The sequence below is a fragment of the Rhinopithecus roxellana genome, chromosome 6 (genome assembly GCF_007565055.1).
Source record: "Rhinopithecus roxellana isolate Shanxi Qingling chromosome 6, ASM756505v1, whole genome shotgun sequence".
Taxonomy (NCBI): Eukaryota; Metazoa; Chordata; class Mammalia; order Primates; family Cercopithecidae; genus Rhinopithecus; species Rhinopithecus roxellana.
The window spans coordinates 125,334,796-125,478,974 of NC_044554.1; the positions used below are offsets into that span (position 1 = coordinate 125,334,796).

Below are 144,179 nucleotides of genomic sequence, written 5' to 3' on the forward strand. Positions count from 1 at the left end.
GCAAAAAGGCTCAGGACAGGCTCTGAATTCCACAGCAGGGTTAACTACAAGGGAGCTTCTTTGCAGTATGATAAAACACGGTTAACCTCAGCTGGATTTGCAGCTAGCCCCAAGGAGCACTCCTCAGGAGCAACACAGGTCTACGTATAACATTTCACCTCTGGTCCACCTGGAAACGTGCACTTCTCATCCCACGGTGTTTGCATAATTTAGGCATGCTATACTTAAGATTTGCCAAAACTTGTAGAGAAAAATCAAACTGTCTCAGTACAAGGAAGCCAAACTGCTAAATCCTCTATTTCCTCTCTCGATGCTCCAGCAGTTTGGCAGTAACAAATGATTGCTCACCAGTGGCAAGTTTCCATGGAGTCGGTAGCTCCTAATGTCTTTTCTGAAGGGAAGGGCAGTGAGCTGATTTTCTCCACCAGGGAAGTAATGATCCCAATGAGCATAAACTAGGAGAGAAAAAAAAGTCAACTTCTTGAAGAAGACAAAAAGGGAATTTCTCACCTCTATCTGTCAGAGGAGTCAGAGCTTTCCCATTCAAGGAGACCCATCGGGTTGCACTGAATTAATCATGATAGCTAACATCTTCTAGCATTTACTATGCCCTAGATACCCTTGTAAGGGCTTTACACATGTCAACTTAGTTAATCCTCACAAGAACCCAATGAGGTATTATTATCATCTCCATTTTAGACGTGAAGGACCCAAGGCACAGACAGGGTAAGCAGTTAAGTCAGGAGAGCAGCTGCCTAGCTGTGAGAGCCACAGGTTTATCCAGGACAATAACAAGCAGTGATGAGTTCCCAGTGGAGGCTGGCTGGGTGTGCAGCTGCTAGGCTTCGTACTGTTTGTCCTTACAATAAACCCCCATTAATGAGGGAAGCACGATTGGTCTCCCCTGCTCTTGCAACCTGAAAGAGCCTATAGAATACAGATGCCATTGTGAATGCTTTTGTAATTTGGAGATTCTTTTTTTTTTTTTTTTTTTTTTTTTTTTAATCAACGGAATAATCAGCCTTTTCATGTATCCATAGGGAATTCAGGAGAGGATTGAAGAAGCAGTTCCTGTTTTTGAGGCATTTGCAATCATTGTTGGACAGACAGAACCAACAGATGGGGAACAATGGCCAGGGACTCCAGGCCTGGTTTAAGCAAATGCCGCACTGTGGTCTTTACCCATGAATGGTGTGGAAAATGAGAACAGGGAAGAGGATTTACTCACTGGCTGTGGAGTTAGGTCAGAAGGGGGATAGAAAGAAGGAACTGGATGGCTTTGGGGACATTTCTTAATCTTTAGGCTTCACCTTTCTTAACTGAAAATTAAGCCATAAGTTACCTCCAGAACTCTTTCAGTCTTAGCGTTCAGTGGATCTCGATCTTTTCTGTAAAGCTAGATTTTTATGTGTGGCATTTGCGAAAAGTTTGGGCGCACTCATGCTTGATCTGGCCCAGTCCGTAAATCACATGAAGATCACGTTCAATCAGGTAGAAAGACTTTTCTGACTTCACATTAGCGCACATGTGTGCTGAACTTTAGTCTTCTCCTTTTCTTGAAAATTCAGTTTAATAATTATCTCTGCCATTTTACACATTTATTTTTCTTGGCTATTTATATTTTCCTTTTGGGGGGTCAAATATAAAAATAAGATATACATGGACTGTAGCAGTTGATAATAACTTGTGTGCTTTGATTTTTTAAAGAAACAAAATTTACCAAAAGGGATCTTGCTCACTTACCAATTTGGTTTTTTTATATCTCTGTTTTTTACATATCTTTTAACATTTTAAGTTATTCTAGCCCCCAACAACTGGACACCTGGTTATGATTGCAGAATGTGCAATTTAAAATCCTGTTTTAAAACTCAGTTTTTGTTTTTCTTTTTGAGACAGGGTCTCATTCTGTCATCCAGACTGGAGTGCAATGATGCAGTCATGGCTCACTGCAGCCTTAACCTCCTGGGCTCAAGCAATCCTTCCACCTCAGCCTCCTGAGTAGCTGAAACTATGGGCACATGCCACTACACCAGGCTAGTTAAAAAAAAATTTTTTTAGAGATGAATGTCACCAGGTTGTCCAGGCTGGTCATGAACTCTTGGGGCTCAAGCAGTCCTGCCTCAGCCTTCCAAAGTGCTAGAATTACAGCATGAGCTACCACGCCTCATCTAAAAATTAGTTTTTATATCATTATGCATACCATGTTTTCAACGGTAAAATGGTTTTACCCCAAATAGGCATGTAGTTAAGGTGAAAATTATCTGATATTACTGAACATTGAGATTTAGAAACAGTAATTAAGGAGCAGGGATTCAGGAGATACTTTTACAGTATGATCCTTAGGATGAGGTGACTTTCTAAAACCTGGCAAATGTTCTGTAGAGCCTATAGACAAGCTGTTTTTTATGTATCGTGCCTAGACCAGCAACATTGACATTTAACAAGAACTCAGATCTCACTCAGACTCTGTGAGGTGTGACCCAGCAGTCTGTGTTGTAACAAGCCCTCCAGAGGACTCTGATATACTGAAAAATTTGAGAAGGGCTGTCACAATCCAGGCTGTCAACAGAATAGAGTAGGATCATATGCTTTACACTCACTACGCTATAGCCAATGACCACCTTTCCTTACATAGTCCCTCCCCATGTCCACCTGGATATAGAATTTAGAAGTAAAATCACAACCCAGAGTATTGGCAGTGGTCAGTGACTCCCCATTGCAGATTGCATTTAATTAATTAATTATTTTTTGAGATGGAGGCTGACTTTGTCACCCAGGCTGGAGTGCAGTGGCTCAATCTTGGCTCACTGCAACCTCCACCTCCTGGGTTCAAACAATTGTCCTGCCTCAGCCTCCCGAATAGCTGGGACTACAGGTGTGTGCCACCACACCCGGCTGAGTTTCGAATTTAGTAGAGATGGGGTTTCACCATGTTGGCCAGGCTGGTCTCAAACTCCTGACCTCAGGTGATCCACCCGCCTTGGCCTCCCAAAGTGCTGAGATTATAGGCATGAGCCACTGCGCCTGGTCTTGAATTTATTTAATAGCTGAATCGCTCTACTTGCATTCAAGATCTCCTGTCTTTATAAAACCAAATCATGTATTCCAGTGTCATCTTCTATTTTTCCTGCTCATATTCTTTATCTTTTAGTAAAATTGGATGGCCGTTCCTTCCTCTGTCTCTAATCCTTGTCATGAGCTGGCAAGGTTGTGAAGAATCTTTAATTAGTGAAGATTTATGGGAGTGCCTTCCTAAATGGCATCACGGTGTAAACAAAGAAATCAAGTCACCTGAACTTCTCGATCTCTATGTATCAGGATCCCAAGATTCTATTTCAAGTACCATTTCCTCTGTGAAATCTTTCTTGATTCCTCAAACAGAATGGTGTGATCTCTCCTTTTTATAGTGCCAGCCCCCTGTGTTTCATATTTCTTGCACAGTAGATTCTGGTCTGCCTTATTGTATAACTGGTGTGGTCTAATTTCATTCGTCTATAAGTTCTTGAGATTGGAGCTGAATCCTACTCATCTATCGGTCCCTACTACACCTGTCACAGTGTCAGACACCTAATAATAACTCAGTCAATAGTGTTCAAATTGTGGTATGGAGCAGCAGGGCGTTCAGCCCAGCCCAGCCCAGAGTCATTGGATAGCTTTCAGACAAGGCTGTTAGCTGTGTGAGGTAGGTGCATATTGCATGCTTGTCCCAAACTATTCTCTTGCAGGTGACTGGCATTATTTTTTATATTTAAAAAGAAGATTTATAGAAAGCTCACAGCCCACGTTTAAAGTACAAAATTCACCTGTGAGAAATCAAGAAATGGAAGGAAGATCTAGAGGATAAGCCTAGCTTTTTTACCCCCTGAAGCAATCAAGGGGCAGCTACAGACACTAGTAAAGACCAGGGCTGGGAAACGGGAACAAATCTTTGATTTCACAGTCTTGCCTGGGGCCTTGACTGACAGTAGCTGCTGCTTTAACCTCCATCTGTGGCTTCACGCCTTTTTAGAAAGGACTCAGGAAATCACACTCGGGTCTTATAGGGAATATTTTCAGCCTAGGAGAAAAATTGTGAGCATGAGAAGGAAGCTTGTCTTGCTTTCCCATACCCAAAGACAGAGACTCATAAGACAACGGTCTGTAAAGAATCTGGAGACACACGGTACGAAACATATTTAGCTTATTATTTTGAATGTTCTTTTTAATACCATTGTAGCAAAAACAAACAACAAATGGACAACCCGCTCCTCCTCCAAACAATGTTTAATTTATGTATTTGTTAGATACGTATTGAAATTCATTTTATGAAATCATAAACCCATGGCAAATTCTCAGTAGAGAAATTCATTGTAGGAAAATATGATCAGGAAAGATATGGTTTACGTATGGCAAATTCTCAGTAGAGAAATTCATTGTAGGAAAATATGATCAGGAAAGATATGGTTTACGTGGATTAAAACAAAGTTTTTAAAATCCATATTTGTGATTTAATCTGGATCACGTTTTATCCGCATTGCCTGGGAATTTTTTCCCCCCAGGATACTGCAGCTGTTCTTCCGGGTTCATTTATCGAGGAACACTGCCATCATGTGGCCTGACGTGTTAACACAGTCACTAAAAGACAACTAGCAGCACGGTTTTAATTTTGATTCTCGCTCTTGAAAAATGTTTGTGGCTTTAAAATGTGCTTCGTCGTTTGAAGCTGTGTTTGTTAATACCTTTCTGAAATGGCATCCTTAAAATATTTGCCAAAGGATCAACTGTATTTCACCTTTTGAATTTCTCAAGTATATAGTTATCACATCAAAAAATATATAAAATAATAATTGAACATTGCTCATTTTATAAATTTGTCAAGTTTTCACAAGTTTATCTACTGTAAAAAGAGCGGAATACTTTTCTTACATACACTAGTGTGGCTGATTATTTTTTCTTTACACTGTCAGTTTAGGGAGGGGAGATACAAAACGATAGAAAACTACAGAGAGGCAGCGTAGTGTAGTTCAAAAACTAAAGTATGAAGCTTGACATTAGGTTGGAGTCTTCGCTTTGTGACTAAATAATTATGCAATTTTGTGCAAGCATGTAAGCGAGATGGCCTCAGTGCTTTTTTTCTTAAATGAGAAGATTCGGTACTCTTAACAAGAACCTTTTTTGCTATAATTCTGTGATTCTACAAGCAAAATTAAATTATTTTAAAAAGCAAGAGTGTTGTTTCTCTTTAGGTATACTATTTTTCTATGGTTTTCTGAAAATATGTGCCCCCTTTCTCTCCACTCCTCTTTCCCATTCCTAACTACAGCTTTGTCTGCGTAATTTGTTGTGTAATTTTTTTTTTTTTCCTGCAAGGTCCCATAGTTTTGGCGTTGTGGTGAGGATTACTCCAGCTCAGTTTTCATGAATTAGATAGTTCCATAGTATAAAATAAAACTGATGAATCTTTGCAGTTGGTAAACAACTTATTGGCTTCTGACAACTGTGGGTGTAAAAAGAATGTTAGAAAAGACAATTCAGAGGACAGTCCAATTTCTTTACCCCCTGAAAGGGAAGGATGATTTTTTTCTCTTACTGCACCTCTGCATCATAAATTTGTCAAAAGTAAAAAGAGAATGCAAATGCTGCCTGGAGTACAATTGTGAGGTTAATGTTCTGATGAGACAAAATTATGGTAAATTATTCCCTCGAGTTAATGTTGTGAAGTGTGTAACTGGGTGAGAGATGGAAATACAAACTGGTGTTGATGTTTAAACTGTGCTGGATGGCATGTAAATGCAGGTTAGTTGCTAGGAGACCTGGAACACAGAGCTAATGCCCCCTCTGTGGGGCAGGGATGTTTGATCTCAAGAAACCTTGTCTTTCACAGTCAAAGATGACATTAAATGAATAGTCTGTCAAAATTCAGGTGAGCCAGTGCTTGGTAACTGCTTGTGTCAATCTAGCCATTCTGACATCCACCACCTGTAAAGAGAGCCGCTGAAAGGGAACAATCTAGCATCGTGCCAGTGACCAAGATTCTCCGGAAACACTCAGGGTAATTAGCTACGAATTCAGTTTAAATACTCTTACATGAAAGGCAGCTGGTTTGTTCGCTGATATGGGATCCAAGAGGTGGGCAGTAGCGGCTAAATAATCACTTCAGCATTCCAGAGAGAGGGATGCCAGGCCACAAATAGTTCCAAGCGAAGATGTGCTTGCGTAGGACTTTGGACCCTCCCGTTTACCAAGCAATCATTTCTGCCATTTGTGGGGATTGTTGAATAGATTTTATGCTAAACACACATGTTCCCAGTATGTAAGACTGAGAATAAATACGCCGAACTTTAGAGCTGAAGCATGTTAGCAGTTTTTCCAGCGCTCCCCACTGCTTGAAGACAGAACCTGAATCAGTCTGTGGACAAGGGCAGCCCATAACATGGCTTCCACAGGGAAGACTTTCAAAAAACTTCAGCAAGGTCTTCTGCCCTTGCAAAATAGTGTTAATCTTTGCCAGTGTCCAGGACACTGTGTTCCACAAGGGAGAAAAAAGACCTAAAGGCTGAGGAGTGGGTCTAGTAGGTCTCATTTTACTTACAGGAAAAGAAGTCACTGAGAGATATTTTGAATTATTGGAAACACACAGCTATGACCACCAGAGCTGGGAACACGATCCAGGTGTCTCAGTCTGATGGTCTTTCACCGTAACACCACTTAGTATTTCTCGGGAAAAATTGTGATGTTCTGTTAGTCCACTGATACGAACAACAGTAATAATTTGTAACTTTCCTATAATGCTTCTCAATAAGCAAAGCACGTTTATATACGTTGTTTCATGTGATTTTTACAACCCTGGTAATTATTCTTATGAAATAGCATGCTTAGTCCACAGAATTGATCTGTATTGTTATAAAAGTATAGTTTTAATTGTACTAGCTTGCTGGCTCTTTATTATAATATTGTGGCCATGCCCCCAAATCAAGATGTGGAAGTGGAGGAGACTTTTCTTACTTGTGGGTCCACAGGAGCACACCTTGTTCTGATCTATACAAGGGTGGCTTATGGTGTGGCTGCAATCCTAGACCTTACCCAGTTTACTTTTCTTGGTAGCACATATTACCATGTGACAAACTATATATCTTACTGTCTGTTTTTTTGTCTGCTCCCTTGCAGCCCCTCCACTAGTATAAAGGCTCCATAAAGGTAAAGATTTTAACATGTTTTCTTTGTGTATCTGCAGTACTTAGAAAAAGTACTGGTGGTAGCTAAGATGGACGCCATTGATTCTCACTTCCTGGTTTTCACAACTGTAACAAAATCCTCTCTCACACTGAATCAGGGCTAGTCAATGTGACCATAGGATATGATAGACATCGTGGTGTATGACTTACTAGGTTAGGTCATAAAAGATGTTACAGCTTCCAACTGGCTCTCCTGGATCTTTCTTTCTGGGAGAAACAAGCTGCCATGTTGTGAGGATACTCAAGCAGCCCATGGAGAGAACTACATGGACACAAACCACATAACCAGTATCAACTTGTTAGCTAAGTGACTGAGCCACTTTTAAAGGGGATTGTCTAACCCTGGACCTTTGTGTCTTTAGTTTGAGGCCTCAGACATCATAGAGCAGAGACAAGCCTTTCCCACTGTGTCCTGATCCACAGAAACCATGAGAGATAATAAATGATGACTGTTGCTTTAAGCCAATACATTTTGAGGTTATTTGCTATGCAGCAAAAGATGACTAATACAGTGTCTGGCTCATAGTAAGTTCCCAATAAATATTTATTGAATGAAGGGCTAAATGTGAGTCAATTTCTTACTAGATTACTCAGTGATCAAATAGAATATCAAACTAACCTGAATAAAACCATATAAAAATCCATTTGAGCAATAGAACATTGGTTGGGAGTCTCAAGATCTAGGCTTGAGTGTTATATCTGCTGCTTATTTGCTATTTGACCTTGTATAATTCATTTATAGTCTTTGATTCTTAGTTCCCCTGATCTGTAAACTAGAAATAATAATAACAATTAAAATTACACCACAAATAATACCTCCTGCCTTGAGGAGCCTTGTTGACATTGTGAACTTCTGGATCAGACCTCTGCTGAAACCCAAACACTACAACTGGAATTTTCCATTATAGAAACCAATAAATCTTTACTGTTTAAATCAGTTCCAGTTGCTGGTGTTACTTACAAACAAAGGCATCTTTATACTAAGTACTAACACTAACATATAAAAGAATAGCAAAAAAAAAAAAAAAAAAAAAAAAAGAAAAAGAAAAAACCCAACCAGATGACGTGTAATGAGTAAGATGCTACATATTAGAGAAGTATAACAGATGAGAAGAAAGGGATGTCAGACCACCTAATCATCCATTTCTGTAATAGCAAGGACATCCTAATTCAGCTGCTGGGAAAGTCAGGAGGCCCAAGGGGTTCTGTTGCCACAGAAATTCTAGTTTCCAATTCTAGCTGGCTTCAAATTTCTTCCCTATAGTTGCATTTGATAAGTGATTGTGGCTTAGTAGCATCAAATTCATGTTTAAATGCCATGTTAAACCAAGGAGCCATTTGTGTTCCAGAGAAGATACTCCAAGTAGACAGATTATGTTGTACACAGACAAGCAGCTGGGACTTTGTGCCTGCTGTCTCAGCCATGGGTCCCCAGAGAGTACACGAGGGTCTTAAGGGCCACTTGCCACAACATCATTGCCTTGTCAGAAAGATCTTCATACTATTTCAAGAGCAAAGGACACTGTTCTGGACATGTCATGAAACAGTAATAAAAAGCTTATCTTATAGGATGGAGAGTTTTCATTTTTAAGAGCTGAGGAGACAGGAATTTCTGACAGGCCTGACTAGGCAGTGTGAAACATGACCACTGTGTAATTTGACCTCCTGAGGTGACTTGAAGCAGTGGCTTGGATAGTGGAGGCAGGCCTCAAACCTGCTATTAGCATTGGTGGCATTGCTTCCTATGTTAGAAGGATTTTGATGGGCAATTTAATTAAGCTGCTATTTGCTTTGTAGGTGCAAATAATCTGTAAGTTGTATCCTTTGCTGCTCAGGTAAATCGACCAATTGATTTTTAGCAGAATTATATAGATAACATTTTCAACTTGATACATTTTTTAAATGAAAATTTGCTTTGTTTTCTTGGATTATTCCACCAAGTTTAGATCTAGGATTTATTTATATGGCTATGGGACGAGACTGAAATAGCTTCTGTGGGAAAAATTATAACCATCTCTTTAGGCTAAAATTGTAAAGCTGTATCCAGATATTAAAGCAATGCTTTAAAATTTCATTCTGAAGTCATGTTCCCTGTGGCCTTCGACCTTGAGGGCCAAGGAAGGACCATCTGTGCATTGATCAGGTTTAAGTCTCAATGCAGACACTTAGAAAGATAGCCGTTGTGAGACTCAAGCATTAGGAAAATGAGGGTATTTCTAAATCACCTTATCTCCTTATTTAGCATTTCAAGGACCATGCCTGAAGGACTCATGTCATAGGGTTTCTTTCACAAGGCAAAGATGATAACCATTCCACCTCTGGAGGGAGATCAATAGACTTGCTGACATAGGGAGAAAAGGAAAAGCTAGAGAGGCAGTAAATAGTTCAACTGGACCCTTGTAGCTAGGAAGGCTAGAAGCCTTGATGGATTATGAGAGGATATATAGGCTCATCCAGGGGTCAGATGGCATGTACTCAGCCCTCCTCACACACTTCTTCCAAGGTTGAACTTTAATGGGATGGGGGGTGGTTTAGAAACAACCAGATATGCCTAAGGAAGTTCGAGGCCACTGAGGTTGGCGGCTCAGCATTAGAGAGAATGTAGACCCCTTGGAAACTTCGTTCCTTAGCTTAGGACTATGTCTATTCTGGCCCTAAGAAGATGGCAAGAAGGTGGCACAATAGAAGATGACTTGTTCTTCATCGTTCTTGTCAGCCAACGGGCTGCAGTGTTTGAGGACATCAAAACTGTAGTCAAATGACCAGAATCACACACTCCAGTAGCCAGTAAGACCAAGTTAGTGAGGACTCATTCTACCATGGAGATATCAGGGAACGTCCAGAGGACAATGAGTCCATCTGAGGACCCCCTTGCCTTTCAGTCACCATGAAGTCTTATAAGGTGCATTCTTACTGCTGACTGCTATTCACTTGATACACGTGGTCTGACCATACTGGTAATTTATGACAAAAGTCTCTTCCAATTGATACCGGTTGTTAAATATTAGCATTGTGAATATTGTTCCTCCATGTATCCCACATTCCCTGAAACTCTCTTAGGTGGAAAGCCTGAACTCTCAAACACAGAGAATTTTATTCAAAGAGACTGATCATTTACCTAAGGAGACTGCTAAATATTTGGATCAGATTAACACATCAGGTTGGACCAAAATTAAATTGTCCTTCTTTTTGCCACTAAGTTAGGTGTGGAGACCCATAATGGGGGTCAGATCAAATGATTAGATATAAACAAACTATATTATTTTTGTATGAAATTCAGTATATTTGCAACTTTGTGACAAATTCTAGTGTATAGGAAATAGAGACGATCTAGGGATTCCCATTGCCACTTAAATCTGTTAGTGAGCTAAGTTACACATGGGCAGGGGTTTTTGTGTTTGTTCACCGCTGTATCTGCAGTGCCCAGAATAAGTGTCTGGCAAATGGTAGATACTCGATGGGTATATGTGGAAAGAATCATAACAATAGCATAAAACAGCCTTGCAAAGTGCTCTCTAAGAATGCCAATACAATTTCAACAAAAGCACTGTGTCACAGAGAGTCAGTTGGGAGCCAATCGCTTGGTTGAGGAAGTATTTCCATATACGACTCTTTTTGTTGTTGCTATTTTTCAAAAATTATATAATTTAAAATTTTCAAAAATTGTAAAATGTTTAACATTAAAAAGTAGAAAAAAAAATTGGCAGGGCACAGTGGCTCATGCCTGTAATCCTAGCACTTTGGATGGCCGAGGCAGGAGGTTCACTTAAACTTAGAAGTTGGAGATCAGCCTGGGCAACATGGCAAAACCCTGTCTCTTCAAAAAGTCATACAAAATTGAACCAGGTGTGTTGCATGCCTGTAGTCCTAACTACTCCAGAGGCTGAGGTGGGAGGATGGCTTGAGCCTGAGAGGCAAAGGTTGCAGTGAGCCAAGATTGCACCACTCCATTCCAGTCTGGGCGACAGAGTGAGACCCTGTCTCAAAATAAAATAACAAACAAACCTAATCTACAGTATTAAAAGTTAAGACTTATTGTTATCTCTGTGAGGCAGGTGTTTTGATTAGAAGAGGAAATAAAGGGGGCTTCAGGTAAACTTGAACTAGTCTATGAGTTAACCTCATTGTTGATTACATGAGTGTGTTCACTGAAAATTTGACAGCTGTATACGTATAACTTGTCAATTTCTTGCATTTATATTACACATCAATAAAACAAGTTTAAAATTATGTTGTGATTTGCATCATTTACATACTTAAGTAAATTCTAAGAATCAAATAGTATCATTGTAAGTTTTTTTAAAAGTCATGTTCTTAATTATTCTGCAGAAAGTTTACACTAGTTTTGACTTCCACAAACAACATAAAATGCAATTTATTTGCATTCTCTTTAGTACTTGCCATTATAGTTTTCCTAATTTTTAATGATTTTATGTAAGAAAAATTAAGTATATACTTTTCTCTCCAACTTTTTATTTGAAAAATTTCAAACTTACAGAAAAGCTGAAAGAATAGTGTAATGGACACCAATATATCCCTTATTAGATTCACCAACTCTTTAAGTTTTTGCCACACTTGCTATTCTCTGTTTCTATTTATACATACATGTATATAATGTATATGTATATATACACGTGTATATATATTATATATGTGTGTATATATGTATATGTATACATATACATATATACACGCATGTGTAAATAGAATACATATATACACACACATCTATCTATCTGCATTTCTGAGCTATTTTTAAAGAAGTTTTAGACGTCATGACAATTTATCCCTTAGTGTATCACTTAAGGGTAAGAATATTTTTCTACATAACCACAACACATTTGTCATTACACTTCTATATTGTCAAGTAATATCTAGTCCACGATTATAGTTCCACAGTTGTCCCAATACTGTCTTTTCTAGCTGATTAAAAAACAGGATTCAATAAAGTTCATTCACATATTGCATTTAGCTGTTTTATCTCTTTAGTTTCTTTTTTACCTAAAACCGTCTCTGCCCCCGACCATCCCCCCTCACCCGACTTTTCATGATATTAAAATTTTTCAAGTCTAGGTCGTTTGAAAACCTCTTGTTTGTCTTCAAATATGTATGACCGTGGTTGATTTTACAAACTCATACTGCAAAATTATTACAGGTTTTTAGAAGTACATGTGTCAACAACTGTAACAGATTTTCATTTTTGGATATTGGTTAGTCAGAGCAAGACACTGGATATCCAGCCAGGCACCAGATGTTTTTATCGAGGGGAAAAAAAAGAGCATTAAGAGCTTTTAAATCTTATGTTATTACTTTGATCATATAAGAAATAATTGTGACATTTTGTGCTTGGAAATGTATCACAGGGGCTTTCCTTCATATTGACACTGTATATTACTGAATGGATCAGTTAATATATAACCAGTTTAAAGGACCTGAAAATGTAGTGACAGCCAAGAAGGATATTTTGAAGTTTGAAATGATCCCTATATAAATAGAACGGATCAGCATAACTTTGGGATAAAATTAGCTGACAGTTTGTGGACTCTCCAGCATGTGCCTGTTTGCTTGGTGCTGTTCTCTTGATAAATCACAACAAAGCTTCCAGAAGGCGAGGAAGGATGGACGGCACCACTGCCCCTGTCACTAAATCTGGAGCTGCCAAGTTAGTTAAGAGAAATTTCCTTGAGGCTCTAAAGTCCAATGACTTCGGAAAATTGAAGGCTATTTTAATCCAAAGGCAAATAGATGTGGACACTGTTTTTGAAGTTGAAGATGAGAATATGGTTTTGGCATCTTATAAACAAGGTAAAAATATATAGGTGTTATTGTAAAACTGGTAGAAAATGATTTTTTTTTTTTTTAAATGCAGTGTCAGTTATCCACTCTCAACACTAGCTTGTATTGTTTCTTTAAGTATTCATTTTAAAAATATTTCTAAATTGATATTTTCTTTCTTTTTAAACTAAAACACATGGTGGGCTGATATATATGTATAAGTTGTGTCTCTCCTTTTCTTTTCCTACCCTTGGGCCTAGGACTTGAAATCCTAGACAATCATTTTTAGCAACGCACTCTCTGTTTTTAACTTTTCTTCTGACTATGATGATATAGAAGGAAGAAAACATTTCTAGATTATGGCTAAGCAGATTGTTGAAACCGTATCTTAGACAATGTACCTGGTTTAAAAACAGACTGCTAATTCTCCATTAACAGCCACTTAAAGATATATCCTCTCTATGTCCATGTGGATGAAAAAGAGGACTCTCCCCAGCATTTGGAGGGTTAATAAATGGATAAAGCAGTGTCACAGGCACCTTGATGGTCTTCATCATTTTAATGAGTTTTCAGTTCAGGCACAAAAGCTGAATTCAGCAAAACAAAAAAGTTAACTTTTTTCCTGGACTACAATAATTGTTCAAAATTGTAGATAAGTTTAATACAGAGTACCTGCCTTATAAAGATCTAAGGAAAACAAATTAGAACTTTTTTTTTACCAAGGAATTTTCTGGAACCCATGCTTAATAAATCAGAAATAAATTAGAGTTCCACTGATTCTGATTTCCCAAATCAACTGGCTAATGGAGGGGAACGTGAGCAGTTAGATCCTCTGGCGAGCATACTGCAAACATGCTGCTCAACATCACTAATGTTTAATACAATATAGATGCTAAGGTCTTGTGTATAGCATTTAGAGACAGTCATTATTTTCATGTTTAAAGATGATTTTGGGTCATATATAAATCATCATTATAATCCATTTCCAAATACAAATGCTAATGGTACATTATATATTTCTTCATTAATTTACTGTCCTCTGTCAGTTCTGAGGGAAGTATAGAAGAGTTGAAGCTAGTTACTGTGTTTATGATTTTTACTCAAAGGCTTTATAATATTTTCGCATTAGTGGCATTAATATATTGATGGGAAGACAAAGAAGGGGTTTATTTTTTAAAAAGTTTATGGGGTCTCTGTTAGAAAGAAAATTTGTATATACTACATAATTAGATTGCTTTCATCTTATAACTTTGTTCAGTGATAGAATGTCTGAATGCTAAACTAATTTTAAAGATGTTTTTAAAAAGCTTATAATTCTGCCTAGGGTGAAATAACTCAGGTTCAAGTCAGTGGGTAAGTTATTTGACCCTGAGTTGCAAACACTGTCTACTCTCATCTCCTGAGCAAGTCAAGTTGCACAGATTGTGCAAAGTTTCTGAGGATATAAGAAACGAAGTTTTAGGTGCAGGCTCTAGGGAAGTGGAGGGGAGTGGGGGAGTTGGTTCTCCTGCTTCCACTGGTGTCATCACCTTTGAAGGAAAAGAAAATACATTTTAAATTATTCTTGTCAATGTGAGCTGACTCCTACGGTCCTCATAGAGCTAAATTTTCATTCACACGAATTGAAGTGTTTTCATAGTAGTGTTAGGACTGTGGGATGTGGCTTTCAATTAAGGAGATAGCAAATTACACCCTCTGGAAAAGGAAAAGAACAGTTCCATTCTTACGTATGCCAGGTGGATGTTTGCACAGAACTAGTAAAATCTGTGGTCTTACTTTTAGGGTTTATGCAGGAAATTTGTGTCTGTGCATTCATGTGTAGAAAGAAACACGCTACTCTGTTTAATACGAGTATGGGCATAAGGAACCGTCTCTTTAGTCTTAAATCCAGGTTAAGACCTCATCTTTCTTAAAAGTTTCTTCAAATTTTTTTCACATGCTTCCAGCCTTATCATCGATCCTTTTAAACTTAGGAATGGAAAGTTAGGAATGGAAATGATAAATAGAATCCTAGCTGCTAGAGATCTAAGTGGTTATATCAATTTCTTAAGTCATAAAGTCATTGTCAGGCAACAGCGTGGAGCTGAGCAGTCTATAGTGGTTAGTTAGTTCTTTTCTAAATATTTCAAAGGAATAGGACCCATTTCTATGTGGTCGTAAAGGGTATGTGGCTGGATTAAAGTTTGTGAGACTTTATTAAATCAAAGGAGAAGTTTTGGACATTGGACGCTGTTGAACCGCTACATACTGCTCTTTGATTTTTTTTAAAGCACTTTTGAAAAGCTCTACACAGAAGTGCATGAATAAGTGTGCAACTTGATTACTTTTCACAGAATAACAAACCTATGTAGCCAACATCCAGATGAGGATACAGAATATTCCTGTTTACTTTTAAAGTGTGGGAATCTTCAGGTTTCAGTTATTTTTGGCTTAATAAGAAAGACAATGTGCAAAACCTATAACAAATCTCATGCTACTCTTAAATTTCCTTGTGTAATCAATACTAAAATTCTATATTCAACATTTGATAGTCCTATAGAAAATGAAAAGTACTACAATCAATTCTAAACCATTCTTATTTATTTAGAACATACAGCATTTTTATACGATTTAAAAATTAACTACATTTTGTCCTGAAATATAGTCCATCTAAGCCTATATGAAAGTCAGTGTATAATTTTTGAAAAGGGAACTCAGAACTCTGCTGGCAAATAAATCACGTAAAATCTAAATAGTGCTCCCCAAATTTACAATCTAGTTGGCACACCAGTAATCAAAAGTTGAGCTCATAAGCAAATATGAAATGTGGATTTTGTGAGGAAGACAGAATAAAGCTATTGGATTACAAATAAGTCTGGAAGCTCATTTCTGCTTTCCTCTGTAGCACTGGGGCCATCTCATTGAGTATCTTCTCTTTCCAGTTTGACAGAAAACAGAGTTCATGTTCAAACTGTGGATCCTATCTTTCTCCAGCACCTAATCACGATTCTTAAAGTTAGAGAGTTCTCACTTTACTTTTCTAAGTTATTTTAAGCTTCATAATAAAATCTTCAGATGAAATCATGTTTTATTAATTTAAAGAAATTTTCCTCACATTTTGTAAAGTAAACATTTAAAATGTGCTGGTTGGCATTTGAGAGACCTCCCTGGGAATGGCAGAGAGAATGGGTCTTAAAAGCAAAAACAAGTAAGCAAAAATTGCGTTTACCAGGTGATCACTTTAAAATAAAAATGATACAAAGAAAACATAAAGAACAACTTTCTAACTGCCAAATGCAATAAGTCATGGAAAGTCAAGGGATGTCAGTGATATAAAATTTATTATGAGCCGAGCATAAAATAAATCTTTAAAGAAAACACAAAGGTCCCTTCTATTGGTTTTCACTGGTGAACTCCATACTGGAAACATGAAGGACTGTCCATAAAACTGTTGTCAAAGGCTTTACCAACTACACAGCTTGATCTTCCTTCAGATGTATGAGCTTTGGCTCATAAATGATATGGGCAGATTTTCATACTTATCTCTTTGATAGGAAACCCCCTAGTCAGCAAGGTTCATCGGAGTCCTTTTATTAATCAGGGTAATGCACTTTAAGTACTTCGTTTATGGCCCATAGCCACTGATTCCTTGGTTGGTGGTCATATTTTTAATTAAAATAACCAATGAATGATTTCACTTGAAAACTTTCTGGCAGGTACTCTATCTACTTTACTAAGTAGTAACTTATATCCAAATATCATGAAAGCTCTTATTTCCACTCTCCGAATGAATAATTTCTTTATCACCTAATTTTCCTCTTTGCCAGAAATTCACTCTTCTGCTTTCCCATTTCCATCCTAGGGTTCTTTTCCTTTCTTGGATGTTCAAACTTTTTTCTTTTACATTTTACACCTCAAACTTGCTTTTTCCCCCTGCTTCCCAGGTGAACTTTGAGTTATCTGGAAAATATTAGCTATTAAAAAATAGCCAAGAATTGTGCTTCAGTCTGTAATCCTTCAGGACTGTGTAAATACATGGACACAGGCAGAGCAAATGTCTGCTAATCCAGCCACGAGCAGTGTGTATAACCTTTGGCTGTAATAACAGAGGCTTCTCGTGCGTGGGGTTCTTTTGACTCAGATAACATTATAGCTGATAACTGTTGCAGAGCCCAGGCTTAGCTGAAGGTTTACCAGAAATGTGTACATCCTCTCCAAATGCTGGAGCAGAACCAAGCCCTTCTTCCAAAAGAAGGTCCAAACACTTTGCTCCTTGTTATATTTCTAGGCAGCTTTCTACCCAGCTATTGGGGCCATATCTCTTTGGTTTCAGATTTAAATTAAGCACACACACATGCATGCGTGCACAAGGGGCCATATCTCTTTGGTTTCAGATTTAAATTAAGCACACACACACGCATGCGTGCACACACACACACATACACACACACAGGATTAGTCTGCGTATTTTTTTTTCCAGGGATGAAACTTCTAAAATTCCTTTAGAACTTTTAGCTACAAGTGATATCAATTTGGAGGTAAACTGCATGTAGCCTTCGGATCATAGATGGCTATTTAAAGATTTGGGGGCAATGGAGTTTGAGAGTTAGAGTTGGTTCTGTCAGTACTTGTTATATGAACATGGACACTTTATACTACTTAACCTCTTCCAGACTGATTATCTTCATTTGTAAAATGGAAGCTTTGACAAGACCCTCTCTAAGTTCAGATTCCTGCATGCAGATAATTAATCATATTATGCAGGTGAAACTGTAAACAGATTGTGTATCATGGTCAAAGCCACATGAGCATAGCCTGTATTTGGGAGTTCCTGTGGGTTTTGTACATAGGGGAAATAATATGTATTTTTCTTTTCTTTGTAGTGAGCTTCTTACTCAAACAGAACTCTTCTGCAAGGAGCTGTCACTGCACACAGACTGTAGACATGGGGTAGTGTGTGAGTGGTTTACATTAGAGGGAGGCAGCCGCTGCTTCACCTCCCACCCCCAGCTCCCATGGGCTTGGTTTCCTGGTTCTGCCTCACCTCTGTCCTTTGTGCAGTCTAAACGCATAGTAAAAGGGCAGCCTGAAATCTGCAGAGGTGAACAGAGGGGGACTTTGAAAGACAAATACTAGGAATAAATCACATTCTAGGTTTCGAAGTCCTGGCAAAATTTTGCTGTGGGAAGAAGGGAGTGTGTAAAAAGTGAATCTGCCTGATCAGTTAATTGTGTTTCTAGCATGCTGTGATCATTGGTGGTTATATTTTGGGGGACAAATTCTGATCTCTTGACATATCAGCATCAGCACAAGATTGTGAACAGGCACAGCCTCATCTGTGGTTTCTGAAGATAGTTTTACTTGTGGTTTGGTCCTCCATGACAGTAAGTGTGTTTACTTCCACACTTACTACACAATGACCTGTAGGCCCCACCTCATTTTAAAGTTATGATTGTACGTTCATGTCCCTTTTGCCAGGGGCTGCTCTTTTCTCTGCTCAAAGCAGCAGGCTTTCCTGATATGCTCGGGGCTGAATTATTCAACAATCCCTTCCCCCACATTACCACCAAAGTTTTGCAACACAGCCTCCAGATACACTTCAGTACACCCTAAACCACAGCCTGCAATCTGTCCTCTTCCCATTTCTCCACTTCAGCTCCCCAGGGGCAGCCACTAAGGTGTCTTGTTGCCACCTACCTACACACACTCCTATCTTAGGAGAGGTGAGTTGTAGCCACAACTCCATTCTGGGAGTTGGCTGATTTCCAGGACTTGGTAGTCTGTGAGCCTGATTGACCAGTTAATGTTTATGATTACAGGAGATGCAGAAAAAACTGACTGAGAGGCCAAGAATGACTGATTCACGTAATACATGGGCAGGATAGATTCTTTAGGTGCTACTGGCAAGTTAGGAGGAGGAAAAAAATTCAACTAGCAAATGCATTTCCACATCAGAGATGTGAAATATTATAGATGAATTGTGGATCTTCTTCCTTTCCTTGTGATTTGCGAAGCAGGCTTGGAGGTAATTCTATTCTGCTTCCACAAAGACAAAGACAAAGACAGATAGAAATTCTGCATTGCGGGTGTTCTGAGTCTATGAGTTTGGATTGAGGCAGGCAACTCATGGCTCTAGCAGGATGAAAAAGTGGCAGTTTTCTCATCTGGAAAATGAAAGGCTTGGACTGGATAATCTTCCCTCCAGTGCTGACATTCTGTGTTTCTTTGATTTTACATCAAAATGGTGTTTTCTTAATCAGCTCTCTGCTGCTTCCTTTCTGGGATCATTTTTCTTCCCATTGCAGAAGCAGGAGCAAGTTTCCAATCAGTTGTCACAGAGAGCTGCCTAATTTTTGCTGTTAATCAGCAGGCAAAACACACCCTGGTTTTCAGACCTGGAACCAACTTCTTAGGCAGTTAGAAAAGACTGTTTTTGCCAATTGCTTTTTGAGGAAATTTGAGTATTAAAATGACTGATTAAGTATTGATGTTAATATGATTCATTCATCATCAAAAGCAAGCTGCATAACATACAGCTTAAGAACTCTGCTTGGAACAGAGATTCAACGCACGTAACTCAATAGAAATGTGTAAATGAATCTATATGCACATACATTGTGTGTGCATATCAGTTTGCACACACATACACACGAGGCGTGGAACTGATACTCCCCAGCTCAGACCATCTATGATACTACTTAGTTCTGCCACGGAAAGTCCGTATAATCCAACACCATCTCTTCCCAGTGTCTGGAATCTCAAATTAACATCTTAGAATTTAATTCTATTAGCTGAATATAGATTTTTCCATAAATTCAGATAATCCTGAGAGTGATCACACTTTAAACAATCCTCAGTCCATTAGACTTTAATGTGAAATAACTGGATTTCTTTTTAAAGAGTAGATTTGGATAAAGGGAAAGGTGGGAGGGAGAGAAAGCAAGATGGCTCTAGAATTCTGAATGGAGTAAAAAAGGGATTAAAGTTGTGTGTGTGTGTGTGTGTGTGTGTGTGTGTGTGTGAAGCTATGTTGGAGGATACATTGCAGAAAGACAGACTTCCAGTTGAGTTCATTCATTCCTGTGGGATTAATCACTGTGCACCACCTTGTAAATAGCTTATTCAAATTAAATTATTCTTTCCCCTCAAGACAGAGAGACAATAGCTTATTTTAATTTTATTTTTGTTAAAGAGCAATACATGCACAGGATACTACATTTAAAAGTTACCAAGGGGGTATTCAAGAACAAGTGCATATCTGTCCTGATCCACCAACCCTCCAGTTCTTCTTGGAGGCCACCACTATAACCAGTTTCTTGTTCTCAGTGTTTACAAATATAATTGCATATGATAGCATAGTCTGTATACTGTTTGGCTCCCTGCTTATCTCACTCAGTAATATATCTTGAGATCTTTCTATTTCAGTCTATACAGAACTGCCCCATTTTTTTAAATGCTTGTGTAATATTTGATTGGATGAATGTATCATAATTTATTTAAGAAGTCTCCTATCAATTGACATGGAGGTTGTTTAACCATTCAAAGAATGCTGCAGTGTAGTGCATGTTCTTATATGTAGACCAGGTTGTCAAGATTCCTAAGTCTGGGAGCATGTTCCGCAGAGTACAATACAAATGGTGTTCTTTGTGGAGTTGTGCAATACAGTGGTCCTTTAGGACGTTTCACATGGGTGTTTATACTTATAGGACAAATACACAGGAGTGGCATGTTTCTAGTGTTTTTCACTTAAATGAGAGAAATTTAATACCTGATCACCAAGCCCACTTTTAATGTGGTCATCATCTTCAGAGCACCCTCTAGTAGTTCATCATTTCTTGTAAGGGGCAATGCCCAGAAGTAATCGTAATATTCTAGATTTCTTCTGGCCTTATCTAATCAGTGAAGAATACAATGTTTGCTTCTCTTGTTCTGGGCACTACACTTTTATTAATGTAGTTTCAGATTGTATTAGTTTTTTGGCAGCACCATCCCACTGTTGGCTTATTTTGAGATTACAGCTCAAATCCCTAGGTTGTTTCTCAAATAAATGACCATTAAATCATATTCTGCTTACCTTGTACTTGTAAGTGGAATTTTTATAACCTATAAGTAAACTTTTGATTTACTCATGTTAAAATTTATTTTGTTGTTTCAGACCTAAAGTAACTTCTATGCTGTGGCTGTTGAAGAACTATCTCTTCATCTTCTTCCCCTCAATATTTCTTCTTTCTGTACCTATTTTCCATTCTCCACTCATAAAAGCTTAAATGCTATGGCTATTGGCATTGACATAGAAAGAAAGTTTATAAAGTCATCATAGTTATAGCTTGTCAAATGTGGCAAAAGTTGGAGACTTATAGAAAAAAGACCAGCTCAGCATATAGAAGTCAGAGATCAGCGGGAGAAGAGAGAGAGAGGCAGAGAGAGAGAATGCACATTTCCAAAAACCAATGGGAAAAATTATCGAAGATCTCAGTTCTAGGTGCATCTACACTTCTCCTGCCTAATTCATTTATGTATGGCTGTAGACATCGTTAATTATGCAACATATCTTATTTTCCTGTTTATTTTAGCTGCTAGGAAATTCAAAGGCAAATTTGCAATGCCATTCTAGTGTACAGGATAGAGTTTATATTTTGTGTATGTATTTATCTTACTTTTGACATTTTAATTTTCCTACTTTTTTATTTTGCCCTTATTTTCTAAATCGTTTTAAAAATCTTAAGTTGTGTGAAAGTTGAGAGTTGCCTTAAATTTGTCTTTGGAAAGAGATATTGCATAAATCAACAGGCAGGCAAATAAAATTTTGGAGTGTTAATTTTTTAAAAAAAGGTTAAACACATTCATATGTTGGATTGGCAACAACTATAGGAAAAAAGATTTTGGATAGAATAAAAATTATAATCTTGTAACTAACAGCCTTGGAATCATTCAAGACAAACTCTCAATGATTGACAGCTTTAAAAAAAATATATCCTTAAAGCATCTCAAGTAACTCACCATGCAAAATAAAATACAATTACCTAAATGAAGATCCCAAAATTAAATGCTTGTAAGACCTAGAAAGGTAAAGTAAATAAAGGAACAAGACATAGTAATAAGAAATAGTAGAGACAGTGAGAGCTTGAGAAAGCCTGTTTCCCTGATGAACATCAGAATACCCTATTAAACAAAATGCCTGCAGACCCACTACTGTTAATTTAAAACCTCTGTCATCCCCTCTCCACTCCACTTTTGTAAATGTGACCAAAATAAAATACCTTGTAAAAATCCTCATAAAACAGGGAGAAAGCCTAGGTCAAGAAGTTAAACTTTCTTTCCTTTCCTTTTCTCTTTTTTTTTTTTTCTTTAGGTTATTGGTTGCCTAGCTATAAATTGAAGTCTTCCTGGGCCACAGGCCTGCATCTCTCTGTCTTGTTTGGTCATGTGGAATGCCTTCTGGTGCTACTGGACCACAATGCTACAATCAACTGTAGACCCAATGGGAAAACCCCTCTTCACGTGGCTTGTGAAATGGCCAATGCAGATTGTGTTAAGATCCTCTGTGATCGTGGGGCAAAGCTGAATTGCTACTCCTTAAGTGGACATACAGCTTTGCACTTTTGTACAACTCCAAGTTCCATTCTCTGTGCCAAGCAATTGGTTTGGAAAGGTAAGCCTTTCTGGGTGGCCAACATGGTTGTCTGCTTGTACACTCATGGTTTCAAGACTTTGTGACCATGTGATGTAGTAAGCCTAAAGATGCAATTACACCTAGTACAGAGGGCCCTAAAAATACATAGTTCTGTTGATCCAGGTAATTCAGTGATGATCACATTGGAATCTTATTATTATTATTTAATAGCAGGAAGTTCGTTCATTTACTTAACAAATATTTATTTAGCTCCCATTATGCATCAGGTAATGCACTAAGTAAATGAAAAAGAGAAAAGACACCTGCCCTCAAAGAAAGTATATTCTAACAGGGGAGATAAATATTAACAAAATAAATTCATAAATATATAATTATAAATTGGGAAAGTGTTGTGAAGGAGAAAACAGGAGCTACGAATGAGAATGTCAGAAGTGAATTACTCTAAAATGTGCAAAGGCTTCTCTAGGGATATTATGCTAGGTAGGCTGAAACTTTAAGAATGAAAAGGAGGGCCAGGTGCAGTGGCTCATGCTTGTGGTACCAGAATCTTTGGAGGCTAAGGTGGGAGGATCACTTGAGCCCAGGAGTTCGAGACCTGTCTGGGCAACATAGGGAGACCTCATCTCTACAAAAAGTAAAAAAAATTAGCCGGGCATGGTGGCATGCAACTATGGTCCCAGCTACTCAGGAGACTGAGGCAGGAGGGTCACTCGATCCCAAGAGGTCAAGGCTGCAGTGACTTGTGATGATGCCACTGCACTCCAGCCTGACTGACAGAGTGAAACCCTGTCTCAAAACAAAAAAACAAAAGGCAAAAACAAACAAACAAAAAACAAATGGGAAGGAGACAGCCATTAAAAAAGAAAGCCGAGAGGAAAAGGGGTCTAGCTGTAGGAAACAACTTGAGCAAAGTTGCTAAGAGAGCAATAAAACTTGGAATATTAAACAGATAGAAGAGGGCTACTATGACCAGAGTATCATGGGTGTGGGGTAGGGTGGGAAGGACGAGAGGGTAGAGGAGAGAGTCACAAGATGACATTGGATGTGTTAGATCCTGCAGGGCCTTCGAAGGTGAAAGTGTAGGCTCTGAAATAGAGCCATAAGAAAGTTTTCAGTAAGACAGTGACATGACTTAATTTTCCTTTAAAGTCGTTATTCTGGAGTTATGCAGAAAATAGATTGGAGGTGGACAAGAATGGAAGCAGGGAGACCAGTAGGGAAGCTATTTTAGTAGTCTAGGTGAGAGAAGATGGTGGCTTGCTCTAGGGGCAAGTTCAGATAGGGAGTTTAGGAGATGGGTTTGCAATACATTTCGGAAGTAGAATTGTTGGGATTTGGAGATGGATTGGATGTGGGTGGGGTGTGAGGGAAAAAGGAAGTCCCAAGTATCATTGCCAGGTTGCAGGTTTTAGAAAATAAGCAGAGAGTGATGCCATTTTTTGAGATAAAGAAACTTGAGGAAGAAGCACCTATGTAGGGATAATAATTAAATCCATTTTTTAAAAAGTCAGTTTATGGAGGTATAATTGTCATGCAGCAAAATTAACAGTACAATTTAACATTTTGAGAAATACTATTTTTGTGAAACCATCATGCCAATCATCTTAAAAAGTTTCCTGACACCCTTTGTAGTTAGTCCTCTCCCCTTCTACATCTACTGACAACCACTGATGTTTTCCATCCCTATAATTTTGCCTGTTTTCAGAATGTCATATACATTAAATTATAAAATATGTAGGCTTTTGAATCTGGTTTCTCCCACTTAGCATAATGCATTTGAGATCCATCCATGTGGTTGCATGGACCAATAAATTAGACCTTTTTATTGCTGAGTAGTATTCCATTGTATACACATAAAAAAATTGATCTACCCCCAGTAGAGGGACATTTGGAAGGTCCTTAGTTTTTGTCAATTTTGAAAGAAAAGCTGATATAAACATTTGCATACAGGTTTTTATGTGGATGTTTTTATTTCTCTTATGTAAATACCTAGGAGTGGGATGATGGCTATGTGGTTAATTTACAAGAAACTGCAACACTGTTTTCCAAAGTAGTTCTATCATTTTGTATTTCTGTCAGCAATGTATGAGAATTCCAGTTGCTTGGCAGACCTTGATAGTGTGAGATAAAAAACAAATTTGGCTGGGCATGGTGGCTCACACCTATAGTGTCAGTGTTTTGGGAGGCCAAGGTGGGAGATCTGCTTGAGTCTCTGAGTTTGAGGTCCGCGTGGGCAACATCAGTTTGCAATAATTACAAACGTATTAGAATGGCTAACATATTAGCTAACATTCTAAATGTCCCTCTACTGGGGGTAGATCATTAGAATGTTAGCTCTTCTAATATGTTTGTAATGGTATCTCATTGTTTTAATTTGAATTTCCCTGATGCCTAAGGATGTTGAACATGTTTTCATGTATTGATTTACCATCTGTATATGATTTACTTTGGTGAAATGTCTGTAAATTTTGCTCCTTTAAAAAAAATGGGTTGCCTGTATTCTTATTGATTTGAGAGAGTTCTGTATATATATTCTGAATACTAGTGCTTTATCAGATACATGGTTTGCACATACTTTTCTTCATTCTGTGGCTTTTCATTTTCCTAACAGTATCTTTCAAAGAGAAGTATTTAATTCTGATAAATTCAATTTATAAATTTTTTTCCTTCTAGCAACAAAATTTATTTCCTATGTTTATTTCTAGAGGTTTTGTCATTTCAGATTTTACTTTTAGGTCTAGGATTCATTTTGAGTTAATTTTTTTAATATAGTGTAAGTTATGGGTTAGGTTTGTCTTTTTGATATGGATGCCCAATTGTTTCAGCACTGTTTGTTGAAAAGAATATTCTTTCACCATTGAATTGCCTTAGTATTTCTGTCAAAAATCAATTGGCAATATATGTTTGGGCTTCTTTCTGGACTCCAGCCTATTCCATTGACTTATATATCTTTTCATTTTTCTAATGCTCCACTGACTTGGTTGCCATAGGTTTGTATCAAGTCTTGAAATCAGATAGAGTAAGTCCTCCTAAATCAGTTTTAAGTATGAGAGTTTTCATATCTCTTTGAGACTTCAGTGAAAATATCAAAGATGCACTTTATATAAAAGTATAGATTTCAGAACAGAGCCCTGGACTAAAGCTATAATTTCAGAATTGTCAGCCTATTGATTGAATTTGAAGCCAAGGAAATCAATGGAATCACCTGGATAAAGAGTATATACAGAGAAAAGTGAATCTATGAATAAGCCCCAATGAATTCTAACATTTCAGTGTTAGAAGGACAGGGAGAAGCCAATAAAGGAGAGTAAGATATACTGATAAGTAAAGTTGGAGAAAACCAAGAGTATTTTGGCAACACAAGGACTAAGAAAGAGGTAGTAGGTTCCAGAAGCAGAGAGTGGCCAGCTATAGTGATAGCTACACAGGGTTAATTAGATGTTCATTAGATTAGGTGACAGAGTTATCACTGACAAAAATAGTTTCGGTGAAACAGTGTTAAAAGTCAGATTTGAATGGTATAAAGTGCAAATGGGTGGTTAGAAACCAGAGATGTCACAGGTAAACAGTTGTTGTAAAGAAGTGAGGCTGCAGAAGTGAACATAAAAAGAGCATGATTGCTGGAGGGGCTGGAGGGAGGTCACAGGAAAGTATTACCTACAGTTGGAGATCAAAGAAAAAGCTTGTGTGCCAAAGGAAATGATTCATAGAAAGAAAACAGTTGAAGATGCACAAGACAAGATAACTGAAAGTCTTTCAGAAGCTGAGATGAGATTAAATCCAGAGACTATGGGATGCATCCTCCTTTTCTTTTCTTTTTTTTTTTTTTTTGAGACATGGTCTCGCTTTGTCACCCAGGCTGGAGTGCAGTGGCACAATCTCAGCTCACTGCAAGCTCTTCCTCCCGAGTTCACGCCATTCTCCTGCCTCAGCCTCCCGAGTAGCTGTGAACATCCTCATTTTTAAGAAGTGGGACAAAGTAAAAGATGGTTTTAAATGCCAGAATGTTTGTAGATTTGATAGTGCTAAGATGAGGGAGTTCTGATGGTTTTTCCCCTCAATGTGTCGGGCAGTCGTCAGCCAAAAAATGAGAGGAGAGCAGGAAGCGTGGACATTTTCACAAGAATGGAGAAGGAATGGGAAGTTCAGGAGAAAAAAAAAATGGGAGAAGAATCTTACTAAAGAAATGTAGTAGGATTACTGGACTTATAAAAGATGCCGTGTGGCTAGGAGCCGTGGCCTATGTTTGTAATCCCAGAACTTTGGGAAGGCTGAGGCAGGAGGACCTGTTGAGGCCAGGAGTTTGAGATCAGACTTGGCAACATAATGAGACCACATCTTTACTAAAGGAAAAATAAATTAACCAGGCATGGTGGTGCATCTGTAGTTCTAGCTACTCAGGAGACTGAGGCAGGAGAATTGCTTGAGATCAGGAGTTTGAGGGTGGCTGCTGTGAGCTATCATTGGACCACTGCATACCAGCCTGTGTGACAGAGCAAGATCTGTCTCAAAAAAAAAAAAAAAAGAAACAAAACCATGATCTTTTCAACCTGTGGAAATGAAGGGGAAGAAAAAATTCAGCCCAGCTTATTCTCCTACTTCTTTGGTTCACCTGTTAAAAATGAGGGTGTATCCCATATTCTCTGGATTTCATCTCATCTCAACTTCTGAAAGACTGGAACCTTTCAGTTATCCTGTCTCATGCATCTTCAACTGTTTTCTTCCTATGAGTCATTTCCTTTGGCACACAAGGTTTTTCTCTGATCTCCAACTGTAGATAATACTGGTCTGTGACCTCCCTCCAGCAATCATGCTCTTCTTATGTTTGCTTTTGCAACCTCCCCCTTAGGAAGGAAGCTACAGGGACAAGGTTAGGCATCATTTGAAGCTTACCCACATTTTCTATGTGTGGCCATCACTGCTCTTCACATTTACTCATTCATTTATGTTTATATTTAGTTTTTATCTTTATTGATTTTTAAACTTAATTAGTTTAAACCTGCAAGCTTTTTATTTTTAAGAGTTTTAGGAATTTTGGAAATTATGTATTAATTTATTAACTTTTTAATTAAAACATTTTTTGTCTTACTTTGCAATAATCACATTTAATGTCTACTTTCAATAGATTTCCAGTAAATGATGCAGTGTTATTAACTATAGTCATCCTGCTGTACATTAGATCTTTAGAACTTATTCATTCCACATAACTGAAACTTTGTTAGTGATGTTCCCCTTCCCGAGTCCAAGTGATCTCATTGTTCAGTTCCCACCTATGAGTGAGAACATGCGGTGTTTGGTTTTCTGTTCTTGTGATAGTTTGCTAAGAATGATGGTTTCCAGCTGCATCCATGTCCCTACAAAGGACGCAAACTCATCCTTTTTTATGGCTGCATAGTATTCCATGGTGTATATGTGCCACATTTTCTTAATCCAGTCTGTCACAGATGGACATTTGGGTTGATTCCAAGTCTTTGCTATTGTGAATAGTGCCGCAATAAACATACGTGTACATGTGTCTTTGTAGTAGACTAATTTATAATCCTTTGGGTATATACCCAGTAGTGGGATGGCTGGGTCATATGGTACATCTAGTTCTAGATCCTTGAGGAATTGCCATACTCTTTTCCATAATGGTTGAACTAGTTTACAATCCCACCAACAGTGTAAAAGTGTTCCTATTTCTCCACATCCTCTCCAACACCTGTTGTTTCCTGACTTCTTAATGATTGCCATTCTAACTGGTGTGAGATGGTATCTCATTGTGGTTTTGATTTGCATTTCTCTGATGGCCAGTGATGATGAGCATTTTTTCATGTGTTGTTAACTTTTTATATTGTCACCTTTTCATGTGACTTCATCAACCACAAACTGACAGAGTGGCCAAACCTTTCACTCCCTAGTGGCGTCACCTTTCCCAGCTGGTACAGTCATTCCCCATCTCTTTTGTTCCTGTCAACAGAGGGAGACTACCTAGAGATGAGAAGGAAGAAAGAGGTAGGGGGAAGCTTGGGCAATGCTTGTAGGCTGACACTAATGAATTAGGCTTACAACAGTCAAGGAGAGAGAATGGAAGTCCATTAAAGATCCACTTACTCTTTCAAGCCATGTCATCAAAGGCTGAATTCACAAAGAAAATAAAGATAAATTAGAGAAAGCAAAAATGTTCAACTTTAGTAGGGCAAACATCATAAAATTAAAAGGCAATCATAAAAGTGGGAAAAATATTTGAGACTATATGACAAAAGGCTTACTATATACAGAAGTTTTTCAATTAAAGTAATGAGGCTAACAACTAAAAAATAAAAGAAGAGAGAAAGAGGTAAAAAAAAGAAAAAGAACAAAAAGACCAAGAACAGGAATATTTAAGGGAAAAAAGGAATAATCATATAAATAGCAAATAAATATATGACATAATGAGAGCATTTATTGGTAATCAGTAACGTCAATTAAAATAACAACTAGATATTTTGTTGTTGTTTATTACATTAATAAGCATACGAAAGATAATATATATGTGACAAACACATAGGGAAGTGCTCTCACACACTCTTAATAGAAAGGAAATAGGTATAAGCCTGGGTGGCAAATTGATAACACATATCAAAAGCTGAAAACTTTCTTTTAACTTAGAAATTTCACCTCTAGGATTAGGGACCAATTCTACGCAGGGGACCTTTTTACCCAGGGCTATCATTTACTTAGGGCCTCAAATTCAGACTTTAGATGTTATCTCTGAACTAGGTTATACCTAAAGTCAAAGAGGTAACTGGGGAGAAAGAAAAAGACACAGTGATCATGTAACTTAGAATTGTGCGTGGTCACATGACCTACAGTACACTAGAAATTAGAGACTTTCTCCTACTTCTGTAAGTTTTCAGAATAATGCAGTTAGAGTATATTTTACTTATTTTACCTTATATTTTTGTCTTAGAAGTTTTGATTGGTTAAGAAAAACATTTAAAATGTACCACAATTGAAAATATTTAGATAGGCACTTTTAATTTTTAAATGTATTTAGAGTCTCAAAAAATTGCTTGAGTCCTATTTGCCCTCAGAGAGTCATTTATATTACTGAAAAACTGAAAAACACTTACATATCTAATAGAAAATTTCATGTTGTTGCTGCCATGCCGTGCAGATATTTAAAACGACGTTTAAAAGAATGTCCGTTCACATGGGAAGTTTGTAAAAAGCAGCTTATAGGACAGTATGGACTTTACAGATGTATTTTTTAAAACATTGTATGTGACTATGCATATCAAAATGATATTTAAAATGTCAGAGTCAAACTTGATATCATAGCTAATGCTTAGCTGTAGCTAAGCAATTTCAAAAAGGCTAATGTATTATTTCAGATCCTTGCTGCTAGAATACTTTTTTAAAGTGTGGCAGCTGGCAGATATATAAATAAGAAAGCAAACCTGTGAATCAGATCATTGGGGAAAATTTCAACCCATCTTATGGATGAGGAAATAGAAGGAGAAAGTGTTTTGCAGGTGGATCTTCTAACCTGGAAACTAAAAGACTGTGAGCATCTTGTCTTCTTTCCTTTGCATTTTTATGCCTCAGCTTCTTGGACAGTGCTTGGCACATAGAACGTGCTCAATAAATAGTTACTGAAGTTACTGACAGATCTGGGAATGGCTCCAGAAGCCCTGAGTGCATGGATGGGGACCCACTGCCACCTAATAAATGAAAACTGTGTGGTTCATGGTTAATGAAATGCTGCTCTTCATCAGTTTTACCCTCTCAGTCTCTAGAGATATAGCCAAAGGCTAAATTTTCTCTCTCTTAGATTGTATCATAGGTACTCTGGGGGAGAACTCAAATACATCATTTTGTAGCAGGACAGAGGGAACTGAGACAACATACAGACAAGGAAAATAAGTCAGGCTAACATTAAGCTCAGGACCAGAGAAGTCCATTAGAGGAAGAACCAATGCCATGGCAACTGAAAACCGATGTAATTTCATTTGCTGTTTAATGGGCTGTTTGTGGAAAAGTGCTCTTTGTGGAAAAGGCTAATTGAGGCCAAAAAATTGCATCCAATTTTCTCTTAAAGGATTTTTCCCTGTTTTTTCAGTGTTGCAGAGCCTGCTTTGTCCCCATGCTGGATTTTGTCTGCTGTTTTTCTGTTTGCCTTTCTACTTAATGCCCCCATCTCCTGGCCTTTGCTTCCTTTGGTATTAGTATAATAGTGTTCATCAGTTGAGAAGGCTTATTTACCTTGGTGAAAAACGTCCTCTCCTTGAATCCTGCATTTCCTTATGAATAAAGAGAGTCAAGGCAGGTTTAGGTGGCTGCCAAGCAGCATATTATTTCTACTTATTCCATTCGTAAGAGGAAAATGAAAGCTGCCCGCTTTACTCTGCGTGAAGCAAATCCTGACAGTAGGAGGAAAATTTGTTACTGCAGGAAAGCCATAAAAATTCAAATGTTCCTTAGCAGAATGTAGCATGGGGGCAATGTAAAGGGGACCATGCCTTTTAAAAGACTGTTCCCTGCTACTTTATGTGACAGTGACACAAGTCACCCACATGTTAGGAAATTCCCTGGTCAATGAAGTGTAACATGGTAAGGCAAGATGTCACTGGCCTTCATTTTAATCCGAAATAGATATGCCTGCTGGACAGACACTGCTCTTACCACCTCATCGCCTTCCATCTTTTCATCTTCTATGTTATACATTGTAATAGCATAAATCTGATCAGTCATTTGCAAACCACCCAGAGGATTTTTGCCACATCTGCTGTATTGTGAGTACCACCTGTACAATATGAATTTAATGTTCTCATCAAATTGATATTACTTATTAAATTCAATTTTAAAGGAAACCTGATATTACTATAAAAAATCGAAACCCCAAATCCCTTGACATACATTGAGGGTAACAGTAACAGTAAATAAAAGGCAATTAAATTCTTGACCTCTATCTGCTCAGAGACCCTCTGTTCTCAGATGGCAGAAAATGACTCTAAAAAGCTGCGTCTTCTGGTCACTGCTTTTTCCAGAAGGCTTGCCTCCAATCATTCTGCTCTGAGTGAGTTAACTTGAAACGAGTTTGCAGTCCCTATCTCACACCTGGTCAGTCAGCAGTTACTCCAGTCCCGTAAAGAATGTTCCACGAAAAATCATACCACACTTCGGGGAACACAACCTTAAGCAGTGCTTTCAAGTTGATAGTCTATTTAGTGCTGAGATTGTAGAAGCATCTCTTTAGAATCAGGAATGAAACAACTTTTCTGCTCTCATCACAGTCTCTTCAGCCCTGTCCTGGAGGTCCTAACTGGCACAAAGAGAAGAGAAAAATAAATAATGTATGACAATTGAAAAGAAGGAAGCAAAATGGCCATTATTTAAAACAGGATGTTTGTCTACATAGAAAATCCAAGAAAATCTACAATTAAATGGTTACAACTAGTAATTGAATTGCAGAGGTAGTACATTTAAGATCAATACACAAAAATCAATTACATTTCTGTATACCAGAAATAAGCAGCTAGAAATTGTAATGTAAGAAAGGATATATTTATAATATCACCAGAAATTTAAGGGGCCTAGAAAATGTATTTAGCAAAAGAGGTGGAAGAAATATGAACATTGTTTAAAAGACATTAAGAAGATACCGTATTCAAGGTTTATTATGAAATATGTAGTACTGGATTATTCTTTCTTCAGAGGCAACCACTTTTACTTCCTTGAGCTGATTAGTTTGATATTTAGCTCCAAATTACTAAATAAATACCACTTATTTATCCATAAAAGTGGAAAAGAATAAGTAGCAATAGAAGCAGCTTTATGAGAATATATTGATTGATTCTAATGGAAAATGAGGATCTGGCTCCTTTTCCGCTATCCGTGTCCCTCTCCCCAAGTACTTTTTCATTCCCTGTCCCTTATGATGGAGTTACATTATAACTATGAGGCTTGTGGCCAACTATGATAGCTTCTTTTTTTGTGCAATGTTTGTTATCTCTGTAGAAAATTGTCTTATTTCATTCTTTGGCTTAATTTTCTACATACTCATTGCTATTTAACCTCAAAGCTTTTGCCAATAGTTTTATTTTATTTTATTTATTTTTAGAGACAGGGTTTCACTCTGTCACCCAAGCTAGAATGCAATAGCATGACCATGGCTCACTGCAGGTTTGACTTCCCAGGCTCAAGCAATCCCCCCACCTCAGCCTCCCAAGTAGCTGAGACTACAGGCGCATGGGCCGTGCCTGGCTAATTTTTAAAAGATTATTTTTAGTAGAGACAAAGTCTTGCTATTTTGATGAGGCTAGTCTCCAACTCCTGGCCTCAAGTGATCCTCCTGCTTATGTCTACAAAGTGCTGGAATTATAGGGGTGAGGCATTGTGCCTGGTCAGACAATAGTTTTAATCTTTTCTGAAACATTTAAACTTAGTGGGTATTTTATCAATTTTATTTTCTTGAAGAAGTTCCTTCTGGAGTCTTCAGCCCTGCTCCAACTAGGTTCAGGTTGATGTGCATCTGGTGAACCACTGTCATCCTGGGATCCCCATTCCCTGTCATCCCAGGAACACCCTTTTCCTCTCCCCTGTTTCCTGGACCACAAGTCTTCCTAAATCTTGGTGTCTTGCCTGTTTGGGTTAGATACATCCTCTGGTAGCTTTCTGAGAAAGGGTGCATGAATTCTACCCCCAACTTAGTGTAGAGTTCTAGATTCATAAATATTTTCTTTTAGCATAGTGAAGGCATTGCCCCATTGCCTTCTAGTTTCCAGTACTGCAGCTGGAAAATTGAAAGCCATTTACTTCTTCGTTTTTTTAATGGGACTTATTATCTTCCTCTCTGGGGAATTTAGATTTTTTTTTTTTTTTTTTTTTTGGTCTTTGATGTTCTAAAATTTCACAGTGAACTGCCTTGGTAGGTTTATCTTCATCCTTTGTACTGAATCCATTCAATTCCACAATGCTTGTCTATCAGTTCTGAGAAATGTTCCTGAATTGTTTCCTGCATGAGTTCTTTTCTTCTGCTTTCTATATGCTATCTTTCTTGAATTACTATTATTTGGATATTGAACCTCCCTGGACTGTTTCTCTAAATTGTCTTGTATCGTCTCTCCTATTTTACATTCCTTTATTCTCTACTTTCTGGGAGATCTTTTCTAGGTTGCTTTTCTCTGTTTTTATTGCCTCTGTCAAGTATATTAGAGGTTTTCCTTAGATGTCTTATTATCCTTGGCTGTCTGCCTAAATTTAAGATGAAGTCACTAAAAGCTGATTCAGAATCTAAATATCTAGGAAGAGTGGTTTTTTTTATTGTTGTTGTTGTTATTGTTGTTTTGTTTGTTTTTTGTTTTTTGTTTTTTGTTTTTGCTGTATATCATCTGGCTGGACCTTTCATCTGAGGAATCTTTGACATAGTCTCTTAGGAATTAGATTCTCTGAAGAAAAATCTAACTGTTTTTTTTTTTTTTTTTTCTAGAGAATCAAGACCTAATTGCCATTATTCCAGGTGCTAAGTTAGGGGAAAAGGCTGGGGATGCAAATATAGCATATCTACTATCTAGGATGCTCTGTCCTTCTTCTTTGCTGAGCAAACTTCAACTCCTATGCAAGGTGTTAGTTCAGACTTCACTTCTGAGGATCAATCTTCCTTCATTCCTTTAAACTCAATTAGGACACTATGCTATGTTCTGTATTCTCATATCTCATTGTAGCTTTCCTTTGTGGTACTTATATTTTATTTGTTGAATTCTTTGATTAGTATCTGCCTCCTTCACTAAACCATAAATTTAATGAAAGCAGAAACTGTTTTTGCTTGGCAGAGCCCAGTGCATAGTACATACTGGGTGTTGATTGTTAAAAATTTATTGAATATTCAATCGATAACAAGTTCTAGCACTAGGGAAAAGAGTGCAATTGAACCAGAGCAATTTCATGATCCTTACTGGTAAAATCATGCTCAGTTGTACACATTGCTTCTTTCCCATATGAAGAGAGTACGTCAGGAAGGAGGGAGAAGTCAGAAATGTTATATACTACAGAGAGCTCCAGTAAGTTGAGAGTTAAACAGCTGCTATTGGATTTAGTGACATGGATGGAACTGAAGATTATACCAATCAGTTGAGCGATGGATGCAGAAATCAGAGCGGGGGCGATTGAGAACTAAAAAGGAGGGTGTCTGAAAGTGTGAACAAGCCTTTTAAGGAGTATTTGTGAAGAGGAGACGAGAAGTAGATGAAGAGGAAAATGGGTTTGAACTTTTATTTATTTATTTATTTTTTATTTTAGATGGTAGAAACCTGAGCATTTAAAAAACTGATGGAAAAATCCACCAGTAGGGCATAGATTGAAGAAAAAGAAGAGAGGAGGGATAATTTTTTGTGTGAGGACTCTGAGAAGTTTGGGAAATGAGATCCAGAGCAGGTAAAGGGATTGACTTTGGAGAGGAAAAGCTTTGTTCTATCATAGCCAGAAGCAGAAAAAGAGGGAATGAGAGTTGATATGTGTGGTGGGAAGGCTTTAAGGAAGCTTCCCTTTGAAGGGCATTTTTTATGTAAAGTAAGAAGTGAAGAGAGCTGAGAGTGAAAAAAGAGAAGAAGCATAAAAGATTCAAGGCAAAAAGAGGTTTGAAATAATTGTTACAGAGAATATATTATATTTTCTGTAATTATAGAGAATAATTATTATAGGGAATTACAAAGAATGGGAAACTAAGTAAAACAGAGACACATTGGGTTTCTGAGCAGTCTGGAGGGTCCAGCTGAGTTCTGATGTTTGACTTTATGATGGTACTGGTCTTGCACAGGTGGCACAGGTGTTTTTTGCCACACAGCATTCAGCTGCTTGGGTGCAGACACTAAGACAGCAGATAATTGGGCTCACGCAGGGTTAGGGTCACTCATAATGGCCCCAGGTAGATGCTATGAAGAGATGAAGGGAATTTAAAGTTCCACCAAAAGAGTTATTAAAATGATAAAATATGGAACTAAGCTGGATAGAGAAGGAGAGAAGAAAGGAACATCTAATGGACAAAGAGAACACAGAGAAGGATCTGATGGAGTCCAAGAATGGTTATAGTGGACACTGAACAAGTAAGATGCATAGATAGAAGATTGTGGGCAGAGAATTGGATATGTGAATCAGTGATTTCTGGAGACAGATAAATTTCAGGTAATGACTCAGTCCAGGTATGACTGTGGGTTGGAGTCATCAAGTCAGAGTAGGAGAAAGTCACTGAAGGGAATGAGATTCAGAAACAGGGAGACCAGGAGATTGGGTGGGTCATTCATGCGGTATTAAAGACCCCCAGAATAACGGCAGGAATTTTTGAGGAGAGGAGTAATGTGAGGTAGGTGCCAAAATCTTAAGAAACAGATGGAAAGATAATTATATTAAGGAAAGAGATTAGGTGGTATAGCTGAAAAAGCAAAGCCCTAAAGAAGTAGGGGTGTTCCTTTTATTTATCTTTCCACGAGAATTAGGGAGTAATTGGAAGGAGCAATGGGGAGTGAGATATATGAAAAAGAACACCCAGCTGTATACCGCAGGCCAGAGTTAAGCATCCCACATCCGTTGTTTGAGCTTGGAACACAGCAAAGCTAGTTTGGTTGCCATGGTGACCAACGCCATGTCTCCGGGCTCATTAATCCTATGTTCCAAACTAAGCACTTAGCAATAGCTTCTGAATAAATGCAACAAAGCTCTGCATACTGAAAAGGGCACATTCATGTTAAGCAGAGGAAAAGGGTTTTCAATTTCATTCATTAAACTTGAGTAAATAATTTAATATCTTTGTGCGTCAGTCCTCCTAGCTAATGAATAAGGATAAATGCTTAATGGAAAATCTAGCTTAATAAAGTTAACAGCATCGGGGCTACATATAAAGGAAATTGATGTTGCCGGCATATATGCATATGAAGGGGAAAACTGAAAGGAAAATAACGTGTATTAAGCATCTATGATGTGGCTATGTCAGGTACTTGAAAATAAAATGTTTCATTTAATCCTTGCAACAACCATGTGAGGTTGCATATTGTTCTCCTTATTTGAAAAATGAGGAATCACAGACTCAGATAAGTTGAATCAGGCCTCAGTTCACAAAGCTTGTCAGATTTGAGCAGATCAAATTTTATTTGTTTTGGGTCTGTGATGCTCCCACTGTGTCTTGCTGGAAATTGTATAATGCTTATCCTTCTGGGACATTTGGCTAATTAAAAAATTAGGAGAAAAGACTGTGCTAAGGTGACACTTACTATCTAAAAGAGAAACTTAAATGCTATATCAGAATTCTATTAGCTTAAAATAATTAACTATCCTAAGATTTTTAAAAGGCTTTTCTAAAAAAAAAAAAAAAAAAAAAAAGGCAGCTGGGTATATTCGAAGTGTGTTTAATTGAAGACATGAAAACCTGTCAATATTTCTTCTGAAATGAGTCCCACCAAGGCAATTGTTTATCCCCATTCTATCGTTTTCTCACATGAAGAATTGGAGTTGCAAAGCACACTCTCAACACAGAAACTGATCCTTTCCTTTTAAGTATCATGCCTTTATTTTTTGGTTTCTGGACTTGCTCCAACAAAGGTGTAGATAAGTGGTTGAAAAAGATATATTGAAAATCCATTAATTCATTTTCCTTAAAGTTAAACTTTTTAATTAAAAGCAACACTTCGATCAATTTCTAATTTCTACCTCCAACAATGTAATATAGCAAGGTTTAAAATAATAGAAATAACTAGGCATATGTTAAATATCCCTGTCACTAACCTTAGATGTTAGCATTTTTCTTTTTTTCTCCAAACAATAATTGTTTTGGTCTCACCTATACGACAATTTTAGGTCAATTTTTTCAAGTTTGGGTTGCTTACTGCAGCCAGGTGATTCCCAAGTGCATTTTCAGAGGAGAAGTAGTAATCACAGCCTTCTTTCCCACCTGTTAAAATTATAAGTTTCCTTCTCTGACCGAGTCTCTTTAAATTCTACAATCAAAAACCATCTGTGTCTTCTGTTCTGAGTTTTCAGTCTGGGTGTATTATCTTTGTTTTATAACTGGAAGCATCTGAAACCGGAAATTAAAGGATGAAGTTTCCTTGGGCCTGTACTTCTTTATTTATTTTCTATCAGCACTTTTTCTTTAATTTGTTTCTTACTTAGGGGAGCCTGGATCTTATTATCTTCTGAACATTTAAATACCCATTTAGCAAAAGATATCAGACTTACAAACAGAAATGCAAGTGTTTTCTTTGTCATCTCTGTAAGTAATAACTTATGGAAGATAATCTAAACAATTTTAGAAGGTTTTTCCATTAAGCTAACCAAGAAAACATACAAATAGGGGAAATGATGAAAGCTCAGAATTGGATGCTAATAATCAAGCACATGCCAGCTTCTTGAAGTTTTTACTAATTAGAAAGCTAATGGAGACAGAATAACGGTGGACCCCTCTCTTTTTCAAGACAAAACATTTTGCTGGCAGCCAGCCCCCACCAAGAGCTACAAAGAAGTGAACGCTGCAGGGAAGGCCCAGTTAGGGAGTCCGCTGAAAGCAAATCACTCCAGCCCGTTTTGCTTTGTTTTCTTGCGGCCTCAGAATTCTGGCAGCCCTCAGCAACACTCTTCAATTAAGAGGGCCACACCAACCAAAGACCTGGGTGGTAAGAGTAGGAAGTACACGCACTTCTTGCAAACATAGTTGAATTAACCTGGGTGGGGCCAGGAGGAAGAGCCATGAAGAAAGATCGTCTTGGACTTAATAATTAATAATTAATAATAACCCTGTAATCACAGCTACTAGGGAGGCTGAGGCAGGAGAATCGCTTGAACTTGGGAGGCCGAGGTTGCTGTGAACCGAGATTGCGCCATTGAGCTCCAGCCTGGGCAACAAGAGCAAAACTCCGTCTCAAAAAAATAAAATAAAATAAAATAAAATAAAATAAAATAAAATAAAATAAAATAATAACAGCACCTGGATATGGCATTTATTTTGCACGCGTGGCACTTTGTCTATGCTTTCATTAATCCTCACAACTATCCTATGATGTTAAGACTGTTATCCTAATTTGCAGATTAAAACACTGAGCTCGAGACAAATTGCTTAATAGTGAAATCAGGTTTTGACCGCAGTGACCTCACTGCAGAGCTCTCGTTTTGTCCACTAGGTGGTGCTGCCTTCCCTTTGCTACTTAGAGTCCTGCCGGTAATGTAACTTAGTCTTGGGACTGCCTTGGGGGACTTTGCTGTTGTTGCCTTATTCTGTGAATCTCATCTCCACTGCAGACTGTATATGTCAGTCAGCAAACCTGCCACTCCCTCAGCTTCTTCTATATCTGCCTTGCTCACAGCCCCTGATAAAGGGGAAGCACAGGTGCTATCTTCTGTAACACTTGATCCTTCCATGCTGTAGCCTATTAGACCAGGGGTGGTGTTCAACCAAGGGCTGGTCAGGAGGCTTGGACATGGCTTAATATGAAAAAAGGAACTCAAGTACAGTGCTTAAAAGTGAAGGTTCTGGAGTAAGACAGACTGGGTTCAGACCTTGACTCTTCCATTCATGAGGGCAAAATTTAACTTCTTTGAATCTTATCCCTCACCTACTAAATGGGGCTATGGATAATTCAAGTTGAGACTAGGGAACTCCAGCAAGGCTTTATGGATTATGTAAGGCTCTTTCCCCCCATCCCTGGACCAGTGAAAGTATCTTTGTGTTGTCTAGAAATGCATTTCCCAAAGTCCACTGTATTAAACAATGATTCTGGAGCTGTTAATAGGTGTTGCAAAAAGAGAATTCCCTGGAAAAATAAGTCCTGGAAAACCCATGTTAAACTGGACAGACTTCCTCATCATAAACTTCTCAGAAACCTTCATATGCTAATGTGAATTGTAAAGATACAAAGGTACATAGAATCTACACATTTATTTAACCACAGCGCTTTTATTTTTAATGCATCTTGCAATACTAATATGCCACAAAGCACACTTTGGGTAATGCTGGCTTAGAAGAATGAAATTAGGGCCTGTAGCTAGAAGGGGAACTCATATTTGGTGCAGCAAGAACTCCATTTAGCCCTGTGTGCATCAGTCTTCTTTCCAGCTTCTCTTCTGAGGGCAGATTCTATCACTGTGTTAGGCAGAAAAAATTACCCTCCAAAGATGTCTAAGTCTGTATCCCTGGGGCCTGTGATTATATGTTACTTTATATGGCAAAAAAGCACTTTGCAGATGTGATTAAATAAATAACTTTGAGATGGGGAGATTATCTTGGATTATCCATGTTTGTCCTGTCTCTTTAAAATCAGAGGACCTTTTTTGGCTATAGTTAGAGGAAATGTGACTGTAGAAGGAGGGTCAGAGAGATAGAATGTGTAAGGGATTCTACCCACCATTGTTAGCTTTGAAGAAAGAGGAAGGAGATCATGGTCACGAAATGTGGGAAGCCTCTAGAAGCTGGAAAAGGTGAGGAAATGGACTCCTCTATATATTCTGTTTGACCTCGATCTTAGCCCACTGTCAGGGTTTTTTTTTTTTTTTTTTTTTTTTTTTTTTTTTTTTTTTTTTTAGAAATCGAGCCAATAGAATGTGTGTGTGTGTGTGTGTATGTGTGTGTGTGTGTATGTTCAGAGAGGGAATGATTTATTTTAAGGAATTGGCTCATGCAGTGTGAAGGTACAAGTCTGAAATCTGGAGAGAAGGCCAGTAGGCTGGAGAACTAGGGAAGAGATACAGTCTGTTGCCAGAGCCCTTCCTTGCTTATGGGAGGTCAGTCTTTGTTCTACTAAGACTTTCAACTGAGTGGATGAGGCCCACCCACATTAAGGAGAACAATCTGTTTTTAACTTGAAGTTTGCTGATTTACATGTGAATCTCATCCAGAAAAGCAGCATCACAGAAACATCCAGAATATTGTTTGACCAAATAGCTAAGCAGCATGGCCCAGTCAAGTTGATACATAAAATTAACCATTACATCCACTGAGACTTGTGTCAGACTTCTGACCTGCATAACTATAAATAATCAATTTGTGTTGTTTTCAGCTGCCCAGTTTGTGGTAACTTGTGACAGAAGAAATAAGAAGCTAGGACTCTCACCTACCCATCCTAGGCATCCTAGGCATTACTATCTGCTATAATGTAAGTGATTTCTTTTTGAGGACTTGGTCATCTGTCTCTCAGTTGTGGTTCATTTCTTTAATTCTGCCATCATCCACAAAGGATTTTGATGCTGACATAAATTACCAATCCAAAATCACTCTCACAACTCCTGGACCTCCACAATTCTAACAACCTGCATTTCACTCTAGGTCAGCTGTCCACTCACATGATCTCATCCTTGGCCCTTTTATGTCGCTCCAGTATTTTCTCTTCTTATCTTTCCATCATTCTCTCTCAGTTACACTGCGCCAATTCTGTAATGTCTTCATGACTCCAGTTCCTTGCCCCTTTTTGTATACAGGTCTCTCACCCTCTCTTAATTTCATTTCTTTCTCCACTCAGTCTGGGCTTCCTTGTTGATTACTTGATTTACTGTCTCACCGATACTATCAGTTTGCCAGAGTACAATCCTTCTAGATTAGTACAGACCATATACACCTCGAATACACCGCTCCTTGCCTACTATTAAATCATCTACAAAAATACAGAAAAACCAAACAAAGCCCTTTAGCAATAGCTATGTAAACTAAATATATGAACAAACTATAAACCAAAGAATGGTGAAATTTCTATTAATTACATCATAAAAGGGAATTAATTTGGATGTCCCTTTTAAACAAAATAGACAGACAACGCCCCCAAGAGTTAGAGGAAGAGGTTGACTGACATGTTCAGTGTCTGGCTTCAGGGTACACAAATTCTCCCTCCCCTTAAATTCATCATTCTGACAGGCATGCAACCTGTCAGGTATTCGAAGAGACACTCTCAGATAATTAGTCACTGCCTGTCTTACCCATTTCTCAGTGATGAAGATGGTACAAAGAAGCACAACCTGGAGTCCTTGAAAATATTCTGGCCCAGCAAAGAGGGAGCCTTACCCTGACTACACAGGGAAAGATAATTCTGAAATGGCCTTTCTGCAAGAAACAGATAAAAATTGTGAAGGCTTTTGCTTAATTCCATCCAAAGTGTGAAGGGGACTTGGCCTCTATGAGACCTAAGGAGACGATGGACTGAGATAAAGGCAGAAATACAAAGGGAGCTGGAGAAAAAAACTTCCCTCTTCCATTCACCTAAGGGGCTGTTCTTAAACCTTTATATAGCCATAGCCCTAGTTTCACCAGCTGGTGAAGTAGACGGTATCACACGTAGGTACCCCTGTGTTTAACAGCTGTGGACCTCCACATACTGTGTTAGCAGGGAATCTTGTTTCTTCAAGGTATTCCTTCCTGATATGAATTCCCAGCAGAGACGACCACTGTCCAAGTAATTGTTCTTTCTTTCTTTTTCCCCTTCCTTCCTTCCTTCCTCCCTCCCTCCCTCCCTCCCTCCCTTCCTCCCTTCCTCCCTTCCTCCCTTCCTTCCTTCCTTCCTTCCTTCCTTTCTCTCTCTCTCTCTCTCTCTCTCTCTCTCTCTCTCTCTCTCTCTCTCTCTTTCTTTCTTTCTTTTGACAGAGTCTCATTCTGTCGCCAGGTTGGAGTGCAGTGGTGTGATCTCGGCTCACTGCAACCTCTGCATCCTGTGTTCAGGCAATTCTTCTACCTCAGCCTTCTGAGTAGCTGGGACTATAGACATGTGCCACCAAGCCCAGCTAATTTTTGTATTTTTCATAGAGATGGGGTTTCACCATGTTGGACAGGATGATATCAATCTCTTGACCTTGTGATCCACCCCACCTTGGCCTACCAAAGTGCTGGGACTAGAGGCATGAGCCACTGTGCCCGGCTGCAGTTGCTCTTTCTGTAAGGCACTGGTTGTAGAATAAACCCTGGTATTCCCCCTGGACTAAAGGACTCCTTTCTTGTTATCAAAGATGCTGTCTGCTCCAGAGATGGGCATCATCACCCTTGCTTTTGCTGCTGTTGCTGCCACTCAAAAAAGTAGGCTCACTGTTGCTTGACGAATTCCTTCTCATACAATTGGCTTCTGATAACCCAATGCCCCATTGGTACCACTCTCCTTCATGGCATGTCATCTCCCTGTTTCACTCCAGTCCACCTCCATGAGCCAGGGCCATTCACCTCTACCCCTAGGGCTGGTCCAGGCCTCCTCTTGCCTTTGAGTCCAGAACAGACATAATTTTGTCCTTGAGTGGAGGAAGAAGTCCTTATCACTTTATCCAAACTTGTGCCCTCTAAAAAAAATCAATCTTCCTGAGGATTAACCTCTTTTTCAGTTGAATGATAATAGCAGCATTAATTTCCTTCAGTGAAAACATCTCTCCAATGATAATATATGGTCTGATTTCATGAGCCCAACAGATTAGTGCAAAATAATATAGTAATGGTGCATATTCCAAAGTCTGAGTTATTCAGTCTTATCTATGGTTACTTTGCAAAATTTTAATCAAGATTTTTTGGAATTAAAAAGATAAAAAATAAAATAAATGCAGGGTGACTGAGCTCAGTGTCTGCATCTTGGTTATTCTCCAACAGCACGTCTAGAAAGATATCTTTTCTTTAAGGTTGAGTAAATTAAAAATAAACAAAATGATAAATAAACATGGGTTCAATGGAAAAAATGTGTCTCCCAAAGGATGAGAAGCAATATTCTGCGGAGTTGGCAGATAAGCTTTGATATGAAACAGATTTGCTTCAAGAGACAGGGGAAATAGTTTGTGATATTTGCTTCCTGTTTTCAATGTGGCTTAAAAAATACAAGTAGCTGTTAAAGAAGAAGAAACTCGTTATGAGAGCAGACCAAGTGTCAAATAGTTTGGTTTAAAAAGCATTTATAAAGCCGAGCTGTTTTCCTATTCCTTCACTGGTGTTTGCTCAGTCTTATTTGCTGGATCCGTTACTCTTTTCTATGTTTAAATGTTTGCATGCCCTAGGCTCAGTCTAAGAGGCCCTTTTCTCCATCTGAACTCAAACCTGTGTGATCCCATCTGCTCCTGTGACTTCAAATGTCATCAAATGGTGTTCACTTCCAGCTTGGTATCTCTGGCTTGAGCCTCTGCTCTGAACAACTCCAGACTCATCTATCCAACTATATATAATCTGTCTGCACTGGATGTTTAGTTATCCTCTCAAGCTTTCCATGTCCAGAATGAAAGTGTTTCCTATCCCTGTGTTAATGATCATTTGCGTGGTTTGTTCTTGTAGAAATGTCTGTTTATATACTTTGTCCATTTTTAAATTGGGTTATTTGGCTTTTTCTATTGAGTTGTAATAGTTCTATTTTTTGTTGTTATTGTTGGAGACAGGTTCTCACTCTGTTGCCCAGGCTGAGGTGCAGTGGAGCCATCATAGCTCACTCTAACCTCAAATTCCTGGTCTCAGATGATCCTCCTGCCTCAGACTCCCCAAATGCTGGGACTACAGACGTGAGCCACCATGCCAGGTCTAGTTTTAATAGCTCTTTATGTATTCTAGACACAAGTCTTTTATCATATATATGATGATAGAATTTGGGGAGCTATCTTCACAGATAAAGAGAAAATTGTAGTTTTGATTGCTCAAGGAAGTTGTGCGTAATAGGAAGTGCAAGGAGCAAATGACACCCAAAGTGAAGCAAAAATTTAGGAAGTGGGAAGAAAGAAATAACAGAAAAATCATCTCGGATTTTGTTTTCAGAGAGGGAGAAGAAAGCACATCCAAGAAAACTGAAAAAAAAAAAAAAAAAAAAAACCAGAAAAGAATTTCAAGAAATGAGTCATCAATACCATTAGATGTAGCAGAGTAGTGTGGTAACTAGAAGGTTGAAAAATATAGATAATCAACCACACGCCACTAGTGATCTTCGTCTGAACAGTTCCAGTGGAATGTGGGGACAGAAGCAGGGCTTGTTGGACTGAGGAGAGTATGGATGGTGAGACAGTGGATGCAGAAAAGAGAGACTGCCCTTTCCAGGATTTCAAACAAAAAGCAACAGAAAGAAAATAGAGGTTAGCGAAAAGGGAGAAAAGAGTTGCAAAAGCTTAAGTATGCTTAGAAAATGAGGGCAAAGAGTCCATGTAACTGGAGATGTTGGGTAAATAATGCAGAGAAATAACTTGTAGAGCAGCATTGTACTGCTGGGTGTATGATCCATTGCAAAGAGGAAGGTGTTGGTCTTAAATTGGAGGAGAGATCTCCCTTACCCTAAAATATAAACAGAAGGTAAAGATGCTGAATTAGTCAGTATTTTTTGTTTGCTTTACCAAAACCCACAGAAACTCAATTCAGCTATGGTAGAAATAACTAGTTTTCACCAATATCTAGTTATCTTCCACTCCAGGCTCATGGAAGACCACATTTTCTAGTCCCCTTGAAGTTCAGCAGGCGTATGTCTCTTCTAGCTAATGACATGTGAACAAAAGAAATGAGAGTGGCTTCCAGGCTTAGACAATGAAAAGTCCATGAGGGATTTTTAAAGCCTTCTTCTCCCCATGGTATTGCAACAGTGGGGCAAGCCTCAGGTAGAGATGGTGAAGCCATAAGACCGAGGCAGCTCGGAGCCCTGAGAAATCAAATGGAGGGCCTTGATTCTGAATTGCCCCTTGGAACTGCAGTGCACTATGTGACAGTGAGAAATAAACTTCTGTTGCTCTAAGCCACTGAAATATGAGTGCCTTTACAATAGCATAATTAAGTTTATTCTGTTTAAATCCTAACCTAAGGAAAAAAAAATAAACTATACTGGCACTCAAGAAAGAGTCGAATGACCTAGATGCCTAAATAAGGGTAAGATAGAGATGAAACTGGGCAACTGGAACCACTAACTCAAACTGAGTCCAACAAGATGATGTACAAATCTTTAACAGGGAGTCCACTGCAGGAATGACCAATGAGATTTTTTATCATTGCCATACAGTTTGCCCCAAAAGGTTTAGAATTGTGAGTGCAAGTGTGTTGAATGGGCATCCATAAAGGTTTCTGAGGGTGACGTCAGGACAGAGACAAAAGGAAGACTTGAGCCAGACACCTATGCCTTCAGGGAAAATGGGAGACTCACTGGGAGTTAGTAAGATTATAGATAAGAAAAAATAAAGAGTAATTTCACTGGATGACATAAATCTTAAAGAATGAGGTGCACAGATGAGGAATTAATGGTTCTTGTTGCTCTAGAAGAAGGTAGTTCTCAACCCCAGACTCTAGAGAATGTGAGTGTTAGATAAATGAGAACTTAAGGGAAATAGTATTTCATTTAAGATTTCATTTGAGACAAGACTATGGAAGACACAAGAGAATATATTTGCCATAGAATGTAGACTGAAAGGGCAAAATTGAAACTAGAACAAAGCAGCCAACTGAAAATATGCTTTGGTGACAGTTCATAACATACTCGACACCGTACAAAATTGCATCCTTGAGAAAGAAGCAGACTTGAGAAATAATTCCAGAACACACAGAAAATGAAAAGCCCTGAATAGAATGAAAGGGATCTAACCTTTGAATAATAGATGTTTCTAAATAATTCGTGCTATGAAAAAAATAAGCGAGACGATATATGTAAAACTCTTGGTGAGTGCTCAAAAAATAGCAGACACAATTAATATTTTCATAAAAGAAAGCATGACAAATGTGCTGTTCTTTATTTGCACAGAAGCCTATACCAGCCCAGCAGGGTTTTGTACTGAGGCACGTGCAGATCAAGGTGATGAGAGCAGGTGTAAACCAACAAGGACCAAACATCTCAGATAAAATAAACAACTAACGAGCATTCTGAACTTCTACCTGAAGTTATAGTAAATGGAACCAAATTCCTTCTCAAATCCTTACCAATAAACCATGATAATATTTTCTCCATGGTCTTTCTGATTTGTCTTAATCCCTTTTCGAAGAAAAGTGTAGTTTTTTAAGGTGATGTTAAAAAGACAGCCATTAGTGATTTATTATGTTTTAAGTCATGCATTTGAGGACTGGAGTTAAAAATTGTGAGAGGGGATTTTTTTTCATTGACTATAACTTACTTGATAATTGGTGGGTGGTGAATATTTTAAGCAAAAATGGTTTTATAGTTTTCAATACATAAAGAAGTGTTTTCTTTTTGAATATGAACAATGTATCAAAACAGAGTAGAAGAAAAAAATCTTCATCTAAAAAACATGCCTTTGTTTGGAGATGAAATGGGTAGGTTCAGTTTTGGTAAAATTAATGAAAACATCTAAACCCAGAAAAACCTTTAATAAAATATTAAATTTCAGTGCTGGGGCATTATATTCAATAACATGCTATAGCCCTGAGTTAAGGAACAATTTGAATTCTGAATTTTGAGAATGTCCCCCAACAGGGGCACATGTGCCTCTGACACGGTGGTGGGTACTGCACTGCAGGATCTTTAAGGAAGTTATGGACAAAGGGAGCAGAAACAAAATATACCATTAACAGCTGTTCGGCTGATCTCTCCACCTCTTCCAGCCAGCTAAGAGACTGAACAAAGTGAAAACAATTAACACTCTCTCTACAAACTCAGGTTTATTGGAAAGTATTCAAACAAGCTCAACTGATGGAAGAATAAAAAAAATAATGCTCTGTTGTTTCAGATCTAATAGAAGACTTGGCTAAAGATGCACTCATCAAAAGTAAATAAGCTGAGAGGGTATTCTGGAAACATAGTGACTGAATACAGAGTATTGCCCATTCTTTTCCAATCCCTACTTCTATATCTTTATCTTAGAAGCTTATTATTTAGCTTTTCATTTACTTTTAATTTATCTGAAATTAAACACACACTCCCACTCCCCACCCCCCATTCCCATCCACATACACTAGAGATGAAATCTGAGCTTTTACAACTTTGTTTGTCTTTGATTCCAATACCTGTATTAATACTCCATTATTTATCCACTGCCAAACCTATCATTACAAATGTTTTCTGTAGGTAGGTCTGTTTCTAGGCTTTACATTCTATTTCATTGGTCCAGTTTTCTCTTTATGCATCAGCATCACAGTATTTTAATTAGTTTGCTTTGATATTGGTGGGGTAAGTACCCTTATTCACTGTCTTTTCTTTCCATCTTATTCTTTTTTAATTAAAAAAAATTTTTCTTTCTCATTCTTTTTACTTCACTTTCCCGAAATTGATATGTTGTTTTTGCTCTTTACCCTGCAAATTTTGTGGGGAAAAATGTTCAAATTGCATTGAATTTATAGACTAATTCTGAAAGAATTGCCATCTTTACAATAATGAGTCTTTCTATTTATGAACTTAGTAAAACTTTCCATTTATTGAGTCTTTTGCCTTCAATAAAAATTTTATCATTTCCTTCATAGTAGATCTTTATATATTCTGATTATGTTTTCAATACATAAAGAAATGTTTCCTTTTTGAATATGACTTTTATTATGAAAAATAAATAAGAAAAGCACAACCCAATGAAAAATGGGCAGAAGCTATGAAGAGACAATTCTTACAAGTGAGATTCTGTGGCCTGTATACATATGAGAATACACTTTACTAGTAATCAGGAGAATGCAAATTAAATCAAAATACCATTTAATTGGCAAACACTAAGAAGTTTGAGAGTATCAAATGTTGGAAATGATTTTGAATCTTTAAACTCTACTGATGGACATACACATTGATATATACACTGATGAATATAATTTAATTTTAATATGGTAGAAAATGCTCATACACTACTTCCCAGTAATTCTATTTCTTCCTCTCAAGTAACTACTGCACAATTTGAAAGATACTTACTATTGGGAAAAAGCTAAAACAACTTTACCATCCTTCGTAAAGGAATAGCTAAACTATGGTTTATACAAAGGAATTCTGTTCAGCAGTTGAAATAAAAAAAACACCAGTTCTCTATTCAAAGATATATTGTGATGGATAAAAACTGGTTGCAAAAGTGAGACACAATGTATGTAGTTTTTTAAAACACAAAATAATAGTATATTTTTTAAATGGATACACATACAAATAGTAAAAAGAACAAAAGTTTACCAAGCAATGACAAACATCGATTTTAGAACAGTAGTAATCTCTGTGGAGGAAAAAAAACATGGGAGGAGAGAAGAAAGAAAAGGGCTAGGGTTTTCTGTAAAATTCACGGGACAAAAGAGAACTAAAGCAGATATGGCAATAATTAAATTCAGTCAAATATGGGTATGGTATACAGGTGTCAATATTTTCTGGAATTTTCTCTGTGTTTGACTATTTCATAATTCATTAAAGACTTAGATTTGGTGCTGATGTAATAATAGATATTTAGATGCAGTAACACATCAGACTTCTCTTTTTTATATATAAACACAAAATAATTTTGAATTTTTAAATAACTATAGACGTTTCTAGAAATGCAGCTATGGTATAAATCAAGGTGAGGCTGAACTTTGATTTATTCAGAACTTTACCAATAGTTTTTCTTATATTGGAATACCATTCATGATGGCAATGATGCTCGTGGTATTTGAATTACAATATAAAACACCTCTATCAGTTCGAATATGTAGCTGTTTGGATTCTATGCATGGGTTCAAGCAAATCATATTTCATTATATCACTTAGGATAATCTTTCCTAAATATTAACATATTGAATTTCACACTACATCACTATAGTTTATTTATTTTATTTGTAACAATCATAAGTTTTCCTCTACATGTTAGCCAGGGAATTATATTTGTTTTTAAAAGATTATGTGTGAAGGTAGATGATGCTTTCTATGGCATACACTGCAGCATAGGAAGTGTCTGGAAGGGTTGGGAAGCACTTATCTGAGTTGGTCCTCCCATTTAGTACCACACAAAGGCTCTTCAAGGAATCAAGACCATCAGGACCAGAAGAGGTCTCCATCTTCTCTGCTGAAATTCTTATCCTGTCTCTGCTCTTCATCCCATTCTCAGTGCACACAAACCAGTGTTTCTTTTGCCCACAGATGAAATCTGAAAATTCCTTCTTCTTTATCATGCAGAGAAAATTTAAATTCTTATCTGTCTCATTTGCTATCATTCTAGACTAGTTCTGGAGACCCTCTTGCAAAAATTAAAAGATTCATGAAGGAACTTCTCCCATTAAAAGTCACTTTATCTCCCCAAGAAACAATGTACTCTGCCCATCTAGAATGAAAACTGCTGCAAATTTTATAGGGTATAGTTTACAGAAATGTAAAGAAAACTTTTTAGAGACAGTATGTCTGCATGGAAGGACTCCATACTGTAAGAATGTCAATTCTTCCTAAATTGATGTGTACACCAAAATAAAATCCAGACGAATCAAACGTTAAACATTTTTTTAACATTTATAAAAACTAGATTATAATTAATTGAGATTGTTATACAACTTCTGAAAGAAGTAGGACATTCTGGTACAAAGGAAAAGGCAAGGGAAAACTTGACAATCGAAAGTTAACATCACTGTATTTAGGAAAAATCAAACTGGTTACAATGTTTAAACAATTGTGAGAGCATAAGCTTATATCTTGATGAAGAGCTCATAAAAGTGCAATGAAAGCAGGACAATTTCACCTAATAAAGATGCGAGAACTAAATTCGGACAATTAACTAAAAAAGAAATACCACTAGTTAATAATTACAGATAAAGTGTCTAAACTCTAATAGTCAAATGAATTCGGATTTCAAAAAAATAAGACTTTATTTTTGCTACCAAACTAGCAAGAATTTCTCTTTAAATGTGTAATATACTGGTTAGTGAAGTAAGTAGTCTTATGCATCACAGAGAGAGATAAAAATATAACTTTTGGTAGTTATTAATAAAGACCCTTAACATAGTTCAAATGTTGCAGCTTAATAATTCTATTTTTGGGAATTTATTCCAAGGAAATAATCCTAAAATTTACATACAAAATTATTAATTGTAGCATTAATTTTAAGATCAAAATTTTGGAAAAAATCAGCACAGTGGGGTAAACTTACTCTAAGGAGTATGTAGTTATTTTAAATTATGTTTAAAATGCCTATACGATAACATGGAAATGCTTATAAGAGTAACATAAAAGCACTGTTGGTCAGTAAAAATATTAACATGTCTAACTTCATTGGTAATTAGGGAAACCATTCAGATGCAATGAGATATCACTCTACAACGAACAAATTGGCTAAAATTAAATAGACGGAAAATACCAATGTTGATAAGGTTGTAGTACAATGAGAAACCCTCATGCATGGCTTATCAGAGTGTAAGCTGGTACAACTGCTTATCTGACAGTACTTAATGAAGTTGAAGATATGCATACGCAGTGACCCAGCAATTCCACTCATAGATGTAGAGCCCAGAGAAACCCCTGCACGTGAGCACCAGAGTACAAGAATGTGCAAGAATGCCCATGGCATCAGTGCTTGGGATAGCCTGACACGGGTAATGCCCACCTCCAGTTGAATGGATAAATTGTGCTAAAAGACAGATATAATAAAATGAACAAATGAGAACTAAACCTCACAAGATACATTATTTTCACCAATACAATGTTGAGTGAAAGAAGCGAGTCAAAAGAATTTGTGTTTATGATTCCATTTATTCAAAGTTCAAAAATTGAAAAATGGAAGGATTTTCTGGGTCTAAGAGTGTCTGATTTCTTGACCAAGGATGTAATTAGATGGTGATGGCTTATAATTAAAGAAAACTGTGCATACTTATTTTTATATACTGTGTAATGTATGTCATGTGTTACGGGTCGAATTGTGTGCCACTCCCCAAAACACACACACACAAAGATACGTTCAAGTTCTAATCTCCAATACCTCAGCACGTGAATTTATTTGGAAATAGGGTTGCTGCAGATGTTATTAAGTTATGTTAAAATCGTACTAGAGTAAGGTTGTTCCTTATTGCAGTATGACTGGTGTTCTTATAAGAAGATGACCATGTGGAGACACAAATGAGACAGCCAAGTATAATGGGGTCCCCAGAGACCCTCCAACCAACCTGCACACTGGGAGAATGGGATGGAGCTATGGAAGTTCCTGCCGTTTGCAGTGGGGAGCAGCCGGGCCTCTCCTGTTCCTGGTGGTAACCTGGCATTCAGTCTGTGAGATGGGGCCTGTTAACAGGAACCCCTCTCACTTTGCTGAGAGTCTTTTTCCTTTTTGTTGAATAAATTCTGTAACCCCTCATCCTTCAAAGTGTCTGCATGCCAAATTAACCTGGTCATGTGACAAGAACCCGGATTTTCCTACAACACAGAGACACAGAGAGAATGCCATGTGACGGTGAAGGCAGAGAATGGAGTGATAGGTCTACAAGCCAAGGACTGCCAGCCATCAACAGAAGGTAGGAGAGAGGTCTGAGGCAGATTCTCCTTCAAAGTCTTTGGAAGAAACCAGCACTAGATACTTTAATTTTGGACTTCCAGTCTCCAGAGGTGTGGGAGAATAAATTTCTGTTGTTTTAAGCTACCCAGTGTGTGGTATTTTGTTAGGGCAGCTCTTGGAAACTAATACATTGTATTTTCACATTAAAAATATATTCAAAGCTCCCAGGAATTTATGTTTCTGGTCTCTAATTTCTTGAATAAATCACAAAGTCTAAAATAAAAAAGTAGTCAAATCATTGTACTTTATATATTTCCTGGAAAAGTTATACTGGCGACACAATTCAAGTATAAAAATAAGGAACTCCTATTCAGAAAAGGAAACCATGTAGCATATCTAGTCGTACCAACAGGTCAAAGATCAATTGTAAATGTCCAACTGCTTTAAAAAATAAAGGATGTGGTTTGTTCCAAGTTGGCCTGTAAGAATTTCATCCTGACCCTTTGATTCTCTTCCTTACTGGAAATTCTCCAGCGTCTGAAGTGACCCTGCACATGGCTTCTGGGAAGGCATTCTCATTCATTCCATTTCACTCCAGAGCAAAGATGAGCCGACCTGAAATAAGACCTGACCCAGAACTTCTCTAGGGCAGAATACTGATAAACACAGATGGCTTCGTGAAACACCATCTTTGGTTACAGTTCTGCCTTCTACAAGTTACGAATACAGTCTCAGAGTTTACAGAGCAATGTACTCTTAGGTACCTTCCTTGGGGACTGATTTTGTATAGGATATTCAGCATGCTTGTAGGAGTTTTGGCTTTCTCAAATATGTTCCATGTGATCAGCAGATGCCATAAATAAGGGCATAAAGCAACAATACATGGTGAACGGATTTTTTTAAAGCTAACAAAATGTAATGTTATCTTTTTACTACTTTCTGGTTTTCATATAGTAAAAGAGAGTAAACTACAGAAAAATTTTCCTTCAGAAAAGTAATATGAGGTAAAATAGAACAGTGATAAGGAATTTCCAAGCCAGGCTATCTGTTTTCAAACCTTGGTTCAACAACGAGGAAGGGGTCCCTGGTGGGAGAGAGCCCCAGGTGGGGAAGAACAATGAACAATTGTTCTGAGACATGGGAAATCACAATGACTTCTTCCTGGCACAATGACCTTGTTCTGTGGGCACAATGATCTCCTTCAGCACAGCAGCTCCCTCCAGCACAAGCCTATAAAACTTTGCTGCAGTTGCACCGTGCCGCTACACAGCCTCTTCTCTGCTGTGCTGCCGGTTGCAACCTTGCAACATATTTTCATACTTCTCTAATAAATCTGCCTTTCTTTACCTAGAACTGTCTTGGTAAATTACTTTACCACCTGTGACACTGACCCGAGCTAGTTGCACCTGTGACAACTAGCTGGTTGTACTTTTGGCTGATTATTAACCTCTCTGAGTACAAATTTCTTCATCTGTAAAATTAGGATAAAAACTGCACCTACTGCAAAGGATTATTTGGAAGATTCAATGAAGCAGTATATGAAAAGCATTTAGCCCAGAATGCTGCACATGGTTAAGAGTTTAATAAATACTAGTTACTAGCATAGTAATAGTAATAATAATAATAATAATGTCTCTACAGACTCGAAGTAGCTATAAAAAATTCCAGTAGAGTTGATTAATTAGAGTTGGCCCCCTAGGGGTCATTTGGTTCACCTCATTAAATTAGGCAGAGAAGGAAAATTTCAGCTTCTTGAGTTGACCACTCTCACACTTAACATTTCGAATTAGAAAAACAAAATTCACTTAAGTTTTCTAGTCTGTTAAATAAGTGGGTTGGATTAAGTAATTCTAAGGAGCTTTCCAAGCACAAAAAATTCCTATTTCTAACATCCTTTGTCAACCATAAATCAAACATATTACAGTCTCTGAATCATTCTCTCTGTCTTTCAGTGAGTATTTCTAGTATACCAGCTTCTACACCGTTTGATGAAAAATATAACCTTTAGCCTAGTTTGGTGACTAAAGTGGTGTGTGTGTGTGTGTATGTGTGTGTGTGTGCACGCACATGCATATTTGTTGGTGGTGGTGCTGTGTTCCAAGAAAGCCTCACAGACTTGGGCAACCCTAATACTGTAATTTCAGTCAAAGGGATAGGAAATTTCCATACCACTGAAGTTTACTTGCATCAGACTTTTAGGTTCATCTGCTATGAAAGAGAAGAAAAGTATTATTTTGTGGAATATTCAAAACAGTTGATTTTTAAAGAGTCAAAGTTTGTGATATAACATTTGTATTTAATGATATTAGCAAATATCATTGTTATATTGATAAAAACGACTTAGTTATAGAAATCTCTTGGTATTTCCAAATCCACCTGGGAGTAAGAAGCGAAATTCAGCAAGGCTCCAGCATTCTGGCACAAATCCTTCCTTCTCCTCCCGCGGGTACCTTTGCTGGTTGTCCAGGAGATGACAATGTTGCTTCAAGGGAATGGCTTCCACCAGGCCCAGGAAGGGAGCCTGGGGACAAAGGGGTTGAGGGGATAATATATGGCAGAAGTTAAAAGAGAAACAGTAAGAAAAGTCTTATTTAATGAGCCTTAGGAATAATGACAAAACACATTTAAATAATTGTCTTCCTCAATTTCCCTTTGTAGGGGCGAATGTGAACATGAAGACCAACAACCAAGATGAGGAGACGCCCTTGCACACGGCTGCCCACTTCGGCCTTTCAGAGCTGGTGGCCTTTTACGTGGAACACGGGGCCGTAGTGGACAGCGTGAATGCCCACATGGAGACCCCCCTGGCCATCGCGGCCTACTGGGCCCTCCGCTTTAAGGAGCAGGAGTACAGCACAGAGCACCACCTCGTCTGCCGCATGCTGCTTGACTACAAAGCCGAAGTCAATGCCCGGGATGACGACTTTAAATCTCCCCTCCACAAAGCAGCCTGGAACTGTGACCACGTGCTCATGCACATGATGCTGGAGGCTGGCGCGGAAGCCAATCTCATGGATATCAACGGCTGTGCTGCCATCCAGTACGTGCTGAAGGTCACCTCCGTGCGCCCTGCTGCCCAGCCTGAAATCTGTTACCAGCTCCTGTTGAACCATGGTGCGGCCCGAATATACCCTCCACAGTTCCACAAGGTGAGGCTCTGCCCAGTGGTCAGGAGGTTGAGGGAGATTCAAATAGCGGCCCTGTCTGAAATCTCCAAGTAACTGAAGCTTGTTTGAGGCTTGAGTCCTGGGGCTAATTACCTCTGATCCTCTTTGACCTTCCATTACATACCTAATCCTAGCTGTCTCCTCATCTCATCCTAGTCGAGGTTTGCTTGAAATTGGGTATGACAGCTAGAATGAGAACAAGAGTAGCAAATAATTTTTTATACCTTGTGTGAACACCAATGCACTGGTGGCTTCCTGGGGGACTGAGGTAAGTCTGCCAGAAAGGTGAATAGTGTTAGACAGGCATACATTTGCCATCTTTTAAACAGAATGACTGATCTAAAGATGACTCAGTCTGCTTTGAAATTAGCTTGTAGCCATGAAAGGGCCACCCGATTTTCAAGTTTAATGAAAGCTAACATTTATTAAGTACTAAAAATTATATTTTTTATATATAATAAATAAGCACACTCTTATAAGCATTTTGTATCTCTTAATTCTTACAATAATCATACAAGGTATATATTATTATTGCCCCTATTCTACAGAGGAGGAAACTGAGGCACAGTTAAGTAAATTACCTGAGCTTCCACAGTGCCAGTGCCAGGATTCAACCTTAGATACTTTGGTTCCAGCATCTATTCTTATGATATCACACTGCACAGTTTTTCTTAATAACAGTTGTAATCTCAAACAGACTCGTAGGGACCAGTTGCCAACAGTATTGATATGACTAAGACATGGGACCTATCCTCAAGAAGCTTAGAATCTAGCAGATGAGACAAATAAATAAAGGGGCAATTTTAATAGGCTGTGATAAATGATAAGGTAGAAGAATAATGAGTGCTACAGAAATGTGGAAGAGTGTGAATTCTGCATAGTTTTCTTGCTGGTAATTTGGAGGCCAAAATGCATTTTATCTGAAAATAAATCACATAGTACTATACTTAGGATTCTCCCTTACTCTAAAAATTTAACAAGAAGAAGAGTTTGAAGTATATGACAGCTGACTAATTAGGCCACAGAAAGCAAATTAACAGATGTTTTTCTGAATTCACAGCTTAAGTTCTACCTCTTACCTGGGTAAAATGTCAGGGACTTGTCTGAAGTCCTGCAGTGTGAGGCTTAGTTAGAAGAAAAGTTCTACTAGAGAATTTAAGGGTAGTTCATTCAGTCAGGGCAAATTCCAGATGGACAAACCAGAGAACTTTCAAATGAAGATTTGATGGGTTCAGCAATTCCTGTGATCTCAGTAAGGAATTTTCTCTTGGTTATCAGGATGTTAATGGAAGATTAACTAATTCTTTTTTAAAAATTGTATGTAAAACCCAGAATGTCATGAATTTTTACAAAACTTTCTTAGAGAACTACAAATGATTAAGACGAGGAACAGAGTAAGAAGAATGTTACAATAACTGTCCTGTGTTGAGCTCTAAATAGGTTTTATACAGACTATTTCGTTTTATTTTTATAATTGACTCAGAGGTAGGCACTGGCATATTCACATTTAAAAGGCGATTAAGCTAAACCTAATAGTCTTAAAATATTTTCATCAAGTCACACAGAGTAAGTGTCAAATTCACTCATTTGTTTATTTAACAAATATTTACTAGACACCTCCGAAGTGTCGAGAACTGTTTTATTTGCTGGAGGTAGAGCAATGAACCAAAGGCCTTCCTGAAAGATACTTTCTAGTGGCAGACAGAAAACAAACAAAACAAAACCAAATAAATATACGCTGATATGTTAGGTACTATGGAGAAAAATCAGGGTTAAAAAAAAAAGAGAGAGAATGCCAGATTATGTGTGCTACTTTAAGTTGATTAGAAAAAATAAGGATGTGGAGGAACAAGCCATGCAAACACCTGATGGGGAGGTGGGGAGAGCATTCCAGGCCTAAGGAAAAGCAGGTGCGAGGGTCCTGAGGTAGGAGAGGGCTAAGCATGTTTGAGGGAGAGCAAGGAAGCCACAGTGGCTGAAGTGGAGTGAGCAAGGAGAAGATAAATCCAAGAGGTATATATGTGGGTTGTCTGCAGATCACATATGTGGCCTTGTAAGCCGTGGGAATATTCTTGGTGTTTTACTCTGCATGGGAGAGGAAGTCACTGAAAGATTTTGAATTGGGAAAAATAAAAATCTGATTTATATTCTAAAATGATCCTTTTGACTGCCTTTAAGAGAATAACTCTGAGTGGGGGCCAGCAAAGTTGCAATAATTTAGATGAGAGATGAGGGTAGCTTAGACTCACAGCGGAAATAGTGAGGGTGGTGAGAAGCACAGACTTTCGGGTCAAACTTGGTTTCTGTCACTTACCTAAGAGTGTGACTAAATAAACTGCTGAAAGTTTCTGGGCCTCAGTTTCTTCCCCTGTTGAATGAGTATACCCTGAATTTATGCCTTGGCAATAATATGCAGACTCAGTCCTTCCCCAGAAGGAAGTTATTCCTACTCATAGCACATCACAAATATGCTCAAAGCCCAGAGGATGGTGCCAAACATTTCTTTCCTCTTTCTCTTGGACTTCTTTCAGTCCTTGCAGAGTCTCTTTCCCAGTTCCTCCCTTCAGTCCTATCCTGCATCTATAAACATCTCTGTCTTTGTTTACTACCATCTTTTTTTCTTACTTACATCTTGCTAAGGGCTGATCATACTTCATGATGTTACCTCTAAAAGACAAAAACATCTACCTCTGTAATACAGCTCACTTCACAAAGCATAATTTTCTGCATATTGTTGTTCAGAGACTACTTTCCTTCCAGGGAAAAGGATGGACAGGGACACAGGGCATGAAGGTGGCAGAGAAACATACTCTATCACTTTATCCATGATTAGCAATATCCTTCTTGTAAGGTTGTTTTGAGAATTAAATGAGATAGTATTTGAGAAGTGGTTAGCATGGTGCCATGGGCATGGTGACCATTAAACAAATGATGGCTATAACTATTATTATTCTTACACATGTGTTGAGCAGGAGAATTGGTGCTCCTGGGCCTGGTTTACTATAGCAATCTTCCCAACCAGGAGAGACAGTATGTGTGTGAGTCCCTGCCCAGAGACTAAATGTTGAGTTGTATTCTGAAACTTGCTGTGGACTCCAGTAGTGGCATTCAACCCTGGTGTTTCCTTTTCTCCTCCTCTCAACATGTGCTCTTGGTCCAGCATAGGCATCTCCCCTGCTGGCTTTTCTTGATGGCTCCACCAGCCTGTAAAGTAGGCATACAATTGTGTGTTCCAACCAACTTTGTCCATGGTTAGCATTTTCTTATTCAGTTATTTTGTTCCTTTGAGTTCCTTTAGTTTGGCTGTATGCTAAAGAGACTAAGATAAGAGTTGGCTACTGGTAGATGGCTGGTATTACAAACAAACATTTTTGTTGCTACTCAACAGACTGTGTAGGAGAGCTGGACCCCTTCCAAAGGAAAAGCAAAGAAAAACTATTCAATTTACTATGCAGATGCTTCAAAGTGATTTAGAACAACTACTCCACAGTCTGACTTTCCAAAGAGAAAGTCATCTTTATGACAAGTAAGTGACTGACTCATTTATCCAGAAGATAAAGTGATTCGTTCTTGTGTGGATAGGGAATTCAGTTTCCTTATTTACAAGGAACAAGGTCAGAGCTGAAGATGCTTTCTTCCAAATACAAAGCAAATTTGTAGAGGGTGTATTTCACTGAAAGCCAATGTGTAAATTACATAAGCGGGGGAAAAAAGACTTACAGGGTCTGCAATTGCTTTCCAGGGTACAAAAGGACATTTGATTTTTTTTTTCTCCCAGCATAATTCAGAAGAAAGTGACACCCCAGGGAGCCAAGATTGGGTTTTCTTGTAGGGCAAGAAAGACATTTTTCTACAGGAGGAAACGTAACATGAGGGTTTGGGGGAGGTGAGGATGATTTCTGCCATTGAACAATGCTGTGTATGAAGCTAGGCAGTTCTCTTTGATCATTAAGTACCTTTCTGAACACATATATATCAATATATAAGAGTGCAAGTGGCTTGAGAATGTTTCTGCTGAAGTGACTTACAGATGATGTTTGGATGAGAAGAGAGGCAGGGAGACTTACCTTGAATCTCTTTTGCAATAGATTGTGTATTAATCCATGATTTTGGGGTTGGATGGTGAGATGAGGTATCTAAATCTCTCTCCAGTAGTCACCACAGTAGAAATAGCTTTTTTGTCTAATTGTTCCTCCATGAAGGGAGAATAGAGATGCCAGAGACTCATGAAGGTGAAGCTTACTGAGCATCTTCTGTTTTCTGGACTGGGAAGGCCAAAAGGAGGCTGTGGTTTCTCCCTTTGGGGTCCACACCAGTCTGCTGTCTCATGTTTCCTTTGTCTCATGTTTTCACGAGGAAAATGCTACTAAAATAAAACCCCCACTAATCTCTGTCCCCAGCCTTCTCACTTCACTTAACAGATTGATGAGTTGGGAGGCGGAATTGAGTTAGCTTGCTTAACCTTGGGTCTAGAGGATCCTTGAATTCTTTGTTCATTCATGTGGCAAGCTTCCAATAATAAACTCTGTCTGGCAGGCACAGGCCTGCAATTTGGGGGTATAAATTCAGTTTAGGGGTAGAGTGTTAGAATATGTGTATGGCCCCTAACTAAAAATATGTAATCTATTTTATCAGTAATAAAGATGATATTCTGATCTCTGTCATCTTCATTTCATTTTTTAATGGGTCCTACACTAAGAAGGGAAAATTATTTATTGGGCCTCTAACACTCTGCATGCTATGACACCAAGGGTGTTAAAGATGAGGACAGGCCAGCCCTAGCTACAACTTTTCGTTTATCCTTTATTTATCCCCCACAATCTGTTCCTTACCTGTTTCAGTCCACTCAACTCCCAGTGACTTGACCTTCTAATTCACTCTGCTAGTATTTAATCTGTCTTCATCTCTTGATTTTCACGACCCCTGTGATAACCTCACTTTGAATGCTTTCTTCATTTGGTGTCTTTTACTCCGACATATCTGGTTTTCTTTTGACTTTGGAGTCATGCAGACTTGAGTTTAAATCCTGACTCTACCATTTCCTGGCTAAAAGACCCAGAGGTTAAATTTTCTCAGCCTTTGACCTTCAATTTCTGAAATGGGGATGATTATAGGACCAATCTCATAGGATTGTTCAATGGCTAAGCAAGTTAAAGTATATGAAGATTTATCACAGTCCCTTGCACATAGTAAGTCCTCAAAAAATGGTAGCTATTATTTTCCTTTCTTCCTCTCTCGTGCCTACTAGGATTTCTGAAGCTGTAGGTAATGATCCTCTATCTATTCCATTTATACCCATTTAGAGTGTCGCTGAACTTCATGGCTTTAGCCAGCACGTACTTTGATGACACATAATAACTATATATTAGACTTCTCATGGGAGCCTCTATTGTGTACATTTTTGGCTGATATGAATGGCTGGGTGCGGTGGCTCACACCTGTAATCCCAGCACTTTGGGATGCCTAGGCGGGCAGATTACTAGAGGTCAGGAGTTCAACACCAACCTGACTAACATGGTGAAACCTTGTCTCTGCTAAAAATGCAAAAATTACTCGGGAGTGGTGGCATGATCTATAATTCCAGCTACTTGGGAGGTGAGGAAGGAGAATTGCTTGAACCCAGGAGGTGGAGGTTGCAGTGAGCCAAGATTGTGCCATTGCACTCCACCCTGGGCTAAAAGAGTAAAATTCTGTCTCAAAAAAAAAAAAAAGAACTATCCTCCTCCTCATTATCTGTCCATCCCAGATTAGTATGTTCCTCATTTCTGTCAATCAGTGGCAACTCTGTTTGTCCTCTATCTCTGGCTTCCAAGTTGTATTCTTTCCTCCTCCTATCTGATTAGTATTAAGCCCTAGACTTGTTCCTTCTCCCAGCTTCAGCCACCCTTCCTTCCCAACACTAGCGCTGACGCCAGCCTAGGAGCCGGTTGGTGTACTTCCCGTCAGCCTCCCCTCCACTCTCTGCCCTTGATGCACTGGTCTTCTCTGTGCATTGCTGATGGTGCTCAAGGAGCACTTGATGATCTTTAAGTTAGTCTTTTATTACTTACTGACTCATATTGCTCTCTAACTCTTTGAAATTATTTGTGTCTTTTCTCTTCAACTAGGTTGTAAACTCCTTAAAGACAAAAAACAGGTCATAAATGTCCCAGAATTACTGTCATAGTACTAAATCTGTGCTTAATAAAGGCTTCCTAATGGAATGGATAGGTTGAGTATCACCTCTTCTTGTTAAGAGTGTATAATAGCCTCTTGTTCTCTGTCAAGTCAATCCCAAGCTCTTCAGACTGGTTTCCAGATGTGCTACCAGCTGGCTTCATCTTACCAGCTCTGACCTTTAGCCCTTCCCTGACTCCATCCAGGTTGGCCTCTTTACTGTCAACACACACAGACACACTCACACACACACGTGCACACACATGCACACACATGCACACACTCTTATTTAGTTGAGTATTAAGATCATAGCCTTTCTGTCTCTGTTTTATCTGTGATCCCAAGACATTAGGTCTTTACCACCCTACACTGAAAAAGGCAATGCTAGACCACCTATGAAGAAGGTTGTCAAGCATCACATTTCCCTATGGAGGGAAAGTCGGTTTTATGATCTTTTGCTCAACAATAATAAGTTGAGGTTGAGATGGTCTGGGAAATTAGGAAGAAATGTCTTTGGAGAAAGTTGTTTAAGTGCAGAGGCATGCCTCTCTTCTAATGGTGAAGGATGGGCTTCCTCCTCACCTAATACCAAGTGAAAGGGGCTTTAGGAGGACCCCTTGGAGAAGTTGATTTATGTTTTCCAAAGTTTCAAGGGAAAAATGGGACTGATATGAAACTCATGATGAGAAAATTTAGAAGAGCAGGTCTGTGGCTGGAGCTGCTTGTCTGGTGGCAGTGGAAAGAAAGATGATTAAACTGGGACTCAGGAGTGCCTTTTACTGGCCACACCAAAAGTTGGTTAAGTGTATAAACATCCATCTAGTTTGATCTAAATGTTAAAGCTAAATCTTTCTGTCTCCTGAAGGAAATTCTGGCCACTTTGACTCAGCTTTCGAGTATTTTTGGTTGGTCAACAAACTGTTAAGCAGAGTGTGCTAAGAGCTAACTGAATTTCATGTTATCTTTTATTTGTTGATGAAAGGTAAAACACCAATAAGTGTGGTTTAGTACATGACACCAGCCCTCTGCAGGTATTGAACTGGGAAGATAACGAGGCTCAACTTGCATGTTACTCTGTAGTTTACTTTACCTCGTGGTCACCAGCGAATCTAAGTTGATTGACTAACACAGAATTTTTTGATAAAATGTTCTGTAGAGCTGGAAGAGTTTCCCAGGCAGCTGGAAACGTATTCTGTGTCCAGTATGTCTCAAAATTGCTTCAATTATGTACAAAGGCAAAGTAATTATTCGGTTCTCATCTTCTTTGTTAGTGACTCTTTTTCACTTGCTCGTGGAAGGTGAAAGAAATTGATCTGATTTTATTAATCTGCCTATCTGCCATGGTGGCAGTGTAATGGAATACTTAAAGGCATGAGACTTCTTAAAATTATTTTAGCTATACAGGGAGCTTAGTTGGTCTGTGGGTTCTGGTTTTTTTTTTTTTTTTTATTCTTACAGATAGGGTCTTGCTATGATGCCCAAGATAGCTTTGAACTCTTGGGCTCAAGCAATCCTCCTGCCTCAGTCTCCCAAGTAGCTGGGATTACAGGCACATGCTACCATGCCCACTGGTCTGTGAACTCTTGATGTCTCTGTGAGCAAAATGAATGAACCATGTATGTGCATCAAACTAATGAAACTCTGTGCTTCCTCTGCAGGTGATACAGGCCTGCCATTCTTGTCCTAAAGCAATTGAAGTTGTAGTCAATGCCTATGAACACATCAGATGGAACACAAAGTGGAGAAGAGCTATCCCCAATGATGACCTGGAGGTAAATAATCGATTCCCTTCCTATAGTTTTCACTATCGAGTACTTCCAGACTGCTCTAGAAGTATGCAAAATTCTAATAAAACAGTTGGTTTTGAGAATGCCTTTAAAGCCTATTCAAATGCAATGAGACAAAAAGTTATAAAATACGAGTTTGAGAGTTAATATTTCCATCAAATATGTGGCATTAAGGAGTGTCTTGGGGAATTCCTCCATTTAAGGGCAAGTTGAATTAAGTATATAAAGGGAGCAGCTTTCCTTTCTTCTCATTAATTTAGGTGAGTTAAATGATGGCATTTGAGATTGCTCATGTAGTATTTTTACCGGAATATTAAAGCGTTTTGTGTAGATTATTTCATTTACTTTTAAATATCGTGAAGTGACTATTAGGCAGGAAAGAGTTTTAAAAACCCTGTCTTGGGTCCTACAGAAAGCCATTGGCAGAGTCAAGTTCTCACTTGCAGACTTTCAGACTTTGCTACCTATGTATACCAGTCCTTCCCACTGAACATCCTTGGTTCTTGGTTTTAGAAGTCAAAGTCTATCTCTAACACATGAAAGGTATCAGGCACAGGGTGCAAAGTTCACTGGGCTTGGAGGTCTGTGGCTTAGGTGTAATCTTATTCTGCTACTTATTAGCTGTGTTACTTTTTAAAGTCACCTAACTTGAGTGAGCTGCATTTATCCTTCACTTCCATTAAATATCTGAATATATGCATCACACCAAGCATATAATGTGTTTTAAATTGCTATTTTGGTTTAGATTGGTCCAGGCAGTTCACACATGCATATTTTATCTTATCTCCTGGCTTCTGAATTATAGAGTGTTATTTCCCCTCCCCTTTCCTTGTATACCACCGCCTCACTGCTCCCATTTCAATATTGTGTTTAATTTTTGCCTCACCAATAGAGACCCTAGGAAGCTGCCATTATGTGTAAAGTAGAGGTTAGTTGCAGCATTGTTGATTTTTATTGATGTAAACTGTGGGGACTTGCTAACTTTAATTTGTCTTGCTTTCCTTTTCAGAAATACTGGGATTTTTACCACTCTCTCTTTACTGTGTGCTGTAACTCTCCAAGGACTCTCATGCATTTATCGAGATGTGCCATTAGAAGAACGTTACACAACAGATGCCATAGAGCAATTCCTTTGCTTTCCCTCCCATTGTCATTGAAAAAGTACTTGCTTTTAGAGCCAGAGGGAATTATTTATTAAGCCTTATGAGACAGCAGTTCCCAATCCTAGGTATTTAAGTGGACTCGCTGCGTAGACACAGTTTGCATAAATAAAATGGTACTTGGGTTGATTATAACACTTCAGGGATTTCAAAACACTTTACAAACACTGTCGTTAATCCTAGAATATCACGGTATGGGGAAATAAACAAGAAGTAAAGTTAAGGAATTTTCAAAGACAAGGAGGTATTCAGAATGCACTGATATAACAGTAATAACTAATATGTATAGTGCTCTAAGTACCTGAAATATTTTTGTAAAACTTCTCATATCTTATCTCATCTGAAATGGGACCCAGGTTTTCTTCCAACCAATCTAATTCTGTGCCTTATTAGTAATATGTTTACATTCTCATTCTAATGGCCATATAGTAGGCTTTGCAATTGGCCTCTTAAACTTGGTGTCTTCCCCCATTATCCCTTAGCAGTAATTACTGTCGCTAGTTTTGCAAACTCCTGCCCCCCAAACCAAGCTACTCGAATTTATTTCAGTGATGAAAGCATATGAGCATAGTCAAAACAAGGAGATCTGGAGTCAAATTAGAAATGAGAAAGAAACATCAGTCCAGTTAATAGTCAAGAATGGACATTTGAACGGACATCATTGAGCCAGAGACTGGAGATGCAAAGATGAGTCCCATGTGACTCCTGCCCTCCAGGTTCTCACCATTTAGCAGAGGATCCAGACATACACACAGCTAATTGCAATATAAAGTGACGGGGCAAGAGTACAGGTGCAGACTCATTTTTAATGCTTGTCTTTCAAAGTTGTGTTTCTGACATGAAGTGTGATTTTTCTTTTAAGCATGAAGATGAAGAGTGAAGGGGTTATGTAAAGTAGAGGGATTTCCTGCTCTTGTTAGGGTATTTTTAAGGTTTTTTTCTAGATAGTGTGTCATTTTGGTATGGTTTCTTTGTTAGTATTAATACTTTCTCAGACTCCTTGAGAAAAATATTGCACACTAAATGGCTCCAGTGCATGTGAAAAGGAAGCATAGGAAAATGGGGGAAAGAAAGTGTGTGAGGGGACTTAGTTGATTACTTTGGTCTTTTTATGTAGCAGACTGACATTTCGTAGCATTGTAGCTAAGAGATAAGGAGCACTTTGCTAGTGACAGTGGGCTACAAAAAGTAAATAGACGTTTTGAAAATGGTAAAAGTTTGAGAAATGTGGGAAGATAAGTGTGTTAGTCAGGGTAGCTAGTTAGTGGATTGCAGAAAGAGAAATGTAGGTGATTAAGCTCTGGGCTTTGTGGTTTATGAGGTCAATTTTGCTTCACTTTTTCTTTGTTATTGCTAATCACTTTTAGATAAGCTCATTGCCTCTTAGCATCACTTTTTAGAGGTTAGAGCAGAAGTAAATTGCAAACAAATCTGTCAGTTGTGAGCAGGTTTCTTTTACGTGTGTGGTTCTCCGTCATACTTAACTTTGGATGCTGGAGCGTTGAATAGAGATGATGTCGGATATTCCAATAGGCTATCATTTAATGTAACTGGCAATCACCTAACTGGTTAATCCTAGTTGAGACTGTGCTTCTCAAGTGGGATTGTCTTACTCCCAGGGCTGCGTAGGAAAAGTCATAGGTGGATACAGTAATCTCTTTTAAGTATCAGTTTTACTCAGATATTTTGGTAGAGATATTTTGTACTAAGACAAGATCTATATCATGGAATAGAATGCTGGATTTGTATGAATTATTCATATAAAGCTTGATCCTTCAAAAAATAGTTTGCTTGCAGCAACTGGTATTAGAACACATCCTAGAACAGAATGAAATGATGTCTTTTGCAGCAACTTGGATGAAGCTGGAGGCCATTATTCTAAGTGAAGTAACTCAGGAATGGAATTTGAAATACCGTATGTTCTCACTTATAAGTGTGAGCTAAGCAATGAGGATGCAAAGACATAGAGAGTGATATAATGGACTATGGGGACTTGCAAGGGGAAGCCTGAGAGTGGGGTGAGGGATAAAAGACTACATATTGGGACACTGCTCCACTGATGGGTGCACTAAAATCTCAAAATTCACCACTAAAGAATTTATCCGTGTAACCAAAAACCACCTGGACCCCCAAAACTATTGCAATCTTAAAATAGTAGTAATTTAAAAAGTAAAACAAGATCACACCCTGGAACAATCGGAGGATTTCTTGCTGCCCTGCATCTTAAGGAGTATTCTAACAGAAAAGCTTGTGATGCACTGACTTGGGGCAGGTAAAACTGATGCTGAGGACAAAGGAGAAGATGTTCCTTGCCGAGGGAAATGAAAACTTTTCTTATTCACCTTGCTTGTGCTTAAACACTCATGTTCATCTAGTGTAGAATACATGGCTACTTGTTTGTAATTTTTGTACTGGTGGAATTAAAGTGATTTTTCCTTAACTTTGAACTTCTATTTAGAGAACTTAAATAAAGCTCTTCTGTCTCCTTTCATCTTTGTGAGTTGTTTACTTAACAATAAGACTCTTTTCCCTAACCCAACTTTGACTTTTCAGCAATGACACTGAAGAACTCTACACATTTTATTGCTTTTATCAACAGTTACAAAAAAAAAGAAAAAGAGATTCAGGAATTGTGTCTCTAAATAAATAATGTTTTCAAAAGAAAGTAAAGGGTGAGTGTGACCAAAACACAAATACAGTGAAGACTCTTGCTGTAAGAACAGGGTGTTTTAATAATAATAAAGATATTGTACTGAATCATTCTCCTCTGCCTCTCACCATATCTGTCTTCCTGGGGTTTTTCATTTTCCTTCATTCTCACTGTCCACTAAACCCTGGGCAAAGCAACAGAGGAAATTATATCCTCCTGATGCCTTTGTTACTTTCTTAGAAAACTTTCTGTAAATAGGATCTACTATCTTGAAGAAAAACTATCTCTCTTCTGAAACTTACATGAGAGGAAGAATCTTAGATATGAGGGAAAGACCACCTATCTGGTTTTCTCTGCTTCTTAGGAACTAGACACACTTGTGTTCTATTTTTTAATCACCGAGTGTTATGTCTCTACTTTGTCCTTACATTCTAAACCCAGTGGGTTCTGATAAAAACACAGTAGTCGAACGATGATTGTAGGGATAAGAAAAGTAACAAACCATTTGCAGTGGTTTATCAATGCTGGAAGACAGCTGAGCCTTATGTTTTTATTACTTATCTGATTGTGAAGAACTTACAAAATTCTAAGTTGGTACACTTTCAAAACTTTTACAAATGAATTCAACTACCCACTCATTTTCTTTGAAACACAAACACCGCAGCTAGTAACTGGAAGGAATTCCTGTTACTTTCTTTAGGCGGATAAAGTAGATGCATTACAGTTAGACGTTCAGAGGTTTGGCTCCGATGCTGTCTGTCTGGGTCCCCACTTTATCTGACTCATAAAATATGGAAAATGACACACCTGCTCCATGCCTGGGTTTTCTCATTTGTAAAATGAGAATAGTCATGGTGCCTACTTCATAGGACTTTTGTAGGATTGTTTTGAAGGTTAAGTTAATTAACAGATTAAAGGTAGAGCAGACCATGACACTCAGTAGCATTTTATTACTACTCATGTCCTTGTTTTTGTCGTAATCATTATATTGTACAGACAGACTCCCGCCAGTGGAGTAGTATATCCTTAGAGTGAAGCTGTAGCTGCAGGTGATACATTGTAGATTTCTCTTCACTTTGGGAACTGTTGGGTGAGCTTGTACTGTGTCAGGACTTTGATGACAGCTGGGAATCCATGGGGGAACAAGACAAACCAGGTCCCTGACCTTCTTGGGCTTTTTTGAGATAGGGAGTAGGGATAGAAATTCTCCACTGAGTGGAGGATTAGTAAACATGTCAACCAATTAATTTTTGAATCTTCGTATTTGTGTAAGTAGTAACACAGATGCAATGATCTATTTTACTATGGAAACATTTAGTCACCTGAAAATTTATCACGTACAGAGCTGATTTCTCAGCTGTTTCCATCTTCAATGGGGGAAAGAGAAGGAGGAGATGAATTTTGTAGTGGGACATAGATTAGCAATGAGATTCCTAGCAGGGAGGGTCATTGGTCATCAGAATGAATGAACAGAGGGTAGAATAATTTCATTCATTTATTTTTTCACATGCAAGAATTTATTCTCTTAGCTGGGTGTGGAGGCACATGGCTGTAGTCCCAGCTCCTCCGGAGGCTGAGGCAGGAAAATCACTTGCGCCCATGAGTTCAAGGTTGCATTGACCTGTGATTAGACCACTGTATTCCAACCTGGGCAACAGAGCGAGACCTTGACTGTAAAGAAAAAATTTTAAAAAAGGACTTTATCCAGTATTACTACCTGTGTAGTTCTCTGATAAATGTGGGAAGAAGAAGGAGTGTTGTTACCAAGTCACTTTAAGATTCATTTTTAGTAGCTCAAGGTTTTGGTTTATTTGCTTTTATTTAGAAATAAGGATAAAAACTACACAGTTTTTTTTTTTTAATTAGATGCTATCTAACCAAGCCATTTGGTTGATCAGAAAGGATTTTCAAAACCTTCATTTCAGTGATAAGTTGCTTTGTTCATGTTTGATCATATCTGCCATCACTGAAAAACTATGTATGCAAAAGCATCCCCCAAAAGTGGCTTGTTGTTGTCATTGCTTGTTTGTTTCTTTGTTTTGAGACAGAGTCTCTCTCTCTGTTGCCCAGGCTGGAGTGCCATGGCAGGATCTCTAATTATTGCAATCTCCATCTCCTGGGTTCAAGCGATTCTCCTGCCTCAGCCTCCCAAGTAGCTGGGACTACAGTTGCCCGCCACCATGCCTGGCTAAGTTTTGTATTTTTAGTAGAGGTGGGGTTTCACCATGTTGGCCAGGCTGGTCTCGAACTCCTGGCCTCAAATGATCCGCCCATTTTGGCCTCTCAAAGTGCTGGGATTACAGGCGTGAGCCACTGTGCCTGGTCAGCAGTTGTTGTTGTTGTTGTTGTTTTTCTTTTTAAAAAAGCTACACTAAGTGGTTTAAGTGAGCTTTAATTTCTTCTTTACTCATTGTTTTTCTGTTTTCTCAGATAGAGGTATGCCTCAATGATATTGGATAGCCACTATGTAAATATATGCTGAATCCAGTTATGGAAATCAAATAGCCACCTTGTATTTCTTAAAGACAGCCTGGATTAGTTTTCAGTGCTTACTAAGCAGGGAAAAATGGACAAAACAGAGCTATCATGCTGGGGTGTGTAAGGCAGCCTCAGATGTAGAAGGTAGGTACTGAGGTCCTTCTCAAGATCCAGGAGTCTAGACACCTGCTGATAGGCACAAAGGCAAACATTCACTCCATGTCCTGTTCCAGATGTAGTGGAAGCTGAAAGTCAGTATTTGACTGACAAATTGTAGGAACCAATATAGATTGCAATTAATTTGATTCAGGAAGCAAGACATACAAAATGAGCTGCCCATTCTCTAAACAAGGATCCTCTCTCTACCCTGCTCTGGTTCTTGGCAGAATGACTTTCACAGACTGTATCAACTAACTCCCTGTCGCCTGGCTTCCTAGAGGGTTCAGTCCACGGAAGGATAAGCAGAAGATTGGGGCCCTTCCTGGCTCCCTCCCTGCTTGGTCACTACTTGCTGGTGGATGAATTCCTTTACCAAAACCACACCTCCTGTCAGCAGCCACTCTTAAACTCCTATTCTCCCCGGGTTATAGTAGCTGCTTCCTCAACTTGCTTTCTCAGACCCAGGGGTAGTCACAGCTTCCACTGAGTTGCCTGCGCCCCTGTCCGGGATGCTTCATCATTCCTTGCTTGCTTCCTCTAAGCTACCTACACTTCCACAGACAGCCCTTGATTAGATTCTCTTCAGTCACCCCTATTGAGTGTGTCTTCCATTTCCGCTAAGGATCTGATTGATGCACACACAAAAAGCACTGTAACAAGTCAACAAGTCCTAGACAGCCTGGGCGGTGGTCGGGATGGTAAGTTCTATTGGATTTGAGGACCAATAGAAGCCACTATGGACCAGGGAAGGCAGGTGGACTTGATCTGTGGCCTGAAGAGGGGTGGGGTTTAGGTAACAGTTTGGGTAACAGTAAGGCCCTGGGGTTTCGGGGGGAATTTAACAGTGAGTATCCCTGACAAAGGGTGAGAGCGAGCGTATACACTGAGTTTTCACCACTGTCAGTTAGAGTAAATTGATGCACGTAGATGAACATTTGTTGTGTGTGGGAAGCAGAGGATGAGGTTGGAAGAACTGAGTGGGATGAAATCATGAAATGTCTCAAAGAGTGGGGAAGCGCCATGGGGAATCAATGAATATTATCATCATCATAATTATACTTTTTCCAACCTTATCATTTTTACAGAAGTAACAATTATGATACAACCATGTAACATTTACAGGGTATTCATCATTTTCAGAGCATCTTTATGATGTTTAAGACCAGATAATTGCCTTTATCATTACTCTTTTCTTCCATGCCACCCCCAAATACAATTCTGATCTTTTAGATCCGAAGAAAATATGTAAAAATAACACTAATTAACCCTCCCTTCTCATGTAAAACACTCCAATCATATGGAATAATTTATTCTGGAGCAAAAAAGGGGACGATAGCCTTACTTTTTCTTTTTATCAAAAGCTAAAGATTTTTAAAATTGCATTAAAAAAAAGAAAGAAATGTTTCTTCCAGGGCATCAGGAAATGACAGAACAGAGCAAAATTTGGAGGTCTAGGACTGCTTATACTTTTCAACATGGCAGTGTTCAAGTGCTGAATTATTCACTGAAGCCCTGATGTCATTACAGTCCTTCAGGGACCCCAGGACTCCAAATACTGCTGAAGTCAGATGGTCAACAAAAGGTGTCAGGATGATCCATCGAGGAAAACACAGGCAACAGCAAATTGTTCCTAAGCAACGTCTGGTTAATTCTATACAAAAATACAAAGAAGCTGAAAACTGTTTACTCCAATTAGCACTGCAGTGTGGCACAAAGAAAAATATATGGACTTTGCAATTCATTGGCTGAGTTTTAATCTTGATTGTTCCATTTAATATCTGTGTGAACTTGGGTCAGTTTCTTAACTCAAGTGTCAATTTCTTTATTTAGGTAATGGTGATTAACTACTTGACATTCAGGACTCTTTGGGGGAATTTATTTATTTTTATTTATTTTATTTTATTTGTTTGAGATGGGGTCTCACTCTGTTGCTTAGGCTGGAGTGCAGTGGCACGATCTCGGCTCACTGCAACCTCTGTCTCCCAGGTTCGAGGGAGTCTGTCATCTCAGCCTCCCAAGTAGCTGGGATTACAGGTGCATGCCATCATGCCCAACTAATTTTCCTATTTTTTTTGGTAGACAGGGGGTTTCACTACGCTGAGCAGGCTGGTCTCAAACTCCTGTGATCCACCTGTCTTGGCCTCCCAAAGTGCTGGGATTACAGGCGTGAGCCACTGTGCCCAGCCAGATACAGCAGAGTTTCTAAGACATTTATGTGGACAGGCCAAATACCCAGCTTTTTGTTTTTGTTTTGTTTTGTTTTTTCTTTTTATTGCATTTTAACTGCAATGATTTTCCTATGATACAGACTCACTCTCTGAAACAAACTGTCCCAAGCTGTTTTGTTAAGGGTTCATTGCTCCTGGCAGTTTGGCCTGAAGGAGGCACTGTAGGAGAATTTTCTCCCTGTCGTGAATCACAGCCATGGAATTACAGACAGCTTTCATTTCTAAAGGCCGTCTTGAAGAAAATTAAACCCAAAAGATCAAGAAAGGTAAATAGGCATTCTATGGCACTTTTCTTTAATCTCCTGCTTACAGTTTCAAAGAATTTTGCTCTTCCCTTCATTGGAAGGAGACCTGGGTATCAGGAAATGATTTTAGAACCATAGGTTTCTGTCCTGTGGTTACATAATCCGGAAGGAAAAAACAACATTGCAGTTAGTTTCTCTCTGTGTAGCACTGAAATTGACAATTTCATTAGTAATTCCGTTCATTCAATTTCCCTTCTTTCTTCCTCCCTGTTTGTCTTTCTCTCTCTTTCACATTCTCTCCTTTTCTCCCTTCCCTTATTGTTTCTTGTCCTCATTCCCTGGTGTGTTTTTGTTTTTGTTTTTGTTTTGCCTCTTCGTGGCTAGGATCTCAGTGTGAGCATGTACTTATGTAGAGTACATGTTGATATATTCTTGGGTACTTTCAACAACTGACAAGAATGGCGTTTGTTGTCTTTCTAGCAATAGATTACAGGTGAGAGATCAGGACCAAGCTAGGATCAAAAATTACCAAAGAGACAGGAGAAAAGCCTCCAAAATGAGACATGCATGTTTCTGCCCATCCCAGGCAATGCCAGAGAAGCCTAATCATGCTATCTGGGTTACAGGTGTCCAATGCACTTTTGCACATAGTCAGACATATCCACCAGTATGGTCACAGAGTTGCTCCCTTCTGGAAAATCATAAAAGAATTAATTATTGAGATAATATGGCTGAATAGGTAACCATACAGACTAATGCATAGAATCAGACACGCCAGAGTTGGAATTCCTCCCTGCCGCTTAATATTTTCTGAGGCCCAGTTAGCACCTTTGTAACTAGGAGCAATAATTGTTTAGTACAATGTCAGGCAGCTGGTTAACTTTTAATAAATTGTAATTATTGTTATAGTCCCACCCTGCTTGAGTTCTAGATTTCTGTAAGTGACTGACTTGTAGACCCTGCACATTCCAGAAATGGTTAGACACACACGTCTAACAAAAATATGTGAGCGTATGAATAGTTATTCAATGATATTCCAGTTGCAACCCACTGAAGGAAATCTGCCCGTTTGGAGACATGGGACACATCTAAATAAATTACTACGGGCCCTCTTTCAATGTGTGGATATTTGATTTGGTCTCCAATAATTCTTAAATATTGTTTTTTCTGCACTGGAGCAAGGTTGACTCACTCAACATATGCTGTGTCTGTATCTTATTTAGATATATGTGGTGCTTGAATTTGAGCGCTTCAGGGATGGCAAAAGTGGGGTGTTTTTTTTTACACCTATGGCAGACAATAATAACCAACCAAAATATTCTCTCCTTTTGAGCCCAGACTCAGCCGCAGAGTTCTTCTTAGTACAGTGTAAGGACTGTTGCTTCCAATTGCTTAGAGTTGATAGGCAAGGTGAAATACATTTGTCATCCTTGGATTTCATTCTCAATCCTCTCACAGGTTCTTGATCTCGAATTATGTAAATAAAAAGCTGAATGGAATTAGAAGGCAGGGTTGCCGGCACAGGATTTCACTTTTGGTTTTCTTTGGTCAGGAGAAGCATAGAATTTTGTCATTTGTCCAACAAATATTTATTGAGCTGGACTCTGTATCTGCTGTGGATTCAAAGGTGAATAATGGCAAAGTCTTGGTCTTCATTGGGAAACTCATGAGTCTGCACGTTAAGATACCTGGGATGCTTTCAAAAATACCACTCCAATTTCCACGTCCCCTTTTAAAAGCTTTAACAAGCTAATTAGGTTAAGTACCTCACTTATACTGTGTTGTAAATGCCTGTCTGCCAGTCTCTACCACCAGGCTGTAACCTCCTTAAAAGAAGGAACTATAATCTCTTCAGTTTTTTAAAAGGCTAAGGTAAAATTTACCAATAGTGAAATACACAACTTTAAAATGGATAATCATATGAATGTTTACAAGTGTATATACCCTTGTAATCAACACTCTAATCAAGGTAAACAATACATTTATTGCCCCAGAATATCTTCATGTTTTCTTTTGTCTCTTTCTAGTAAATTCCTATCTCCCACAGGCAACCACTGTACTGTTTCTATCACCATGGGTTAGGTTTACTTGGTTTTGAACTTCACAAAAACAGAATTATACAGCATATATTCTTATGTGTTTGGGGTCATTCTCTTGACATAATATTTTGGAGATTCATCCATATTTTGCATATATTCATAGTTTATACTTCTTTATTGCTTAATCGTGTTCTATCCTGTGAATACACCAAAATAAATATTTATCCCTTCTCCTAGCAATGAAGATTTGGGTTATTTCCAGCTTAGGGTAATAGTAGATGTGAGGGTTAGTTTTGTGTGTTAACTTGGCTAGGCTATGTGTATCCAGATATTTGGTCAAACATCAGTTTAGATGTTGTTGTGGAAATATTTTTTAGAAGTAATAAACATTTAAGTTAATAGGTTTTGAGTAAAGCAGATCACTCTCCATAATATGGGGCTTGTTCTCATCCTATCAGTTGAATGCCTTACAAGAAAAAGACTGAGGTCCCCTGAGAAAGTGGGAATTCTGCCTCCATATTGTCTTCAGATTCATGACTGAAACATTAACTCTTCCCTGAGTCTCCAGCCTGCTGGCTTTCCCTGCAGATTTCAAACTTATTAGTCCCTATAATCATCTGAACCAATTTCTTAACATATTTTTTCTCTCTCTTTCTATGTATATATAACCTACTGGTTCTGTTCCTTTGGAGAGCCTTGACTAATACAATGGACAAATATTCTGTAAACATTCTTGCTCAAATCTTTTTTGTGGGCATGTTTCCATTTCCCTTGGGCAAATGTCTAGAAGTGAAATTCAAGGTCAGCCACTTTACTATTACAAGAAAGTACCAAACTATTTTCCAAAGTGATGTACATGTTTTCACTTCTACCAGCAATATGAGAGTTTCGATTGCTGTCATTCTTGTTAATAGTTGGTGATGTAAGTCTTTTTAGTTTTAGCCATTCTGATAGGTGAATAGTGATAAGTCTCTGTACTTTTCATTTGCATTTCTCTGAGGGCTAATGATGTTAAACAGCTTTTCACTTGCTTATTTGCTATTTGTGTATCTTCTTTCGTGAACTGTATGTTGGAAGAGTTTGTCATTTGTTCTCTTTGTATCTCAACTACTAGCATTTAATAGTCACTCAGTGTATACTGTTTTATGAATGAATGAATGTTATATCGTCTATCAGTGATGATTCCAAAATGGTTATTAAACTTTTGTGTTATTATTTTTAATGCTTATAAAGTACTCAGCAATGGTGCCTAACACATAGTCAACACCCCACAGTTGGTAGCTATTAGTGCCATCCCTATTTTGACTATGAGGAGGTGAGGATTGGAAAATTTGTATTACTCAATCAAGGTCTAGTTACTAATTATCAAAATTGCTGCTGAAATCTGGACTTCTCAAATCTGTATTTCATGTTTTGAGTTTTTTGTTACCAGTAGCTTGACTAAGTATTAGATTAAGCATTAACTGTGTTGCTTCATTCATTTTTTAACTCTTACTTGTAGCAAACCTGACATGGAAAACAAAATGATGCTAATTCCTTTACATGTTTAATTTATTTAATTCTCACTATAACCCTATCATGAGGAAAATACTATTATTTTTATTTTATAGACGATTAAACTGTAGTATAGACAGGTTATGCAATTGCCCAGTATCTCACAGGTAATTAGAGGTGGAGGCAGGATTCAAACTCAATCATTTCCATACCAATGCCTGTGTGTTTTGCTTTGTTTTTAAACCATTATACTATCCTGTTTCTTATGACAAAATTAATTTTGGACATGTTGATTTTGAGAGGCTCATGGGATAGCAGGATGGGGATGTCCGATAAATCCCTGACACTTAGGAGAGAGTTATAGGAGGATGGGGATATAGAAAGAGAGTGCACTTGGTAACTACAGTGCAAGACTGTATTAAGAAAGTGGTTAAAGTGCCTGAAATATTGGAAGATGGAGGAATTTCACTAGATTCAATGCCAGAAAGTTCCATGGGAGACTCCATTTTTAAAATGGACTTAACCTTGTTCACAAGAACAGGTCAGTAATGATTAAATCTTACAGTCTGTTTTTAAGAAATTGTACAATATTTTGGTTGCTGTTTGTTATTCGTATCTAAGACAGATGGACCTAGGTTGCCTGCCTAGAGGTTCTAGGAGCTCACGGTTTCTCTAAAGACCCCTTTTCTGTTTACTAGAAACCCTATGCGCTCTCTTCGGGGCTTCTCAGGCCAAGCTGATTAATCCTTCCTTCTGTTCAAATTTCACTCTTCTGAAAAGGGAGTTTGAGGAGCAGGGAGTGAGTCACTAGCTCCAAGATGGCAGCAAGGAGCCCTGGTGTTAATCTGTGTTATCTTAGCTCCTACAGGGTGAGTAATCATGCCTGGCCAAATCTCACTGGGGAAAACAGGTGCAAGTTTCCAAAGGAAGGCTTTGTGACCATATGGAATAGGTGTTTAGCTGAAATCCAACCTATATTTACTCCTTGCAACAGAATACTTGAAGAACCATGGTTTACAGGAACATACAGGTTCCCTAAAAACTTATCTCTTCCATGATGATGGAAACACAGCAACGTACCCAGCCTGGACCTGGGGACTATCTTAGCTTCTGAGGGCTCGCACAGCAGGTCTAAAAGCCAAAGCCTGCCTCCTGACACTCCAGAGAGGAAGTATGTGACACAGAGCGACTAAGCCAGGCCCTGCCCACAGGGTTGCACACATAAACATGTTTTCCAAGCCCTTTATACACTCAACAGGGAACACACCGTTCTCTCTGGGAGGTTGCCAGAAACTTATAAGAGAGTCTGGTCAGTGCCAAGAATAGACAAGCAAGGCCTCTCTCCTGCCTCGGAAGGGAACACTGTGTGGTGCTGAGTTGTTACTGCCCCTTTGTGCTCCTCTAGCTTGCCTAAAGCAAGCCTGAAACTGTTTCCCTGCACTGCTCAATCTCTTGATCAGTTGAAAAATTATTGCTGGAGGTCGCTATACCTGTTTGGGCACCTGTAATCTTGTTGTCCAAACCCAAATGCAAATATTTTCCTTCTGCTTGTATTTGTTTTGCATCTCAGAGACTCAGGCCATGGATCTTTTAGGTGGAACCCAAGGAAAATAATCAACAAATTTGTTCATTTGCCCAGGAAGAGTCTGAGTTCTTCTGTTCCTCGTTAGCTCTCTGCTTTAGCTTCAGCAAGGATGGCAAAAGTTACTTGAAGTTCAGCCAGTGCAGGCAATGTTGAGAAAAAACTTGACTCTTCTCTTTGATGTACAAGATGTCTCTCCAACCCCTTCGCCAAAGTTTTCTTAAATCCTTGGTGTCTTCAACTTGGCCCAGCTCTAAAATTAAATATTTACCATGTTTTTTCCTCTATAATAATACTGGGAAGAATCAACCATCCGTTTTTAAATAAAAGTCTCGCTTTTGTCACCCAGGCTGGAGTGCAATGGCATGATCTTGGCTCACTGCAACCTCCATCTACCAGGTCCAAGCAATCCTCCTGCATCAGCCACCCGAGTAGCTGAGACTACAGGCGCATGCCACCATGCCAGGCTAATTTTTGAATTTTTAGTAGAGACAGGGTTTCACCATAGTGGCCAGGCTGGTCTCGAACTCCTGACCTCAGGTGATCCACCTGGGTTGGCCTCCCTAAATGCTGGGATTACAAGTATGAACCACTGTGCCTGACCAGTTTTTAAATAAAACACTTTAAGTGAGTTATTCACATATCCCTGGTATTTATATAGGGTACAGATTTTTTGTTTGAAAGCTGTTTGAATCGTTCTCCAAGTTTCTGAGACTCAAATGCCTTTTTGGCATATGAAATTGCCATTAATCAACATGCATTCATAAGGTATCAATTCCCTGAAATGTAGGTATTTAGTCCATTCCATCCATCCCTCCATCCCTCCATCCATCCATCCATCCATCCAACAATTTTTGTTTGAAGTCCCTAAAATAACCAACCATCCTTTATATGACTGAATTTGAGAACCTATGGCAATTAACAGATGATAAATGGCACACAGATCCTTATTGTTTATTAAGCAACTGAAAATAGAAAGGCTCGGGGGGAAATGATGCTTGTAAATGTTAGAGATTTTGCCGTGGAGAGATTTCACCAAACATATGCAACTACAAAATATAGAACGTCAAACCCAGGCACAATAAGTTCATTCTGGGCTTAGGACCTGCTAATTGGTTTCACATGTGTGTGGAACCAACCCAGGACTGGATTCCAATATGGGGAGAGAAATGAGGTATTTCACTGAATGTTATGACTGAGTTAGACTGAAGGAACTCTTATATGACGCTGCACTATGACTTTAATCAGCATTAGTGTTAGGATGACATTTTGCTTAGAGGGATATTGATGGTAATAAAGAAAAGTGGCTTTACTCCAGTTCACCATTTCCTAAGCATGACCGTGAGCTATTCATTCACTTTATGTAGTCATTTAGTAAATATTTATTGAGCCCTATATAGGCCAAGCACTCTGTGAGGTGATGGAAATTCTCCTGCCCTCAAAAAGTAACAGTAATTATTATTTGCCATCTACCTCCCTAAGGCATAACCATGCCCATCTTTCAGAGTTGTGTGTAATAGGATACTAAGTGGAATTTTTTTGTTGTCTCGTAGTTGTCTACTTGGCTCCAAAGTTAGAGACAAATAGGTGAAAATTAGGGGACAAATAGATGATTGGTAAACACCGATCATTAAGAGGCAAATTCATTCTGCTACTCTGCTTACCACTGTACTCACTAATCTTGAGGGGACTATTGAATTGTAAATATTCAGCCTCAGAAAGGGTTCTGTGTCTTTTCATTTTACTCTTTCTCAGTGCTCCTTATGTGTAATCCAATGGGGTATTCCAAGGAAAATATTTTTAATGACTGGGGGGTGCCTGCAGTAAGTTGAGCCTGAAATCTCGTTTTTCAGTTGGATACCTACTCATATCATGGATCTGTACTATTCCTTTTGCTTACTCCAGCAGTAGGAAAAAAATATAGGGACAGAACTCAGGACAGAGAAAATGAGCAATAGGGCAATGAGGCACACTCCCATTGTCTGGTAGAAAAGAGATGCATGAGTCTTCCATAGGTCAAGTAGATAGGACAAAGGTACCAGGCTTGAACTATTGTGATGCAAGTCCATCCTAGACTGTGACTTACTAAGAGAAGAGACCCCCAGCAGCAAAAGCTTGTAAGGTGAGTTATGTAGGAAACTAAGAGAGACTGGAAGAGGTCTACAGGGGCTGATTTCCTATGAAAGGAGGTTGTGCAATGAAGAGACTGCCTGCTACATGGAGGACAGAGGTCACAACAGCAACTGGTAAGCAAAACATTTCTGTTGCCTTTTGAGAATTCTCTCTTCTTCCTCAACATAGAAAAGGGCTCAGAAAATGCAAGAGGGAGGGGAAAGAGTTAAGAGTAGCCTCCTCTCCCTGCCACTGTATCCTGGGGAGGAGATGGACGTTTGAATTGGACAAGAAACTGAAGTGGATGGCACTGGATTGCATATTTTCCAAACTAAAAAGTTCAGAAAATTGGCATTTGCAGGAGAAGCCATGAAGTCTTGGGAATGGGAGATTCGACAGAGCATGTTACAACCACAGTAGGAGAAAAATAAAAGCTTCTCAGATTTGAACCCTGCTGAGTTCACAGTGTTCAATAAGTTGCTGACAAATGTAAAGTGCTTAGACAAGTAGGTAGTGCTCTACAAATGGTAGATATTATTCTGGTCACCTAGAGAGAATAAATGTTCAGAAAATGTCTACATATGTTTCTCTATCAAAGAGCGAATAAGATATTCAATTTGTATTTTTTGCTTTAGATAAAGCATAGTACACTTATTATGCCTTCAAGTCTTCATTTCCCCCACGAAGGAAGGTTTTTCTGTGTTATTTGACTATATGCCTTTTGCTGCACTGGGCATTTGCCTTCTTTGACCTTTTATGGACAGTTGCACTTTACCCGCCAGGGATTGAGGAGATTACAAAGGTCATCTAACTATCTAATCTCGTTTCCAATTTGGTTAAGATAAAATATTATTTTATTACTGGAAAAATACTTTGTTATTAAAATCAAAGTTTCTTGTGCTGGTTTGCATACAAAGTCATTTCTACATGCTAATAACACAAAGAGGAGACTAGATGTGGTGAAGTAGAAGACACAGGACACTGGCTTTGGAGCCAGGGGACCCAGAGTGGCTCCCAGTAATGTGATATTTTATGCGTTTTCCAACCCCATGCAGCATCCATTTCCTCTCCTGTAAAATAGGAATTTTGACAAGGACCACACTGAGTTATTGTGAAGAGTAAATAGATGATTATAGAAAACATGTCACACAGTGCTAGGCACATAGCTGAAGCTTGTCCTGTTTCCAAGATTACAGAGTCAGAAGACACCCCTAAGAAGAATAAGGTACTGTTGTGCAGAAGGAAGGCATTGGGAAAGTCAAAGAACACCAGAAGTAGTGAATTCTACATTCATTTACACATTTGACCAAGGGTGGTGATCATTTATGCAGCAGTATTGAGGTGATCCATAGAAAGTCATGATGACACTATTGAAGCAAAATCACAATATTGGTATTTTCATATGTATCTCATGATGTATATAAATACTCATATTAACACCCATTGTTTAAAAACTGTTCAGAATTCAGAAAAGTTTAAAAAATCATTTAAACTAAATATTACATATATTGACTATAACTTACATTTCAAAATGTAAACATTAACCATCTATTATCATTATAATTTGAATTATCTGGATAAAAAGCAATAAAAAAGTACATAAAATAAAGTAAACATTGTATAAAATGAAGAAAATGAATCCTGAAAATTGAAAACGAATTAAATTGGATTTTCTGGCAAATATGGTCTTAAGAACAATGTGTATCAATGGTGTTATCTTTGATGATGAGCCTCATTTTGGGGCAAAATCTTCTAGCCACTAGAAACAATGTCCATAATTTACAATAGACAGAAAAACAGTGAAGAGACAAAAAGCAACTAAGTCCAAATGTCTTCCTCTGGAACTTTTATTTACAAATAATTCCATCTCTTCGTGATAGTACAAAGATGATCTTTTAGAAATTTTTATTTCTATTAAAGACTACAATATTTTTATTGACAGCTGTAGTTTTTGTTATTAAGGCCCAGAAGTCAGCTTACTGGATGGCTGGTTCTTAGCTTTTGCCTTCCTTAAAACAAAACAAATCCATCAGACAGGCGAGAGCTTCTACCACTAAACGCTGACTGTTTTAGCTATCAATCTGATACCATTGGAGGCAGCCTTATATTGAGAGTAAGACGGACTCCTTTTTCCTTATAATTCTCTTTTAGGGAGGGCCTATTTAATTAAATATTCAGGGAAAACTTTTTCTTTTTTAAATCTTCTTTCAGGAGGTAGAACTAGGGTGAATTTAATGTGGGAAAATTTGGGTTACTGTCCCAGTTGTCTTCGCTTTCTAGCTCATAAGGCCTCTCTTTTAATGCTGGGTTTAACTCTCTGGTACTTCTCAAAGCAGAAGTAATTCATGTCTCAGGTTTAAAAAGTATTAAAATAATGATATCACACTAACAAAATATTGGTGTTTGGGTACGTAAGAGTATGTAGTATGATCTACTAGAGTTCTAGAATGTTGAAAATTGATGGTGCAATTGCTAATTAAAATTATCTTGCTCAGAAGATTTTACTCTGTTCAACTACACTTTTTAGAGTAACTCACTTTGGTTTAAGGCACCTGTTCTTAGGATCTCCTTAAATATATGAATATTGTCTTAGGAATTACCCTTTTAGTCATTAATAACTGGGCATAAATCACTTATCAGCCAGGCAGTCAAGAACAGGACCCAGAACAAGTCTTTTTCTTTCTTTCTTTCTTTCTTATTTCCTTAGGCTGGAGCAGTGGAAAGAGAGCTATGCACAAGGATGAGGAGAATATTTCTGATTGTGGGACAGGACCCTGGGGAGGGAGGTATAACAGACTGGTCTTGGAAAGCCTGCAGCTGCATCAGGAAGGCAAAGCATGCTTGGAAAAAAATGCTGACTGAAGTCAGGCAGAAGCTGGAGGGTGGGTGGATACCTTGTCTCCATAACTGTATCTACATTGGGCACTCTCTTCTTGCAGAGCCTTTGCATAAGTGCATCTGAGAAAATAGATGGCAAAAAAAATAGCCTATGCTGTGAACAGCTCAAGGATGGGGGAAAATCATGCATAATATGTGCTAACTATGTGAAGAAAAGCACAAGTTAATATGATCACAAAAATATTCAGAAAAACATAGGGTGAAGGCAGGTAAGATAAGAAGTAATGAAATAGTGAAGTGTGGGCTCCTGTGCAAGGGAATATCCTGAGACAGATTTTTGAAGAGAAGTTGGATGTGGGCTGATAAAGAGGAACTGTCACTCCACATTGAGGGAGTGGTCTTTGCAAAGGTGGTAGCTTAGCTTGGATTCCTAAGAAAAGAGTGTGAGGTTCATTTTACGAGCACAAGCTTTATTGTGGAGTATAAGTCCAAAGAAGCAAGTGTGACAAAAAAGGAAGGACAGGAAACAAAAGGTCTTGTTATTGAGCTCTGGTTATAGGAAATTTAAATGGTTACTCAGTTACACTGAACATCTCCAGAGAGATTCATGAATTCACAGCATCTTAGAAAAATTCTTTGGTGGGAAGAAGGGTGAACAATCTACCTACTGGCTTCTTTCCATCTCCTGCTTCATGTGCCTACTTGACCTAACAAAGTGTTAACTTGCACATCTTCCCTCCAGACGGCTGCTTGGTTAGTAACTAACTCTGACTTAGTTACTGGAGCTGCTGCGGTTTCTGCTGTGTTGCGAGGTATGGAGGCCATGTCAAATCCTGTTTTTTTCTCCCCAGGATTTGCAGGGAAGGCTGCAAAAACCAGGGTGAGGATGCTGAGTCTTCTGAGTTTCATGGCCATTGAAATGGCATGAGTCAATCAACTATTGCTGAGCTCCTCTGATCAGGACTGTGGGCAAGCAACAGTCCGGGGTTGAGGGCAGATGAAGCCCAGGAGGATCTGAGGAAATGTACAAGATAGGTCTGGAAGAGTGAGGAAAACGGATGGTGAAAAACTTAGCATGTCTAGAGGGATTGAGGCCTCAACAAATGTGTAACTTAGTGTATGTAGTATTGGAGTGACATTCTAGGAATGGCCAAAAGCTAGGATTTCATAGGCTGATTTGGGTGAATTTGAAATGTGTGCCCATTTTGTTGTGCTTATTATGACTGATCCCATAGTTTTACCTATTCAATGATCATCTGAACTTGCTTCTTAAACAGCTAAGCCTAGAAAGCTAAAACTAGCACTTTTCAGACTTTAATGAAGTTAGAGTTCTGGATATGATTCAGGTTCTACCGAAGAGATGTATTCATGATAACTGAATTTAGAACTGAAGGAAGTGGGGGAGAGAAGCAGGAGCTGTGATGGCAGTAGTTGCTGGGTATGTGGCCAGCAGCCACTATGGTACTTCCTATCATGGCAGAGTCAGCTGCTCTCAGGGGTGCCCAGTTGTGTGGTGTGGCTTTGGACATTTTTCCTGGATGCTCAACCTAGAGACTGTTTATGTCTCAAGTGATTTGTAAACCTTTTAATGCTCTGTGAAAAAAAAAAATTAATCCCTTTTGCCTAAACCAGTTAGAGTGGATTCTATTCTGAGGAAATGACCATTAACATAAAATTTTTTAAAGGTTTGCTGGAGAAGTTTGGGTGGGGGGCGGAGAGAGAGAAATATAAAAATAGAGATATAAATAGCAAAATGGAAGGTGGAGCTATTAATTCTGGCTCTTAGACAGTGGGCAACTCAGTATCCACAATTATTAAACCTGATTGTTCTTCTCAGTGCACATTCATATAGATACCATACATGAAGAATATAGAAGAATCCTGAAGGTATCCAAATGAAATTTACTTCCCAGTCATCATTAAACATTTAGAGAACTTCAACAAAACATGTTGCATGTTAAGGACTTTAGCACCTAAAAATGAGGAAAGATGCAGCTTTTGATTTTAGACATCTGTTGTTTTCAAGGGAAAGCCTTCTGTATCCCTGCACACTTTAAGCAGGTAAATGTTAGGTCGCTGTATCAGCTCACGGACTCTGCATAACTTCTGATGTCCTTCTGGCAAACCTTGATCCCTTATTGCATCATGTGACCTCCTCTCCCCCAGCTCGAGCTCTGCCTAGTAGGTAAGTAAAAGGTCATTTTCAAGAAGCTGCAGTTAGATAAGTAAAGAACAACTTGCACCTAATTTCATATTTTATCTGAAGGTGTGTGGAAGGCAATAGACCCAGAAACATTAAATAACTGGTTTACATCTAAATGGTTTTTGACTAAAACCTTAAAGCTAGACCTATCAAAGGGCTCAACAGAACAAAAAGTGCTTCCCTTTAAAGAATTCTGTGTCCTTAGGTTTATGGTAGAAATGGAGTTTCTTTCAATAACTTTAAGAGAAAAAATTACTTAAGACTGGTAACTTAAGACTGAAGCTATGTGAAAGAAGTAAAGGTGACATTTGAAGTAATCAATTATCCAAGAGGCTTTTTAATAACATTTCACTGATCAGTCTTGATATTTCTCACCAAAAGCAAGGATAGTTATTTGCAGAAGTCTCAACCCAAAGTAAACTTATATTGGCTATGCTGAAACAATTTAAAAGATATGAACTGTTTTCTACCTCCTTACTATGTTAAGTATCATCAGCAGCATTCATATTACCTGGGAAATTGTTAGAAATTCAGTCTCAGGCCCCACCCTAGACTTACTGAATCAGAATCTGCATTTTGACATTGCCAGGTGATTTTTAAGCACATTAGAGTTTCCAATGTCCTGTTCTAGATGCTGTAAAATTATTCATAAGATCACTTGCTGAAATGATTCAATTCAGCACTTAATATGTTATGGCAAATGTCCATTAAGGATCAGCAAATACTTATTTGTGTCCATATTAGTGATACTATTATATGGGTTTTTAATTTATGTTATAAGGATTATTAATTTAGTCAATATTTGTTCTAATAAAGGGCTCTGATTTTTTTTTTTTTTTTGAGACGGAGTCTCGAGGGCTCTGATTTTAAACCATTTTATCCAGTAGTTTTTCTTGAGCTTCCCAAGGTGGTGAACAGTCTCTGTTTTCTTCTTATATGTTCTTGTAGCTAATTGTTTTAATCATCTTTTTATTGTTACTTCAGCCTCAGTGATGGGGTTACAATTTAAGGATTCTCAAAAAGCCTTCTAATATACCCTCAGTGTGGTCTGGCAGACTCTGTCTACCCAACAGCCATTTCCCCATTCTTCTTTGTTTATAGAGCCACAGTTTGCTTGTGTTATAATGTTTTTAGTCCTAGTCTAAGAAAATCATGATGATCTTATGTTCCTTTGCCATATACTCAATTTTTCATTTTTGTTTATAGCTGAGGGTGATCACATGACTGAGATCTGACCAAAATGGGATTAAAATAGAGGCTTATGAGAAAGTCTTTGTTCCCTAATAAAACAGACGAGGGCGAAAACGATAGCTTATTGGCTCATGTGATCCCTTCTTTCAGCCTACACACAGACAGGATGCTTGGTGTGCTACGACAGCTACCTTGAAACCATGAAATCGTAAAAACAGGGACAAAAAGTCAACTTACTGAGAATGGTAGAGAGGAAGACTAGGAAGACCCAATTCCTAGTGACAGGATTAAGTCACTACTTATATCCTGAACTCTGTATTCAGAGTTCAGAGTTCAGGTTTTGTAAAAACAAAGCAAAAAAAAAAAAAAAAAAAAAAAGAAAACAGAAACAACCCTATCTATTTGTTATTATTAATTTACTTTGCTATTTGCTGCTGAAAGTATTCCTAACTCTTATAAATACGAAGGACTAAAGAACTTACCGCCATCAGAGATTTACTCTGTAAGAGAGTATGGTTGTTGAATACGTGACTAGTCTATGTAGTGAGGCAACACAGAGTGGAAGAATATCTGGGTTTTGTTATTGGCTCCTGTACTTCGCAGCTGTGTATAAAGCACACCTTGCTTTACAGAACTTTGACTCTCTATTTACAAGGTCAATGTCAATTCCTAGTGCCTTTTTTTTCTGGCAAAAGGGAAATAGGCTAAGTTCTAGGAATTTTCCCTTATGTAAGTATATGAGGTTTTCTAAAACTTTCTAGGGAGTCAAATATTTTCCTTGCTATTGGTTGCTTCCTATAAATTAGGTTTAATCACAGTATATTCCTAGTAGCAGGATTTTGATTTTTAAAATGGTGATTTTTCTTTCTCTTTTGGGGATGAAAAAGAAAAATGAAAGCTTTAATGATATTTTCTTTCAAAGCAACCGCCTTATTTTTCAAGATAAACAAAATACTATGCTAAATTAAGACCAATTTTCTGAAATTAGATTTTAAAAAGGGATTTCAAAAAGCCACATCTAAGTCTTTTGAGGAAAATGGAAACATTATAAGAAAAATAACAAAGTAACACTTGTAGTGTTTTAGGTCTAGTAGACTTTAAGTAAAATTTAATGCACACTTTTCAAACTGGTTGACTTGAATAGTCCACAGACATCCTGGCTGAATCCACCAAGGTTTTTAACCATTTGAATTTGTTACCAATAGTTCATTTTTTCTCATCTTACCTTACACTGTCTCCATACCCTGATGCACTTCAACTCAGAAGCACTGGAACTCTCTTGATACCAAAGTTGTGTTATGGTGTGTGATAAGGTTGATTATGGTGGGCGTTATGGGTTGAATTGCATCCACCCCAAAAGATGTTAAAGTCCTACCCTCCAGGATCTGTGACTGTCACCTTATTTGGAAATAAGATCTTTATAGATGATCAAGTTAAGATGAGGTCATTGGGGTGGGCCTTAATCTAATATGACTAGATTCATATAAGATAGACATAGAAACAGAAGGAAGAGAAGGTGGTGTGAAGACACAGGGAGAGCACTGTCAACAAGTGAAGTAACTCTTCAGGCTTCTGATGCTAAGAGAGAGAGACCTGGAAGACATTCTCCCTCACAGCCCCCAGAAAAAATCAACTTCTCTCATACTTTAATTTTGGACTCCAAACGTTCAGAACAATACAGTTCTGTTGTTTAAGTCACCCAGTTGGTGCTTTCTTATAGCAGTCCCTGGAAACTAATACAGTGAAGGAGGACCTCCATGATTACATTCTGAGAGAGGAGCTCCTAAGCATTGCAGCATGAAAACCAGTGCTTAAAAGCTTAAGCAGTATTTTTCAAAATATTGACCTTTAAAAAAATACATTCAGTGGGAACTGAGATAGGAAACAAATCTGAATGACAGAACACATTTCAAACTTTCAAAATTGTGTCTTCCTCTTACTGTGGGTCCTTACTCCTGAATGAAGTTCATCACACCTGGCTTCATGTTGCAGAATATTTTTTTTTTGATGCCTGCCTTATCTGACTTCCAGTCATGCCCTGGAATTTGAGTGTCTCTCAAACGTAAAAATCAAAAAATATATTGTAAAAATGTCTATACTATGCAAAGTAATCTACAGATTCTACATAATTTCTAACAAGATTCCAAAGACATTTTTCACAGAAATAGAAAAAAATCTAAAATTTATATGAAAACACAAAAGACATCAAATAGCCAAAACAATCTTGAACAAAAAGAACAAAGCTGGAAGCATTACACTATTTGATTTCAAAATGTACTGCAAAGCTATAGCAATCAAAACAACATGGTCCTGGCACAAAGAAAGAAATATGGACCAATGAAATTGAACAGAGAGCCCAGAAATAAATTCGCCCATTTACAGTGTACTGATCTTCAACAAAAGTGTCAAGATCACACAACTGGGAAAGGACAGTCTGTTCAAAAAATGGTGCTGGAAAAACTTGATATCCACATGCAGAAGAATGAAATTGGACCCTTATTTCATCCCATATACAAAAATCAACATAAAATGGATTAAAGACTTAAATGTAAGATTGGAAACTGTAAAACTATTAGAAGGAAACCTAGAGACATTGACATTGGTCTCGGCAAAGATTTTTGGGATATGACCTCAAAAGCACAGGCAACAAAAGCAAAAAGAGATAAATGGAATTACATCAAACAAACAAACAAAAAGCTTCACAGCAAAAGAAGCAATCAACAGAGTGAAGAGAAAACCTATGCAATGGGAGAAAATATATGTAAATCATACATCAAATAAGGAACTAACATCCAAAATATATAAGAAATGCAAACATCTGAATAGCAAAAAAAAAAAAAAAAGTTAAAAAGTGGCAAAGGATCTGAACTTTCTCCAAACAGACGTTTCTCCAAACAGAACATATGAAAGGCCAACAGGCATATGAAAAGGTGCTCAACGTCACTAATCATTGGGGAAGTGCAAATTAAAATCACAATAGATACCTATCACCTCACCTCTCTAAGATAAGCATTTGCAAAGATGTGAAGAAAAGAGAACCCTTGTAGGCAGTTGGTGGAAAGGTACATTAGTGTAGCCTTGGGGAAAATAGTATGGAGGTTCCTCAAAAAATTAAAAATAAGACTACCATATGATCCAGCAATCTCACTTCTGAATATGTATCCAAAGGAAATGAAATCAGTGTGGTAAAAAGATACCTGCATTTCCATATTCATTGCAACATTACTTGCAATAGCTAAGATAGGGAATCAATTGATGAATGAATAAAGAAAATGTGGTATACATAATATAATGGAATATCATTTTGCCTTAAAAAGGAGGAAATCCTGTCATCTGCAACAAGCTAAGTGAAAAAAACCAGGTACAGAAAGACAAATACTGTACGATCTCACTTACACGTGGAATTTTAAAAAGTTTAACTGATAGAAGCAGAAGGTAGAATGGTGGTTGTCAGGGCTGGGACTGGGGGTGGGAGCGGGGAAGCAGGGAATGGGGAGTTATGGTCAAAGACTACAAAGTTTCCTTTTTTTTTTTTTTTTTTTTTTTTTTGAGATAGAGTCTCGCTCTGTCCCCCAGGCTGGAGTGCAGTGGCCGGATCTCAGCTCACTGCAAGCCCCGCCTCCCGGGTTCACGCCATTCTCCTGCCTCAGCCTCCCGAGTAGCTGGGACTACAGGCGCCCGCCACCTCGCCCGGCTAATTTTTCGTATTTTTAGTAGAGATGGGGTTTCACCGTGGTCTCAATCTCCTGACCTTGTGATCCGCCCGCCTTGGGCTCCCAAAGTGCTGGGATTACAGGCTTGAGCCACCGCGCCTGACCGACTACAAAGTTTCAAATAGACAGGAGGAATAAGATCTGGTGATCTATAGTACAGATTGTGATTTTAGTTAATAATATTGTATTGCACACTTGAAAGTTGCTAAGAGAGTAGATTTAAATGTTCTCATCACCAAACATGAGAAATATGTGCAGAAGTGACAGATGTATTAATCTGATTTAATCATTCCACTGTGTATACATATATCAAAACATCATGTTATACACCATACATATATACAATGTTCACTTTGCCAATTAGAAATAAAAATTATTCATATAAAAGAAAAAGAAAATTAAATAAAAATAAAATAAAATTCAAATTCATAACCCAAATTTCCCTAGACCTCTGCCTCCTCTGCATATAACATGTTTGAGTCTCGCCTAAACTCAAATTGGACCTCCACAGTCTTAGCAAAACTCTTTTAGAAAGTGCAATAATATTTCTTAATAATCTGTCCCAGGTTATCACTTACCATAAGAAAATCCTTTTTTGAATTCTCCTTGAAACCATAGTTCAAAACAAATGTGTTTGTTCTGGCATTATTTTTGGTAGAGAGAACTATGTGATAAGATAAACCTTAAGATAAATCTATGTCTATTGGGGATAAAAGTTTTAAGTTATTCTACTCTTCACAAAATAACCCTAGTTCTTCTAATCTTAAAGGTTTGCGCTTTCAACTTTAGTTATTTGAATTTTGGGGAAACGATCCCTCATCAATTTCTCCATATTAAGATTTAAATCATCAAACTGGAAATGAATTTTTTACACATCAAGTGAAAATAAGTGGTATACATTTTCACAGGAAATTTTCCCACAATAAAATTTCTAGGTAGAAGTTCAAGTCCTTGTGCCTGAGCTCCTTAGATTAAAAAACATAGCAGTTATTTAACACTCCTTTGAAAGAGAAAGTATGAAGACATGGTGAAACTATTTTGCTTATCACATTAACATTCCTTTGAAAAGAAACAAAGAAAATGACATGCGGTTGGGAATTCTTCAGTTTAGCTCTATAGAGATTTTTAAAAATGTTTTGACTTTCAAAGGCACTTTTATAGAGCTATAAAATTGCCTGTCTCCTCTCCAGGTTATGCTGTACACAAATGCAGTTCTAATTTTTATCAAATGCTCCTTTGATCATTCAGCTTCTTTGTCAAACTCAGTAATGACTTACAGTGTTTCAGATCATGTCTACACTTTTCAAGACCCTTGATAATCTGCCTCCATCCTACCTATCCCACATTCTATTTCACATTTCTCTATAATAATCTTTGTTATTACCTTACTGCCTTTCCCTATCCCTGTCAACTGCAACACATATGGGTTTGCATATAAAACACAACACACACACGCCCACACACACACACACACACACTCTTCATGCATATTCTGACCCTGGGACTTTTACTTATGCGTTTTTCCTTTTTCTGATGTCTACATATGTATATTTTTTTCTCTTAGCAGCATCTAAACTTCTTTAAAAGTCACCACAAATTCTACTTTCTTCTAAGAAGCTCCCCTGATGACCGTAACCTACATTATGCATCCACCTTTTTTTTTTTTTTTTTTTTTTTTTTTTTTTAAAATAGGGTCTTGCTCTGTTTCCCAGGCTAGAGAGCAGTGGTATGATCACAGCTCAGTGCAGCCTTGGCCTCCTGGGCTCAAGCAATCCTCCCACTTCAGCCTCCCAAGTACCTGGAACCACAGGATCATGCCACCATGCCCAGCTAATTTTTATTTATTTATTTATTCATTTATTTTGTAGAGAGAAGATCTTGCTGTGTTGTCCAGGCTGATCTCAAACTCCTGGCTCAAATGATCCTCCCATTTCAGCCTCCCAAAGTGCTGGGATTAAAGGCATGAGCCACTACTCCTAGCCCACTTTCTTATTTATGTTACTTATTTAGGGTGATACTGTCCGAGACTTGCCTAAATACCATGTTATTGTGTGTCTTTTTTCAATGAACATATAAACTGTGTTGCAAGTTTTAAGCTTCCTTTCCACCTCCCACAGTCCTTCCTGGGCATACAATGGAGCATAATCAACAAACATTCAATTTCAATAGCCCTCTTTGCACCTGTCTATAGAGTGCTGCAGCAATGACTCAACGCACAGCACCCCCACGAGGAATCCTAGCTGCCAAAACACCGGAACTGGTGTATGGGTGTCTACACTAGAACCCTGGGAATCATTCTTGATAGTTTACTTCTATTTACCAAGCATATCCAGTCAGTCACCAAGTCCTTTCAAATAAATGTTTGGAACACATACTTTAAAAATTGACATACAATAAACTATACATATTTAAGGTGTGAATTTGGTATGTTTATATAACCATCACAACAATCAAGAAAATGAATGTTTCTACTACCCCCAAATTCCTCGTACTCCTTTTTACTCCCTCCCATCCACTTTTCCCCCACCATCACATCAACCACTGATGGATCAGGTTCTCTCACCAAAGATTAATTTTCATTTTCTAGAATTTTATATAAACGGAATCACAAAGTATACACTTTTCTTTGTTCTATCTTCTTCACTCAGTGTAATTAGTTTTAGATTCATCCTTGAATTGTGTATATTGATTATCTTTCTCTTTATTGCTGAGTCATATGTCATCATACAGATACATAAAAATGTGTTTATCTATCCACCAGTTGTTGGGCAATTCAGTTGATTCCTACTTTGGGATACTATTGGAAAAAATAATATAAACATTCACATATAATCTTTGTATAGATATATTATTTTTTCTTCTTCTGGATATCTGGAAAAACTAGAATATGTGGTAGATGTATATTTAACTTTTTTCAAAAAAAAAAAAACTACCAGACTATTTTTCCTAAGTAGTTGTATATTCCCACCAGTAGTACATCAGAGTTCCAGTTGCTCCACATCCTTGCCAGCAAGTGGTATAGTCAGACTTTCAAGTTTTAGTCATTCAAATATGTATGTAGTGGTACTCCTATTTTTTATTTGTGCTTCCCTAAAGACTAATAATGTTGAAAGTGTCTTTATAACATTATTTGCCATCCACATATCTTTATTTATGAAGTGTCTAATCAAATTTTTGACTGGCTTTTAAAAACTGGATTATATGTTTTCTTATTGCACTTTGAGAACTTTCTATATATTTTGTATAGAAGTCCTTTAACATATATATAATACACAAATATTTTTCCAGACTGTAGCTTGCCTTTTTATAATGTCTTTCAAAGAGCATAAGTTTACAATTTTGATCAGATCTAATTTATAGTTTTTTTTTTTTATAATAGATTGTGCTTTTGTGGCATGTCTAAGAAATCTTTTCTAATCTAAGAATGCAAATATTTTTCTTTTATGTTTTCTCCTACACGTTTTATAGTTCTAGATTTATACTTAGGTCATTGATCTATTTGGAGTTACTTTTTGTATATGTTGAGATTGAAGTGTACTTTTTTCCTATATGGATATTGGATTGTACCTAGCTCATTTGCTGACAAAACTATCCTTCTTTTGTTGAATTGCTTTTGCACCTTTGTCAAAAATCAATTGTCTGTATATGTGTGGGTTTATTTCTGAACTCAATTCTCACCAATTGATTTTTTTTGTCTTGATGCCAAAACCACATGGTCTTGATTACTACAGCTCTATAATAAATCTTGAAGTCAGATACTATTACTCTTTCAACTATGTTCTCCTTTTCCAAATTTGTTTTGGCTCTTCTATATCTTTTATATTTCCGGAGGAATTGTAGAATGAGTTTGCCAATGTTCACTGATAAGCCTACTGGGATTTTTATTAGGATTTCATTGAATCTAAAGTGTAATTTGAAGAGAATTGATTTTTTAAAAAATAATAAGTGCTTTGATCTATAAATATATCTCTATTTATTTGCATCATCTTTGTTTACTCTCAGCAATGTTTTGTAGTTTTCAGTGTACAAATCTTTCATCAATTTTATCCAGAAGTATTTTATGTTTTTTGATACTACCAAATGGTATTTTATTTTAAAAATTATAATTTCCAATTGTTCATTGCTAAAATATATAAATCTGATTGTTTTTTCATGGCGATTTTGTACTTACAACATTGTTAAATGCACTCGTTGTTTCCTGCAACTTTTTTTGTGGATTCCATAGTGTTCTCTATATACATGATCACACTGTCTGTGAAGAAAGACAGGTTTACTTCTTCTTTTCCAATTTGTATGCCTTTTTTCCTTTTTTTGTGATTCATTATACAGATTAGAACATATAACACAATATCAAATAGTAGTGGTAGGAGTAAACATCCTAGCCTTCCTCCTAATCTTAGGGGCTTTTCAATTTTAACTCTAAATGGTCACTGAATCCTTCATCTCCCTCCGTATTTATCACTACTGTCTTATCTGGGTTACCTTATTCAGTCATCACAAACACCAAACAGAGCTCCTAGTGCTCATCCTGGGTACTCCAACCCACCTCCGATTTCTTCCACGTGGTGCAGCCAGAGTGGTATCTTCAAAACTTAAATCTGATCATCAAAACCCATGGATAGATTCCTATTACTTTTCTGATAAAGACCATTGCTCTTAATTTGGTTGACTGGGCCACTTATGATGGAATACCATTTAAAATATCTTAAAATTTCCCTCTTGTCCCACTCTGCATCTTAACCACAGCACATTGGCCATTCTTTTCTTTTTTTTTTTTTTAATTTTTTTTTGAGACGGAGTCTCTCTCTGTCACCCAGGCTGGGGTGCAGTGGCGCGATCTCGGCTAACGGAGTGCAAGCTCCGCCTCCCAGGTTCACGCCATTCTCCCAATTCAGCCTCCCGAGTAGCTGGGACTACAGGCGCCCGCCACCTTGCCCAGCCAATTTTTTGTATTTTTAGTAGAGACGGGGTTTCACCGTGTTAGCCAGGATGGTCTCGATCTCCTGACCTCGTGATCCACCTGCCTCGGCCTCTCAAAGTGCTGGGATTACAGGCTTGAGCCACCGTGTCAGGCCACATTGGCCATTCTTAAGTTCCTCTGACTCACCATGATTCTTCCTGATTCTACCTCCGGGCCTAGGGATATGTGATCCCCTCATCTCAGGAACACTTTCCTCAGTGTCTGCTTTACCTGATAAGCCTCTATTTCTCCTTTCTCAGAGAAGCCTTTGCTCAATCCCAATTACTAGGTTAGGCACTCATTTGTTTAAGATCAAAAGAAGCTGTACTTTTTGTTTTATAATTTTGAAGACTGAAAATGTATTGAAATAATATTATTTGCTTTGCTCTTATCTCTATAGAAATTTCTTCCCCTGTCCCAGTCAAAAACATAGTCAAGCTTTAGTGGGTTTTTTGGCTCAAGGACTTTTATGTTGTTGAGTTAAAAGAGGAGACACTAGGCTGGAGAGCTTGAGCTCCCTTGTTTAATTTTTTAAAATAACCTTTTTATTTTAAAATGTTCAAGATTTACAGAAAAGTTTTGAAGATAGTATGGAGAGTTCCCAAATACCTCATGCTCAGTTCCCCAGTTATTAACACTTTACATTAGTGTGGTACATTTGTCATAGTTAATGAACCCAATATTGATATATTGGTATGTTATTGATATATTATTGATATATTTATCATTATTAGCACAACTCCATGTTAGTAACTAAGATCTGAGTCTTAGGTGTGTTCATTGCTACTGGGGTATCATCATTTCAGAGACGACAAAGCAAGAAAATATATGTGTATATAATCACATGTATATATACATATATTTATGAATGTTTTTATATTTCCATATGTATCTTTTTATATACTACACTAATTATGAGTTCATAGTTATGTTTCCAGCTCTAATCCATTATCACTTAGATCATTCTAACCTTTTCCCCTTGCTTATCTATAACTTTCCACTTCAACAGTGAGAAACCTGGCTTCCATATCTGTCATCCATAAATGTAAGTATTTAATTCCAGTACACATGTGCACTGGTTGCAGAATAGAAGCAACTTTATCAACTAGAGTACAGTGCTTATGTGCAATTCCTTTTGCCTTTAGTCTTAAGACTCCTCTCATTTCCAAAATCACTTAGGTCAGCACCTTTTCCCCCACCCTCTTCAGTGAGTTGGTACATACATTAGTAACACACATTCTTTTCTCATATTCTGTATTCCATTCTGGGATCTCTCTGACTTTCTAAATGATTTTAAAAATTTGCATACATTAAGATTCATTCTTTGTGATGCAAAGTTCCATGATCTTTGACAAATGCATTGTGTTATGTATTCACCACCACAGAATCATACACGATAGCTTCACTGCTGTAAAAGTCCCATGCTTCACCTATTCACTTTTCCATGCCTCCGTTCTGAATCCCTGGCAACCACTGATCTGTTTACCATCTCTCAAATTCTGCCTTGTTCGTATATCATATAAATAGAATCATACAGTGTATTGACTTTGAACTGGCTTCTCTCATTTAGAAAAAACATATTTAAGAGTTATCCATGCCTTTTAACATTGGCTTGAGTGCTCGTTTATTTTTATTGCTAAATAGTATTCTATACATATTCCATCTTATTAATGTATAATTTATTGATCAATTCACTTAATGAAAGACATTTTGGCTACTTTTCATTTTTGGTGATCATTAATAAAACTGCTATACACATTCGCTTACAGATTTCTGTGTGGACAGTTTTCAACTCACTTGGGTTAATACCTATACCTAGAAGCATAATTGCAGGACTGTATGGTAAGATTATATTTAACTTTAGAAGAAATTGCCAAACTGTCTTCCAAAGTGATTGCAACAGGAGAGTTCCTGTTGCTCTGTGCTTGGCCAGCATATGACATTGTCGTATGCTAATTCTAATAGGTGTGTTGTGGTATCTCATTTTTGTTTTAATTTGGGCATTTTCCTTATGACGAATGATGCTTGAGTCTTTTAATATGCTTATTTGCTATTTCTATATCTTCTTTATTGATGTGTCTGTTTAGATCTCTTGCTTATTTTTAAATGTCTGTTTTCTTATGATTGAATTTTAAGAGTTTCTTGTATGTTTTAAATACAAGTCCTTTATTAAATATGTTTCACAGAAAATATTCTCCCAGTCTGTGGCATGTTTTTCTTTTTAAATCTCTTAACAGGGACTTTCACAGAGCAGAAGTTTTATACTTTGATAAAGTCCCACTTACCAATTCTCTTTAATGGGTTAAACTTCTGGAATAAAGGACTATGATATTTCTTGCAATTTTAAAGTGCAAAATTTGTACCCACTATATACTAATCAAGGTATAATTATATTTTTATTTGTGTTATTTTAAAATTAGCCAGGTGAGGTGTCATGTGCCTATTATCTCAGCTACTTGGGAAGCTGAGGTGGGAGGATCACTTGGGCCTAGGAGTTGGAGACAAGCCTGGGCTATATAGTGAGATCCTATTTCAAAAAGCAAAAGCAAAAACAAAGTCTTTGTTTTTGCTCACTAAATGCTAAGTTCCATGAGGTAGTGATTATGCCTTTTTTGATTACTATTATATCCCAGAGCCTAATTTTGTGTTCAGCACATGGCAGATACCTAACCAATGGTAATTGCTTTGTTCATATGTAATGAATGATTGGCGACTTCACTGTCCGGTGGACTGAATGTTTCCATTATTTTGTTCACTGTACTCTAAACTTTATTGCCTCTTTCTTTTCATTTTATTTACCAGGAAAATTCATAACTGTAGATGAGTGGAATCTTCCATGTGTTCCTTGCTTGTATCAACCTAGAACCTGACTAGGGAGCTAAGAACAATTTTTACTTTTTAAGGATTGTTAAAATAGCAAAGAAAAGTATGTGAAAGAGGCTATGTGTGATCTAAAATATTTTCTATCTGGTCCTTTACAGAAAATAAGATTTGCTGGCCGGGCGCGGTGGCTCATGCCTGTAATCCCAGCACTTTGGGAGGCTGAGGTGGGTGGATCATGAGCTCAGGAGTTCAAGACCAGCCTGACCAGCATGGTGAAACCCCGTCTCTACTAAAAATACAAAAAATTAGCTCGGCATGGTGGTGCATGCCTGTAGTCCCAACTACTCAGGAGGCTGAGGCTGAGGCAGGAGAATTGCTTGAACCCAGCAGGCAGAGGTTGCAGTGAGCCAAGATCACGCCACTGCACTCCAGCCTGGGTGACAGAGTGAGGACTCCGTCTAAAAAAAAAAAAAAAAAAAAAAAAAAAAAAAAAAAAAAAAAAAAAAAAAAAAAAATTTGCTGACCCCTAATTCAAACTATTGAGCATACAATGAAAAAAATTTACACAATTGAGCAGATTAGTCAACAACCTTTCTCCTATCCTCACTGAATCTACCATGTTCTCTTATCAGCTCACTTTCTCACTTTCTGCCATTATTTTCAAACCTATTCCCTATCCTCAAATCTCTGATCCTCTCATCTTTCATTTTCTCTACACATAAGTTTCACAGTCCCAAATACAATCTAGCTATATCTCACATTGTTTTGCTTTGCTATACTGGAGCTAGTGAAAATCCTCCCAGCCATGCTCTGGACCTCAACCTTTCCTGCTGGAATGGATGTATGTCTTCCCTTTGCTACCATGCTTTCCTATGGAGAAGCATCTCTCCATATTTCACAAACATCCGGCTCAGTTTAAATGGTTCAAGTTGTGCCAGGTGTCACCATACCCTCATTCTTGTAGCCCCATGGGTGGTAGGCACATGGCCCCACCTTGGACAATCAGAATGTTCCAGCCACATGACTACGTATGGATCAGAATATGCCAGCTCCAAATATGCCACTTTGGCGTTAAGGATGATTTTGAGCTTAAAGACATTTGAGATTTATCCAATGCAGAAAGAAGTTTTCTCAGAGTTTTCCTTACTTGACTAAAAGCAGGAAATTTTGAAAAATGAAGACTGCCACAAATCCCCTCTTTCGGCGAAGTTTTGTGGTCATGAAGAAGATAGAAAATGGGTGCTGAGATCGACCTGGACACACAAATCTTGCTCTGTTAGTTTCCCCCACATGCTGACCATTTTATGGTTTGCTGCCCTGGGAATCCAAAGACTTTTCTCTGTCTTGTCACTTTCCTACAAATTTATTGTTTTTTAAAAAAAATGCAATATAATCTCAAGTTCTAAGCATCCTTTTGAGTCACTCATCACTGAGTTTTCCTCTGGGACTGTATGAGACATGTGTTAACAAACTCTGCTTTTTATCTTATTAATTTGTCATTTGTCAGTCCAATCTGCAGGGCCCCAGTAAGTGAACCTAAAATGGTAGAGGAAAAAGGTGTTTTTGGTTTTTCTCCTCTACACTGACATTGGTGGATTCAGAAAAAGGCATGTAACCAAAGTTGGGCGTAGTCGTTGTCCTGAGGAAGCTATTGTCATCTTTTCCTCTTGGAGAACCTTTCTGATGATCAAATAGCAGAAGGAAGTGAAGAAGCATGGGTATTTTCATGTTTCTGCATGGTTAGGGATTTTGGGGCAAATTTTACTGGGATTTGGGTTCAAGGACAAGCCTTGAAATTTAAAGATAACTAATAAGATAGTAAGAGACTTTCCTGCCTAGAGATATGTTTCTATTTCAAGAGGTGATGAGAAAATGTGAGAAAAGCTAGAGCATGAAGACATTCCAGGGGTTGTAAAACAAGGAGACAATTGTCTTATATTCCCCTATAGACATTTACTTACATGCCAAAGGGTTAGAACCCAGGATCCTTCCTATTCTCTCCCAAAAGTGGGTTTGTGTACGTTAGGAAGCAAAGGCTTCTTTCTCTGTCTCAGAAGGGAAACAGGGAGATAAGTGTCTCTCTTCTATAAAAACTCTTAGATTCTTATGGGATTCTTTACCTATAGTACAGATCCCGGCAAGTATAAGGTGACATCTGGCTTTCATTGCATTACCTTATAAGGGGGAAAAATTAGGGTTAAGGGGAGCTGATGCTATTATTAGTATGAGTAAGTACAAATAATTTGTCCCTGCCCCAGAAATCATGCTTGTATTCTTAGAATCATGAATAAATATAGATATTAAAACAATAGTATTTGTAAATTGAATTTTTATGTTCACAAATAGGCTACAATGCGCTTGGGTGTAGGAATCCTTGTAAATCATTATGGAGTTCCTAGTGCCTGGAAGCATGTGGTACTTAAATCTTTGTTAATGGCTGGTTGAACAGGTAAGTGAATTGTCTTAGTGCCTGAAGAATAGGTAAGTGTCATTCAGTAGAATGTGGGAGCTGATCTAACAACCCAAAGCTGCTGATGGCTCTGCAGGTAGGTAGGGCTTTCTTGAAATATTTGAAGAATTCCAGCGACCTAAAGTTGGTGGAATTGGGTCAAGTCTGATGAGGCCAATAAGGGTGTTCCTCTCCCCTGTAGACTAGTCATGGGTTACTCATTTGCATGGCCTCGGGCATTCGGCTGCCTTGGTGCTGTCCTGGGTGCATTCCTTGAAGGACTGTTTCTACAGAGCAAAGGCTCTGGAGTGTATAGTGCCTTAGTTCCCCAATCTCAGCTCTGCCCCTTGATAGGGCCAGTTTATTCAACTTCGTTGTGACTCACTGTCCGATCTGTAACATGGGTGGGATAATAATACACAGTTATTGTAAGAATAAAAGGAGCCAATTTGTTCATAGGAGTTAACATAATGGATTGTTGTGATGAAAAAAAAAGTAGTAATTTCTTTTTCTTGTTTTCTTTCTTTATTTATTTTTGTTGTTGTTGTTGTTGTTGTTTGTTTTGAGACGGAGTCTCACTCTGTCACCCAGCCTGGAGTGCAGTGGCCGGATCTCAGCTCACTGCAATCTCCGCCTCCCGGGTTCAAGCAGTTCTCCTGCCTCAGCCTCCCGAGTAGCTGGGACGACAGGCGCACGGAGCCACGACCGGCTAATTTTTGTACATTTCAGTAGAGACGGGGTTTCACTGTGTTGCCCAGGATGGTCGCAAACTCCTGAGCTCAGGCAATCCGTCCGCCTCGGCCTCCCGAAATGCTGGGATTACAGGCGCAAGCCCAAAATCCTTAGAAAAATACAGGACACATAAGTTCCATAGATTTTTTTCTCATTTGCTATTCAATTTAAAAAGGTTTCAGAGAGAAAATTTAAAAAGGTTTCAGAGAGAAAAGAAAGTCTGGTGAAGCCAATTTCTATTTTAATACCTGAAAACATATTTTATGGCTACTGAAAAATATAATTCAAAAGAAATCAAATCAACATTATTGTCTCTGGTTAAGAAAGCTTTTCTTTAAGTATTACGTCAAGATTTATCCCTAAAATAATTTCCCCCAAATTAGTGCATGATAAATGAAGATTCTGCCTGAAACTATCTGAATTACATAAAAAGAATAACATCAGATTCCACATAAAATGCAAGGTATATTTTTAGTTACAAAGAACTATTGTCAGATATTCTAAGAAAAAAGTAAGAAAATATTTTCTACTTTCTAACAAGCCGGGGTACTGTTTTCAAAGCTTTTAAAGAACCTTGTTTTTGCTTTTGTTATCTTTCTAAGGTCCTACTTTCACAAGATGAAATATGATATTTAGAAGGGGAAAGAGGCTGCCTAGGGAACAACTGAAGCCTAATTGTTACTTTAATGGCTTAAGCCTCCTTTCATCCGCTAGACAAACAATTATTGAGAGAGTGCTCTGGGCAAAGTGCTGTGTTAGGCTGTCTAGGTATATATTTGCAACGTGTAGTGAGCCAGCTTCTCCTCTGTGTTCAGGGAGGTGCAGCTTTGCAGCGCTCTCAAAGGGACCTAAAAGAGTTAATAGATCTCATTAGGTAACACATGGCACCACCATCCACCCAGTTTTTGGTTGGATAGCATTACTGAAGAGGCCAAGGTCTCGGTTTGATCCCTGTCTGAACAGGTTTCAGCCTTCCTCAGCAGTTTCAGGTCACAGACCATACTTTGATCTAAAAACTGAACCCAAGACTCACAAACAAGCAATAGGGTGTATTAGAACACATTTGTTACTATCACTGATACATTGCATGCTTACACTGTGTGACTTCCTGTCTTAAAGATCATACTTTATTTTTATTGCAATCAATTCATTTGTTTAAGAACTTAATATATGGATCCAGTCTCTAATGCTTCAATAGCATTACTGATAAAATAGCTAATGTGTATATAGTATTTCTTTCTTTTTTGTGTGTTTTTTTTTTGCTTTTTTGAGACAGAGTTTTGCTCTTGTTGCCCAGGTTAGAGTGCAATGGCACGACCTCAGCTCACTGCAACCTCCGCCTCCCAGGTTCAAGCGATTCTCCTGTCTCAGCCTCCCGACTAGCCGGGATTACAGGTGCCAGCCACCACATCCAGCCAGTTTTTTTTGTATTTTTAGTAGAGACAGGGTTTCACCATGCTGGCCAGTCTGGTCTCGAACTCCTGACCTCAAGTAATCCACCCGCCTCGGCCTCCCAAAGTGCTAGGATTACAGGCGTGAGTTATCGCACCCAGCCATGTATATAATATTTCTTATGTGCCAAGCACTGTTATAAATACTTTATTTTTTATTAGCTCATTTTAATTTTCATGACATCCCTATAAGGAAGAGGCTATAATACTACTCCCATTTTACAGATCGGAAAACTGAGGAAGAGAGAAATTGTGTAACTCCCAATAGCTATGAAGTGGCAGAGCTGGGATGGAAAGCTAGGCAGTCCAGCTCCAGAGTTTACATGTCTGACAACTACGACACTTGGGTGCAAATCCATTGTTTCAACTCATCAATCAATATATATCAATGCTCTCTTTGGTTATCTGAATATTACATTCTCATTTCAGAAAGTTATACTAATTGCTACACTGTATTTTGTAAATGAACTGACAATGTACATGGTCTTGAGATTTTGCTCAACAGGGCGATTTGGATCTTTTTACCATTCTATTATTTCTTTGATACCCCAGGTGCCACATCCAGACATTCAAACTATCTTCAGTTGAGCTCCCATTTACCTTTCCAACTTTCTCTCCAGATACTTTCTTCAAAGTTCTTGTTTCCATTTTCCGTACATAAATTGTCTTCTTTTCACCTAGTCACTTTAGTCTGAAATCACTTTTCTTTCTTTAAATTTTTTATAGTAATTCACATGAGTGCATTAACCTGGCTCTCTCTCTATATATATAGGTATATATATTTTATGATAGGTATATACATATACAGGTATTATATATGTATTATATATAAATATATATGGTATATATACCATATATTATATATAAATTTATATATAAATACATATATGGTGTGTATATATATAAATATATATATGGTATTATGGTATCTTCTCTATTGTTGCCTTGGAGTGTTATAAAAATCCTTGGCCACAATTTAAGTTCTTACATGTTTGTATCTTGACTCTTCAAATTTGCAATAGGATGCTAAACTCCTTGAGGAGTTTAGCTAAATACAAGCTAAAACCTTGTATTAAGCCTGAAATAAAAGGTTTAAATTAGTGTGTGTACATATTACAGCCATGATCCATCTGGAAACAAGCATAAATCCTTCCCAAATTGAAAAAGAAATGCTGAGGGCCATTAAAAAGTACTAAGACGGATGGCATTGGTCTTAAGTCAGTAGAATAAATTGCTCAATTAGAGATTATTCCATTGCTTTTCTCTGTCTTTCCAACTCATCAAAAACATATCAATTATGAAATGCTTTTTCATATCTACTATTCGCAAGACAGGCTTAATGTCATGGTCTTTATGTAGGTATGTATAACTCATGGTCCTAGATTGCAGGGAACACACAATCTAGTTGGGCTTCTGGACTTTATACCTATCTATAACGTGTAACTAGCGCCCCTAGCAGGTATAAGTATTAAAATTGTCCTGACCATGTAAAAGTTTACAAGAGGTCGGCATGCCCAGTCCATGAAGGTCAGATTTAACCTGGGCCCAGAAGATCGTAAAAAACAGAGAACAGAGGAAGGGTATTTCAGGTAGGCGTATTTACAATGAGCAAAAAGAAACATGGTTGTTACATGTTTAGAAAATAGTATTCTGAATGGTTCAGTAATGGAAGATATAAATTATAAGGTTGAAGTGCATAAAACTGTAAATATCATATACATTTCAGATTCTTAGGCCCTGGGAAGCCAGTAAGGGATTTTGAGCTTGGCAGTAATATTATAAGAAGGCTGGTTTAGGAGAATGAATCTGGCATTATAGTGCAGGTAGACTGAAGAGAGATTGGAGGCAGGGTATTTAGTAAAGAATTACTAGAAAACTTACATTCAGAGACTTTAGAATTTGGCATGCCTTTCTTGTACAAAACCCATTTAGGTAGAGGAGAAGATTGAAACTCAAATAGGTAAAGAGAATTGCATAAGAACATGATAAAATATTTTTGTTTTAAAGTCTATTTCTGTTTTTAATAGCCAATTTATAATAAAAATCATCATCTTTAAAAATGAACTTAAAAGAAAAAGATTGAATCAAGGGCAATTCTACCAAATATCTATCTATATTGCTATCTATCTGTCTATATTTGGGTAGAAACATAGTAAATAACATAGCTATATGAAATGGATAAAAACTTAGATTTTGCCATTCAATAGACTATTTGTCTTAGATATTAAAGCATCCTTTTACTTGTATGGAAAACAGTATGCCAATAAATAATTTGTAGCTATATTGCATTATTTGACAACCAGTCCTGTGTAATTTCCATTACATTAATGGTAGCAGTAAACATGAAAATGATGTCTCATGATTCGTTGATGAGCTTTATTATTTTGTTGCTGGATTTATTATTAAGACAGCTCACATCATTTTCACATCATTTAATAGATTCAACATGTTTTCAAGGTTACTGACATTTCTGCTGGTTTTGAGTGGCTTTTAATGTTTATTTGCACTTGGGCAGGAACTGAAAAATCCCATCAAAAGACAGTTATTCATTTCCATTAAGGAGCCATGATGTATGGATGGTAATATGTTTTCATCTGAGGTCAAGGTAAACACAAAGAAAGAATACTCATAAAATCTGAAGCCCTGGTCCATTTGCTCAAGAAATTTCCTTAGTAGTGATAACATTAGCCATTATTTAATTTCTTGTGATATATGTAATAATTTCACAGCCAAAGGCCACCGATGGAAAGTGACATTAAACAAAAATGAGTTGCAGTTTAATTGGTTTGGAAACATATCTCAGAGTGTCTGCAATATTATAAAACTTCTTTAATACATCTTCCAGCATGAGATCTTATAAACTTTGATGTACTATTACTTAACACAGAGTTCCAATCTATCCTTAAATGCAGGGATACTGTTCTACGGCCAGAAGTTTATTCATGTGTTCATTTATGTATTTAGGCCGTGAATGTTTATTGAGTGCCTAGTAACTGCGATATAAGGTAAAAAAAAGGATAAATGTTTTAAAAAAAGACATATGTGGATGGAATGCTAATGAAGATAGAACCCTACTGCTTCAGGTTTTCACAGTAGGACTCAGTGACTTCTTATATAGGCTTTTATGAAATTATAAAAGTCTCATAATTCTTCCACCAGGACAGACCAAGATGATCAGGAGATTTCACACACATTTTCAGTGTTGGTATACATCTAAATGTAAGTGCATCCCTGAAAGTATAGTAGGAGAATAAAGGAATTATCACGGTTGATGCCCAGGTTACTAGCTCACAATGATCTCTTTCTCTCTCTGTGCATATGCATTGGTGGTTGAGATCAAACACTATTCCTAGCCAAATGTGGAATTTGAGAGAAATGGTCTAAAGATAGTTTTGGTGGCAATTTGGCCCACTTGATTGTACTTGAAAATTAGTTTCCTTTGGAGCATACACATTGACTTGAGTCAAAAAGATATATGTGTGCAGACACGGAGAGTTGTAGGATTCAAAGTTTTACAGTTATTAAGAGAACATGAGTGAAGATTCTAAGACTGTGGAGTGCACTAACTCCCTACTTCCCTGGCAGCTTGGTCCAAGAAACGGTACAGCTAGATCTTGTGTGTGTGTGCAGGTGCGTGCTCCTCTTAGCTACACATGGTGCAGTGCTTCCTCAACAGAAGCAGAAAAAGTGAAGGCAGTCAAGGAAATAGAGTCTCACTGTCAACTTTACTAAAGGTATTTTAGTAAAATGTCAACCTTACTATAGGATTTTTAGGGTCTAATGCCTTAGGCTAATGGCATTTTTGATTCAAATATGATTATTTTGACAAGATTTATAATTTAGTTATGGCAAACTCATTCCACTGTTATAATTTAATTCTAATCTATTTTCCTCCTTCTCTTCCCTCCTTCCCTTCCCTCCTTCCCACCCCAGCCCCCCATTTGTAGAACCTTGCCAATAAGGGCATTAGGAAGGTGGGCAAAGGATGTTGTCTAATGATAAAGTAGGATTAAAATAGTAAAGAAAAGCACTAAAGAGAGCAAAGATAATACATACCACAATTTAACGTAGTAATTTCTATCCTATTTCCACTTTATTATTACTCTGACATTTAATCCAGAAGTCATTGGGAACCTAAGTTATCTAATTATTTTGGTACTCCATTGTTTGTATGCAAACCCAGACATAAAATGAAACCTTAAATTTACAGAAATATGCAGAGAATATATGCATTGCAAAAATGATTATTGTATACAAATTTATAGGCAAACACACCATTGTACTGTGTTATCTTAACTCAAATTCTTAGTACCTTGAAGTAAAGTGAGAAAAGAACTTTAAAAGACAATGTCTTCTATTATCATAAAAAATATTTATTATAAAAAATTATCACATTTCTCTGTACATAGCATAAAACACAATGTATACATTAATAATTTAAGTGGGCCTGAGTATTCAGTATCCTTCTACTAGAAACCCTGAAGCTCTTCCACAGATTTCACAAATACCAGTGTAGATTATTTCTATTTTATCAAAGTCCATTTGCACCGTTAATGTAATTGAGATACTACCGTTTCCTTTTTCTAGTGTTTTAAAGATAGTTCACGGTGTTTGGGTTAATTAATTAATCAACTGATTTAAATCTTTGGTAAATACATGTATTTACATGTAAAAATGTTTAGCTCAAATTTCAGTAAAAAACTGAAATGACAAATAACCTGCTGCAAACTGTTTTGTATAATCAGAAATGCGAGCTGGACTCCCACCATTAAGAAATGTTACTGTCTAGGACTTCTGATGATAAAATCTGAAATCCACAAAAAAATAGTTGAGCTTCTATTACCATTACCAGAAGCACCACAACACTAGGCCACCACAAAATTACACACAAATGTCAAATTCAACATATAAACCATACTGATTATTTTACAATGCAGAAAATCCTCCATTTTTTCTATATGCCAGTTTAAATGTTAATTGACACGGATAAGTTTACCTCATAAAAGCCTACTATCTTGTAAGAGTGAGAGCCATTTAAAGAATCCATACTGCTTTCAAAAACACCAGCTCTTCCTCTTGCCAATGGCACATGCGTGAAAATACAGACTTTTTTTGAAATAATTTTGGGGAAAATAGAAAAGTGCCTGCCTTCTGCTTCCCTCTCTTCCTATATCCTTTCTTTCCTTCCTGCCTTCTTTCATGTTTCCCTTCCTTCTTCTCTAAGAGTATTCAGTGCGACTGCCTGCCAACCTTCAAATTATGCCTTAACGCTCCCAAAAATACCATATGCATTTCAGGTGTCATTCATTAGCTCTCAGTCACAATGATTCACAAATGAAAGCATGCTCACATGAGAATCTCTTACGTCCAGGCTATTTGTTTTAAAAAATCACTCTAAAAGGTACTTAAATTCTAATGCTCTTGAGTCATTTGAGAATTCGAAATTTTTAAATAGACATATTAATGCTGGAGTGTACAGAATATAATTAAATATATCAAAAATATATCTTTTAAGCCTAGAAAATGGATGCCTGTGGATTACCATCATTTCAGGATAGTGAAAAGCCCTTCCTACTGAGTTAGGCTCTGAACGTGTGATTTCTTTCACTAACACTAGTTTTTCCAATCTGCTGATTTATTTATAAACAAAGCAAAGTAAGAGATATTTTTGCTGTTACTTTGGCAATTCTCTCTCCAATCCCCAACATCCTGAGTTCAGTGCACATCTAACAATTCACTCAAGACCAGGCACCTGACAATAAGTGTTCACTTAGTGTGTAAAGTAAACAGGAAAAGCAGCAGAATAAAGGAGCTGTGTTTTTATCAGCGGAGCCTTCCTTCTGAGATTTTACATAAGTTGATGCCTTCACTGCAACCTTGAATAAAATGTTTTGAAATTTGAAACATTTGAATAAAATGTTTGAATGCTTTGAATAAAATTCCTCCTCTTTCAGCGTAAACCTTATTTTAGTCACCAGCCTTTCCTTCCAGAGCGCATAAATATGTTCAAAATGTACATTTACATACATTTCTAACCACATAGTATAAACTAAGTTTTAATCCTTTGCATGGCAGGAAAATGCTGGTATTCTGACACTGATATCTTTTGATGTGAACAAGAGGCCTAAAATATTAGTCTATTGAAACTGCTAACAGCCATCTTCACGCTCACTCTCTTTCTCATTCTTGTTATCAAAAACAGATGGAAAACTGAGGCTTATTTCTTTGGGATTTTATATAAACTCATGAGTTATTCTACATAAAAAAATAAGGAGCTGACCATCTGTTAACTCCTGTAGTCTTGCACTAAGTTCTCCTGGGTCACAGAAACAAGCTCCAATCCTCATTGGATCAGTGTTCTGATTAAGGAGTTTTCGTTGCTGTTGTTTGTTTTGGAGGAAACAAGGGTTCACACACCAACATTCAGGAAGCAGCATTGGTGCAGACCCACTTTGATCCCATAAAGTGTCCTGAGTGTCCCTCTTCACATGGCCGCTTCTTTTGCCAGGTTCTTTGGTTCCCTGCTTGGGATACACCAGTCATCAGCCTCAGAGCTCATCTGATAATGTTTGAAGGCTGACATGTTAAACACTGGAAGTTTTTCTATAGACTCAGAAGACAAAGCCTAAAAGAAAAGGGGGGAAAACATGAGACCAAAGAAATTATGCATGGCGTAATTTGCACTTGAAGTTATTATTCAAAATACATTCAGAGGTAAGTATCCAAACACTCAAATACATTCATTTAATTGATACAGTAATAAGAGCACACTGGTGTCTGCACTCAGTCTATTGCTCTTTCTCAATAGTTTGAAGGCTTTTGCTCACTTAAGAAGTGAATACATTAACTGTTTCAGGTGATCAAAGGCCATTTGGCAAGTAATTCCAGTGCAAAAAATGGGAGCCTGAAAGTTTAATGTTTTAGTTGCTAATATCTGTAAATATATTTTCAGTTGAAATAGTTGGCAAATGGTGAACAGAATCAAGACGGTGCTCTTAACAAAGAAATTGAGGCTTTACCAGAAACAGAAAAACATGCACCAAGTTTTATTTATTTATTTTTTTAAACGAAGTCTAGCTCTGTTGCCCCAGGCTGGAGTGCAGGGGCACCATCTCAGCTCACTGCAACCTCTGCCTCCTGAGTTCAAGTGATTCTCTTGCCTCAGCTTCCTGAGTAGCTGGGGTTACAGGCGCCCGCCAACACGCCCAGCTAATTTTTGTATTTTTAGTAGAGATGGGGTTTCACTGTGTTGGCCAGGCTGGTCTAGAACTACCGAACTCGTGATCCACCCGCCTCGGCCTCTCAAAGTGCTGGGATGACAAGCGTGAGCCACTGTGCCCGGCCAACATGCACCAAGTTTTTAAGTTCAAACAGTGAATGTCTGAACACCCCGACTGACAGTTTGCGAACAGTCAGTTTTCCTTTCCCGGGATTTCTAACAAGGTCAGCTTAAGGTCCTGAGTATCTTGATATCTGTTATTTTTTCAGGCTGGAACATTATTAGCATATACTTCCCACAAATCTAAGTAAAATTAAAGTACAGCTACTCTTACAGATGCCAAAAGGAGTTGCCTTAAAAAATTTGCATTAGCATGTCCTCATTCTGAAACCTTGGTAATGTATTAACACTTCTCGGGGAGCCATTTTGCTTCACTTGAGGCAGGTAGTATGGGCCAGCTTCCTCTTTGGTAAGTTATCATATTAAATAATGTACACATACCCAGAAACAGAATAGAATGATCTGTGGTCATTTGCATTAACTCAGTTTGGGGAATTCACTGTGGACCATAGCACGGAGGGCTGTAAAAGCAGCAATGGTTTTAGAAATAGGATTTTGCTATTGAATTCAAGGGATACCTTTAAGTAGATGATAGCATCTGTTCCATATCCTGATAAAGAGTAGAGATTCAGATCTCCTTGAAAGTACTTGGCATAGAGACGAGAAATTGGCAAGCCGTAACCAAAACCAGCCTAGAGAAGAGAGATGTTATCAGGTAAAGAAGTGTACGTGATCACTGAAATACAAACAAATAGGAAATTACTGTCCTCACTGATACTAATGTCCTAGAACCTAAATAAATATCTTCTACTTCCAATCAGACACCCCTTGTTTCACCATTTTTAGCTTGCTTTATCATGCATTCTCATATCCTTCATGTCTAATTTTACTAAATTGATGAATTTGTCTAAATAATCCCTTGCAATCCTTGCTCTACGTTTAGAACTAGGTGGCTGAGATTAATTTAGCCAAATAATTGTTCTTACCAAAGGAGCATTCCGGGAATTATCCATCACAGGCGTTGGTGCAGTGGAGTATGTATAACTAAAGAGGCGGTCAATAATTCTCAGGGGAACACCACCTCCTCTGTCTGAAATCTAAAACAAACAGTCACCAGAGCCACACATTAAAAACAATGTCTATTTGTCTAAATAAAAATGGCTTTCCTTCATTTAAAAAGCACCTGGCATATATGACTGTTATCTATTGCAAAAAGCAGAGAGCTTTATTACTATTGACCCTATTTAATTCTTTCAAGAGACAACCAAAAGAAAAACAGAGAATGGTTACCTTAATTGTAAGGTCTTCTTTTCCCAAGACAACAATCACCTCAATTGGTGTAAGGGAAGGCCGATTTTCCTGGTGTTCAACTGTTGCCCGCATTGCATTCTAAAGGAAACCAAACCGTAAGGAATTCAATGGCAGAGGAATGAGGGACAATAAATATCTGTTTTTTTAACGTTTAAAATAAAAGTAGCACAGGGAGGGTAATTCAAAGTTCCTATTTTTTTAAGTTAGTAGTAAAACAGCTTTGTAAATAGCCATTTATGAATGTGTCATGTAGGATGTACAATGAAAAATATTCATTTACTGTGTAATATAGCTCCTGGGAGTAATGTCTAATGGAAAAACAATTCTGCTAGCTGTCAAGTTCTTATTTGTAAGCTTAATTTAAATGTGGAAATTGGTTTTTATAGTCCATTTCCTAGCTCTCCCTTTTCTGTCTTTCCATTACATTTTACATCCAAGCACCAAAGACTATTACATAACAAATGAACAGTGAATCACTGAACCAATTTATTGGCTTTTATAAAACTTGCTGTGAAAAGGTTGTTACTATTTAAGAGGACAGTTGATAATTCTAAATTAAATTTCAGTTTGCATTTGATTATCATCTAACTTTTACCAATGATGGCAAAATAACTCTATGAGTTGCATCATTCAACTTAAAAATAAATCAAATCAATGAAAAAGTATCCTTTGTCCTTTAACACAGAGCAAACTAAAAGACGTTTTCAGTCTATTGGCTGAATATCATACAGATAGAGTCTTGGTTTTCTTAACCCATTTTCCTTTCTCACCACCTATCCGCTTACTGCTTTCTGGTTTTTATATAAAATTAAGTTCTAGTCATTAGCTGGAGTGAAATAAAGTAGATCAGATGTTTGTAGTACAACCAATACTTTACAGCAGTAATATTAGAATAAGTTAGGAAACAGGAAGTTCCGGAAAGAGTTATGTCAGAATTAGAGCAGATTTCAGATTTCACTTTTTTTAGCCTTCCTTCTCTCCAATTCAGGGGACTCTTAGGAAGCATCTAAAAGCTTAAGGTGTTTTTCTGTTTTTTGGTTTAAGTTCAACCTGATTTTAATTTAATTAGATCTTAGGACGCATGAAAGGATTTGATTCTTAGCACCTGGCTGCCTCAGACCAGTACCATCTGTACCCTTTGAGAGCTTGTTAGAAATGCACATTCTCAGACCTAAAGAATCAAAATCTCTGGGGTGGAGCCCAAGAATCTGTGTTTTAACAAGTCCTGCAGGCGATTCTAATGCACACTACGGTTTGAGAAGCACAGCTCTACCGGCCTGCTAGGAAAAGCATGCATTTGGACCAGCAGCATCGCCCCTTAGCTTATTCAAAATTCAGAATCTCAGGCCCAACTCTAGACTTCCTGAATCAAAATTTTCACTTTAACAAAGTCCCCAGGTGATTCATATGCACTTTAAAGTAGATGATTGAAGGAAGTACTGACTTTGCTCTGAGACATTCTGGACTCTGAATGGGGCCATGCCACCTACAGGAATTCTGGACCTGAACCTCTGAGTTTGGAGGTGGACCAGCCTGTGGGGGTGGAGGTAACAAGGCCTCATTCACTGAAACATTCACCCCATGACCTCTCTTAATGAATGAATAAATGACTGGCGCTTTAATGGACACCTGAAAAAATAATAGGAACCTCCTCTTGGCTCTAAAGCATTGACACATCATGAATTGTATGATGCATTCTCAAATACGTGTTGATGCTACAATGAGCTACATGTACTTTGTCAAACATTGACTGTGTAGTTACTTTCTCCTGGGAGGACTAGAAGCATTCTTGGGAAAAGATATTGAGGCTCCTGTTTTGTGGCAAATAATAAAGGAGATAAAAATATAACTGTTAAACCTTTTTAAAAGGTAAAATTTCAATTATTGTGAACTATCGTACCTTAAATAGTTCAAAGAGCATATGATGGAGGTGAGAAGGAACATACACGATGTGGATTGGTTGGTCGGGAAATTTTCCTAGAAAAATAAAATTCATGAAGATTTTGTAAACAAATACTTCACTAAAATAAACCACCACATTCATGTGATTGACATTTTAGACTTCAAGAGGGTTGGCATATTCTCTATCTTCTCCCTCCCCAAATCCTGCCCTAGAAACTTCTTGCTTAAACAGTAAATACTACTGGCTTACATACAAAATGTTATTGTAGTTCCTACATAGTACTCTTTGGTTAATTGTGTTTTTGTAGAGATGGGGTCTCACTATGTTGTCCAGGTGAGTCTGAAACTCCTGGCCTCAAGCGATCCTCCAGCTTTAGCCTCCCAAACTGCTGGGATGACAGGCATGAACCACCTTGAGCCATATGATTAATTTTTGTATTTCTCCACAAATGTATGAAGTTGGGTAAGTGTGGAAGAATAGTGCTATAAATTAGATTTTGTGGATTATTTCTATTTTCACCATTTTTGTACTGGACAATTTCAGAGTCAAAATTATATGTATTTTAAGATAGAAGGGGAAAACTGTGCTTATAGCATAATATTGAAATTAATGCTAACTATAATTTTCATATTTTTAGTGCATGGTAATATAATACACCTGATTTTTCTTGTTTTTTTTTTTTGTATCACCCAAACATTAAATCTTATATGCTAAATATGCTCAAATTTTACCAAGAGGATAAAGAAAACAGAGAAACAAAAACCTCTTAATCCTTTTTGAAAAGAAAAATAAAAAGTAAAATAAAATTAGAAAAAAAAATAAAAGAAAAATAAAAGTATTATTCTTCAGTATTCCAGGCCTTGGCAAAGTTTGAATCAGAAAACACAAGGTCTGGCACAAGCCCCTGTTTATTTTGTCCAACAGTTGGAGCAGTTTATCTACCAGTATTATGCAACAACCCTGTTTATGCTCAGAGATATGTTCCATTCTTTATTTGCTCTTCTACTTTTAGTTTAGTGTTTACTTACATTTGCATGTCCCTAATCTGTTAGGCTACTCTTTGAGCAACTTGATTTTAACTCTCACCATAAACAAAAACTGTTGCTGTATAAATATTACTTGAGAAAGATGTTTACTTTAAATAGAAAAGAGAAGTAACTCCAATTTAAATATACTGTTTTAAGATGCAACTATTTACCAGAACAGAATGGGAAGGGGTGAAAATAGCGCCTTTCATTCATCATGTAATCACTCCAGTCATTCAGACAGTATGGGAAGACCTTGTCAGAAATGAAGTTTTGTTTGTTTTTCTGAGACAGGGTCTCACTCTGTCACCTGGACTGGAGTGCAGTGGGACAATCATGGCTCACTGCAGCCTTGACTTCCTGGTCCCAAGTGACCACTCCACCTTAGCCTCCTGAGCAGCTGGGACTACACGTGTGTGCCACCATGCCTGGCTAATTTTTATTTTTTGTAGAGATAGTGTCTCCCTTTATTGCCTGGGCTGGTCTTGAACTCCTGGGCTCAGGCAGTCTTTGCACCTCGGCCTCTCAAAATGCCAGGATTACAGGTGTATGCCACTGAACCCAGCTGAGTTGAAGCTTTGTGAAGTATGTTCTGCTTCCAGAACAGTAGTCTAAACCAATAGTGCAATTATTTTTTGTATTAGGGTGAAGGCATTTAACATGAGATCTACCCTTTCAACAAAATGTTAAGTGTGCAATACAATATCGTTAAATATAAGCACTATGTTGAACAGCAGAACTCTAGGATTTATTCATCTTGTATAACTGAAGCTTTATATCTGTTGGATAGCAACTCCCCATTTTCCCCTTCCTCACAGCCCCGATAACTACCATTCCACTCTGCTTCTGTGAGTGTGACTATTTTAGACATCTCATGTAAGTGGAATAATGCATCTGTCACTGGCTTATTTCTTACAGCGAAATTTAAAGTATTTTTGTTTCCAGGTCTTATGGGTAACCTCTTTAAGAGGATATTTCCACAGCTATATCCTCCCTACTTCTGGTCTCCTTATCCCTCATATTCTAGAGCAAGTAATCTTTCTTTGATCTAAGATATTGGAAAACAGTTGTTACTTTAATCCCATATTATTTGTTCAAAACATTCTTCTTTATGAATCCTCATTAGCAACTGAATAGGCAGAATTGGAGCCTTCCAGTTGAGACAGTTAAAGAGAACCTTGTCTTCAAAAAAAAATGTGTACAAACTCTAGGCAAGAGAAAAAAGGAACACAGAAGTTGCTTTATATCTACAAAAAAAATCGTATTAGGAGAATACAGAATTTTCCATAGGTTAAAATATATTTTACTTAAAACTTACCATTCACTTGTGTGAGCTTTAATTCTGGAGATGTTAAATAATACTGATCACAGAGCATCCTTGAACACTCAAAGGCATCTGGAATAGAAGTTGTTTTTTATAACAATGAAATGAATTTATGCCAAGTACAGTTCTCAATTAATCTTCAGTGTCTGTATCACCCTAATATAAAATATGTACTAAAGTACAGGTTTATGTATATAAAAATATATTTTAATATTTTATTGAAGAAAAATTAAGACAGTGTTTGCATTGCAGTTTTAGCAATACAAATATGTGCACTTCAGAGATTAAATACAATATATAAAATACAGCATGTTAGTCACTTATATTTGGATTTTTAAATAATATTTTAAAGGAATGTTTATACTGCTGACTCTCGAAAGGAAAGGACCTTGAAGATAACATTTATAAAATAAAATGGAACACTCTGTGAACATAAATTCATTCGCAGAGTCACCTCAATTATACATATGTCAATCATACAGTGTACATTTTCAATAAGGGAAATGCAGAAATATAGAACATACCTTGGACCACTGCTACCACATCACAGTTAGGATCAATGCTTCCAATGTGGCTTGGGTTTCCTGTCTGTGAGTCACTAAATATAAGAACTGTTGAAAATTAAAAACAAAATATTGTTGTAAAATTCAGGATAATGATTAGTACTACCACTGAAAATGTGACCTGCTGATTAGTGAAACATCTAGTTATAGTATGCTTTATATTCTACACCCATGTCTATATACCATGATCATGATGAGCTAACTTACTGTGCTGGTTCATCAGCATCCTAGTAGAAATACGGTTCATGTAAAATCGATCCAAGAAATACTGAAGATTTTGATTGGTGACTGGGTCAACTGTACAGGCATCTTTATACTCTATGATTCCTTGTGCCATTGTAGGGACTACATTATGGTGTCGATTTCGAACTTTGATGAGTGTATCTACAAAGCTAAGCCATAATATTTATGGTTAGTAAAAGTTCAAATACATTTCATTCACTTACACTCCTTAGGTTACTTCACAGAAGGCTAAAGATCTTTTTGCATTACTCATGTGAACAAATCAAATGATAAAACGTTAGTCCTTTATTAGTAATCTCACCACAGATTCTTCCACTAGAGGAGATAATTTCATAAACAGACTCATTTTGTTTCTAGCTTATATGTACAACTATTAGCCTTATAACCAATGCATTCATCAGATGTATTCATTAAGTCTTCTCTTTATAAAATAATGATTAATATCTAATATCATCATTCTAGAGATGACTCTAGAATGCCATTGTAAAAAACTTTCAAAATTTCTTGTCAGATTTGGAAAAGATACTTATTTAGGTAGCTAGCAACTATCAGTTACTCTGAAAGAAAATGTTTAATCTCCAATGACACTGAAATGTATTAAAATTATGTAAAGGTAAATCCTCCTGCACATCTAATCATTGGAGTAAATTTATAGTAAAAATAGGTCTCCCTAGGGGGAACAAAAATGAGTCCCCTTCACACTTAGCATCATTTCTTCACACTTAGCATCATTTTCAATGCCATATTTCTTCACTTCTAAAAAACCAACAAGCCAAAACTTGTCATGTGTAAGGGGGTAGTGATTTATTATTCAGAGCTGAATTCCTTTAATTTAGGTCTAAAAATATCTTAGGAATTTGTCTGGAAAGAACCAAAGTTTTAAACATTTATTCTAATGCATAGAGCTTACTCTGATAATGCTTTCTGGTCATCTGGGCTTTTCTCATGGAATTCCACCAAATCCATCAGGCTCTGTATATACCTGTGAAGAAACAGGTGTGCTTTAAGTTTTAAAATTAACAGTCAGATACAAATGGCTGAAAATAGAATAACTTTTTCAAATAATTTTAAAAGAGAAAGTAAGCATTATGTTCAAAATTAGAACTTTCCTGCAGAACATTTGGAAAATAATAAAAATTTAAAATGCTATAATTTTTAATCCTTGACTTTCAAACTTAAAATTTAACGCAAAATGTTTCTTTAACTATTTCAGGTCAGTATTCAGTTTCCTGACTATTTTATTTGGCAAATATTTTCATTTCTTCTAGCAATAATACTTAGAAATAACTTTTTTAAAGCTTTTAATTTTTTTCTACTACATTCATTCATAGAAGAGTATAAGTCTTGACTGCAAAAGTAAATACTACAGATTGAATATGTTTTAGCTTGTAATTGTCTTATAGGTATATAATACATGTAGTTCTTGAATCAATGAGCAAAAGGCTCTGCAGTCAGTGGATTAAGATAAGGCTCTCATGCATGTCTGCCACCTGTGCATATTCTGCTTCTGTGATCCAAAAATTTGCTGTTTTGGGTTACCTACCATCTCTAAGCATCAGTATCTTCATTTATAAAATGAGATTATAACAACTGACACTTACTGACTGTTGTCTGTGTGCCAGCTGCTATCCTAAGTGGGTTTTTTTTCTTTGTTTTTTTATGGATTATCTCATTTCATTACACTCAAACATCCCTCTGAGGCATATACTTTACTCTCCTTAATGAGAGATGGGAATAATAACTCAATGGCATAAAGAGTTTAAGACACTTGCCAAGGATTCCACAACTAGAAGTGACAGAGGCAGGATTTGAACCCAGAGCCCACTCTGCCAATCACTTTGTAAGTGACAAAGATTAGGCCTCCCCTCAATAGTAGTCATTTGAATTGGTTTCTAGGCATAGGATTTCTTTTGCAATATCAAACTCTTTTATTATTGAAAGTACTCTTGTATAATTGAAAATTAAAATTGCATGCCAATTATTTTTCCAATTTATCCTAGAACTCAAAATTTTACTATAAAGCAGTCGACTTTTTCAGGGTAAAAATGTCTGTTTATAGTTTTATAGCTTCCCTAATGATAACTTATCCTAAGTTAATTTTAAAATCCCTACATCTTTCAAAAGTAATTACCGTTCAGATCATCTGTTTTCCAATTATGATGTTAACATAGTATAAGAATTCATACCCTGGTAACTGTTTCAAAACTAGAGACTTCAATATGGTTCACCACTTACCAGCTTTTAACCAATTGCACTGAAGAGGTATTTATTAATTGGGTCGGGAGGATATCAATTTCCTTCAGAATATTGGCGAGCCTCACAGGCAATTCGTGTCGCAAAAATGCAAAAGAAGTTCTTTCACATGCGTTTTCTGAACCTATAATAAACGAAATTAATTTAGTTTTTGGGGAAAAGGTGTGTCTAAATGATATATTTAAATAGCATTAACTATCAAATATTGAACACACATATATTATAAAATTATATTTCACTCTCTGTTGGGTTACTGTTAATCGATAATTCGGGATGATTGTCTTCTTAATTGACTATCTCTTTTCTTTCTATTTTCCTTCCTTTCCTTTCGTCTTTCCTTCTTTCTTTTAAAAAGTGACAAATACAGAATAATTATTGTCTTCTCTTTTTGAAGAGGATTCACTTCCAAGAAGTAAGAATATCCCACAGTTCTTAGCATTTTTGAAAGACTGCAGGATTCGGTCACACCACAATGTCAACAACACAACATCCTTTAATGAGTGTGGACATGAAAGATGGGGGATAAGAGGCTGGAGTGGGAGCTGTAATATTTCCAGGGCAGTGATATCACATTTAAACCCTTGAAACTTTCCTTGTAAGATTACTGCAACAAATGTGTAAATATTTTCAGCAATAATGCAAATATATGGAAAGCTATAATGATAAACAGACAAATCTGTAGGGATGCAGAGAGATGTACCCTGTGGAAGGATGACGGTGGCCAAGGAATAAAATCTGTTAATTTGAGGCTATTTAATACCATTTAGAATCTTCTCCAAACAGTACTACGCTGTGAAGGAGGGGAAAAAGTTTCCAGTCCATTGTTAAACGGTGACCGAAAGCAAAAAGTAATTTGACTGGAAGAACGGGTCAGAAAGAAGAGTGTGCAGATGAGGTCAAACCTTATCCAGTGTCGGCAGGCTTGCAGGTGGCCTTGACCTGGCGGCATCCCTGTCAGAAAGTAACCAAATCTAGGAAAAGGAAAGTTGTGCTGTCGTCGAGGCTCCAGGGCTCAGCAGCAATGTGAACCCTAGTTATTTTAGCTTGAGCCTAGCCTCCCTCTCCCGAGGCTGAAAGTTAAGGCAGTTCCCCATCCCCAGGACCCAGCTTGAGCCTTGTGTCCCCTCTCACCAAAGTCCAGTAGCTGCTTCATGGACAGCGGGGAGGGGCTGTAGCGCGAGAAATGCTCGACCTCTTGGGGCACCAGGCCGGCGCCGCTGAGCGAGCCAGCGCTGCGCAGCACGAAACGGGCCGCCTTCATCTTGACGCCCACCCGGCCTTGCAGGGACTGTGGCTCGCTTGAGGGGCGAAGGCTGCTCGGAGCAGAGCCGGGTTCCAAGTGGGCACGGCGCGTCCGGGCGAGGACTGCAGGTGCGCTGGCTGTCTCGTGCGCCCCGGCCTGGGCTAGGGTTTGAGGGTGCCGCGGAGTGAAGAGGCTGGGCAACGAGTCGGGGATGCAGTGGGTTGAAACTCAAGTTCGCGTCTTCCCACCAGCCGCCGCCGCCCGAAGTTTTATTTGTCTCCCCGCACTCTCCCCCCGAGTCCCGAACAGGAGGAGTCACTGGAACTTGGAGACGCGTCCTGAACTCCAGGCCGCGCCAATCAGATCAGAGAAAGAGCTATGGGCCCCGCCCCCCTGGCCGCGGTCCCCGCAGAAATGGCCTGACACGGTGACCACGGAGTGCCCTGGCACCGGTGCCCGCGGCTGTGAGGGGAATAGGGTGGGAAGAACAGGGAAGAGGAAGCAGAAGCAGGTATCTGGGGCAACGTGGGCTTAAGATTAGCCTCTTGGGACAGGGCTCCAAGTCGCGTGGTCTGGGGTCCCGCCCAGGCTCGTCCTTGTTTACAACTCGGAGGCTGTTTCAATGTCAAGTACTCCTGGCAACAAACTGTTTCGAAGAGTTTGGGCTCTGAGCGCTCATTGGTCCTTTCTCAGAGCAGGGCTGTTACAGTAGCCAACAAGCTGCGTTCAAAAGTATGGGCTTCTCTGCCACTAGACAGAGAGAAAGGAATAAACAACCTAAAGACGTGCGCCCCCACCCCCACCGCTCCCTTTTCTTCAGAAGAGACCCGCACATAGCAGGAACTGTACGTTCCTTTTGCTGAGAGTTGAGGGGCTGCCCAAATACATTTACTTTTTCCTGTGGTAATAAAAGGCCACGTCAATTCGTTCTTCTCCGGCCACACATTCTTTCCGTTAGGTTTAGTTCTATTAATTAAAAACAAAATTAAAAAGGGATCAATTTGTCAGTTTGCCTTACCTTTTGCTGTGATCAGAGAATTTGTTCACTCTGACCTGCACGAAATGTCCTTACTCCAAATCTTTATCTGAGACATTCCATTCTACCCTCAAATGTCTGGCACAAGCTGTCTGCTGCAAGAAGTCTTCCTTGATTACTTCTCCCCACTTCTTCCAAATAAGGCCTTGGTCTTTCATGATATTATTCTATAGCTATTTATGTTTTTATATTATCCGTCTCTGACTACCCCCTTTGCTGAAAGAGATCAGGGTAGGGACCCTGTCTGATGCATCTTTGTGATTTCTACTTTTTCACTACTCAGTATTTATTAAATTAATGACAGTGGTTGAGACACATTATCCTGTCATAAAAGTCTCATACTAACCTCCATTTCCTCTCCTGACACTCTTAAAAGGCCTAGGGAATGAAACCACCGTGTTTGGGAAAGTTGGGAGTAAGAGATTTGGTTACAAATGTAATAGAATGGGAACTAATGGGGTGTTAAAAATGATAATTTGTTATAAAAGACCCCTTTTGACCTCATCCCTCTGCGTTTATTTTATTTTATTTTATTTTAAGTAATTAATTTATTGAGATAGAGTCACACTTTGTCTCCCAGGTTGGAGTGCAGTGGCGCCATCTCGGCTCACTGCAACCTCGGCCTCCCGGGTTCAAGCAATTCTGCTGCCTCAGTCTCCTGAGTAACTGGGATTACAGGCACACGTCACCACACCCAGCTAATTTTTGTATTTTTAGTGGAGATGGGGCTTCGCCATGTTGGCCAGGCTGGTCTCCAACTCCTGACCTCAAGTGATCCACCCACCTTGGTCTCCCAAAGTGCTGGGATTGCAGGAGTGAGCCATCGCGCCCAGCCTGCCCCTGCATTTACAAGCAGAATGGGCAACTGTGAAAGTCATGAGTGATCCTAGGCTCTGCTGTCATCCTTTGCCCTCTTCGTCTAGGAGACTGCATTAAATCACAAGACAGATTTCCAATTCTATCTCTAGCACGAACTTTCTTCCAAGATCCAGATTCTTCTATTCGATTGCCTATTTGGTTTCTCCATTTGGATGTCTAATAGGCATCAATTTTGCTTCTCTAAAATCAACCACCATTACGAGGGATCTGAAACAGTCCTGGTAAACCCTTTGTCAGTTATGTGGCCTGTGTGGAGGCATCGTACTAGCTCTCCTATTATTTCCCCCATTGTCTATACATTACCTATAGATGGTCTAGAATTTGGGACTTCCTGTTATGACCAAATATTTTGTTCAGACCTTTGAGAAACAGTTATGTGAAGACATGCAATATTCATGATCTTCCAGTGAAGAGGACGGGGCCTGGGTTCTAAGAGAATATTGAGGGATGATCCAAGTATAGACTCTAGCAGTTGCACTTGAGTGAGACAGAAAAACAACCAAAAACACAACAGCTCAAGCACTTATCTGAAGCTGAAACAGTTGTGGGAATATGGACAAGTTCCAAATTTCATCTCCACTTGTAGATAGGTTTCGATGCCACTATTATTTATATTTTTGTACTTGGAATCCTTTATTAAATATTTGCATAGTTTGATGCAGCAAAGAAATGTATCCAAGTAGCCAAAAAACTAAGTAAGACTCTCTTTGATGAAGCAAGTAAATTTAAGGTAAAAATTCCTTCTTTTTCTTAGATTGGGTCCTAACAACATAAGTAAAAGTAAAGCATGCATTTGCTTTTCTCACTGTGTGTGGAACCTGGAATAGGCAAATATATATATTACAAAGAATTATACTTTGATTTTCAGAGGAAAGGCAATGGAATCATGCATTACAGGCAGTCTAATTCAGGAAAGTCCCATGTCCCCAAGTACCTTTTACCCAGCACTACTGCTCTATGTGCTGTGGGTTGATTAAAGATCAGGTGAAATCATATGATGTTCACAGAGATGACTTACGGCTAAATGTGAACTGAGGTCGCCAAAATTTTGTTTCTATGTCATCCCTTCTAATAATATTTACCAAGTTACTGTCACAGTGCATTGCATTCTTCTGTGTCATTTCTGTATGATGAGAACTGTTATTATAATTGGCAGCATTCATGATAGCTGGCCTAGAAAGGTCAGGTCAAGTTGTTTACCCAGTTGGCTAAGATGCTATGTATTACCATGATTAGAGAGTGACCTGGGAAAAGAGCGGCACTTCTCTTTTCAGGTTGAACACAAATCTTGGAGGTTATCCGGTTGGGACAGAGGTGAAACAAAAATATTATTTGGGGGCAATGAGTATGACAGATCCACGCATTCATTTGAGTAAAAGTAAACCATGAGAAGACTATTAAATGATTAATGCTAAGGAGTAGAAGAAGTAATCAAAGCTGTTCCCTTGCATACAATGCTGAACATAACATCCCTGCTTGCAATACCTGATTCCTAAAATGTCCATGGGCACCTTACCTAGCATTAAATGAATTCTGTTCAGTTTGCCTGGAAAAATCTAATAACATAAGGCCACTGGTAGAACTTTCAGAATGCAAATCACACTTTTTCCAGAGGGTGGGGGATGGCCAATTGGACAAAATCGGTCAGATCACTTAAGGAGATGTCTATTCAATTTTTCCATCTCTAGGATCATATTCCAAGAAAACAATTTAAAATACACATAACAGGAACTCCAAAGACATGATGGAAAGATTAACAGACTTGACCATAGAATATTAAAGTTAAAATATGAACAGCAGACTTGGAGCATATATTTACAGAATAAGTAATAGACAAATCATTATTTAAGAGATGGCTGTTTCAGTAGGGAACCATGTGGTCATGATCTATTCCCTCATGGAGATGATAGACTTGTGGGGGAAATTGGCATTACAAAAGCATACGGACAATAAGCCTATACGTTAAGATAGGACAAGGGCTAAGAAGAAAATGATTGTGAAGAGTGTAATAAGGCTGGAACTACCTTAGATTTGGTGGTCAGGGAAGGTCTCCTTGAGTAAATGACAATTAAAAGAAAGGAAATGAGCTTCTACTGGGGATAAGAGGGAACACTGGTGAAAGCATATTGCTGAAGCTATTGGGAAAAGCAGGACCTAACTCAAAATTTGGTCTCTGATGTTTCTTATAGTTACTGTTAACCTAGAAGATACTAGGTGCCAGGAGCTGGAGTAGGTGCCCTGATGGATGCAAAAACGTCTGCTCTCATGCACCTCAGATTATTAGCAGATGATAGAAAACAATAACTAATTATTTTTTAATTTATTAGATTTTCATTTAATCCTCAGGGTAAAATGCTATAATTAAATGCATTTTTAAACGAGCCCATAAGAAAGGTTCATGCCATGGGCGATGTTGATTGTGATGGTATTGGTGGTAATAGTGATGGTGCCAGACAGTGGATATGTTAAGTGTGATCTGGGGTGTCTGGAGGAAGAGCTATGTTGGGCATCAGGAAATACTACTAGAATTGGCATTCCAGATGGCTGTAGAAAGATGAGCAAGATTTTGGCAAGTGATTGGTAGACAGTGGGGGAAAATGTCCAAGACTGAGTAAAAGCACAGATGTAGGAGCTAGAGATACATTGGAGAAATAATGACTAGTTTCATCTGGCTGCTGTCTAGAGTACCCTAAGGGCAGAGGGAAAGGAAGATTCAGTTATCTCATGAAAGCCTGAAATGCTAGTATGAGGACTATGAGATTACTAGAGTAGGCAGCAGGGAACTGTTAAAGCCTTTAAATCAGGGAGCAATGTGTTTTCTGTTCAAATTTGTTAACGGTTAAATAATTCTACTAAACTTTATTGAACACCCACTATGTACTAGACACTGTGATTGACGCTGAGGACATAAAGATGAAGAAGGCATAGTTTGTCTTCAAAAATGGGAGAAAGACATGAAAATAATGTAAAAAATAGCATGTTGCATATACGGTATGTGTACTGGGAGGACAAGCAGCAGCCAGGGGAGGCTTCCTTGGAGGAAGTGATAGGTCATCTGACTTATAAATGTGGAGCAGATATTCATAGAAGACAAAGAAGAAAGGTGTTGGAGCAGCGAGGAGAGGGACTGAAAAGAGCCATTTGTTGGTAGTATCTCTAGGCTTTGTCAAATCTGATAATGAAGAACTTTTTTAAAGTTCTCTAATATTCTAAACCTGTACTGCTGGGAGGAGGTGATTTTATTGATAGAAGCAGGGAAGTCAAAAGTGTCAGGAGAAAAGGATAAGTTGACTGAGGATGGACCAGTAGTGCAAGTGATGGGTCTGTTTGGGAACACTTTGAGTTAATGAAAAACCATAGGACAGTCATGACTAAATTACCGTGAAGGGAAGATGAGAACCCAAAGGCTATTAAGCCTCTGCTGAGAAGTGAAGATAGATGGGTGAGATTCTGTCCCCAGTTTCTTTACACAAAACTCCCTTCTCCTATCAGCCTACAGCTATATCTTACTTTTTTCTGTGCACAATAGTTCCTGCTGGAGCAGCTCTTTGTTTCATTCTTGTCCTTATTTTACTTATCAAGGCCAAAATCTTTTCCCTACATCATAGCAAATGGGTTCATTCTTCTTTTTGCACTGTGGCTCCAGTGTTATCTGGAAAGAAAAGGAAGCAAATCCTGAAGCTAGCACATCTTGACTTTTCATGGAAAGACAAGAAGAATTTTGCATCAGTTTCAAATATAGGTTAAGCATTCTTTTTATCCCTGCAAGAAATTTCTCAATTGTGTTTGATGTTTGCCTTTGATGTTAGTAAGGAAAGGTGAATAAAGGAAATGAAAAAATGACTGAAGAAGGAAAACAAATGTGTACTAAGCATATAAAAGCATGCTCAAACTAATGAGTGAATAGGAAAATAAAAAGTAAAAAGATAATAAGACACCATTGTTCTAATATTAGACTGGCAAATAAAGAAAAGGTTGGTAAGATCTCCTTGTTAACAAGGCCTGGGGAAATGAACACTCTCCTATATTATTTGTGGGGATGAAATTGGCAAATTTTTGTTGGAAGGCAATTGGCAGAATCTATAGAAATTGTAAAGATAGCTACCCCTTGTCTCAGCCATTTCACTTCTGGCAACTTATCCTATGGTTTTACTGACAGAGAGAATAAAGATATATGTACAAGATTGCTCATTGTAGCATTACCTGTAAAAACAAAAATTGAAAAAGAACTTGTTTCAACAATAACCCATAGTGTAAATAAATGATACACCTATGCACTAAAACACAATGCAGCTGATATAATGAACGACATAGATTTTTGCAGCAGCTTTCAGGTCTACCCTGAGATTTCTTTTAAGGAAGTGCTTGCCATTAGTTGCAAGGAATGAAATTAGCTGACAGCCTTCAGCTGCAGAATCTTTGGGATCCAGACAGCATTTGAGCTGAGACCACGTCCTTCTCAGGCAGCCCCACAGTGATGGAGGAGCATCTAGAAGGACCTGGCCATTTTTCCTCAATGTAGGATCCCTCTGATGGGAATTCTTTGTCTGGAGACACGAGCTGAGACTTTGTCATATTGGCATCCCTGTCCCTGCTCAATTCTGCTCTCCATGCCCCCTTTTCTGTCACAGATATCATAGTCTGAAAGCTTTCCACACCCAATACTTCTTCCTATACCCCTTAGCCTTTCTGGATCTCATTGAGGCTACCATTTTACTTTCCTTCATTCTTCTTATGTCTTTTCTTCCCCTCTTATCCAGCATGGACTCCATGAACCAACATTATAATTAGGCTCTTGAGAAAACCCTTAACTCTCTCTCTCTCTCTCCGTTACATTCACTTGGCAAATCTAATTAAAACTGCTCTAGTTAAACCCACTAAGCCTTAGTTAAAACCATTCTAAATATATGGCCTAATGCGGTGGCTCATGCTTGTAATCCCAGCACTTTGGGAGGCCAAAAAAGGTGGATCACGAGGTCAGGAGTTCAAGACCAGCATGGCCAAGATGGTGAAACTCCATCTCTACTAAAAATACACAAATTGCCTGGGCGTGGTGGCATGTGCTTATACTCCCAGCTACTCGGGAGGCTGAGGCAGAGAATCGCTTAAACCCAGGGGGCAGAGGTTGCAGTGAGCCAAGATCGCGCCTCTGCACTCCAGCCTGGGTGACAGAGCGAGACTCTGTCTAAAAAAAAAAAAAAAAAAGGAGGGGGCGGAGCAAGATGGAGGATTCAAAAATGCCCAAAATTAAGATTTTAAAACTCTCCATGCTTATCTTCCAAAAATGGTGTATCATCCACTTTACTAACTCTCCTGGCTAAATAAGGGACTCAAATTAAATATTACATGCCAACTACCCCAAAGTCAACTGTGGTACCTCTTCTCTTCTGAAATCAGAGTTATTTGGAATCCTGAGCGAATTCTAACAAAGAGAATGCTGAGGGGGCGGAGCAAGATGGCTGAATAGGAACAGCTCCAGTCTCCAACTCCCAGCGCGAACGACATAGAAGACCGGTGATTTCTGCATTTTCAACTGAGGTACTGGGGTCATCTCACTGGGGAGTGCCGGACAATTGGTGCTGGTCAGCTGCTGCAGCCCAACCAGCGAGAGCTGAAGCAGGGCAAGGCATTGCCTCACCTGCGAAGCTCAAGGGGGAAGGGAATCCCTTTTCCTAGCCAGGCGAACTGAGACACACAACACCTGGAAAATCGGGTAATTCCCACCCCAATACTGTGCTTTAAGCAAATGGGCACACCAGGAGATTATACCCACACCTGGCCGGGAGGGTCCCATGGCCACGGAGCCTCCCTCATTGCTAACACAGCAGTCTGTGATCTAACCACAAGGCAGCAGCAAGGCTGGGGGAGGGGCGCCCGCCATTGCTGAGGCTTAAGTAGGTAAACAAAGCTGCTGGGAAGCTCGAACTGGGTGGAGTTCACAGCAGCTCAAGGAAACCTGCCTGTCTCTGTAGATTCCACCTCTGGGGACAGGGCACAGCTAAACAACAAAAGGGGAAGCAGCAGAGGCCTGTGCAGACGTGAATGACTCTGTCTGACAGCTTTGAAGAGAGCAGTGGATCTCCGAACACGGAGGTTGAGATCTGAGAACGGACAGACTGCCTGCTCAAGTGGGTCCCCGACCCCTGAGTAGCCTAACTGGGAGACATCCCCCACTAGGGGCAGTCTGACACCCCACACCTCACACGGTGGAGTACACCCCTGAGAGGAAACTTCCAAAGGAAGAATAAGACAGGTACACTCGCTGTTCAACAATATTCTATCTTCTGCAACCTCTGCTGCTGATACCCAGGCAAACAGGGTCTGGAGTGGACCTCAAGCAATCTCCAACAGACCAACAGACAGTCCTTCTGACTGTCAGAAGGAAAACTATCAAACAGGAAGGACACCTATACCAAAACCCCATCAGTATGTCACCATCGTCAAAGACCAGAGGCAGATAAAACCACAAAGATGGGGAAGAAGCAGGGCAGAAAAGCTGGAAATTCAAAAAAATAAGAGCGCATCTCCCCCTGCAAAGGAGCGCAGCTCATCACCAGCAACGGATCAAAGCTGGTCAGAGAATGACTTTGATGAGATGAGAGAAGAAGGCTTCAGTCCATCAAACTTCTCAGAGTTAAAGGAGGAATTACGTACCCAGTGCAAAGAAACTAAAAATCTTGAAAAAAGAGTGGAAGAATTGATAGCTAGAATAATTAATGCAGAGAAGTTCACAAATGAAATGACATAGATGAAAACCATGACACGAGAAATACGTGACAAATGCACAAGCTTCAGTAACCGACTCGATCAACTGGAAGAAAGAGTATCAGCGATTGAGGATCAAATGAATGAAATGAAGCAAGAAGAGAAACCAAAAGAAAAAAGAAGAAAAAGAAATGAACAAAGCCTGCAAGAAGTATGGGATTATGTAAAAAGACCACACCTACGTCGGATTGGGGTGCCTGAAAGTGAGGGGGAAAATGGAACCAAGTTGGAAAACACTCTTCAGGATATCATCCAGGAGAACTTCCCCAACCTAGTAGGGCAGGCCAACATTCAAATTCAGGAAATACAGAGAACGCCACAAAGATACTCCTCCAGAAGAGCAACTCCAAGACACATAATTGCCAGATTCACCAAAGTTGAAATGAAGGAAAAAATCTTAAGGGCAGCCAGAGAGAAAGGTCGGGTTACCCACAAAGGGAAGCCCATCAGACTAACAGCAGATATCTCGGCAGAAACTCTACAAGCCAGAAGAGAGTGGGGGCCAATATTCAACATTCTTGAAGAAAAGAATTTTAAACCCAGAATTTCATATCCAGCCAAACGAAGTTTCATAAGTGAAGGAGAAATAAAATCCTTTACAGATAAGCAAATGCTTAGAGATTTTGTCACCACCAGGCCTGCCTTACAAGAGACCCTGAAGGAAGCACTAAACATGGAAAGGAACAAACAGTACCAGCCATTGCAAAAACATGCCAAAATGTAAAGACCATCGAGGCTAGGAAGAAACTGCATCAACTAACGAGCAAAATAACCAGTTAATATCATAATGGCAGGATTAAGTTAACACATAACAATATTAACCTTAAATGTAAATGGACTAAATGGTCCAATTAAAAGACACAGACTGGCAAACTGGATAAAGAGTCAAGACCCATCAGTCTGCTGTATTCAGGAGACCCATCTCACATGCAGAGACATACATAGGCTCAAAATAAAGAGATGGAGGAAGATCTACCAAGCAAATGGAGAACAAAAAAAAGCAGGGGTTGCAATCCTAGTCTCTGATAAAATAGACTTTAAACCATCAAAGATCAAAAGAGACAAAGAAGGCCATTACATAATGGTAAAGGGATCAATTCAACAGGAAGAGCTAACTCTCCTAAATATATATGCACCCAATACAGGAGCACCCAAATTCATAAAGTAAGTCCTTAGAGATTTACAAAGAGACTTAGACTCCCATACAATAATAATGGGAGACTTCAACACTCCACTGTCAACATTAGACAGATCAACGAGACAGAAAGTTAACAAGGATATCCAGAAATTGAACTCATCTCTGCACCAAGTGGACCTAATAGACATCTATAGAACTCTCCACCCCAAATCAGCAGAATATACATTCTTCTCAGCACCACATCGCACTTATTCCAAAATTGACCACATAATTAGAAGTAAAGCACTCCTTAGCAAATGTAAAAGAACAGAAATTATAACAAACTGTCTCTCAGACCACAGTGCGATCAAACTAGAACTCAGGACTAAGAAACTCAATCAAAACTGCTCAACTACATGGAAACTGAACAACGTGCTCCTGAATGACTACTGGGTACATAAGGAAATGAAGGCAGAAATAAAGATGTTCTTTGAAACCAATGAGGACAAAGATACAACATACCAGAATCTCTGGGACACATTTAAAGCAGTGTGTAGAGGGAAATTTATAGCACTAAATGCCCACAAGAGAAAGCTAGAAAGATCTAAAATTGACACTCTAACATCACAATTAAAAGAACTGGAGAAGCAAGAGCAAACACATTCAAAAGCTAGCAGAAGGCAAGAAATAACTAAGATCAGAGCAGAACTGAAGGAGATTGAGACACAAAAAGCCCTCCAAAAAATCAATGAATCCAGGAGTTGGTTTTTTGAAAAGATCAACAAAATTGACAGACCGCTAGCAAGACTAGTAAAGAAGAAAAGAGAGAGGAATCAAATAGATGCAATAAAAAATGATAAAGGGGATATCACCACCGACCCCACAGAAATACAAACTACCATCAGAGAATACTATAAACACCTCTACGCAAATCAACTAGAAAATATAGAAGAAATGGATAATTTCCTGGACACTTACACTCTTCCAAGACTAAATCAGGAAGAAGTTGAATCCCTGAATAGACCAATAGCAGGCTCTGAAATTGAGGCAATAATTAATAGCCTACCAACCAAAAAAAGTCCAGGACAAGATGGATTCACAGCTGAATTCTACCAGAGGTACAAAGAGGAGCTAGTACCATTCCTTCTGAAACTATTCCAATCAATTGAAAAAGAGGGAATCCTCCCTAACTCATTTTATGAGGCCAACATCATCCTGATACCAAAGCCTGGCAGAGACACAACAAAGAAACAGAATTTTAGACCAATATCCCTGATGAACATCGATGCAAAAATCCTCAATAAAATACTGGCAAACCGGATTCAGCAGCACATCAAAAAGCTTATCCACCATGATCAAGTGGGCTTCATCCCTGGGATGCAAGGCTGGTTCAACATTCACAAATCAATAAACGTAATCCAGCATATAAACAGAACCAAAGACAAGAACCACATGATTATCTCAATAGATGCAGAAAAGGCTTTTGACAAAATTCAACAGCCTTTCATGCTAAAAACGCTCAATAAATTCGGTATTGATGGAACGCACCTCAAAATAATAAGAGCTATTTATGACAAACCCACAGCCAATATCATACTGAATGGGCAAAAACTGGAAAAAATCCCTTTGTAAACTGGCACAAGACAGGGATGCCCTCTCTCACCACTCCTGTTCAACATAGTGTTGGAAGTTCTGGCTAGGGCAATCAGGCAAGAGAAAGAAATCAAGGGTATCCAGTTAGGAAAAGAAGAAGTCAAATTGTCCCTGTTTGCAGATGACATGATTGTATATTTAGAAAACCCCATTGTCTCAGCCCAAAATCTCCTTAAGCTGATAAGCAACTTCAGCAAAGTCTCAGGATACAAAATCAATGTGCAAAAATCACAAGGATTCTTATACACCAGTAACAGACAGAGAGCCAAATCAGGAATGAACTTCCATTCACAATTGCTTCAAAGAGAATAAAATACCTAGGAATCCAGCTTACAAGGGATGTAAAGGACCTCTTCAAGGAGAACTACAAACCACTGCTCAGTGAAATCAAAGAGGACACAAACAAATGGAAGAACATACCATGCTCATGGATAGGAAGAATCAATATCATGAAAATGGCCATATTGCCCAAGGTTATTTATAGATTCAATGCCATCCCCATCAAGCTACCAATGAGTTTCTTCACAGAATTGGAAAAAACTGCTTTAAAGTTCATATGGAACCAAAAAAGAGCCCGCATTGCCAAGACAATCCGAAGTCAAAAGAACAAAGCTGGAGGCATCACGCTACCTGACTTCAAACTGTACTACAAGGCTACAGTAACCAAAACAGCATGGTACTGGTACCAAAACAGAGATATAGACCAATGGAACAGAACAGAGTCCTCAGAAATAATACCACACATCTACAGCCATCTGATCTTTGACAAACCTGAGAGAAACAAGAAATGGGGAAAGGACTCCCTATTTAATAAATGGTGCTGGGAAAATTAGGCTAGCCATTAGTAGAAAGCTGAAACTGGATCCTTTCCTTACTCCTTATACGAAGATTAATTCAAGATGGATTAGAGACTTAAATGTTAGACCTAATACCATAAAAACCCTAGAAGAAAATCTAGGTAGTACCATTCAGGACATAGGCATGGGCAAGGACTTCATGTCTAAAACACCAAAAGCAATGGCACCAAAAGCCAAAATGGACAAATGGAATCTAATTAAGCTAAAGACCTTCTGCACAGCAAAAGAAACTACCATCAGAGTGAACAGGCAACCTACAGAATGTGAGAAAATTTTTGCAATCTACTCATCTGACAAAGGGCTAATATCCAGAATCTACAAAGAACTCAAACAAATATACGAGAAAAAAGCAAACAACCTCATCAAAAAGTGGGCAAAGGATATGAACAGACATTTCTCAAAAGAAGACATTCATACAGCCAACAGACACATGAAAAAATGCTCATCATCACTGGCCATCAGAGAAATGCAAATCAAAACCACAATGAGATACCATCTCACACCACTTAGAATGGCAATCATTAAAAAGTCAGGAAACAACAGGTGCTGGAGAGGATGTTGAGAAATAGGAACACTTTTACCCTGTTGGTAGGATTGTAAACTAGTTCAACCATTATGGAAAACAGTATGGCGATTCCTCAAGGATCTAGAACTAGATGTCCCATATGACCCAGCCATCCCACTACTGGGTATATACACAAATGATTATAAATCATGCTGCTATAAAGACACATGCACACGTATGTTTATTGTGGCACTATTCACAATAGCAAAGACTTGGAATCAACCCAAATGTCCATCTGTGACAGACTGGATTAAGAAAATGTGGCACATATACACCATGGAATATTATGCAGCCATAAAAAAGGATGAGTTTGCTTCCTTTGTAGGGACATGGATGCAGCTGGAAACCATCATTCTTAGCAAACTATCACAAGAACAGAAAACCAAACACCGCATGTTCTCACTCATAGGTGGGAACTGAACAATGAGATCACTTGGACTCGGGAAGGGGAACATCACACATCGGGGCCTATCATGGGGAGGGGGGAGGGGAGAGGGATTGCACTGGGAGTTAAACCTGATATAAATGATGAATTGATGGGTGCTGACGAGTTGATGGGTGCAGCACACCAACATGGCACAAGTATACATATGTAACAAACCTGCACGTTATGCACATGTACCCTAGAACTTATAGTATAATAATAATTTAAAAAATTCTAAATATAGAGAATGGTTACAAATTTCAATTCATAAATGTCAAGTGTACACGTGTTGATATTTTCTTTACTTTTGATTTCCTGTAAGTCAGTGTAATGCCTATCAAAGGTCTTTTGGTTAATGTGGGATTTTATTGTTATTTTCCCCTGGAGCACCATCTATTTTCCCAGGAGTGTATATAGGTCCAAATTACTAGGGAAAGTAGACAAGTAGCCATGTTAGCTTCCACTGAGATGATTCCTATGAAATCTAGTCCTGGATTATTGGTTCATGCAGATTGCCACTCCATCATGTCTCATTCCCATCCAAAAGACCCATTTGTGCCTTGCTTTCTTTGTCGCTCTGGTTGTTCTTGAATCCAAGGACAGCATTCCATTCTGTTGTTCCTGAAATATACTGAACCATAGTCTCATACCCCATCTACCTTAGTGCCCCCTCTGCTGTGACCTTAACACATTGGGCTACAGAAACTCTACCAGGCTGTCATAGGTCTGTCTGCCTAACTCCCTCGTGAAGCCATTTTTATTCCTGATATTTTCTAAGGTCTTGGCATAGGGAATGAGTCTCAAAAGTATAGTTCTTGAGGGGATTTGTAGCATAGTGAAACCACAATAAATCACATCAGGTTTCCCACTATTGCCTCTTGAACTAGAAGAGACTCTCTGATTATAGGGGTGCAGAAGAGAATAAAAACTAGAGGAGACTTGACAATAGCCCAGATTAGCCGAAAAAGGGGGTTAGGGGTGCATCACAGAAACCACATATAGGTTTTGTGGATCTGAGAAAAAGGAAAACCTGTATCTCAATTCCTCAGTAAAGCAGATTTCTCAAAACTTGTGTAAGTATTTTTGGCTCCTTCTGTGAGTCATGGTCCAGCTGCCCAAATTGGGGAGAGGATGTTGAGATTATAAGAAATATTGGTGGAAAACACACATGGTTAATATTTTAAATATTATATGCACAAACATATACACAAATCTATGCAGAAGAAAAATATATCAGATTATCCATAGTGGTTATTTTTGGACAATGGAATTACCAGTATTTATATTTGCATTTTAAATGAATTTTCAAAAGTTAAGCCATGAAATATGTGTTACTTCTTAATTGTAAAGAAAATAAATGTTATTCCAAAAGTTGAAATGAAAATAGATGTAGCAAGAGAATAAGCAGAGGAAGTTGGCAACTATCTGTCCAAAATAGGCTTTTCACTGACTTGGAAGGCAAAATTGGGACCAGGAAATGGGCCAGCAGCCCTCCTGCCTTCTGTTTCTTTTTTTATTTTTATTTTTTATTATACTTTAAGTTCTAGGGTACATGTGCACACATGCAGGTTTGTTACATATGCATACATGTGCCATGTTGGTTTGCTGCACCCATTAACTCATCATTAGCATTAAGTATTTCTCCTAATGCTATCCCTCCTCCCTCCCCACAACCCATGACAGACCCTGGTGTGTGATGTTCCCCACCCTGAGTCCAAGTGTTCTCATTGTTCAATTCCCACCTATGAGTGCGAACATGCGGTGTTTGGTTTTCTGTCCTTGCGATCGTTTGCTCAGAGTGATGGTTTCCAGTTTCATCCATGTCCCTACAAAGGACATGAACTCATCATTTTTTATGGCTGCATAGTATTCCATGGTGTATATGTGCCACGTTGTCTTAATCCAGTCTACCATTGATGGACATTTGGGTTGCTTCCAAGTCTTTGCTATTGTGAATAGTGCTGCCATAAACACACATGTGCATGTGTCCTTATAGTAGCATGATTTATAATCCTTTGGGTATACACCCAGTAATGGAATCGCTGGGTCAAGTGGTATTTCTAGTTCTAGATCCTTGAAGAATCGCCACACTGTCTTCCACAATGGTTGAACTAGTTTACACTCCCACCAACAGTGTAAAAGTGTTCCTCTTTCTCCACATCCTCTCCAGCACCTGTCGTTTCCTGACTTTTTAATGATTGCCATTCTAACTGGTGTGAGATGGTATCTCATTGTGGTTTTGATTTGCATTTCTCTGATGACCAGTGATGATGAGCATTTTTTCATGTGTCTGTTGGCTGCATAAATATCTTCTTTTGAGAATTGTCTGTTCGTATCCTTCACCCACTTTTTGATGAGGTCTTTTGATTTTTTTCTTGTAAATTTATTTAAGTTCTTTGTAGATTCTGGATATTAGCCCTTTGTCAGATGGGTAGATTGCAAAATTTTCTCCCATTCTGTAGGTTGCCTGTTCCCTCTGATGGTAGAGAAGACGTTAAATGACCTGATGGAGCTGAAAATCATGGCACAAGAACTTCCTGCCTTCTATTTCTAACAATCTCGGGCATACCAAGAGGCTTGGAGACTTAAAACCTGAAGAGCCTGCAGTCAGCTTTCTCCCTTACTATTCCTGCTCATTGTCTTCTGTGTACTAATATTGAACCATGAAACTTTGCTTACAGTTTTGTGACCTGTTCCTTTCCTCTGATTGCTGATCACTGCATGAATTTCCTGAGATTATCACTGAATAGGACCTTTCTTTTTCCTGTATCCTCTACTACACACACAGAGTTCACATAGAATTCTTTTAGTTGGAAAACTCCAGGTTTTGCTAAGTTCCAGCCTTGGTTTGTGTAGCACTGGCTGGCTGCCGTAGACCACTTTTTCTGGGGTTTCAGATAATAAAAGGAGCACAGCCAAGCACCAGGATCATCTGAAAGACAAATTTTAGAGGTCACTTTCTTTTCTGATTTTGTTAGTTAGCCCAGTGCAGGAGCGTCAAAGCTGTATCACCATTGCATTCACTGTCTAGGTAAAAATGGGAAAATTCAGTCAGTTATATTAATATTCCTTGCTACTTGCAATTTATGTGCACTGGCCTATTGTTATGAGCAATGCATTGTACATCTACATTTTTGGCAGTAAAAGGACAGATACCCAGATGTCACACTAATTTTTCTGCATTTGTTTGAAAATACTAGTTTAAGCAATTACATGTTATGCAAGTGGTTAGTCCTTCCCTCTCCAACTTGGCTGCCACCAGTAATAATGGATCATGACATCTTCTCCTGTGTGATCTGATGTGGCCTTGGGATTCGTCCCAACACAGGACTCCAGAGATCAGTGGAGATGCAACCCCTGTTATTACTGGGCTGGGGGCCCCAGCAGCTGCTGGTGGGGTATTCTGCCCTGCAGCAGCACTCTACCTCCACCCTCCCCTTTCCATTTGGAAGAACTATCCTTTAGTGAGATTGTCAATGGAAAACATGAAAACCATTCATTTAATCCAACATTTTCACTTGCAGAGGAAAAACAGGCAGAAGAGTTAAGTTACCAGAGTCATATAGCTGGTACGAAACATGGGTTCTCTAAATCTCAGTTTAAACAGAAATCCTTGTCATACTCTTCTGGAGATCGAGAGCGTAAGATTGTTTTTTTTTAATTGCCTTTCTGAAACTTTAGAAGTATACCTATTTGCCTTGTTGGTCAAAGCCAGGCAACTGTGTGAAACAGTTGAGTGCTAAACAAACTAAACAGATGCTGGAAACTCAACCGTTTGTTTCTTGAACAAAATTGATTTTACCTGATGTTCTCTTGAGCATCAGTTAGACTTTGCCAAAGAGAAAACTAGACTGTCTGCAAATTTAATAATAATCACACAGACACACACTTCTTTACCCTTTAGTTTCCCATTTTGAAAATAACTGAAGGGCCTGACAAATGCTGAGTTTGGGCAACATGGTTGTGTTCTTGATTGAGGAAAGCAGGCCTGCCTGACCGTGTTTCAACAGTCAGTGCAGAATCTCAAGAGGAAGTACAAACAGGAAGGGTTAAGGGTCCTCTTTTTTGTTCTTTATTCCACCCCTTGCACACTAGGGTTCTCTCACCTCTTCTTTCAAATAGCCTTCTCAAAATGCACTGTGTATTGGAGCAAAGAAGGATTGTTTATTTTTATTTTAAAATAAGAAATGAAACCTATAAATTAGTGCCCTAGGGAAAAAACAAAGTTACTTTCTGCTATGCACAATTTTTACCACATTGTGTTGGAAGGAAGAAGCAGCTGGCCTGCGGAAGCTAAGCAGATGCTGGGGCTCTCTGGAGCAGTCTAAGCGGGTGAAAGGTCAGTCCCACACCCACAGCCTGGGCAGGACTGCCTGGCTGCAGTCAACAAGGGGAAGTTTAGTAGGTGAAGGGTCACTGCTGCCGGAGCAGAAATAACTTTCCATGCCTCAGCTCTCAGGCATCTAGTTTCTGTTCATGGAAATAGAGCTCACTAGGGGAAAGGTCGGTGAGACCAAAGTGGCTCTATCATAGCCCTGATCTGACACTGTGTTCTTGCCTGAGGCTCAGCTGCTCGGGTCTCCTGGCTGTTAGGGATTCTGCTGCTGAAGTGGAAAAAACAGATTGCACAGTACTTCATAGATCACCCCGTACTGAATATGGCAAACTGATAAACAGCTTACTTACTGCTACATTTATATTATGTAAAATAACTTTGCCAGGAGAGATTGTTTTCAAAAGTGTATTTCAATAAAGAAACCTGTAGGTCATGAAATCAGTTTGATGAGTCACAAACAGCATTAAAATGAAATAGAATCGAGGGAAAAAAGCACATTTGTGATAAGTGCAGTTTTTTGGGGGGTCAAACTTTTGTTTCAGGTCTATCTGAATGATGATATAAGAAGACCACTGTTCTGGATTTTAAGAACAAAAGCTTTGCTGCCTCGAACCCCCAAATAATTGCTCAAATTCAAACTGGTTGTTAGCTTTTTAAAAAGCTCAACTGATTCCACAGGATGTTGTGGCTGTGAATTGGGAAGTCTGCCATGCTATTATTTTGAAAACTGCTGTGCATAGAGTGTTCCTCTCAGATGGTTTCCAGAGTTAGTTCTTTACAAGTATTCCCTCTTGTAACATAGGGAATCTAAATAAAGGTAAATCAATTCCATTTACCAACCCCCAAAAGTAAATTGATTCAAGAGAGAAAGACTTTGGTTGCTCACAAGGCTGGATGAAAACTTGTTTGTTGTAAACTTCATTCAAAGAAAACTAAACTAGCTAAGAAGGAGCCGTGATAGCCTCTCTTACCTTTGCGATTATGGGGTGGTAAACCGGCTGTCATGAAAACGTCTAGAATCAGCTAGATGGTAGGATTTGTGCTCTGAGAGGATGGAGCATTCCCACTGGAGGAGCCGAGCAACAGCATAGAGGACCATTAAGTTACTATAAGAGAAAGAACCCAGAAATTGTATGGAGAAGATAGTAATAGTGGTGCAGGGCTTTAATTTTTGGACGGCCTATTTTTCCCTGTCCTTTCTTCTTCTTTCTTATTTTTCTTTTGATTTTCTTTTAAATGAGTTCTTCTGAGTTATGCTAATCCTTCCTTGGCTGCTAACGGATATGGTATTTCAAGATGCAGTTGGAAAAATCTATACCCTGCATCAATTTGAAGGGAGATAGGAGGCCACAGAGATATTAGACATGTTTAGGACATCTCTGAATGACTGAGATTTCTACATTTTATCTAAATATTTTGACACAGCCTTTAAGGAAACTCATATTTTTCTTCTGCCTCTACATTGAGGAAGAAGAATTAATATGTTGTAATCTATCTTTCAGAGAAAGGTGTTTAATGTTCTAATCCACCAACTTCAGTATGCTGATTTATGAAAGAATTGCTCAAACCCAGTGGATAATAGCACTTGCCCTTCTTTCTCAAAAAAGGAACATTTGCTTTCTTTTGGCAAAGAATAATTAAGCTAATTTCTCCATGAACCTTGGAAAAAGTGGCAACGAATAATGGATTTGTCCTTCAAAGAACATTTCAAGCAAGCATCTTATCAGCTACAAATTCATTTGAGGCAGTTCCAGGTCAGCCATAGGTGATTTTTTTCATTAAAATGCTGTTTAAACGGTTGTATCCAGATGACACAGGAGACATATCAAACAAACAACACGTGCAAGAAGAACTGGTGAAGTATTGATTTTTCATCAATCAAAAAGTTTACTGAGCAGATGAAAATAATTTGCCTCCACAGTGACATTTTCCTGAGGTCTTGCTAGTACTTTAAGGCATTGTTTTCTCTTTAACACCCAAACTTTAATTACCAGAAAAGGTTAGCAGCAAAACAAAGGACATGTTGGTAATTTAGAGGCCATTTCAGAAAAATAAATTCCTTTTGGTTTGAATGAACTTTTAGTCTCATCTCCTTCTCCCAATTTGGCCACATCCCCCTTCCCCATATGACCATGCTTTCCTGTGTTCATGATCATTCTGTTAACAATGGATAGATTTGGAGATTTCTTTCTAGTTTTATAAGTTTTTCTAAGTTTTATACATCTGTCAGTAAGCACAACTATTCAGTTTAAAAAAAGAAGCAGTATTTTGTAGCAGAGAAGTATGAGTTGAGGACGTAGGAATCCTGTTTTACATTCCTTTTGATATTTACTCACTGAAGGCCTTTGGGGGAAAATTATTTCATCTCCCTACATCTCAGCTTCCATATTGACAAAAATTTTATTGTTCTAGATGACCTCTAGGGTGCATTCCACTTTTCAAATCTCCTTGGTTGCTCATTATTGATTTTAAAATTCTCACAGAATGAATCTGCATAATTGTTGCATTTCCCTTATTGAGGAAGTATCTTTGATTAGAGTTCATTTAGCATAAACTCCTTCTCCAAGTAGGACATCCTTACAGCATCCCAAACCAACAACTCTCTCATTGCTGCTGGGATACTTCAGGTGACATAGTGCTCCCTGTATAGTAAGGAACTTCATTTCCTCATGGCGCAGAAAGAATTGTTATTATTTCTTTATGCTAAAACATTGACTTCACTCTACCTGTCTCTTATTTTTCTAGTTCTGCTCTCTGGAAGAACTTGAAATAAATTTAGCCCCTTCTAGTTTCTTCATCTAACATTTAGTAATTTTGGCTATCTCATAGCCCAACTTCTAGCTTCCAAATTGTGCCCCGATTTCCTTTTGGGAACACCCCTGTTGTGTTTTGTCTTGGAAGCGGAAGTGTTTACCTCCCATAAAAGACACAGGGATCTCTCTTTTCTTCATTCCCTCCTATAGCCAGGGTCAGACACCTGACCTGATCCAACTCCTTGATCAGATTTGAATTTTAAGTGAGTACTGCAACTGCAAGAACCTGAGGGCAGGTCTGGTCATTCATCATTAGTGACATTGGAGGAAAGTAGTGGTGGGGACCATATGGCTCCTATGTGTGGCCCTGCTGGGCTTCTGGCTGCCCTGTCTCAGAGTTCCCTTCATCTTTGCTAAGCCTTATCCACCCGCCACTTGTGGATTTTGTGAATAAATTTTCCATTTGAATAAGACAGCTCTAGTTAGGTACAACCACAGCTTTAAAAAACAGGCTTAGAAGCTGGCAATTAAGATGCTTGAATTACATTCCATGAAATTTCTCCCACATATTTGGAGGCCAGTACCATTATGCCTGTGTGTTCTTTTTCCCAAACTTTTCACCCATTTCCTTTGATATCATCCCCAGACTTTCCAGCATCTTATAGATTTATAATGGTACTTAGCTACATTCTCTTTCTTCTTAATGTTTTTGACATGATTCTCTTAATAGTGTAGACCAGAGTTAACTGGCTTTTGATGCAGTAACATTATACTTTTGGTTGAGTTTATTGTCAGTGCAAACTCCAATGCCTGGTTTTCCCTGTCCCTTGAAAAACATATACACTTAACTAATTGATTTTTCAAAGCCAATAAAAGTTTTTTATATTTCATTAACCTTGCCTGTCCAGATATTAATGAATTCAAATTCATATTGACCGATTTTGTTTTCAAAATTAGTTTGTGTTACCCGAGAATTTGACAATTCTGTTTTTGACATTTGACCAAGTTGTTTTTAAGCATACAGCAAACCATAGAAAACTATTTCTGGAAGAAAATATAATAGAATATCAATTCTGTAAAATGCTGCTGAAAAAAATAATACCATGCTCAAATACATGTGAAAAATGCACATATTAAATCAGCCTTTTTGAGATTTAAAATATATATTGATAATTAAAAACCAAGTAGAATTGACTTGGAAATTTCTCTCCCCAGATTGACGTTCATAAATTAATTTAGCATTTCCCAAACTGAATATAACAAGTGGATGAATGAATCTAAGAGCCTAAAGAATGGTTTTCTGAAATAAGACAATCAGATAAGAATAGAGAAAAAAGAAAAAAAGGAAAGAACAAAAGCTCTGAGAAATAGACACAGTAAAGAGATTGAGTAAAGAGACAGAATCTGAAACTCACTTGTGTCCCTGAAGGAGATGGGGAGAATAGAACCAATTTGGAAGACATATTTCAGGCTATTATCCATGAGAACTTCCCCAACCTAGCTTAAGAGGCCAACATTCAAATTCAGGAAATTCAGAGAACCCCAGTAAGATACTTCACAACAAAATGATCCACAAGACACATAATCATCAGATTCTTCAAGATCGAAGTGAAAGAAAAATTTTATTTTATTTTATTTTTTTGTGAGACAGTCTTGCTCAGTTGCCCAGGATGAGTGCAGTGGCGCAATCTCGGCTCACTGCAAGCTCTGCCTCCTGGGTTCTCGCCATTCTTCTGCCTCAGCCTCCCGAGTAGTTGGGACTACAGGGGCCCACCACTATGCCTGGCTAATGTTTTTTGTATTTTTAGTAGAGATGGGGTTTCACTGTGTCGGCCTGGATGGTCTCAATCTCCTGACCTCGTGATCCACCCGCCTCGGCCTCCCAAAGTGCTGGGATTACAGGCGTGAACCACTGTGCCCAGCTCAAGAAAAAATTTAAAGGCAGCAAGAGAGAAAGGTTAGTCACCTACAAAGGGAAGCCCATCAGACTAACAGTGGACCTCTCAGCTGAAACCCCACAAGTCTGAAGAAATCAGAGGCCAATGTTCAACATTCTTAAGGAAAACAAATTCCAACCCAGAATTTCATATCCAGCCAAACTAAGCTTCATAAGCAAAGGAGAAATAAGATCATTTTCAGACAAGCAAGTGCTGAGCAAATTTGGTACCACCAGACCTGCCCTGCAAAAGCTCCTGAAGGAAGCACTAAATATGGAAAGGAAAGACTGTTAACAGCCACTACAAAAACACACTGAAGTACACAGACCAGTGACACTATAAAGCATTCACACATACAAGTCTGCAAAATAACCAGCTAACACTATGATGACAGGATCAAATCCATGCATATCAATACTAACCTTGAATGTAAATGGGCTAAATGCCCCCAAGTAAAAAACAGAGAGTGGCAAGCTAGATAAAGAACCAAGACCCATTGGTATGCTGTTTTCAAGAGACTCAACTCACATGCAGTGACACAGACTGTCTCAAAATAAAGAGATGAAGAAAAATCTACCAAGCAAATGGAAAACAGAAGAAAGCAGGGGTCGCAATCCTAGTTTCTGAAAAAACAGACTTTAAACTAACAAACATCCGAAAAGACAAAGAAGAGCATTACATAATGGTAAATGGTTCAATTCAACAAGAAGATCTAACTATCCTAAATATATGTGCACCCAACAGGAGTACCCAGATTAACGAAACAAGTGTCTAGAGACCTTCAAAGAGAATTAGACCCCCACACAATAATAGTGGGAGAATTTAACACCTCACAATATTAAATATTAATATAATACCTGACAATATTAAGGAGATTATCAAAACAGAAAATTAACAAAGATATTCAGTACCTGAATTCAGCACTGGATCAAATGGATCTAATAGATATCTACAGAACTTTCCATCCCAAAACAACATAATATACATTCTTCTCATCGCCACATGGCCTATAGTCTAAAGTTGAACACATAATCAGAAGCAAAACACTCCTCAGCAAATGCAAAAGAACTGAAATCATAACAATCTCTCAGACCACAGTGCAATCAAATTAGAAATCAAGACTAAGAAATTCACTCAAAACCATATAATTACATGGAAATTGAATAACCTGCTCCTGAGTGACTTCTAGGTAAATAATGAAATTAAGGAAGAGATTAAGAAGTTCTTTGAAACTAATGAGAACAAATATACAACATACTAGAATTTCTGGGACACAGATAAGGCAGTGTTAAGAGGAACATCTGTAGCACTAAATGCTCACATCAAAAAGTTAGAATGATCTCAAGTTAACAATCTAACATCACAACTAAAAGAACTAGAGAACCAAGAGCAAACAAATCCCAAAGCTAGCAGAAGCCAAGAAATAACCAAAATTACAGCTTAACTGAAAGAGATAGAAACACAAAAAGTCCTTCAATAATTAACAGATCCAGGATCTAGTTTTTGGAAAAAAAAAAAAAAAAAAAGTAAAATAGACTGCTAGCTAGACTAATAAAGAAGAAAAGAGAGAAGATTTAAATGAACACAATCAGAAACAATGAGGGGATATTACCACTGACCCCACAGAAATACAAACAACCATCAGAGAATATTACAAACACCTCTATGCACATAAACTAGAAAATCTAGAAGTAGATAAATTCCTGAACCCATACATCTTCCCAAGACTGACCCAGGAAGAAATTGATCCCCAAACAGACAAATAGTGAGCTCTCTGAAATTGAGTCAGTAATAAATAGCCTACCCACCAAAAAAAAAAAAAAAAAAAAAAAAAAAAAAAAAAAAAAAAAAAAAAAAACTGGGACCAGACAGATTCACAGCTGAATTCTACCAGATGTACAAAAAAAGAGCTGATACCATTCCTACTGAAACTATTCCAAAAAAATTGAGGACAAGGAATTCCTCCCTAACTCATTCTATGAGGCCAGCATCATCCTGATACCAAAACCTGACAAAGATACAACAATAACAGAAAAAGAAGACTTCAGGCCAATATTTTTGATGAACATCAATGCAAAAATTCTCAACAAAACACTGGCAAACCAAATCCAGCAGCACATCTAAAAGCCTATCCACCACGATCAAGGAGGCTTTATCCCTAAGATGCAAGGTTGGTTCAACATATGCAAATCAATAAATGTGATTCTTCACATAAGCAGAAGGAAAGACAAAAACCACATGGGGCCGGGCATGGTGCCTCACACCTGTAATCCCAGCACTTTGGGGATCAAGGTGGGTTGATCACCTGAGGTCAGGAGTTTGTGACCAGCTCAGTCAACATGGTGAAACCCCGTCTCTACTAAAAATACAAAAATTAGCTGGGTGTGGTGGTGCACACCTGTAGTCCCAGCTACTCAGGAGGCTGAGGCAGGAGAATCACTTAAACCCAGGAGGCAGAGGTTGTGGTGAGCTGAGATTGCCCCACTGCACTCCAGCCTAGACAACCAGAGGGAAACTCCATCAAAAAAACAAAAAAAAAAAAATACCCCACAGTTATCTTAATAGGTGCAGAAAACACTTTCTATAAAATTCAAAATCCATATAGGTTAAAAGCTCTCAATAAAGTAGATATTGAAGGAACACAGCTCAAAATAAAAAGAGCCATCTATGACAAACCCACAGCCAACATCATACTGAATGGGCAAAAGCTGGAAACATTCCTTTGAAAATAAACACAAGAAAAGGATACCCTTTCTAACCACTCATATTCAACATAGCAATATAGCATTGGAAATCCTGGCCTGGGCAATCAGGCAAGAAAAATAGATAAAGGGCATCCAAATAGGAAGAGAGGAAGTCAAACTATCCCTGTTTGCAGATGACATGATCCTATATTTAGAAAACCCCATAGTCTCAACCCAAAAGCTTCTTAAGCTGATAAACAACTTTAGCAAAGCCTCAGAATACAAAAATCAATGTGCAAAAATCACTAGCATTCCTATACATCAACAGCAGTCAAGCCAAGAGCCAAATCAGGAACAGAAGCCCATTCACAATTGCCACAAAAAGAGTAAGCCTAGGAATACAGCTAACTAGGGAGGAGAATGATTTCTGCTAGGAGAACTACAAACCACTGCTCCAGGAAATCAGAGATGACACAAACAAATGAAAAAACATTCCATGATCGTGGATAAGAAGAATCAATATTGTAAAAATGACCATAGTGACCAAAGTGATT

At 38.2% G+C, this 144,179-nt stretch overlaps 2 protein-coding genes across 2 annotated transcripts; one reads left to right on the top strand and one right to left on the bottom strand.

Annotated features, from left to right (window-relative positions):
• Nucleotides 1–12,767: 12,767 nt before the first annotated feature.
• ASB4 (ankyrin repeat and SOCS box containing 4) lies at nt 12,768–66,617 on the top strand. The gene is made up of 5 exons (XM_010356263.2): nt 12,768–13,019; nt 22,321–22,620; nt 54,517–55,007; nt 62,840–62,953; nt 63,978–66,617. The coding sequence occupies exons 1-5, from the start codon at nt 12,833–12,835 to the stop codon at nt 64,164–64,166; spliced, it is 1,281 nt and encodes a 426-aa protein (XP_010354565.1). The 5' UTR covers nt 12,768–12,832; the 3' UTR covers nt 64,167–66,617.
• A 39,213-nt stretch (nt 66,618–105,830) lies between these two features.
• PDK4 (pyruvate dehydrogenase kinase 4) lies at nt 105,831–118,862 on the bottom strand. Its single transcript, XM_010356264.2, has 11 exons — nt 118,508–118,862; nt 117,359–117,500; nt 116,034–116,105; nt 115,088–115,272; nt 114,842–114,928; nt 114,312–114,389; nt 111,966–112,042; nt 110,045–110,143; nt 109,741–109,851; nt 109,333–109,446; nt 105,831–108,100 (listed from the first exon to the last, which is right to left on the bottom strand). Exons 1-11 carry the CDS (start codon nt 118,635–118,637, stop codon nt 107,960–107,962), a joined length of 1,236 nt encoding a protein of 411 aa, XP_010354566.1. The 5' UTR covers nt 118,638–118,862; the 3' UTR covers nt 105,831–107,959.
• Between the last annotated feature and the right edge of the window lie 25,317 nt (nt 118,863–144,179).

Bases quoted from the DNA above. Each gene is read 5' to 3' on its own strand.
- ASB4 (XM_010356263.2), top strand. From the start codon at position 12,833: ATGGACGGCACCACTGCCCCTGTCACTAAATCTGGAGCTGCCAAGTTA. The intron at 13,020-22,320 runs GTAAAAATATAT...TTTTTTCTTTAG, and splicing joins TTTGGCATCTTATAAACAAG to GTTATTGGTTGCCTAGCTAT. The intron at 22,621-54,516 runs GTAAGCCTTTCT...TTCCCTTTGTAG, and splicing joins CAAGCAATTGGTTTGGAAAG to GGGCGAATGTGAACATGAAG.
- PDK4 (XM_010356264.2), bottom strand. From the start codon at position 118,637: ATGAAGGCGGCCCGTTTCGTGCTGCGCAGCGCTGGCTCGCTCAGCGGC. The intron at 112,043-114,311 runs GTAAGTTTTAAG...TTATTTTTCTAG, and splicing joins AAAGCTCACACAAGTGAATG to GAAAATTTCCCGACCAACCA. The intron at 109,447-109,740 runs GTAAGAACAATT...TCTCTTCTCTAG, and splicing joins ATTCCCGGAATGCTCCTTTG to GCTGGTTTTGGTTACGGCTT.